Below are 144,179 nucleotides of genomic sequence, written 5' to 3' on the forward strand. Positions count from 1 at the left end.
ATTCCTGCAGGTGGGTGCAATCACTCACTGCGCCCCCATGCAATGGGCGCTCTTTTCCCTCTTCAAAGTGCAGATGGTCTACCACCTGCAAGGTGAATCAAAGAGCAGTTTTGAAGCAGCCACTCTGCATTTCACTAGAATGCACTGGCTTGAGGGCAGCACATGTTCACAGGGGGCCTGGGGGCAGCATATTATTTCACATATGGTGCAGTCTCCCAGTTTTCACCCAGCGCACCTTTTGAAAGGTGGGCAAGGACGCAAATAGTGATAGTGTGGTGCACACATAATACGGCCCCAGGTTGTCAGATATTTTTAGAAACATATATTATAATACAGAGGAACAGAGGTACAAATGAAACTGATAGAACGTGTGGGACCACTAGCTCAATTTTACCATAATCACCTGGCCCCATAAAACATTCACACCTTGAACTAGTAGTCCTGCCTTGAATTATTAACTAATTCCCTATCAGTACTTTGAGTCTTTTTAGGACTTACACCTTTAAACCATGACTTACCAATCCTTGTCACCTCTGCTGTAAGTCCTAGGGATCAAAAAAGGATTTAGAATAAACAGGCAGTATTCAAAACAATTTTACCTTTCCTGTAATAACCACAGACTCGGGAAACGTTTTAAAAGCTTTATCTATGCAAGATTTTCGGAGTCAAAAAGGCCACAATATCATGACCATAAAATTTACAAGCAAGAATATAATCAATAGGACATAAGGTTTGTAAGAAATCACAGTAACACCTTTAAACATCGGGGCCTTGGGAAGTGTGAAAAAGAAAAATAGCACAAGGACACACCAAATGGATTATATTTACCTAGAATGGTACAATGACCAATCCTGGTCACGGGCTGGGGCAAAAGACAAGACTCCTGACTAATCAGGTGCCCACGGGACAAGACAGGTGCACTTCAGGACAGGTGACCTCCTCTAAGTGCAACGCCAGCATGACACCCCTCTCTCTCAGCAAGCCAATTAGTACCCCATCTGGGTAATCAATAATTACCTGAAACACCTCGATTCTTCTGACAGAGTGCTCCGCCAGCACCTCTACTCTTGATCTCCTATAGCATAAGCTGGGTCAGTGACAGGTCAGCAACTCGGATAGGTCTTACAATTTCTCTATCTAAACCTACCTCAGTTATACCATTTCGAGGGCAATGTACCACCCCTAAATGTTGCAAATCTATGTGTTCCCCTTCAGTGATTGGTGAGAAAGACGAGGAGAGGTCATCACACCATGCTAAGATGAGATGATTTCATTATTGGTTTCAGTTGATTCTGGTTACTGCCCATAATTTATTGTCCCATGCACTTTTATTCCACCCAGCAATACTGTTTAAAAATGTTGATACAATTTATATAGCTTCAGTTCCTCTGGAGGTCAGAAGGGCATTTTCTCAGAGACTTCGTGGGTAAGATGATTCTTGGCTGGGATTCAATGCCAATGCTACAGCAACTTCGGAGCTAGAGTGCGCACGCGCAGTTTTTCCAAGAGGGAGTTTGTATCAGTATTCAGGCCCAAGTACGAGCTATCAGCAAAGTCAAAGAGAAACATATTAGTATACAAAAATAAATGAATGCACTGTATACCACTTATCTCTACTCTAACCCCATTACTTTACTTTAACTTTTGCAATAATAGTTAAACAGAACGAACAAGCTTAGTACAAGCAGCAGCATAAGCATTAGCAGGCGAGGCACTAGTGCGCAGAAGCGAGAAGTTCCCACCAAAAGCAAAAGTACGTCACACCACGTAGAAGTGGCGGACGCATGCACAGTACAGTTCCCGCGTTTTCGGCGGCCATATTAAGACACTTGGGTTATTGTTAGTAAAAGCACATTGTCAAGCTTCCCCTAGATACTAAAATGGCGTGTAATGCAAATATTAGTAAACAAAACATGTTGATTATTTAATTACAGGTTATTTCGAGAGAGTTGAATACACGCAAGTTTCGGTATAGGTGAAACCTTGCTCCATCAAAACAATCCCTTAAAATACTAGAACCTGTATGAGATCATATTCTAAACGGTGTAGAAAACATACCTAAACACATTAAAGACAATTTATACTTCTTTCTCAGTGATTCCTAAATGGGTTCTGTCTGAGATACAACTTACAGGATTGCAAATCCACAATGCAATTTTTAGTGTGATATTATGGATATATCTGGCACATGCTTTGTCCATTATCTGCATAGACAAGTGTTATTTCTTCAGCCTTTTCATCATGAATCATCCACATTCTTTCCATACATATCCTGTTATTACTTCCAAGTTAATTTAGTAATCTGTGGGGCACATATTTACTGCCGCAAGTGTGTCTCAAATCCGAGCTGTTGTTCATAGAATAGTAGTGTGTTGTGTGGAGGGGGACAAATGTAAACTGTAAAAAGTGGACTAATAATTGGGGTGGGTGGTAGGCACACAAAAGTAATAACGACACTGACCTGTTAAGTCTATGCACAGGTTTAAAGGATTTAATCCTATGCTCAAACCCTACCACAGGGCAGATAGGCTTAACCTAATGAAAATGTTAACTGCATTAGGAAGGAACAAAACAGCTAATATCAGAACACAATTACAATCGGACTCCAATTTATAAAAAACAGGTAATATAATAAGGAAGATGACACCAAAATGACAAAAATCTAAAAAAGGGTAGCCTGAAATATGAAAGAATTAAGGCTGAAAGCAGCAAGAAAAAGTAAAGCCCAAATCTGTAGTTACTGTTCATGGGAGACCAGAACTTAGGCACAAATTCAGGCTAACGGCAATGCAGTACTGGTTCGATATACCAACAAGGTTAGTCAGGGCAAAAAGTTTTACCTTAGGACTTAGGGCCAGATGTAGGTCGGTCGGTAATGGCTGAAAATACCGATTTTCAGCCGTTACCGAGCGGAATCGAACCATCGGGATGTAGGAGTCCGAAATCCGTCATAATCGGTAAATTACCGATTCGGTAATTAAGCCGAATCGGTAAAGTGCCGATTCGGAAAAAACACAGATTCGGTAATTTTACCGATTCGCTAACATACAGAATCGGTAAATATACCGATTCGGTAATTAACCCGAATCGGTAAAACACCGATTCGGAAAAAACACAGATTCGGTAATTTTACCGATTCGCTAACATACAGAATCGGTAAATATTCCGAATCGGTAATTCTACCGAATCGGTAAAGTTACCGAATCGGTAAAATGCCGATTCTGTAAATAAGAAGTGTGAAAAATGAAGAGTGATATGTAGGTAAGCTCAGAAATACCGAATTTGCCTAAAAATCGGTATTTAAGAGTCTGTATTTATCAGGTGGTAACCAGGTGCAACCTATAAAAACTGACCCAAAATGCAATTCTTCTTGCACTATGGCAATATTTTATGTCATTGCAAGACGGCTACGGCTACAGGAGGAAGGAGAGAGGGAATGGCAGAGAGAGGAGCAGGTCTACAGGCAGAGGGTGACCCTGTGCATGCTCAGAGAAGCAGAGTTACTCCAGAGGTACAGGTTGGCCCCAGACACCATCACTGACCTCATCAGGGACCTCCAACCACTGTTGGACCACCCCACCCCAAGGGCACACGCAATCCCAACACAAGTGCAGGTGCTATGCAGCCTACACCTGCTTGCATCTGGCAGCTATCAAAGTGTAGTTGCTGTGGCAGGAGGGGTGACCCAGAGCAGCCTGTCAAGGTTTTTCCACAAATTTCTTGACGCCATGATACAGAGGATGGACCAATACATTTCCTTCCCTGCAACCCATGCGGAACTGGTACAAACTAAAGCAGACTTTTACCAGATGGCAAGATTCCCCCACATCATTGGCTGCATTGATGGCACGCACATTCCGATTTGCCCCCCTGCTGACACAGAATACATATACCGTAATCGGAAGTCAACGCACACCATAAATGTGCAGGTGATTTGTAATGCTAAGTGCGTCATCACAGACCTGGTTGCAAAATTCCCAGGGAGTACCCACGACTCCTACATCTTCCAAAGCAGCGGCATCCATGCACGGCTGACGGCAGGGGAATTTGGTGAAGGATACCTCCTAGGTGAGACACATTGTCAGACCCCCATAACAAAAATAGCAGTGTAAAGTACATGTATGCATGTGAGTAATGTTACCCCTTTTTCTTCTAGGCGACAGTGCATATGCCCTCCGCTCATTCATACTCACCCCCTACCTCAACCCCTCAACACCCAGCCAAAGGAGGTGTAACCGGGCACACAAAAGCACGAGGAATGTGGTAGAACGGACCTTTGGCATCTGGAAAAGCAGGTTCAGATGCTTGCACAAGAGTGGAGGTGCAAGGCAGTATACCCCCATCACCTGCTGCAAGATGATTGCTGTCTGTGCAATGTTGCACAACCTTGCGATCAAGAAGGGCACTGAGGTAGAGTTGTCAGACTACGAGGACCATGACGACGACATTGCTGTGCCACAAACCCAACCTGCTGGAGTGTCAACACCAAGTGATGGCAGATACAGACGGGAGGAAATAACAGACAACTATTTCTGAGTGAGTACAGATGAACACACAGGTTATGGATGTGAAAAAAAAACTTGATTTAATGTTGGAAGAACGTTCAAGCACTGATGTGCAACAAGTGAAAATATGAAATTGTATGTGGGGACTGGAAATGCCCCGGGTTGCCTCACCCACACTGGCAGAGTCATTTTCTGAAGCACTTCACAGTGCCACTTGGATGCTGATCACCCCCTTCAGCATGGCCTGCTGCCTCTGCGGAGCGCCTGCTGCTCCTGCGCGGCTCTGACACAGCGCTAGCCGGGCTGCTGCGGCTGCTGCTGTCCCCAGCCTCGGCCACTTCCAGGGCAGGATTGACGACTGTATTAGATATGATGAGGGCCTCCATGGCACTGGTGATCCTGGCCATGCCCCTGGTCACCTCCGCAGTGTTTTGTGTCAGGCTCTCTTCCAAATTTACCCCTCGGCGACATAGCTGGGACGTTGCGGCGGCAAGCCAGTTAATTGCCCTGTTTTGGACACGGGCAATACCTGCGCCTTGTGTGCTCAGTATGTTCCATCTTGGCACAAAGCTATGTGATGGCGGTTGTCATGCGTCCCATTCCTGTGGCAATGTCTCTGTTTGTTTGTGCCACCTCCTTGTTGCTTGCCACCAACTCACCAAAGCCCTTTGCCATTTCTACCATTTGCAGGTTATGTGCACGCAATTGGCGGTGGCATGCCAGGATGGATTTTGCCTGCAGGCGCTGGATTCGCACCATGCTCCCCTCAAGGCCTTGGAACACTGTGCCCTCTCCTGATGGACATGCACTGCTGGGAGTGCGTGGGCGGCGATTGGTGCTGGCCTGCTGGGTGGGCTGCTGTGCTACAGGTTGTCGCTGGTGTGGGTGCTGGTGCCTGACCCGCAGCTCCCACCATGATTGTCATTGGGGCCACAATACTCCTCCTGGCTGGTGATGTGGCAGGTGCTGGCTGGGACCGTGAGGGGGAGTTCTCAGCTGAGAACACCAATGGGGGGGGATTGTGATAGTTGGGGGGAGTGGGGAAATACGAGGGCATGTACAGGGTCGTCCTCATTGAACATGGCACTGCTGTCCTCCTCCTCCTGGGAGGCATCCATGGTGCTTGGCCCTGCCACCACACTCTGCGCCGTTGCTGGAGCTGTCGCTTGTGCAGCTGATGCTCCACTGCCTGCACTGCCTGATGTTGCCCCTAGGTATAAAGAAGCATTTGTGAACTGAGTGCAAATGTCTTACAGTCACTACAATAAAAGCATTGCACATGTCACTTTCATTACTCTGATTCTTTTTTCAAGTGCCTTGCAAATTAATGTGCACTGACAAATGTTCCTACATTAGCTGACTACATTTCCCATTATGCATTGCTCATGTATGGTGCTAGCAGTACTGGACTGGGGTTTGACTGTACATTGAGGCTATAGGGGAGGTGTCTGGTTGGGTGTGTCATGCTGCGCATGCTTCTTACCTTTTGCTGTAGCTCTGGCTGAGCTGTCCATGTCCCCTACTCCCACCACACTCTCCGTCTCGATGGTCGTGGCCACCAGTTCCTCCAGGTCAGTCAGGGGGGGGCGCGGGGTTCCTGCCTCCACCAGTCAGACCTGCCTGCTTGTAGAGCTCTGACAATTTCCTCTTGGTGAGGCTCCGGATGTCATAAAACCTCTTCTTGAGGTCCTCCAGGCTCCTGGGGGTCACACCAACAGCATTGACCCTCTCACTTATGGCACTCCACAGTTTCCTCTTGGTAGACTCTGGGACTGTGAGGGACAGCCTCCCATAGAGCTGCCTGTGGACCCTCGCCACCTCCTCCACCAGTACTTGCAGCTCCATGCTGCTAAACTTCACTTTGCGCTTCCTCTCAGCCTTCTGGCTCTCTGAGCTGCTTGCCATTTCCACTGTCTGCAAAATCAGCTACCACTCTCTCTGCTGCTCCCTCTCACTGCTCAGCTCTGGCTGCCTCTCCAGAAAGTTCTGATGAGTTGCACCTGCCTGGGTAGCCACTCCCTGGTAGGGTGGGGGAGGGTGGTTCCACCTCATTGGCTGTTGTAATTGGTTTCACTTTTACTTGCTTGCCGATTCGGTATTTACCGAATCGGTATTTACCGAATCGATATTTGCCGAATCAGTATTTGCCGATTCGGTAAATACCAAATCGGTTTTTCCAATGCATTCCTATGGCCCTTTTGGCCCATAGGCTTGTATTGTCATTACCGATTCAGTATCTACCGATTCGGTAATTACAGATTCAGTAAGTATCGAAACACGCTACCGATTTTTACCGAATCGGTATTTTACCGATTTTTTATCTCTACATCTCATTTTCCGATTTCAGAATACCGATTCGGTAAAAATCGGTATTTTAAAATCGGTAAATGACTTTTACCTACACCGGGCCCTTAGTCTCTAAAATAGAAGTCAAAATCCTCCAGCGAGCCTGCTGAATTTGGTGGGGAAACTCTGAGCGGGAAAAGTTTACATTTCGTACCCAGGTTATTTCTCTGTTCAGATTTAGGGCCCGCTTTAGAGATTGGTGGACAGGTTACTCATAAACATGACAGAAATCCTGTACGCCACATCACAAGTGCATTATATCCTATTGCACATGAAATAAGACTGACGGGATACACAAAAGTTTTTGACGGAATAACGTGTCTGCTAATTTATAAATAAGGCATTTAGGGCCCAATGTAGGTGTCAAATACCGGTCGGAAACGGCCGAATTCGGCCGTTTCCGACCGGTATTTGGCATCTTGAGATGTAGGGGGCCAGATTTTACAGATTCTGTAAATTTACAGAATCGGTAAATTTACAGAATCTGTAAAATACCGAATCGGTATTTTTACCGATTCGGTACCTTCCAGATTTAGGTTGGACTCTTCTGAGTCCCAAAGGCCCTACAAATTCGGTATTTTACCACCCAATCCAATTGGGTGTTAAAATACCGAATTCAGGTGTGCATGAACATGTGTGCATGCACACCTAGCCATGTGACAGACAGACATGCCCTTAGGGCATGTCTGTTTGCCACATGGCGCACATGCCTATTTTTAGGGTGCCAGAGGGTGTCAAAGTGACACCCCCTGCACCCTTGCCAAATTCGGTATTTACCGATTCTGTAATTACAGAATCGGTATTGCCCATTAATTCCTATGGGCTTCAAGGCCCATAGGAATCAATGGGTTCGGTATTTACAGAATCTGTAATACCTACATCTCCCCCTTCATATTTACCGACTCTTAAATACCGAATCGGTAAAATTCGGTATTTAAGAGTCGGTAAATATGAATAACCGACATCTAGTGCTTAGTCTATTTTTCTTAGCTCAGAGTTCTTCATGGGGACAAGGCTGCAGACTGTTCCATGAAGCATTTTCACCAAAGGCCTACTGAAATAGATCTGCTGCCTGGATACCCATTCATTGTTGATGGAGTAACTTGTCTGCTAATTTATAAAAAATGCATTTAGTCGATTTTTCTTAGCTCAGAGTTCTCCATGGGGAAAAGACTGCAGATTGTTCCATGAAGCATTTTCCCCGAGGGCCTACTGAAATAGAACTGCACTGCATAGAGTCTCCAATTGGTAGAACCATGTTTCTTCAGCCCACCAACGTTGAACCTTGGCCTGATTGGCTTAGGTGGTTTGTTTCAGTCCCCCTGCAACTAAAACTTAGAATTCCACAGCTTTTCATAGATTGTTGGAGACGCCTAAATAAATACAGCCAAGGTTGCCAGGATCTCAAGGTGAGCACTTAGGGGCCAGAACTCACTCCAGCAGAGGCCACCAACAGGGTCCAGTCCTTGCCCATGTGTAACTTCTTAGGAGGCCACTTAAGGAAAAAGGCCTCTTGTAGCCACACATAGAAGGTAAACTAACTGATTCATAGAGTGTACTTCATTGTCCTAGGTGCAAGTAAGATCTGGTCGGGACCTTTAGGTTTCCTCACAATTCTCAGACAGCAGATGTAGTCATTTTCCTGTTCTTTCCTAAGCCCAAAAAGTGTTTTGAGATGGGTGCACTGGGATGCAAATTTATGGTGGACATAGTGGATTGTTGAGTAGCTCCCTCCTTTCTGGTAATTCAAACTTGATTCTGGGGATTAGCTTGAATCCCAATGGGATTGGAGTTAGCCTCACTGGAGAATAAAGGTGTGGCTTACCCAGGTTTCTTATGGGGTGTGTCAGTGAGTGTGGGAGTGCTTGTATGGGTGAGTGAGTGACTCTGCTGATTGGCTGCATGGGTGGCTGAGTGGGTGTTTGATTGAGTGACTGTGTAGGTGAATACATGAGTGTGTGAGTAGCTGTATGGTTGAGTGTGTGGCTGTTTGAGTGCCTGAGTGGATGTTTGACAGGTTGTATGAGTAGCTGTATGTGTGAGTGAATGGTTGTGTGAGTGGCTTTATGAGTACGTGAGTGGGTGTGTGAGTGGCTCCATGGAGGGGTGAATGGATGTGTGAGTACTGCTATGGTTCCGTGAATGGGTATGTGAGTGGTTGTATGGGTGAATATATAGGCATGCAAAAGGTTGAATGGAGTGTCAGTGGGTGTGTGAGTAATTCTGTGGAGGCTGTCATCAGTGATGTCACCAGTGATTTAATTTGAGATGTCATCAGTGATGTCCTCAGTGATCTCACTGACCATGTCATCACTGATGTAAGGTCATAAGCAATGCATTGCATTACGTGGACGTAAGGTATAGTGAGCTTAGGTAACTATAACTGCTCAATTGTATTGGTTTTGTACAAGTGAAATCTGAGTCTAACTATAACAACCCTGTAACTTTTGTTTTTTTAAGTGAATTTCTGAGGTATTTTAAATTCTGTTTCCTAACTACAACAATGCTGTAACCTTTGTTTTTTTAAGTGAATTTCTTTGGTTTTTCAACTAGTTGTCACATTTGCAGAGGGATGGGGAAAGGGGCTGGGGCCTCCGAACAGCTCTCAGGAATCCTGCTATGTTAGACTCACTGGAGGTAACAGGAGGGCTTCTGGGCCCCCAAGAAGTCTTATCATCTGAGAAGTGCCAGGAGGCACGTTTGCAGAGTGGTGGACCAAGGGGGTGTGACCTCTGAAGACCTCTCAGCAGTTTCGCTGTGTGGGAATTACTGGAGGTAAAAGGAGGGTTTCTTGGCTCCAAAGGACACTCTAGAGACAAGGGGACTTCATCCTCAACCAGAAGTGTACCGGGAGGTGCGTTTGCGGATGTGTGGAAAAAGTGGGCAGGCCTCTGAAGACCTCTCAGCAATCCCACTGTGAGGGAGTTACTAGAGGTAACAGGGGGGCTTGTTGGCCAAGAGGACCCTCTGGAGAGATGGGTACTTTATCCCCAACCAGCAGTGCACCAGGAAGCGCATTTGCAGACTGCTGGAGAAACAGGATGTGGCCTCTGAAATCCTCTCATCAATCCCACTGTTTGAGACTTACTGGAGGTAGCAGAAAGGCTTACTGGCCGTCAAAGATACTATTCAGCCAAGGGGACTTCAAACCTCCAACCAGTTGTGCGCCAGTGGGCACATTTGTAAAGTGACGGGGCCTCCGATGACTTCTTGGATTTGATTTTTACAAATGTTATTTTCATTTATTAGAGGAGGAGATCCACATGGTCCCCCTTCCCTGAGCCAACTTTGGCCCGGGGATTCCATCCCCTGGGGCCAGGACTATTTCAAATGGGGAATGGGTGCCACACAGACCACCCTCCCCAGACAGATTTTGTGTCCAGGGAGAGTAAGGCCTAGCATTTTTTTAAAGAAAAATCTTAATGGGAGGGGGCCCCCCTCTCAGGCTGATTTTAACCCGGGAACCTCATCCCTGGGGCTGACCTCTTTTTAACTTTTTTTTTAAATAAATAAGGGGAATGATCATGTGGCCCCTACCAGGCAGATTTTTGTCCCAGGAATCCCATCCCTTGGGGCCTGGTCTCTATGGAGGGTGCCCTGGTCCACCCTTACCACTAATGGGGACCACAGGGATCCTGAAGGTCCCCATGCTCCCTGCCGACTCCCTGCCTTCTACAGGAGCCGCCACTGCTTTTACACATAGATTTAAATAATGCATGCACATAGATTAAAAAAATAATGGGGGACTGGTGGGGTTATTCAAAGACCCATTCAGACTCATTCAGATATTCATGTACCTACTCACAGACCCACTCAGACATGTACACCCATTCACAGCCCCACTAGGACACTCATGCACCCAGTAACAGACCTACTAATACTCTCTCACACACACTCACAGACATACACAGAGACGCATGTACCGACTAACAAACCTACTTAGAGACTCATAAACCAGCTCACAGGCCCACTCAGAGGCTCACACACTCAATCACAGACACTCAACTCAAGCACTTACTCACAGGCTGACTCACACACTCATGGAGGTGTTCAAAAGCCCACTCAGGTACTCTCACACCCACTCACAGACTCACACAGGCACTCACTAACTCATACACCTAATCAGACACCCACTCAGATACTCACAAACCCACTCACACACCCAATGCAACTCATGCACTCATTCACACACTCACTCTCAAAGGTTACAGGTTAAAGTGAGGCAATGCAATTTTTTTAAATCCTTAGAAATTCACTTATGAAACCAAAGGGTACAGTGGTGTTATTGTTAGCAATAATATTAAAAAACCTAAGAAATTCACTGAAAAAAGTAAAGGTTATAGGGACATTAAAGTTAGGCTCAAATTGCACTCATCGAAAACCAGTGAAATTCAGCAGCTATAATTACCTGAGCTAAATATAACTTGCTGCCCCGCAATGCACTTCTTACGATCTCACATACCACATCACTCATGACATGGTCAGTGACATCATTGATGACATCTCAAATGACTTCACTGGTGTCATCATCCAGTGCGTGTAAGTATTTTCTAAGAGTTTATGATTGTTAAACATGTACACTAAGCTACTACAAAAGTATACTAGGTGTACTACTAATGAGTGATACTACTTTTAACATATATGATGTGAGTGGCTGTTTGGTTGTGTGTATCTGTGTGTGAGTGGATTTCCGAGTGTCTGTATCGGTGTGTGAGTGGGGGTGTGAGTAGCTATATGAGTGTATTAGTGGTGTGTGAGTAGCTGTGTGGGCGAGTGAATGGCTATGTGAGTGGCTGTATTGGTGAGTGAGTAGGTGATGGAATGGCCTATTTTAGTTTGCCTGTATAAAAAGGATCTGGAAAGCTATATCAAACAGAGGAATGTGGATGCTCCCCTGGTAGGCCGCAGGTTGTTTCCTGCATTGTTATATGCAACTGTGTCTTAATGTCCAGGACTGGGTTGGGACTGCAGAGGCTTTTAATCAGGTTTAATGATTTTATGAATGACCTTGGCCTGAAGGCTAATGTGGGGAAATCTTATACTATGGTGGTCGGTAAATCCTCCACCAACTTAAAAACATTTTTTATAAATAATGAAAAATTGTCATATGTGCCCACCTTCTCTTATTTGGGAATTCTCTTTGACCAAAAAGTACATGGCATCATCTTGTAGAATCAAGAAATAGTGGTTTCAATCAAAATCTGGAAGCAATTTGTAGATTCACAAAAAGGCTCAAAACCCATTAACGCAATTCTTAATATTTATAAAGCCGCTCTTGCGCTGTCACCTTATATGGTGCTGGAGCCTGGGGTTTTTGTGATGCAGAGGGTTTACAAAGGGCTGAGAGTATGTTTATGAAACATCTGTTGACAGTCCTTAAAAGTACTTCCACCACTGTTTGCCATAGTGAACTTGGCTTGATTCCCTTGTCCTTTCGAATAAAATGGGCCCCGGTATTACTGTGTCGTAACATTTGAGCAAAGGGAGAAGCAGTCCTAAATCATGCTGTCATCCTAGATTGTTTAAAAGTTGAGAGCATGAAAAAATACCCTGGCTTAGCTATATAAAAGACCAGTTAGAGACCATGGGGTTGGCTGGTTGTTTTTACAATCCAAGGAGTATTTGCAAGATACCAAAAGTAAAGCTGAAAAGAGTTTTTTTAACGTACTCTTTCTTGACCAGAGGAAATCTGGAGACAGCAAAAAAAGGTTTTAGAACACTCACTGTTATTGTGTACTCCAGGCATTGAGCATTACCTTTCTTTCTACTTCACACATACAAAACTGTTTTTTCTCATAGGGGTCAGGTTTGGCATCTCATATTTTTTTGTCTCATATCCACGCAATGTATATTGTGATGCCAAACTGGACCTATGCCCATGTGACTCAGAGTCAGTCCATAGCACCTTACGTTTTATGTTTTTTGGGAAAAATCTATACCAATCCAAAGCGTTCCTTTAGTACTCCTTTCAAAATTCTTAAATATGAGAAAGTATTGGGCAGCGTTATATCACCTCCAGCTTTTAAATGATGAATTTACCTGTCTAATGATCTACAGGTACATCTCCTCAGCTGTTTGGCTACGGGACATTGTTGGAACATGATTTTATGATCTCATTTATATCTTGTGCTCAGGTTTTAGGTGTTTCTCTGTGGAATTAACTGTTTATGATATTGATATTTTTATGTCTAAAACTGCTGCTGTCATGGATTTACTATTAGATGTCTGCATTTTTATTTGTAATTTTGTCTGAAATGTTTTTATGATGCACTCTTTTATGGCTGTTATACAGCCGAATAAAGACTTTTGACTGACTGAATGGCTTTATGTGTGAGTGAGTGGGTGTGTAAATAGCTGGATGGGCGAGTGAGTGGCTGTTTGAGTGTGTTTGGTTAAGTGAGTTGGTGTGTCAGTGGCTGTACTAGAGAGTGAATGCTTTGGTGAATTGTTGTATTGGTGAATGAGGGGATGTGGGAGTGCTTGCATGGGTGTGTGAATGGGTTTGTAAGTGGTTGAGTGGGCGTGTGAGTGACAATATGAGTGCTTGTATGGGTGAGTGAGTGGCTGTGTAGAGATGTTGTATGGGTAAGTGAGTGGGTGTCTGAGTGCATGTATAGGTTAATATGTGGGTATGTGAGTAGCTGAATGAGTGAGTGTGTGGCTGTGTGAGTTGTTGCATGAGTAAGTGACAGTTTATATGAGTAAGTATATGGGTGAGTGATTGAGTGGTTGGGTGAGTGGCTGTATGGGTGAATGACTGAGTATATGAGTGGCTCTATGGATCAGTGAGTGGTTGTATTAGTACTTAGATGGGTCTGTGCATGGGTATGTGAGTTATTGTGTGGGCATGTTAGTGGGTGTATGGGAGATCGTTCATACAACCTGTCACTTACTCACTCACCCATATAACTTCTCAACACAGCCACTCACTCACCCACACAACCACTTACATACCCATACAAACAGCCATACAAGCACTCTCACATCCAATACTTCACCCGTACAACAATTCACACAAACACTCACTCTCCAGTACAGCCCCTGACAAACCAACACACTTAACCAAACACACTCAAACACTCACTCACTCACCCATCCAGCTACTTATACACTCACTCAATCACATATAAAGCCATTCAGACACCTACTCACTCAGCAATACAGCCACTCACACAGCCACTCACTCACCAACACAGCTACTCACACACCAACTTATACACCCATACAGCCATTCACACACACACTTACACATGTATACAGCCACTCAGAAACCCACTCACACGTAGATACAAACACCCAAACAGCAACTCGCATAATATATGTTAAAAGTAGTATCACTCATTAGTAGTGCACCTAGTATACTAATTCAACTTTTGTGGTAGTCTAGTGTATATGTTTAACAATCATAAACTCTTAGAAAATACTTACACTCACTGGATGATGTCACCAGTAATGTCATGTGAGATGTCATGAGGGATGTCACTGACCATGTCATGAGTGATGTAATATTTGAGGTCATAAGTAGTGCATTGCGGGGGCGTAAGTTATAGTTAACTCAGGGAATTATAATTGCTAAATATCACTGTTTTTTATGAGTGAAATCTGAGCCTAACTATAACATCCCTGTAACTTTTGTTTCTTTCAGTGTATATATATATATATATGTATGCATTGCATGCGTGTGTGCTTTTATTTCACAAAATACAGTTCACAGGAAATACTGAAATATGGGAAATATCTCATAGCTTCCTCCATAATGCAAGTTTCATCATTCTAATGATAGCCCCCAGACCACTCTGCTTATCTTGACCATGGTCGGGGTCAATAGGAATATGAAGGAAATCTATGCAAAAAATGCATCAAAGAGATCAAAATTAGTATGTCGGCACAAAGCTATTGGTCTCTAATTTAACCCAGTACAATACTTTAATAATTTCTCCTTCATTCAAGTTCATAAACCGCACTAAGATAATGTTAACGGTTCTGCCTAGGTTCGAGCTATAGAAATACCCTTTACATACATACATACATACAGTAATACATTCATTTAATGTGGTATTAATTGGAATTAAAATGTTTAGGTTTGCCTTTCACAAATCAATGGTGAGGGTCACTATATTTAAATGAGTCAGTGACTGTTAGATTTCCACAGAATCATAGATCTATATTTGTCCCATAATTTGCAACAAAGTTTGTAAAATGTGAAGATTTCACCAAAACTATTTCTTCCTTAAATAGATATAAATACACCTACCAAATAATGTTCAACATGATTTGGCTTTTATAATCGACATACTGTTACCTAAAAAACAATCTAAGCACAAGAGTTTTGCTCAAACATTGCCTTGCCTATATTCCCTAAAGTTTAGAACTGTTGAAAAGAGAAGAAAATGATTTTCCTTTATTTCGATGCTCATGAAAGCAGGCACGAAATAAAATAAATGCACTTAAAACAGAGGCATACTTTTCACTGTTGAAACATTTAGCACATTTAGCCTTCACTAAGCAAGTGTCATCTACATTATTGTCTCAGAATGTCTCCTTCTGCCTTCTGTGAATTTGTTTTACCTCAGCAATGTATTTTTATTTCGCCTTGAAGCACTCAACCAATGCTGTTTGTGCCTTTTTATTAGTCAGGATTGCATTACCTGCCTTTCATCTTTCCAAGCTGTCAGTTAACTCGTCGCCTCTTATAATCTCTGCTTTTACCTTTCTGTTACATGCAGGCTGGTTGCTATGGTTGCTCGGTATGGAACAAAACAACATGTTTATGTACCCTCCATTCACCTCTGCCGGGTACATTGGAGCATGTCATGCGGTCATCAAGGATGCAAGTGCAAGTTAAAGTCCTTTTTGAAAACTCTACCTTAGTTGTAATAAAGTCATTTGCATAGGAGGCAATTAGAAGAAGGCAGGGGCACCTGGTTCCCTGAGCTTCTACTTTAGTTCTCGTGTTGGTACTACCACTACTTTTTAAGGTCATGTGAGCAACAGGAAGAGAATGTAAACAAGGTTCAATTAGCCCTCCTTTCTTCCTGTATGTTGAATTCATAGTGGAAATGTATACAAAAGGTTTTTAAACTCCTTAAAAAATTGTGAGAAAGTGCATTATTAGGTTGGATAGATGATAGTCCACCTCAAGTAATAAGGTGACTAATTTTGTTCAGTTCAGTAAAGGTTTAAATAATTTAAACCTGAGATCAACCCCTGATTGCTATGGAAAAGAGCAGACAGACTTAATAATGTGTGTAAACTATTCAGAAGTATCAAAGAGTTAATTAGTCTTAAACAAAATGAAATAAAAATTGCCCTCTAACATGACACCAAAAGGACAAAAATCCGATAAGCTGAACCGAATATATGTATTTTAAAGTTTTAAATAAAAATCGCGCTAAAAAGAGTTAAGCGGCAACAGTGGTCATCGGCTGTGCTTCACCATGACCTGGGTGCAATGTTAGGCTGAGCACAATAGAGTGCTGATCAGATACAGAAATTAGGTTTGTTCTGGTCGAAGGTTTTACATTGTGATTTAGGGGCTGATTTAAATTGTGTTGTTGTGAATACTCTGTCGCTATTGCAATGGAGTACACTTTCTTCCAAGATGTTGATCCCCCACCAAATTTAGATGTGGGTGGACCATGGGTGGGCCCATGGGAGAAACCACTTTATTTCCATTATTGTTACACCCCTCCAATGGCTTTATTGAGTAAGGGCTATCAGAGGCTGACCTCTAAGTTCGCCAACCTTATTAAGATGAGTGGACATAATTGTCAGTTTTTACTGCCTGTCACCACTAAGAAAACCCCTTGTCTAAAGGGCAGTGAAAACTGTCTGATGCCCTCCTTGCCATGGGAGATAACTCCAAGGATGACTTATTTACTTGCGTATGCCTACTACTAATCCTGGGGTAAATTCTGTCAACCAGGACTCTCAACCCATCTCTGTCTTGGGCCTTTCTTTCATTCTGACTCCAATACTCAGGCATGTGTTGATAAAGGTCTGGACTTTGTTGGTGGTGGTCACTGTCGTCCTCCAACATTCTTCTCCATGCCAAAGGACCAATTTTATGTTGGTGTTAGAAAGCTTGATCTTGGTTTATTTGAAGCATTAGCAGCCTGATTCATCAAGCTGATTTGCGCTCGCAAAGGGCCAGATTCTGAGAATCTGGCCCTTTGCGAGTGCGATTTTTGCATTTGGTATTCATCATCCCAAATGCAAAAATCACTATTAGCGAAATCGCATATTTGCGAGGAATTGGATTTGAGGAATCTCTAATAGAGATTCCTTAAATGCAATTCATCAACCAAATAGAAATAGCGAAATCGCAATATTTGGTCTCAATTTACCACCAGGTCTGACTTGGTGGTAAATTGCGTAAATAGTGTAAAAAGCACTTTAGTGCATTTTTTTCTTTTGCATGTTACACACACACATGTCCTTTGGACATGTGTGTGCGCAACACCTGTTCAAATGTGCATTTTAGGGGTGCTACAGGGTGTCCTTTGGACACCCCTGGCACCCTTAAAATCGCTATCTGATTTGCGAGTAGCAAATTGCTACTCGCAAATAAGGGATACTCCCCATTCATTCCTATGGGCCTTTTGGCCCATAGGAATGAATGGGGAGTTATTCCTTTTTTTGCGAGTAGCAAATTGCTACTCGCAAATAGAGAACATGTAGGAATCGCTATTTATTTAGCAATTCCTACATGAATACCGTTTTGCGTGTCCTCAATAGCGAGTCGCTATGATTCGCTATTAGGGCCACGCAAAACGGCCCGTTGATGAATCAGGCTGTAGGTCCTTAGAACTCCAGATCTTCTTTAACTGAATGAAGGTAGACCTTGATGGCCGATTCTTGCCTTGATGTCTGCGTCTGTGCCACCCCTGCTTTTCTATGACACTGCCCAGGTAGGTGAAGGCCTCAACCTCTTCCAGTGCATCACCTTCAAGAGTGACTGCAGCTGTGCTATTTGTGTTAGCCTTCAGGATCTCGGTCGTTCCCCTGTGGATGTTGAGGATGAGTGTTGCTAATGTCGCTGCCACATTATAAGTCTTCTTTTATATCTGACTGTATGTATGGGAGACTAGGGCCAGGTCGTCTGAAAAGTCCTAGACATTGAGCGACATCCAAGGTGTCCACTGGATACCATTTCTGCTCCTTTCTGTGGGTGTCTTCATGATCCAGTTTATAGCCAGCAGGAAGAAAAAAGGGAAGAGCAAACAGCTCTGGTGGTCTCCAGTCCACACTTGGAGGGCTTCCATGAGTTGTCCTCCATGAACTATCTTGCAGGTCATTGCCTCGTAAGAGTTTCGGATGATTGTTACAGATTTAACTGACACACAGTAGTGGCAGAGGAGTTTCTAAAGGGTCTCTCTGCCCACACTGTTGAATGCATAGTTGATTAAATGGGCATAGGGAGGGGAGCATCAATTTGATTCTTTATTTTGTTCAAGATGGCCCTGTAGAACACTTTCCTGGCTTGACAGTAGAGTTATCTTTCTGTAGTTTAAGCAGTTACTCAGGCCACTTTTCTTGGGGATCTTAATCCCTCTGTCGCTCCTGATGGCACCTTTTCCTCTTCATAGATCCTTCCACATATGGGGTAAAGCATGCCTACTGCTGATTCACTATCTGCCTTCAGTGCATTCAATGGAATGTTTGTATGCAAAAGAAACAATTGATGGACCGTATGCTGGACAATGCAAACATTCATCCCCAGTCACAAGGATCTGAGTTTAATCCATCATTCTTTTGCTCAGCACACCACCCCAGTTTGGACCCAGCCATATGCAAATCAGTCTTGACTCTGTTCCTTTGGTTCTTCCTTGTGGGAACAGTCCAGTCCGAAAAGCCAAGACAGATCCTCCCTGGACCGGAAACACGCATCCTGGGACTGGTTTCAAGGCATCACCCTTCATCAGCCAGGCTAGATTGAATCCAGTGGTGTAGTGAGCACGGGAACCACGTCTGGGCATACCCTTCCCACATAGGGCAACATATGCAAAAGAAACAATTGTTGGACGGCATGATGGACAATGCAAACATTCGCCTCAGTTACAATGATCTGGGTTTTATCCATCATTCGTTTGCTCACCACACCACCACAGTTTTGACCCAGTCATATACAAATCAGTCTTGACTCTGTTCCTTGTGGCGACAGTCCAGCCAGAACTGCCAAGCCAGGTCCTCCCTGGACCGGAAACAAGCATCCTGGGGCCGGTGTCAGGGCATCACACTTCATCAGCCAGGCTAGCTTGAATCCAGTGGTGTAGTGAGCACGGGAACCACGTCTGGGCATACTCTTCCCACTAAGGGCGACATATGCAAAAGAAACAATTGATGGACGGAATGCTAGACAATGCAAACATTCACCCCAGTCACAAGGATCTGGGTTTAATCCATCATTCTTTTGCTCACCACACCACCCCAGCTTGGACCCAGTCATATGCAAATCAGTCTTCACTCTGTTCCTTGTGGGAACAGTCCAGCCCGAACTGCCAAGCCAGGTCCTCCCTGGACCGGAAACAAGCATCCTGAGCCAGGTTTTAGGGCATCAACCTTCATCAACCAAGCTAGCTTGAATCCAGTGGTGTAGTGAGCACGGGAACCACGTCTGGGCCTACCCTTCCCACTTAGGGCGACTTATGCAAAAGAAACAATTGATGGACGGAATGCTGGACAACGCAAACATTCACCCCAGTCACAAGGATCTGGGTTTAATCCATCATTCTTTTGCTCATCACACCACCGCAGTTTGGACCCAGCCATATGCAAATCAGTCTTGACTCTCTCCGTTGTGGGAACAGTCCAGCCTGACCTGCCAAGCCAAGTCCTCCCTGGACCAGAAACAAGCATCCTGAGACCGGCTTTAGGGCATCACCCTTCATCAGCTAGGCTAGCTTGAATCCAGTGGTGTAGTGAGCACGGGACCCAGGTTTGGGCATACCCTTCCCACTTAGGGCGACATATGCAAAAGAAACAAAGAAGCTATCCTGGCTGATGAGCACTGAAAGCCCAAAACGGGTCCTAGGATACTTGTTTTCAGTCCAGGGAGGACCTGGCCTGGCAGTTCGGGCTCGACTGTTCCCATTGGGCGCAGGGTCAAGAATGATTTGCATATGGCTGGGTTCAAACTGGAATGGCATGGTGAGTAGAAAAACAATGGATTTAGGCCCAGATCTCTGTATCGGGGTGAATGTCACCCCGAGTGGGAGCGGGTATGCCCGGACATGGGTCTCCATGCTACTTGAGTCAAGCTACCCTGGCTGATGAGGGCTGAAAGCCTGAAACTGATCCTAGGATGCTTGTTTGCAGGTCCATGGAGGACCTGGCCTTGCAGGTCGGGCTAGACTATTCCCATTAGGCGCAGGGTCAAGACTGATTTGCAAATGGCTGGGTCCAAACTGGAATGGCATGGTGAGCACAAACACAATGGATTTAGGCCCAGAAATCTGTACTGGGGTGAATGTATGACAATATTCTGCATTCTGTCTATCATTTTTTTTTTTGCATTCAATGGAATGTTGTGAGGTCCTGCTGCCTTCCCATTTCTCAGAGGTTTGATGATTTGCTGTTTATCTAGCTTACTGGTCTGCTGCTGCTGTCAATTGGCAAGTCCTTATCTGCTGGCTGTTTGTCTGTTTCTAAGTGCTCCACCCATCTTCGTTGTTGGCTTTTGCTACCCGTGATTTTCTTGCCAGCTTTATCTTTGACGGGTCTTTCAGGCTTGCTGATCTGGTGGAGAATATCCTCATTATATCGTAAAGTTCTTTCACATTTCGTTTGTTTGCTGCTTCCTGGGATTCTGTGGAAAGGACATCAATGAATCTTCCCTTGTCTGCTCTTAAGCTTCTCTTTGCTTACTTGTTGGTTTTGGTATATTCACCCGAGCTTCCCCTTTTTCTCCTGTTGTTCAGCTGGTGTTGACTATTGCTTTCTTTTCTTTCTCTCTTGGATTTTCAGGAGCGTCTCAATGGCGATCCATTCGTTATGCTGGAAATGCCTGGTACCTGGCAGTTTGTGGGGAGAGGAGTTGGCCTAGCGGCCAGGCCTGTCAACGTTGAATTTGGGAAACTGTGTTTGAGTCTCGGCAATGACGCTGAACATCCTATGATTCAGGGCAAATCACTTAATCTCCCCATGCCTAACAAAAAAATGTATGTGTCCTCGTGTAACGCAACTGATGCTATGTAAAGCGCTCTGATACCTGATTCGGGTCAAGTTTGCACTACATAAAACTCCGTAAACAAACAAACAAATATGTCATTGTTTCCGTGATTTTTTCTCATTGACTTTCTGCTGGATCTCTGTTGTCCTCTAGTTCTTGCAGGACTTTACCCTTGTTGCTGAGGGTGACTGAGTATTCACTCAATTTCTGTGAAGCTTTGAGGAGGGTGGTGTTATATAGCTGGCGTAATTTTGCTGGTTCTGTAGTGTAGTTCCTATATACCCAATAGGCTCTCCGCATTGGAATAATATATCCTATAGATTTGACGTTGGACTTAGGTCAGTAGGCCCCTATCGAATATTCTAAACATAATTGTGAGTGCCAGCTAGCTCTGCGGTAACTAGAAACTTTCTCAAATACACAAGAAGGGATTAGTGTCTGACAACCGCATAAACATGACAACTTTGTTTCCCTAGGACTGGAAAATATCTTCAGTGTCGTAGAAACAATAGATAAGTATTTCACTCAGTCAATCGTGCATGCTTCGTTTCTACAGATTTGCAGAGAAATAGTGAGACGGGCGTTTTTAATAAAAGGGTTAATTGAACAGTCTTCTTTCTCATGCAAGAGAGGTGAACTGCTACAATCGTTAGAATGCAAAGTATAATGCGTACAGTGAGAATAGTATGATAAAATAATACTGTAATAGCATTGTATGGTTTCTAAGCCATATAAAAATACATACATAAAATAACACAGGATAAAATACTCAACTGGTGCTTCTAAAATTCAACTACCCTAATGTACCTAACATAGATCTAGTATGAGGGAACAAGTAAGTATTGTTTAGCATAAGTTTTAGTTCTGCCAAGAATTGCCAAAAGTTTCTATAGGTTCCAATCAATTCCATACCTTAGAATGAAGGAGGTTGGTATCTCTGTCTCGTACTCGATTTCCAAACACCCCGCAAGGGGAGTCAGAAAAAATGGAGCTTGATTTCTCAGCAGAGGAGGGCAGCTTCCTGATCCACAAACACGCCGTCAAACTCTGGGAACTCCTTGATACCACAGCACCGCAACCTGGAGGAACGCCTCCTCGGCCCCCGACATCGCCATAGCCATCCCAGACGGCTACAAGATCATCCGGAAGGACCGCATCAAGGAAACTGGAGGAGGAATCGCCATCATCTACAGGAACACCATCAGCATCACGACCATCGCCGAAGACACACTCACCGCTGCCGAACACCTACACTTCCAGATCCACACCGACCCCCAGACCACCCTCCGAGGAACACTCATCTACAGACCCCCGGGCCCACGGACACAATTCAGCGAAACCATTGTCGACTTCATCAGCCCGCACGCCCTAACCTAACCAGAGTACATCCTCCTAGGGGACCTGAACTTCCACCTGGAGAAAAACAATGACATCAACACCACCACCCTGCTCGACAACCTCGACAACCTCGGACTCAAGCAACTGGTGGACACGCCCACCCACCTCGCCGGCCAAACGCTCGACCCCATATTTTCCGCCAGCAACCACGTCTCCTTCAGCCACTCCACCGGACTACACTGGACCGACCACAGCTGCATCCACTTCACCTTCAGGAAGACCACCTCCCATCACCAGACGCTACAGATCCCCCGCAGATGCTGGAGAAAAGTCACCGCAGACCAACTGCCCACATCACTGAGCCAGAACCCCCCTATCGACACCCCGACGCCAACGATTCAGCACACAATCTCGCACAGTGGATCACCAACTGCGCCGATGACCTCGCTCCTCTGAAGAAACCCCCAGGCAAGACTAGCAACAGAAAAACCACATGGTTCACAGACGCCCTCAAAATCGCAAAGAAATCATGCCGAACCCTCGAAAAAGCCGGGTGCAACAAACGGACAGCAGAAAACATGACAGCCCTTAAGAGCGCCACCCGCAAATACCACCAGATGATCCGCACCACCAAAAGGACATCGTTCAAAGAGCATCTGGACAACAACGCCCACAACAGCAAGGAACTCTTCAGCATCGTCAAAGAGCTCTCCAACCCCAGCGCCAGCAACAACGACATCACACCGTCGCAAGACTTCTGCAACTCCCTCGCCACATTCTTCCACCGCAAGATCGCAGATATACACGACAGCTTCGGACCCCAGACTCCGCCTCCAGTGACCAAACCAACGACCACCACCACCACCACCAGCCTCAGCGCATGGACCCCCATCAGCACTGAAGACACCACCCACGTCATGAACACCATCCACTCCGGCTCCCCCTCTGACCCATGCCCTCATCATATCTTCAAAAAAGCCGACACCATCATCGCACCCCACCTCCGGAACGTAATAACAGCTCCTTCACGTCAGCCACCTTCCTGGGAAGCTGGAAACACGCAGAAATCAACGCCCTTCTGAAGAAACCAACAGCGGACCCCAAAGACCTCAAGAACTTCCTCCCCATCTCTCTGCTCTCCTTCCCGGCTAAAGTCATCGAGAAGACCGTCAATAAACAGCTGACTGAATTCCTCAAAGAAAACAACTCGCTCGACCCATACCAGTCCGGATTTTGAGCCAACCACAGCACCGAGACCGCCCTCATCGCAGCCACCGATGACATCAGGACCCTGATGGACAACGGAGAGACAGCCGCTCTCATCCTCCTAGGCAGCTTTTAACACCGTCTGCCACCGCACCCTAATAACCCGCCTCTACAACACTAGGATCCAAGGAAAGGCCTTGGACTGGATCACATCGTTCCTCCTCGACAGAACACAGAGAGTCCGCCTCCCTCCCTTCCGCTCCGAGGCCACCAAGATCATCTGCGGGGTACCCCAGGGGTCCCCACTCAGCCCAATTCTCTTCAATATCTACATGAGCCCCCTCGCCACCATCGCACGCAAATACAACATCAACATCATCTCCTACTCCGACGACAGCCAACTGATACTCTCCCTCACCAAAGACCCTCTCACCGCCAAAGCCAACCTGCAGGTCAGAATGAAAGATGTCGCAGAATGGATGAAGCACAGCCGTCTGAAGCTCAACTCGGACAAGACGGAGGTCCTCATCCTCGGACAATCCCCATCTGCCTGGGACGACTTCTGGTGGCCCACAACGCTGGGCACCGCACCGACACCCACAGACCACGCACGAAACCTGGGATTCATCCTGGACTCCTTCCTCACGATGACCAAGCAAGTCAACGCAGTCTCATCCTCATGCTTCAACACCCTGCGCATGCTCCGAAAGATCTTCCGGTGGATCCCCACCGAAACCAGAAAGACGGTCACCCAGGCTCTCGTCACCAGCCGACTGGACTATGGAAACACCCTGTATGCAGGAACCACAGCCAAACTTCAGAAACGCCTTCAACGCATACCGGACACCTCCGCACGAATCATCCTCGACATCCCTTGCCACGGCCACATATCCGCCCACCTGAGAAACCTGCACTGGCTCCCCGTCAGCAAGAGGATCACGTTCAGGCTGCACACCCACGCACACAAAGCGCTCCACAACATGGGCCCCAAATACCTCAACAGCCGCCTCTTGTTCTACACTCCCACCCGAGAGCTCCACTCCACCAGCCTCACCCTCGCCAGAGTCCCACGGATTCACAGAACCACCACCGGAGGAAGATCGTTCTCCTACCTAGCAGCCAAGACATGGAACTCCCTCCCCGCACACCTATGACTGACCCAAGACCATCTCACCTTCAGGAAACTCCTCAAGGCCTGGCTATTTGAGCAATAGTAGGCACCTCTCCCTCCCTTCAGCGCCTTGAGACCCTCACGGGTGAGTAGCACGCTTTACAAATGTATTAATTGATTGATTGATTGATTGATAGCAAGTGAAGGTATATTTATACCTTAAAGGTGTTTAGGAATGCCATGTTTGACATAAAGTCGGGCATATGAACGTCATGAATGAATCCCTAAGGAATAGATGTTCATTGTAAAACTAATTGAGCTCTTGGAAAAATCAATATGCAAGCAAGGGAAAGTCCTTAACGGCTTAAGCTGGTTTTCCACGAAATTGTTGTGACGTTTGGTGAACGGATGGAAGTAGCTATGCCTGTATTTGGGTTGCATGGGCTATGACTAAATAAGGACTTGATTTCTATGCCTATACAAGGGCAACGTGAAATGTACCTATATATGGGCATGAATCGGGAAAATCCATTCAGAATCTAAAACGCCATACAGCAGTTCCTTTCCTGCATTCTTCACCTTTAATTTCAGCCTTACATGACAGGTTGATAGTTTAGAAAAAGAAGATGAAAACAAATAAAGTTCAGTTAAATAACAAGAAAGAACCAGAATTTGTTATTAACATGGATTAAACTTGAAATCAAAGTATTTCCCGAGTGCGAATGGGGGATGCCCCTCTATGGAGGATAGCGCTATCTAGATATTTATACATCCTTTCTCTCAGGAGGATTAACCCACCAGCACCACCTACCCTAATTGTAAAGATTGAACATATGAGCAAACTTGAGTGCGCTTGACTTTCTATTCGCTTAGTCTGATGACTGTGGCAACTTGTTTTATCATATCTCATCCTGCAGGTACCTAAGGATCTCCTTGGTAATCTAGAGATGGTTGATCTGATTCTCGTTTGAAAGGTTTTGGTGACACCTGCGTTGCCTTGTATAATCTTTTGGGTGGTAATACACTCCCGCCTATCACCAGACTGTTCAGGATGTAGAGATCAGCTAGCCTTTCATCATTCTCATTCTTGTCACCAAAGCCATGGTTGACCAATGCTTCTTCATACCCAGTGTTGCAGCTTCCATTCTTGGCATTGTGAGGTCCTCTGTCAGTATGGGGATTGTTCCCACAGGCCCTGGGCTCAATGGGTATGTACTATCAGTAATTTCAGACTACATTCCGCCCTTACTTTTCAGTATATATATAATTTTATTTAACTCAACCACTTGTTCAATGTTCTCCTGTCCTCTCTTTACTTGATGGATCTTGCTATGGATTAATATCATAACTTCACTGACCGCATAAGAAGGGATATGCAATATCTTCTTGGTTAAACAAGGACGTATATTTCTCAATTTTTTAGATATGTATCCACTACAAGTGCTTTGCTTCGGGTAACATACATTTTACTGGCACACTCTCCCTCCATTTTGGTATCTTCTACTTTTCTATTTACCTTATTGGACGGTTATCATCCTTGCTATCTGCCTATCACCACTAACTGGCATCTCTTGGGATGTAGACACTGAAGTAGCAACACAGAGTAAAATGGGCATGGTTAGGTTTTCCAACTCAAATCTTGTTATTACATATGTATCACCTACTGGGAGTTTACCTTTTGAAGAACTAACCTACTTCTATTGGGTAACAGGAAGTGGTATTGTTACAAGCTCTTTGTGCAATATAATAAAGACCTATGGGCATGTAAAATATGTTAGTTATGAGTCTAGCCAACTTCAACATGTTTTAGGGGTCAGATTACATGCACTTGGGCTTGACAATAATATGAATTTGCATGCATCAACATGCATGCACAGTCACACCTAGTGTTGTGAGAATACAGGATTCACTGCGGACATTGCTAAGTTAGCATATGTTAGTACACGCTTGGCTGCCATGTTGCCGCTTTTGCACATGTTTCTATATTACTTTGTTGTTGCAAAACCAGTGTGTGTGTTCGTCCACATGAGAACCGTCTACCTTTCACTCTTCTTGCTGTACTCTGTGGGTCTCCTCTGCACATTGTGTTCAAGTTCGAAAAACAATGTCTCTCGTTAATCTGCTTTGGTCAGTTCCACGCATGTTAGATATAATACACACACAGCTGTACTACTGAAAATCGAGTGCTTTTAATAAGGCATTGCATGCATGTTAGGCACTTCAAGAATACCCTTCCAGAAAGAGGATCTGTGCTTGAACAGAGATGTACACTTTAGCATCTCAACCTAGAGGAATGGGGCCCCCCCTGACAAAGCCCAGAGGTTGTCTATTTCTATAATAAACTAGTTCCAAGTACGGGGAGGGTTGGAAGGCGCGGTAGTCCTTTTTCCACTATCTTTATAAAATGATATCCCTGTTTATTTTCTATGGAATTGTAACAATGCTTACTATCTTGTGTTTATGCATTTTGCTGCTAGAATTGGCTCGTATACTGAGTTATAGAGCATGTTAGTTAAAATAAATATTTTAAACTATACAGTGTCTTTGAATATTCACGTATTCAAGTATGAGTGAGGGAGCGAAAGAGCGTTCTTGCTGCCAGGATTCCTGGGAGGATCAGAGTTACATGTTCTAAGATGTCTAATCATTGGTAGCTTCTCTGTAGTGCGGAGAATGAATGAGACACTATAGCTAGTTGGATTTGGGTTCCGGGCACTAAGGTGGGTTTTTGCTACATCACAACACAGTGAGGTTCTGGTTTCCTGCGCATAGTTCCCTTTATGTGCAGAAGCCCTGCAACAATAGCAAGCAATTTTGAAATGTTTTTTTGATTCAAGAAAACCTATTCCAACATGGTCTTCGGTTCACACGCATACATCGTGACTCATTTGTATGAGGCCATTTTAATTTTCTTATTCTAACATGGACGGTGGCCATTGTAAAACAGTAAATCAAAATGTAGAAAAAATAAGCAAATAAAAAAGCAAACAAAACCCACAAATTGATGTAAGTGTCCACGAAGCTTGCAAATATAAAAATATGAACTGCTATTGGGCGAGCTGGATAAAGAGTGAGGTGGGGTAGATAGGGGAGTGGATAAGGAGAATACCAAAAGAGGAGAGCTTGGGGAAAAGCGAGAGAAAACAACACATTTTCTAGGAGCACCTTGGAGCTGCTGAGCCTTTCAAATAAAAAACAAAATGAAAGAAATATATATATATATTTTTACTCAAGAAAGGGATGCATCTGAGGATGAGGGTAAACAGAGAGAAATAATGGAGGTGAATTAGCAAGGAAAGACACACATTTCAATTAAGTCATAAATATAAAATAGTACACTCAAGTATGCATTAGAAGTATAAAAAATTTACAAATCAGTGCACTGTATAATGGAATTAAACAGCTCAGAACTGTGAAAACGTGAAGCTAGAGTGTGGTACAAATTGTCTTCACACTGTTAAGGAGTTGGCCTCTTCTTGTCCCATGCACTAGGTCTACCCATGTTGGGTGCAGTTTCTATCAGTCAAAGTAGAGGAACATTGGTTCGTGAGACTTTGGCCCTTTGCCTAAATTTCTGTCACAGAAACGTGATGAAATGGTGATTTTTTACCCATATGTTTTTAGGGAATTCTGGGTAATCAGACACACTAGGATTCGTACAAACCAAGAATACTCTGGCGCACTGATTTTCAAAATTTTTATGCAATGAAGCACAGCCACCAAAAATGCTGTGCTGCATTGCTTGAGAAGGATAGAGAAGGAGAGCACTATAGTTGCCGAAATATGTTTCTCTCCTTCCCTCTTTTTAGTGCTAGCGCTCAACCAGACAGCTGTGCACCATGCACACAACTTGGCACCATAGTGCAAGATTCCCTGCATGAGTTCAGCAAAGGTTTTGTACTGGAAGGATACAATTCCAATGCAAAATTCTATGTTTAGCTTAACTTTAAAATGTTTCTTACTTTGTATGTGTGCTGTACAGTGCAGCACACGTGCAAACTCAGAAAAGAAAGGGGAAATAGGCTCTTGCACGAGTCTAGCATAGGTTTTGTACTGGAAGGATACAATGCCAGTGCAAAATAATATTTTAAAACTTTTCCCACTTTGTATGTGTGCTGTACATTGCAGAAAAAATGAGAAATGAAAGCAAATCGGTGTGATAATGCCTATTTGAAATGGGTTCTATGTTCTCCTAACTTTTTTAGTGAGTAGGGTTAAACCTTGGGAGCCTGCATGGGAATGTCCCCTTGGCGCTAAGTAATGCAAAGCAACGCTATTCACTGTTGTGTGTTATAATTCCCTTTACCATGTCCATTTAGGATCAGTACCTTTTTAGAATTTCCATTGGGGGGAACTGCAGCACAGCTGCAGCCCCACAAAACTCCCTTTCATTTGTTGGTGGTGCCCCAGCCATCCTGGGGCAATCATATTGATGAAAACGTGGGCCTGAAGATTCCCCACAGTGTATTATAGGGCACTCCCTAGCTGAAGTGTGCCTATCCGATAAGCTCCTCTGGCTGCATTTCTTTGTTTTGATGCATGTCCTTGTGCCACAAAGCTTCCTTTTTTTCTCTTTATTTTTTATGGGGGCTGCCTGGTCCCACCTGGGTACTCTGCATGGCTCCTTTTGCTGGAGGCAGCTGGGGCAGCCCTCCCCTTCGGCCCCTGCTGGCTCCTCATCTGGTTGGTATTCTCCTTCTGCTGGCAAATGAGCTGGTAGCACTCTTCTCTTCTGCCTGCTCCTGTGTGCAGGAAGTGTATTCTCTGTGCTGGCCATCCCACTCCACCTACAGACATATGCATTGGGAGTGAAGGACAGGCCCACCACAACTGGGAGAGTGCAGTGACACACCCCCTTGATCCTTGGTCTTTGTGGCCTAGGAGATGGGGTCCCGGGCCCCATTATTTGTTTTGGGGGGTTTTCATGGCACTTCCCCATTCCTCTTGCATAATAACCCTGGAGATGGCTCCTCCACGCCTTCATTGGGGCGACACAATGTTCCTCCCCCTTGCTTGTGTGGGCCCAGAGATGGGTTCCTGGCCCCCTGTACATGACCTGCCCCGGGGGTTGGGATTCGTGGACCTCCAGAACTGTGGGGAGTGGGTGCTATGAATGCGCCGTCCCAGGCTCTTTAATTATAAATGATCCTTGCACTGACTCCCCAGGCCCTAGCCCACACTGGGGAGGGTTGACGACTCAACAGGGTAAGCTCCTTGGCTGGGTGGGGTCAAAGGTAAGAGCATTATTTTCTCCATATCTTGGTGCTGTTGGGTCAATTCTCACAATCTTGCAATCGTTTTGCTTCAGGAGGCAAGCTATAGCCACCTGTAGCCTTTTCACCAGGCCTTCATGTTTCTAAGGTAGCACAATCTGCAGGGAGCTGGTTTCACTGGCTCCATGTGTCAGCCTTTCTTCTTTTCATGTCATCTGGTGCTTCTATCTTCTAGTGTGGGCCAAACAGTTCTTCCAATTAGATATGGCTCGGTGCACAGCAACGTGTTGTGGGGGAAGTTGTAAAAACTAAATAACTCAATTTGTGGACTTGGGTGCTCCTACAGGTTGCGTTACCGTCCAGATACGCTAATTTGATGAACTGATAGTTGTGCACAAACTACGTGAGTGCGTCCCTGTTGATTGGGCCCACCATGTGGGTTCGTCTTTAGAGACTGACTCCAGAAGCGTAATTAGATCAAGTTCAATTCTTTGATTTAAAACATGTTTTTATTTTGAAAATGTCTCAAATTATCATTCGTAATTAATAACTCTTCAAACACAATTCTCCAAAGAAAATGCAACTGCTCCAATGCATTTCGTGCGTAGCCCTTTGTCGAGGAGCTCTGTTGGTGAAAATGACACTTTTTAAAAAAACGCTTGTGAGCACAATGAAACATCACATTATTTCAAATTACGCTTATGGTGATGACCAGTGTTGCTAAATGACAGGTTAACAAATGCATTTCAATCGAAATGAGGGTCATTACGATGTGTTTCAGGGTGGGTCAAAGAAATCGAACAAAAATAAAGTGAAAACATACCCAGTTGTTCTTTGGTGGGTTGTCACAGTCAGGGTTTAGTGCTGTGAAGAAATGATAAGCGGGTGGGATGTTAGAATCTTAACCCAAAATAGCGGTAGGTTGAAAAGTGCGGGCCAGTTACCTAGCGGACTTACTTCATGACGAAATCGATGTCGTCTAGGGGATTCAAAATCCCGGTGGAGCGGGGGTGAAGGGCTTCACCTTGTGCAAGGTTCAAAGCGTGCGTGTGTAATTTTAACCTAAACCGGGACCCGGAAGGGGACGGCGAGTCGAAACAATGAAAATTAAAAGCGGACTGGGCTTGAAAAAAGTCCGGTGGCCATGTTAGTGTGGATTGATCCGGAAAAGTGTGGCGGCCATGGTGGTGTGGGCTGAGCTGTGTGTTGTGAACATTGGGAGATGTGTAACGCATAACAATTAAAAAGGATAATACGTAACTGACCTTTCAAATCATATGAATAAAGATGCATGAAATGAAATGAAACCGCATTAAATTGCAATATGTCAATACTCATGATAAGTCTTACAGGTAACAACTCAGTTCGATACGGTCATTGAGACCGAAGGGCTTCAAAGATTGAAGATGGTAGATCCAGAATGTCTCCCTTTTGCAATAAAGTTTTGTTGTTGTCTCTTCCTTCACTTTTTTCCATTAGTTCGAGAACCATGAACTTGAGTTGGGCTATATTGTGTCTTTGGTCATTGAAGTGCATATCTATGCTTGAGTGTTCGTTCTTTGTCCGTATGTTTGACTTATGCTCATTGAGCCTTGTCTTGATTTTTCTCTCAGTTTTCCCAATGTAAATTTTGCCGCATTGGGCATTTCAATAAGTAGATCAGGTTTATTGAATCACATGTTGCGTTGACTTTTACTTTGATGTTATTCCCTCTCATGGGGTGACTTATTGTGCTTCCTCTGATGATATTGTTACAATTGTTACAATTGTGACAAGGACGTGTTCCATTATATTTGATTTGTTCCTTAGGATCCTTGGAAAGTATCTCTTTGAGGTTAGACGCTCGAGTGTACGCAAAAATTGGTGGATTGATAAACAGGCCTTTGAATTCTGGTTCGGTGGCGAGTATGCGCCAATGACTCAAGACTATTTTTTTGAACTGGTTGCTTTGGAATCCAATTAACTTGGCAGATCAGCGATCACATTATAAGCTTCCTGGACGTATCGGTTGAACTGGCAGAAGGGAGTATAACAACTGACCTATTCAGGAAAAGTACAGATCGTAACAATTCGTTACACTACACTAGCTTCCACCAGAACTCTTTAAAAAGACATCTCCCATACAGCCAAATGTTACGGGTTAAATGTATCACATCAGATCCTAACATTTACAACAAACGCATCAAAGAAATGGGAATAAGATTCCAAAATAGAGGGTACCCCCAAGAAGTTATAATTGAAGCAAAAGAGAGAGTTAATGCCATTACACGCAATGCAGCCCTTACCAGGGCCAACAAGAAAGAAGACAATCGGATGGTGGTGGTCTCCCAACACTCCACCCAAAGCAACCAGTTAAAAAAAATAGTCTTGAATCATTGGCGCATACTCGGCACCGAACCAGAATTCAAAGGCCTGTTTATCAATCCACCAATTTTTTCGTACACTCGAGCGTCTAACCTCAAAGAGATACTTTCCAAGGATCCTAAGGAACAAATCAAATATAATGGAACACGTCCTTGTCACAATTGTAACAATTGTAACAATATCATCAGAGGAAGCACAATAAGTTACCCCATGAGAGGGAATAACATCAAAGTAAAAGTCAACGCAACATGTGATTCAATAAACCTGATCTACTTATTGAAATGCCCATGCGGCAAAATTTACATTGGGAAAACTGAGAGAAAAATCAAGACAAGGCTCAATGAGCATAAGTCAAACATACGGACAAAGAACGAACACTCAAGCATAGCTATGCACTTCAATGACCAAAGACACAATATAGCCCAACTCAAGTTCATGGTTCTCGAACTAGTGGAAAAAAGTGAAGGAAGAGACAACAACAAAACTTTATTGCAAAGGGAGACATTCTGGATCTACCATCTTCAATCTTTGAAGCCCTTCGGTCTCAATGACCGTATCGAACTGAGTTGTTACCTGTAAGACTTATCATGAGTATTGACATATTGCAATTTAATGCGGTTTCATTTCATTTCATGCATCTTTATTCATATGATTTGAAAAGTCAGTTACGTATTATCCTTTTTAATTGTTATGCGTTACACATCTCCCACTGTTCACAACACACAGCTCAGCCCACACCACCATGGCCGCCACACTTTTCCGGATCAATCCACACTAACATGGCCACCGGACTTTTTTCAAGCCCAGTCCGCTTTTTATTTTCATCGTTTCGACTCGCCGTCCCCTTCCGGGTCCCGGTTTAGGTTAAAATTACACACGCACGCTTTGAACCTTGCACAAGGTGAAGCCCTTCGCCCCCGCTCCACCGGGATTTCGAATCCCCTAGACGACATCGATTTCGTCATGAAGTAAGTCCGCTAGGTAACTGGCCCGCACTTTTCAACCTACCGCTATTTTGGGTTAAGATTCTAACATCCCACCCGCTTATCATTTCTTCACAGCACTAAACCCTGACTGTGACAACCCACCAAAGAACAACTGGGTATGTTTTCACTTTATTTTTGTTCGATTTCTTTGACCCACCCTGAAACACATCGTAATGACCCTCATTTCGATTGAAATGCATTTGTTAACCTGTCATTTAGCAACACTGGTCACCACCATAAGCGTCATTTGAAATAATGTGATGTTTCATTGTGCTCACAAGCGCTTTTTTAAAAAGTGCCATTTTCACCAACAGAGCTCCTCGACAAAGGGCTACGCCCGAAATGCATTGGAGCAGTTGCATTTTCTTTGGAGAATTGTGTTTGAAGAGTTATTAATTACGAATGATAATTTGAGACATTTTCAAAATAAAAACATGCTTTAAATCAAAGAATTGAACTTGATCTAATTACGCTTCTGGAGTCAGTCTCTAAAGACGAACCCACATGGTGTGCCCAATCAACAGGGACGCACTCACGTAGTTTGTGCGCAACTATCAGTTCACCAAACAGTTCTTCCCCCAGCAGGTACTTAGGGGACAAAAGTGGACCAACTTCCCTGGTCCTGGGGTGAACTGTAGTCAGAGTCATTTGTCCAAGATGGCATTAGGGGGTTCCTCCTTCTGGCTGCTACAGTATAGTCTCAATGTCCAACTTCAACAAATGGCATCCTCTCCCACTTGAGCATGAGTATATTAGTGGTGGTAGCAGCCATCACCTGGCCAATCCTAGGGTACCACATCACCTCTCCACCCCTGACCCAACCGTCCTGCACAGAATGCAGGGACAACTGACGACAGTGCCATCCAGGAGTCACTGGTTGCATCTACTCTAGGTCATCAGTTCCACCCCTCGCTGACATCACTACCAGGGCCTTTTCCAACCAGAACTTCAAGCAAGAGCCCCCTCTGTGTTGGATCCAGAGATCTTGGCTCCCTCTTTTGTTCAGTGGATCTGGTCTGTCCCAGCCCTGGTACATTGTGACAGCCATTTAATGTCTGCAGATTGTCGTTCCCACCCTTCCTCCTCAGGAGCTGGGTGAAGCACTGTTAATTGCTCCTTTTGTTTAGAGAGGCCTTTGTTCCTTCTGCTGTTCCTTCTGCTGGAGAGCAATGAAAATAACATAGTCTAGCTTGCAGACAAAAGGCCTGGGCTCTGATCCTGAGCTAAGCCAGATACATATTAATATTCTGGATGGTTCATAAGATGCAGGTGTTTGGACAAAATATTGGATAAAAAATATCCTGCTACAAAAATATTGTGTCAAGAATATCAGGATGGCAAGAATGTCATCATCAGGAAGATTGTAGGTAAGAATGCTGTTTTAAGCGTTGTTTTTAATATTGCTGTAAAAATATTGATTCAGAAAATATTGTTGAATATAGTATTGTTTGTGTTATTTTGTGTGTAATTTATTGTAGTGTGTTTAATAATATCTGTTTAATCATTTTTTATTTGTGTTTTTATAAATATAATTTATTAATAATTACATTTTTTGAAGTTCATATATTTAGTTGTGTCTATGTCTAAAAATAATTGTTTTTTGTTTTTTTAGAAGCAGGATATTTCGTTTTTAGGGGATTAGAACGAGGGGATTTTTAAAAGGTGGACAATTTCATTTAAATGTAATGCTCATTATTTTAATGACAGGCAAATTAGGATAGTAAATTTTTTCCATGAATTTTGCTAGATTAGTAATTGTAATAGACTGTAGTTGGTAATCATTTTGGATATATATTTTTTATATTAAAATTTATATAATATATATGGGACCTATGGATCTTACACACACCGAAAGACAAATAGGCTATGACAGGCATGATAATAGCCAAGAAAAACATTGCACAAAAATGGGGGACTGAAAACATACCATCTGTGGTGCAATGGGCCAAATATCTGGATGTGGCAATGGTGGCAAAGAAGGCCATGTTTGTGAATAGGAAATGTCCCAAAAAAATGGGGTAGGGTATGGGGAAAGTGGAATACGTGTAGAGGAGATATATGTACCCCCCCCCCCCGAGGAAAAAAGTGACCCAGAAGATGACATGTAAGAATGAGAAGAGGAATTGTGAAGCCGAACGTGGTGACATGTAATGGAATAGCTGTAATGTAATTAAGTGTTTTTGCAGATGGTTACTTGTACAAGCAGATTTTAATGTTTACAATAAAGTTTAAAAAAAAATAATAATAATAAAATCATAACATATTTATGACAAATAAGAATGTATCAAAATTGACTTTATGAATGTAACTTAAAACAATATATTTTATATTTTAAGGATTTAACAAATATGCGAATTGTTTTCAAAATAAAAATATTTTTCTATTTCTATTTTGAAAATTGTAATGTAAATGTAAAACCTTTTAGGGCATATTTAATTTTTATTTTTACATTGATCTGCAATGTTTCAAAAATGTTCTTCAATTATAATATGAAAATAATATAAATATGTACAAATTCTGATGTATACATTTATATTTTTTGTATAAATTATATGTTATTGGTTTATTTATGAAAAATACCGACCCTAAATTGGTTAAGATTGTAGTGTGACTAGTAAATGTCACCCCTTTAGTGTTTAACACCTTCTCCAAATTGGTATAGATTAGAGTGGGAATAATAAATGTCACCACTTTAGTGTCCAACACTTTCTTATAAATGGTTTATGTTGGAGTGAGAATAGTAATCGTCAACACTTTTGAGTCCAAAACCTTCCCCAAATTGTTTCAGATTGTAGTGAGAATTGCCAATGTCACCTCTTTAGTAGCCAAACCCTTCCCTAAATTAGTTTAAATTGGAGTGGCAATAGTAAATGTCACCCCTTTAGTGTCCAACACAATCTCCAAATGTGCATAGAACAAGCAAGAATAGTAAATATCACCCCATTAGTGCCCAGCATTTTCCTAAAAATGGTTTACGTTGAAGTCTGATTATTTAATTGTATAATTGTTTGTGAAATTCTTTCATTTAATTGTATTTGTATGTATTTGAAATAGCTTACTTTATTTAATTAGTATTGTTTAGAAAATAATAATAATATAGTTAGTTGTATGCTTGTAATAAATGCTATTCATACCTACATAATAATCACATATTTTTTTATAGAATAAACACATGTCGCACAATTTTCACATTTTATTCATGTTTTTATTTAAAAGTGTATTTAATGTATATTTTTACACTGATAAATGTATCTATTTCAACTAAAAATAAAGTTTTATATTTAGATCATTACAAATTTAAATCATATTTAAATAGTATTGCATGTGGTATATTTTCCAATTGTTTTCCATTGTTTAACATTTCTTTAACATTTCTCATATTGTTTTATATAAATGTTCCCAACATCATTTATTAACGCCTTAACCGTGGCGGTTTTTCCGCCGCGGTGCGGGCGTTCTAAAGGGTGGGCAGGGCTGCGTCGGCCGCTGGCTTTCGGCAGCACTGGGGAGGGAGTGCTTCTGTCGGCCAACGGCCGATGGGAGCACGAAAGGGGTTAAGTGAACAGTGGTTCTGCCACCTATTAGCTTTACTCAACGTGTAACTTATTTGTGCAATTGGTCCCTCAATCAACATGTCTCATCTTGATAGAGGGACCAATTGCACGTATAAGTTACACACTTTGTAAAGCTAATAGGTGGCAGAACCACTGTTCTCTTAATGTACTAATCCCCAGGTTCTGCACTTAACTGGGTTACCCCACTACTTTATACTGTCCAACATCATTTAAGCATATGTTTTTTAGTATGTATTGGTGAGTCAATAATTCTTTTATTCAGTCGAATACTAACCATAAAAGCACAAAATAAAAACAATACATTTTAAAACCCAATCCAGAAACCCTAAAAGCATGATTTAAATTTAGTAAAAGGTCGCAGAAGGCATAAAGCACTATGAATAAAAAGTTTTTAAAAATCCTCAATTTGAAAGCAGCAATCATGTAATTCAAAACAGAGAAGCAAATTGTTGGGTTAGAAAAGCAATAATGTTAAATTTATTGCAAAAACAGATTCCTAACGTACAATACCGTATACAAAAAAGATATGAATTGGTTGGAAACAGCTTCACAAGGGTAACATGGTAGCCTAGCAAACCAGGATCCTGTCCTAAGAAATGCTACTAAGAAGTGAACCGTATTCAATCGTAAACATGTGAGACAGTATCTATGCTCAACATTAGTCATCCAGATTTGGTATGTTCCATCTCCATTGAGGTAGTAATAGGCACATACCTTACTAATTTGGTCATGTCGAGAACCTGAGCAATTCTAGCATTTTCTCTATCCTCCAGGAACTTTTCTTTTATCAACACATTAGACCTTGAGTTAATACTATCTGGGCAATCAAATATATTGCTCAGATCAAAGCTGAAAAATGCATTTTGACGTATACCAACCAGGGAACAGACACCATTTGAGTAGAGTTCGTACAGTATATACTAAATATTTGTAAATGTATTTTATAATATCATTGAATTTATACTTTACAACTTTTTCACTTTTTAATACAAAAAAACAGTTTTACATGTTTAATAATGTTTTATATACATTCTTTTAAATTCAACAATTTTACATTAGTTCCCATTCATTTCTACGGGGAGATAGTCTTTGTTTAAATTTAATTTAGCAGTCATTTTTTTTTACCACTACCTTCTATTTTGTAGTATATTTGTGTAATTTTTAGTCTATTTTCTGGGATCCAGGTTGCAATAAGGTTTTGTTGAACATGCAAGTCCTCTTTAATGGTTGTTATTTAAGGGTTTGAAGGGTAGAGAGGATGTAGGAGGGAGGTCTAGAGGTCGTTGGTCCCGACTGCCCAATTAGGATGCGACTGAACACTGTTCGGTCGTATTCCTATGTTTCACTATGGGAGCATGCGTTACGGCTGTAAATGGGCCATAATGCATACTCCCATAGTGAAATGGGAGGTGCAGTTCACCCCTGCACCCCATGGCAGGTACCTCAAGGTGCCTGCCACAAGTTGCAGGGATCAACAAGGGGCTGCTCTAGCATTCAAAGGTTACTTTTATTAAATGCCTATGTGCATCTCAGGATTGTTTATTTAGAGTTGCCTATTTCTATTTTGGTATGTGTAGCCCTCTTCTCTGTGCAACGAAGGGCATGGGGGGAATCCAAAGTAGACATTCAGACCCTGATTCCTGCTGTTTTCTCTTCTGCTGATGCATATGGTTAGCGGCCCATCGAGACAGCTTTGATATCTGCATATGCTGAGTTCATTTCTTCGTACTGCTCACCACGTAGCAGTCTCCTTTTTGTAATGGATGCGTATAGCATCTCCTACACAAGATTCTTTGTGCATTCCACTATTGTCCTCAATGTTCCTTTTCCAGGTGTACAGGGGAAGAGTATTTTTCTCCCTTTGCCATTCACCACCAAATCAGGAAGACCGTGCCCTCACCACTGTCCTACTGGCACCTTGCTCTTGCCATGGCTCCCACTCCAAGCTGCCCTCATTAGTTGCGTATGCTATAACTTATGATTCTCATTTACAAAATGCGATTACTCATCTTGTTTCATTTCTCTGCCTTTCCAAAGTTGTACTACTTGTGTTTTGTCTTCTGGCCTCCTGGGCGGGGTCTGTGGGTTCAGTTGCAGGAACTGTGTGCCATTTTGTTTTTATTGTGCTGCTGTTTTAGCTTGGTTCCAATTCCTCCAGATTATGTTTTTCGTCAAGTGTTCCACCTATTCCAGCGTGATTCTAATTTTCTTTGCTTCTTGGGGGCTCCTCACCAATCTTACAGGTGCCGGATTTAGAACAGAATTATCTAAGTGGCTGAGTTAGACCCAAGAGAACATGCAACTCCATACCAGTCAAGGCAATGGCCCTCAGGCACCTTCAGAATCATCTGGCAGACCTCACAGAAATTCATAGCTCAGAAAATACCAGCACAATAATATCTGTGATATCAATTCAGGAGACAGCACCCATTTAGAGCATTGCAAAAAGCATAGATGCAATCCTAGTTATCCTATTCACCTTAGGTGTGACCTCCTGGGACAAGCATCAGCATCTTGTCCAGTGCTCTGTGGTGGAAAAAATTACATTTGTATCTGGACCCTCGGATGGTAGCCATCTCTACAAGTCGAGCTTCTAGGCTCAAGGTGTCTCTTGAGCCAGGTATCCTGTAGGGTCTAGTCTTCTGCAGTCAGCTGGACCTTCTTGGAGTTAGGAGTCATTTCGATGTTTTAGTCCCCAGTGAAAGGCAATCAGAAGGCCTGCCACTTGACCCTTGTAGAGCAGTTCCTTTCCTTTGGTGTCAGCATGTGTACTTGACCCCTTGATTCTTCTTCTTAAATCAGGAGGCAGCAGTCTTCTTTCTTCTGGCAGCGTTGCCTTCTTCTGCTGGCGTACTCCTTCCAGGTACAGGATTGTAGTAAGTAGGTGGTGGTAAGGTGCCAATCTTATCATGTGCAATTGTCAGTGAATTTAGAATTTTTCCTACCCAATCATGACTACTTTCTCACCTATGCCCAACCTTTTCTGCAGTATCACCTCTTTGCATCATAATAAAATATATATTGAGTCCCTGTTTAAAATTTGGAGAGCCTTTGTGCCACCAGGCAGGCCTCCCAATAGCTCCCTAGACACTCCCCTAGTTTGATGACCGTACCTCCCACCTGATGGGGTCCATACTGGTTCTTTCTCTCACTGTGACAGGAATGTAGTTGTCTTGTAGTGTCCTGTGGATAAAATAGTAGAAGCCCTCTCTATAATCTCCAACTAAAAAGAATAATTGTCAAGACTACCCTATGTTCTGCCACATGTATTTGGCACCACTCTGGTCTAGAGGTCGTTGGTCCCGACTGCCCAATTAGGATGCGACTGAACACTGTTCGGTCGTATTCCTATGTTTCACTATGGGAGCATGCATTACGGCTGTAAATGGGCCATAATGCATACTCCCATAGTGAAATGGGAGGTGCAGTTCACCCCTGCACCCCATGGCAGGTACCTCAAGGTGCCTGCCACAAGTTGCAGGGATCAACAAGGGGCTGCTCTAGCATTCAAAGGTTACTTTTATTAAATGCCTATGTGCATCTCAGGATTGTTTATTTAGAGTTGCTTATTTCTATTTTGGTATGTGTAGCCCTCTTCTCTGTGCAACGAAGGGCATGAGGGGAATCCAAAGTAGACATTCAGACCCTGATTCCTGCTGTTTTCTCTTCTGCTGATGCATATGGTTAGCGGCCCATCGAGACAGCTTTGATATCTGCATATGCTGAGTTCATTTCCTCGTACTGCTCACCACGTAGCAGTCTCCTTTTTGTAATAGATGCGTATAGCATCTCCTACACAAGATTCTTTGTGCATTCCACTATTGTCCTCAATGTTCCTTTTCCAGGTGTACAGGGGAAGAGTATTTTTCTCCCTTTGCCATTCACCACCAAATCAGGAGGACCGTGCCCTCACCACTGTCCTACTGGCACCTTGCTCTTGCCATGGCTCCCACTCCAAGCTGCCCTCATTAGTTGCGTATGCTATAACATATGATTCTCATTTACAAAATGCGATTACTCATCTTGTTTCATTTCTCTGCCTTTCCAAAGTGGTACTACTTGTGTTTTGTCTTCTGGCCTCCTGGGCGTGGTCTGTGGGTTCAGTTGCAGGAACTGTGTGCCATTTTGTTTTTATTGTGCTGCTGTTTTAGCTTGGTTCCAATTCCTCCAGATTATGTTTTTCGTCAAGTGTTCCACCTATTCCAGCGTGATTCTAATTTTCTTTGCTTCTTGGGGGCTCCTCATCAATCTTACAGGTGCCGGATCTAGAACAGAATTATCTAAGTGGCTGAGTTAAACCCAAGAGAACATGCAACTCCATACCAGTCCAGGCAATGGCCCTCAGGCACCTTCAGAATCATCTGGCAGACCTCACAGAAATTCATAGCTCAGAGAATACCAGCACAATAATATCTGTGATATCAATTCAGGAGACAGCAGCCATTTAGAGCATTGCAAAAAGCATAGATGCAATCCTAGTTATCCTGTTCACCTTAGGTGTGACCTCCTGGGACAAGCATCAGCATCATGTCCAGTGCTCTGTGGTGGAAAAAATTACATTTGTATCTGGACCCTCGGATGGTAGCCATCTCTACAAGTCGAGCTTCTAGGCACAAGGTGTCTCTTGAGCCAGGTATCCTGTAGGGTCTAGTCTTCTGCAGTCAGCTGGACCTTCTTGGAGTTAGGAGTCATTTCAATGTTTTAGTCCCCAGTGAAAGGCAATCAGAAGGCCTGCCACTTGACCCTTGTAGAGCAGTTCCTTTCCTTTGGTGTCAGCATGTGTACTTGACCCCTTGATTCTTCTTCTTAAATCAGGAGGCAGCAGTCTTCTTTCTTCTGGCAGCGTTGCCTTCTTCTGCTGGCGTACTCCTTCCAGGTACAGGATTGTAGTAAGTAGGTGGTGGTAAGGTGCCAATCTTATCATGTGCAATTGTCAGTGAATTTAGAATTTTTCCTACCCAATCATGACTATTTTCTCACCTATGCCCAACCTTTTCTGCAGTATCACCTCTTTGCATCATAATAAAATATATCATGAGTCCCTGTTTAAAATTTGGAGAGCCTTTGTGCCACCAGGCAGGCCTCCCAATAGCTCCCTAGACACTCCCCTAGTTTGATGACCGTACCTCCCACCTGATGGGGTCCATACTGGTTCTTTCTCTCACTGTGACAGGAATGTAGTTGTCTTGTAGTGTCCTGTGGATAAAATAGTAGAAGCCCTCTCTCGAATCTCCAACTAAAAAGAATAATTGTCAAGACTACCCTATGTTCTGCCACATGTATTTGGCACCACTCCTAAATATGTAATCCATGACAAGTGGCCAGAATTGTATACCACCATGACATTCCTTAGCAAAGAAAAATCCAACAACTTCGGAGCCAGAGTTATTAGTTCATCCAACCAAGGTTGTGTACTCCAACTCTGAGGATAGTGGATAAATTGGTCATAGACCATCTATGGGTCAGGCAGCACAAGTATATTTATTTATTTATTTTTATTTTGAGGGTTGTATAGAGCACAAACAAGATCCTTGCGCATATCAGAGCGCTTTACGATGAACAAAGATGATTATACAAAATAAATAGTAAGACACAATATAGAGAACAAGCATAGGATAAATAAAATAAAACACACAGAAAGAATCGTAAAAATACCAAAGCAAGGGATCAAAGTTGTTCCAAGAACATAAACAGCGAGTCTTTGATGAAAAAGGTTCAGGGCCGGTAAGAGTGGTCAAGTGAATTTTGCCATGAGAATCGCTTTTACTTCGGGTTTCAGGGGGAAGAGTATTCCAAATCCTAGGCGCCATCCCAGAGAAGATTTGTTTATATGTTTTTTTAATTGAATCTTTGAGGTTTCAGAAGCAGGTTATCTGCACCCCTAGAGGACCTTGAGCCACCAGAGAGTGTCAATTTCTGTGTGAGATAAATGGGTGCCTTGTGGTGTAAGGCCTTATGTGTCATGCAAGCAATTTTTAGCTGAATTCTTGCTTCGAACGGGAGCCAATTCAGGGATTTTAGGTCATGGGGGATGTGGGAACTTCTTTTCGAACCGGTGATGAGTCTTGCTGCAGAGTTTATTGATGCTCTAAGTGGGGCTGTAGTCGTTTTTGGGAGGCCGCATAGAGAGACAATACCATAATCCACATGTGGGATAACTAGCGCTTGTACAGCCTGTTTGAAGTCGTTAACAGGTAAGAATGGTTTCAACTTCCTTAGAATGTTTAACTGGAAATTTGCTCCCTTTGTAGCGTTGCTGACGTGTTTCTGCATGCTGAGATTGCTGTCCAGAGTTATTCCCAGTGATTTTGCTGAGTCCACAATAGTTGTTTGCCCGTTAAGTGCAGTGAGATGTTAGATTAAGTTTTGCATCAAAGGGATTTTAGCGGGGGGCTATAAGGAGGAATTCAGTCTTAAGAGCGTTCAGTTTGAGATGATTTTCTGTCAACCATGTTTGTGTGTTCATGAGTGTGGAGTTAAGATGTTTAATATCTTCTAAGGTGTTAATCTTTAGATACAGTTATGTATCATCGGCGTACATATAATATTGAACGTTAGTCACTTGAAGAATTTCGGTGAGCGACTCCATGAACAAGTTAAACAATGTCAGGGAGAGTGAGGATCCTTGTGGGACGCCCAGCCTTACTTAGGGAGAGTGAGGATCCTTGTGGGACGCCCAGCCTTACTGGAACTGGGTTTGAAAGAGTGTTGTTAATCTTGAATTGTTGTGTTAGGTTATGAAGAAAGGAGGTAAGCCAGTTTAGCACAGGTCCTGAAAGACCCATCCTCAGTCTAAGCAGATCCAGCAAACTCTCCTGTTTGACCGTATCAAAAGCTGAGGATAGGTCCAGCAGGATGAGTAGGCATGAGCCGTTCTGGTCTAGGATTTGAAGTGCATCATCAATAATGTGAGTCATGGCTGATTCCATGCTGTGCCCTGTGTATATTGAATACAATTTTGAAAGCAGCTTTATAAAACAAAAATGAATTATTTCTCTAATGTTAGAAAGTCATCCTTTTGCCCAGGTCACCCCCATTTCTTTGCTAAAGGATACTGCTGTTTACAGACTCTGATAACCAGGCCCAGGCCTAGTGCTATGTGTAAAAAGGTACATGTAATAGGATACACTTTCAATTGACAGTGACAGATCCTGTAAGTCCCTAGTAGATAATAGCACCAAGGGGTGCAATCTAGCTATAAGGTTCTAGTGTATAATAGGGCATGGAGGTTTAGGTGCTTAGCAAATTTCCTGCACTTGCATGTGTGTGCTTCTGCGTGTCTGCTGTCCTTTAAAAGGCAGTCCTGCCTTGCAGCCTGTCCTTAAAAGTAAATTCACTCAATCGGAGATGTCATCCCCTATAAGTCCCAAGTATATGATAGGGCTAGGAGGCCTAAACTATGCATACGTCCTTAGTATGTAATAGGGAAAGGGCATTTTGAGGCCAGCAGATTTCCTGTACCTGTGTTCGTGGCTGAGAGCCTGTTGTCATTTTAAATGCAGCCTGGCCGTGTAGACTGTTTTTTAAAGTAAAATTGTGTGCAACTTCAACTTAGGTGGTATGGGCACTTTAAATGTGAAAATCTGCCTTATTTGTATATATTATGCATTCCCCATATGTCTCCTTTAGGTGTCCCGGGGTAGCCACCATGTAATTAAAGTTGGGACCTTATAAAAAAGTTGTATATGCCCTGGTGAGGAAAGTGCGGCCCATGTCATTTTTTACGTCATTGTAGTTGCTGAGCTCCACAGGCAAACATTGTAATATTTTATGTAAATATAAATATTGCTAGGAAAGGACTAAAAAGATTGGTGTTGATTAATGCAACAACTTGCCACTGTTGTATTTATTGTAACTAGTACAGAAGAGACATTATGGAACTTTCTATTCTTTAAGCCAAAACCCAGGCTTCTGGTGGCTCTGTTGATTAGACAGCCGTAACAGGCTTAGCCAGGCTGCTTTGATTAGGTGAAAAGTGACCTGGCAGGTGCAGAGGTTATCTGATGGCGAGAGCTCTGCAACTGGGGAGAATGGGTCTTGCAGAGGGGGCTGGGTAAATCAAACTGAGCTCAGAGAGAGAGCAAATCAGTAAGGAATGCCAGGTGTACCTACGCTCACATTCTTTGCCTCAGCCAGATGGCAGTCTTAGGATAGGAATTTGCAGAGGGCAATGGGAGGAGAGCTAATGGAAATGAGCCACACTGTGGGTTGGTTTAGCTGGCTCTTTCTCCTCTGAAAAGAAGTCATTCATGTTGGATTTTGGAAGTGCAGTGCTTTGTGGGATAAGAAGATGACACACTTAGGAGAAAACTGTCATGCATTTCGATGGCACCCAGTATCTCATTGGACGGAGGTGCCCTCCTGCTTGTCACTGCAGAACAATGAATACATATGTGAGAGCTGTATAATATCTCAGATCTGCTGCTTGAAACTCCACGGTAAAGAATGACTGCCCTGCTGAAATTTGCACCCCAATGCCTGTATTCTGAATGACTGCGCCTGCCACAGTTTGGTACTACAGCCCTGGGGACTGTGCCTTGCTTCACGAAGGATTAAAAAGTGGACTTTCTGCAAGCTACATGTTAACAGAGCCCACCTGCATCCTCTCCTCTGAAAGTCTCCATCCTGTAGCGCATCCAGTGGACTTTTAAGGATTTAGCCAGGCGCACTGTAGGAACTGTGGCTGGACAAAACTCTGGCAAGGGAGGCCTGGACAATAGGTTTCCTGTGCCCAGACAGCCTGTCGTGTACTGGGGCAGGGTGGGTTCAATGGAAAGATGCTTTTCCAGACACTGCCTGGGGCACGCAAGGTGCTCCATGCATAGCCCGGTACAAGTCATTTGCTGGGGCACTCCAAGCCCAGCTCTGGTGCAAAACTGGACAAAGAGAAAGGGGTGAAACCATCCCCTTCCCAGGGACCATCCATAGGAGGGACCTAGCAGGGAATCCAGCCCCTTAGATTAGTATAAAGGTAGGAGCTGTGTCTAGAGACATTAGATTATCCTGGACTGAAACTCTGAAACGGAACTCTTGGACCTTCGACGTTCTATATCGACTAAAAGACTGAAGACATCTCCTTTGTGGTCAAGGAGTGACCACCCTGTGCAAACAGACACCACCAGTAACTTGCCGGTTTGCTTTGTCGATGCTCCTGCCAGAACCCGAAGATTCAGTGAGTCAGGGACTGGACTTTCAGATTTCTCTGACTCCGATCCACATCCACAGCAAAGCTGAGACCCGTGGCGGACACGAGAGACGTGGAACCAGACACCATTGACTTCCTGCTCTTTTTTAAACTGTGCAGCTTCTGAGGCACCCTCGAAGTTGTGCATTGGGGTTTGAGAAGCGCCAGACCCAATCGCCATTTGCACTATAGCTCAGCCCTCCACACTCCACAAGTGCCACATGGGGCCCACTCTTGCATTTCAGCTTGGTGCGTCTTCCCAGTTGCTAACCCGTTGGCTCGTTAGCCCTCCGAAGACTTTTTTTTTAAACACTACCACTTGACTGGTTGCTCCGGGCTTGCTTAAGCTTCCCTGCGAAGGAGAAGCTCCCAGACCTTGCTGGTCTGACCTGAAGCCAGTCTTCCTTTCCTGCGTGGATTGCGTTTGCCAAGGCTTGTTGGGTCCAATCCGGATACCAACACTGCAGTCAACTAGATCTTTTGTGGGTCAGCTTGAATCCAGCTCCTGGTTGTCGTCGACGCCTCCTGGTCCTCGTGGCTGCAGAGACAAGCTTCACCTCATCACCTGATTGCATCTCAACATCGCCTGGTTCCTTCCTGGTTCCTTCCTGGTCACTGGCTGCTGACCCAGACTCTGTCCCCTCTACTTTCAGGTTCTTCTCATCTTCGATCCATCCTTGATTCCACCCGGACACTTTTCTCCTGGTCGCCTGCAGCACTTCTTTGCAGGTCTCCATAGGAAACAGCGACAAAACCCGACACGAAAGAACACCTATGCACCCGGCGTCCCTGGGTGAGGTAACTCGAGTACTCCGGTGCTCCCGTGGGTGTTGACTCTCGAAGTGTCCTAGTTTAAAAGGGTTTTACCGTAGTCCATCCGGAAGTGTCCTTAATCAACTACTTTGTAACTTTTACGTTCCCATTATAACTCTATGGTAACTCTCGTCTGTGTTCCGACACTGCATGCGTCTCCCATGGGTCTCCTACTTCCTAACCTTTGGTTCTGTAGTGTAGCCCCAGCGATTCCCTAGGCCCTAGGCCTATTCACTATTCTTGAAGTGGTCCTATACCACTTACTTAGTATATGGTTCTTGAGGCCCCTAGGGCAGAATTGTATCTGTGCAACTTATAGTATGCTAAATGAGTAACTTGTAACGTATCTCTAACTCTGACCTCATAAAGATTGCAGAGGGGTTGTGTTAGTAATAAATATATATATAATTGATATATACCTTGTGTGGTGTCCTTTCATTCGGTATTCAAGGGATTATATATGGTAAAAACAGCTGGCTTCACATGCTCTCTTAAGTTTTAGCCTAAGACCGCTGGTCCATGCTACCACTAGGATAGCTGATCTATAAGGTTGACTTTACAACCACCATCATAAGGGTCGTTTAGACTGGTGCAAGGTGCCCACTAGAATAGTGGACAACATATGCCAGGCTAAGTTCTCACACCATCTCCTATAGCAATCCACCCCACTCCCTGTGCCCCGGTGTACATAATAGGACTCTACAATTCTTAAACTGGACAGCCTTGCAGTATAGCGTTAAATCTAGCCCTCCATCAGCCAATTTATGCCGCAATTTGTTCCAGGTCAGAAGTGCTCCCCTATCTGCCCAAATAAAACTGCCCAATTTGCCCTGTATTTTATCTATCAGCCCTCTTGGGAAGGTAAGAGGTATGCAGTTAAAAAGAAATGTAAGCTTCAGCAATTTCACCATCTTAATAAGGTTAACCTTTCTATATAACGTTAATGGGAGATTCTTCCACCTGGTCAATGTTTTTTCGATATCCCTAGCAACCCTCTCTAGGTTATGTTGCGGTATATTTTGCAGTGTGTTGAGAATATTTATTCCCAAATACCCCAGCTCTCTTTGGACCCTCCCCTTTAAATCTGAGCTATTCCAACACATAATCCCCTGTTTTCCTTGTTAACTAAGTATCCTGAAAAGGCCCCATATTCTTCAGCTAGTCGTTCTACTCTAAGGATTGTGGTAACAGGGTCTGCTGTATAGACAATTAAGTTGTCCGCATATAAGGCGATTTTCATACCGAATGTTCCCACACGGAAAGCCTTAACCACGTCATTTTGGTGGAGTGCCTGGGCAAATGGTTCAATACATATGTTGAACAACAAAGGAGAAATGGGGCAGCCCTGTCTCATCCCTCTAGATATCAAAAAACTCTTAGTGAGAGCTCCATTGAGGAAATCCTAGCCGTAGACTCATGATGTTGAGCTTTTAATGTAGTTACAAAAAAGGGGCCGAACCCCATAGTCTCCAATATTGCCCATAGATACTCCCAGAAAACGTGGCCAATCACCTTGGCGGCATCCAATGTGACCAACGACAAAGGCGCCAACCTCACTGTAGATATATCAATAAATCCTATTAATTGCTGGGTCAATTAATGCATTTGTCCCCCGGAGATGAACCCCTTTTGATCTTCATGTATCAACTGAGATGCAACTGTCGACAATCTCCCTGCTAAAATGCTGACAAAGATCTTATAATCTGCATTCAGCAGTGAAATCGGCCAATATGATTCCGCCTTTACCGGGTCCTTAGCCGGTTTTAAAATCAAAACTATAGAGGCCTCCCTCCAGGATTCTGGGACCTGCTCCTCCTCCCTGTAAATTATATTAAACAGGTTTTCCCAGACAGGTAGTATTTCTTCTGTTACCATTTTGTATACTTCTGAAGGGACAGCATCAAGCCCCGCCACCTTTCCATTTTTACATCTTTTAATCGCTCCCCTGATCTCTTCTTGAGTAATTGGGGCCTCTATCATTTCCTTCCCCTCCTCATTTAATACCGGAAGGCCACACGAGCTAAGCCACCTTCTTAACTTTGGGGAATCCGGAATGATGTTCTCCTTCTTGCGTTGTGAAAACAGTGCTACTATATGTTCCTGCATAGTTCCCCAGCTGTCCAGCTTTACCCCTGCATCAGTTCTGAACTCCTTTATATCATTCATTGATCTTTCAACCCAGGCCTCCCAGGCTAGCAAAGCTCCAGCTTTCTCCCCATACTCAAATTCTTCAGTATTCGCAGCTTCCCACCTTGCCTTGCACTTTTGTTCCAGCCTGATTTAAAATTCTAGTTGGAACTCTTCTACCCTTCTTTTGGTCTTATCTCTTTCCTCTCCCGCACTTATAGTATGGAGAACCTCCTCTAGAATCCCAACCTCCTTTTCCATATTCGCTAATTCTGCCTGATCTTCTCGATTTTTTGCACAGGTGAGGCTTTTTAGGATCCCCCTGCATATATGCTTTAAAGGCATCCCGTACGATGCCAGGGGAGGCGGAATCTTTGTTACTAATAACGTACTCTGTTGCTGCTTTCTTCTGGTCTACCTTCACCCCCTCTTCTAAAAGCAAGGCACGCTTTAGCGTCCATCTCTTAGGTGGCACCGGCCAAATGCTTTTAGTGTTAACATAACAGCTAAATGATCTGAAATGTGCGCTGGAAGGTGTTTGATCTTTTGAACATTTGTTGCAAAACATCTGTAAATTAAAAAATAGTCTAATCTAGAAAAGTGATGATGCTTTTTACTATGGTATGTGTACCCCCTCATTCTCCCTTTCAAATATCTCCAAACATCCAAAAAATCCAAATCCCGTACCATACTTTTCAAGGCGCTCCTCATTCTAGGAACATATGCACTCTCCCTGCTTGTTCAATGGTCCAATACAGGATCCATCAGTATATTAAAATCCCCGCCCACGATTGCAGGAGCTGAAATACCCGCCAGCCTCAGTTCTAAATCTACAATATGCTGTGGATTATCCTCGTTGGGCCTGTAGAATCCCACGCATATGAAATCTCTATCCACTCACTTTAGACAAGCTAAAGCCCATCTGCCTGAGCTGTCTGTACTAGCCTTCTTAAATTCTATCCAGCATCCACTCCTAACTAGGATTGCCACACCCTTACAGCATTGTGGTTGATCTGAAGCAATAAACATTTGAACCCATCCACACCTACCAAACAGGTCATTACTTTCATTTGCATCTAAGTGCGTCTCCTGCTGGATCATAATTTGCGCATGTCTATTTCTTAAATACTCCATCACTTTCCTCTGTCTGGGTTTAGACCTAAGACTATTCACATTCCATGTAAGAATAACGATAGTCAGATTTTTAGTCATAATACTTCCCAGATTGTTCTTTTCCTAGTTTCTTCACTGCGTTATTGCAATTCTCTTGCATAGGAGGTGCTAAGAACTTTTTTGTGTTTTTTCCCCACTGCTTCCCACCCATGCTAACCCACCACCTTCCCATCCCACCCTCCTACACCATCCCCTGGGAACCCTCCATATCTTTTTAAGCATAAAGAATGCCTATGGGCCTACCATTGGGGGAATTCCGGAATCCCTTCAAACTTTCATACTCTAGAGAGCGACCTATCCTGCAACCTTAGAGCGACCTATCCTGCAACCTTATTTATCATTTAGCAGTATCTCCCTTCCTGATCCTGTCAATTAATGATTCCACATCCTCAACTGTTCTAAAGTTAAACATTTGATTGTTCAACATAATGCGGAGCATTGAGGACATTTTAGCTGGACTTTTGCTCCCATCTTCCGAAGCTCCTCCATCTTACTGCCTAATTCCAACTGCCTCTGTTCAGTACCCTTGCCGACATCCGATCTAATGGGCAGGAAATAACCATTTACAGAATAGCGACCATTTTTCAGAGCTCCACTAAGTATCTCTTTCTTGGTAGTATAGGAGAGGAAATTAACCAAGATCTTCCTAGGTTTAGTTCTCTGCAAATTACGTTGGAACGGCTCTTTATGTGCCCTCTGGATTTCATACTCAAGATTGATCTCTTCCTTATCTTTCAGAATCATTTTCCGTAAGAGTGAGATGATGAAGGACTTAATGTCTGACCCTTCATCTGTTCCAGGGATATTCAGGAACCTTAGATTATTTCTACGCGAATGGTTCTCCACTCTCTCCAGGTCTTCTCTTAGAACTTGATTTTGCCTTCCAAGTTTAGAGATCTCAGATACGTTCTTCTCCACATCCTGTTTCACCGCACCTACTTCTTCTTCCCACTTCTTAGTTCTCTGGGATACTTCATCGAGCTTCAGCGTTAACTCAGAACATGAAGCTTGAATGCCTAGTTGGTTTGGTTCTGACACCTCAAAGCGCTTTTTTATATCACTCTTCAAATCCAGTAATATACTTGCCTGCGAAGTTCCTACATCTCTGCTTGCTTCAGGCATTCCCATATTTGCTTCATGGTGTGGAACTTCATGCTTTTCAGGTAGTGCCAGTACGGGGTAAAGGGACTGTTATACTGTCTCCCTGGGATGCCCCAGACTCCTTCCTTAGCATGCTCAGATCCGCCAAACCATCGGTGCTGTTTGCGCTCTTGTCCATGTTAACAGTAGCATCTGAAGCATTAGCCCTGCTCCCTGCCCTGATCCCAGGCATTACTGAGGTAAAATTTAAGGTACGTTCTTCTGAGCTGGGGCTTACCCTCTTGGCCCCATATTCCTGCATACTTGGGAGCACATGGAAAAAAGATTTAGGAGAGGGGGTAATTTTAACGGATTTCTTTGTTCCTTTCCCCTCTTTAGGTTTTCCGACTGGAGACTTTCCTAGCCCTCTGCCTGGCGATGTCCCTCCTTGTCTCTCCCGCTTTGCCTTAATAGTGGTTTTAACCCTCTGTAACAATTCAGGCAGTGTGTCCGGTGATATAGGAAGTAAATTTGCCTTACCTCCAATGTTCCTGGTCCTCAACGTGTACCTGGAGAGAGCCTCGTCTTCCTTGTTGTTTCCTGTCTCTATATGCAGATGCAGCCCCCCACAACTACTTAGCTCTCCACCCTTCAACTGCTTCTGCTGTTTTTCCACTCTACTCAAGCTCCTCTCCTCGCCTTCCACCTCCTTGACATGCTGCAGGCAGGCTTGACTTGTGCTGACTCTGCCTCTGCCTCTAGTTCAGATCCCTGTCTGCCAAGCTCGCTGGAGATCTCCTGCTGCCTCGCACCAACGCATCCCTGGGGACCACGCAGCCCTCTCCAGTCTACTCTTCCTCCAAACAACAAAGTACAACGTTCTGGGATCATTCGGGATATACAGTAACTAAGGCTCTCTTTCTGGTTTCCAGCCGCGGGCCGTGGAGGGAGTTACGGTGGGGCAGGGAGGCGGGGAGGGGGAGGGGCGGGGTGGAGGGACCTAAAAACAGGCATATGGATCATTGCAGGTAAGTACACAATTTAATTAATAAAACGAAATTCGTGGTGCGCACAGCATTGCTTTTTGCCATGCTGTGCGCGCTACGAATTTTGTTTTATTAATTAAATTGTGTACTTACCTGCAATGATCCATATGCCTGTTTTTAGGTCCCTCCACCCCGCCCCTCCCCCTCCCCGCCTCCCTGCCCCACCGTAACTCCCTCCACGGCCCGCAGCTGCTGGTTTCTATGCAAATTCAGCTTGTGTACGGCCTCGCTCCTGCCCGCACTTCCCCCGTAATGGTGGCCGTGACCGCCAGCGTCTAGCTAGTAACCGCCATGTTCCCCATCTACACGTTCCATTGCACTATAAAGATTAAGCACTATAAAGTCATTAATCTTTAAAAATTCATATATCCGGTTCCCTACTATGGATCTTTGTCGTTTTGGTGTCTATTTGTTCATAAAAATATTTCCTTTTTTATACATTGTGTGGGATTTTTTTTGTGTGTTGAGTCTTACTAACTTGATGTATTGGTGTTTTTAAGTGATTTACACACCTGTCTCCTAAGTTAGGCCTGACTGCTCCTGGTCAGCTACTAAGGGTTCAGCAAGGAGCTAATTTACTGAGACCTTCAGTGGACTTTATAATGTGTTGGTGGCCCTATTACTAGTGGTAGGTGCATATTTAGCCCTACCAACATCCCACTTTCCAACATCTAGCACTTTTCTAGGCAGAGATGGACAATATTTTAACGATATGTAAGCATGTTCATGGAAACATTTGCACAAACTATTTAGTGAAAACAGCTTTTGGGAGTTATTTGACTGTGAGGGTGCCCAATATGCAGGATACCAAATGTTATATATTAGAATTTAACCCTCTGGACTTTAGGGGTGAGTTATCAATATTGAGAAGTAGGCATTTGCTCCATGACCAAGGCACTTTCCCTGCTATGTGGCACAGCAGTACATATAACCTACAGACGAGAAGGAGCTCCCTTCAGCCACATACTTTTGCCATATATGTTGGTAGTGTAAATGCACATGGCAGCCCACATGTCCTTTACCTTTCCATGCTGAAGGTACATTATATGCAGATGTTAAATAAGCCCAATGTGGCATATCAATGCACAGCACCTGTTCGAGGGGAAAATGCCAATGCTGTGCCACAACAAAACATATGCAATTCCTCACAGATGTCCATTTACTGCTACAAATAAACTACAGTCAGTGCCACGTCTATTATATAATTTTCTGCCTACACTGTGTTCCACATATTTATAGATTTAGGTGTTAAATTGTCATATATAAAGTGTAACATTGCCCATTTTGCATTATTATGTATTAAAATAGTCAAATACAAAAACAATATTGCCACAGAATATGTTGTTTTACATCGCATAATTTGTAATTTCATGTCACACAATTTAGTCACCATTGTTCCCTACTAATTTACATTTTTGCATTAATTATAATATTCTGCTGATTAATATTTTACACTTTCCAGTGCCGGTTCGGAGTCCTCATACTGTTAACATTATCCTAAATTAACAAGCAACATAAGTGAGTTACATTAGACGGGGTCTACATTGCCTGAAGCTTGGTCAGCAGCCCCCAGAGTACAATAAAGGTCGAAGAGCCCAGTGTACGAAACATATTTGACATCACAAACCTTGGAATCTGTAAAATCACAGGTCTTGTGCTTACACATTAATGTTTTAAAATGTAGGGGCTGCTTGAAAAATATATTTACCATTTGGGAACGCAGCGATAGAGGTTTGCTTCCCCCTCATGCCAAAGCCTTTGCACTCGCAGCCAATTGTGTATGGGGAATGGGCTTGTTTGCAAACTGCAACCTGACTAAGTAATAGTTATAAGGCAAGTCATTCTGTGACCCCCTGTGAATGGACAATTTACAATGCGATCTCTTTATACATATGCCACCTCACAAATTGCATCCCTGTTTGCAAACCACTCAGCGTGCAATTTGCACATCATTGGATTAGTATATTTTGCACTAAAGTCCACAAACAAAATATAATGTGGGAACACGAGGGGCAGATGGACTTTCTAATCGGTCATTTCACTCAAGACCTCCTTTGAAAAAGTATTTATCATCACAAATCACAACATTCTCCTTGCACTGGCCTATGCCTTCTCCCAAAGTTCTGTTGCGTGACAATCTTAGCCAGTAAAGCTAAAACCAATTTGAATGCACAATGGCATTTACTAAGAGCTTCCAATGTGCATTCTCTTCACCACATGGAGTCCTGTTGCCCGCAATCACTTCCGGTGCTCGCCATGATGAGCAGCTGCTACACTTCCCGTCTTCCATTGTGGGTTATATTTTATTATTATGCAGATTTCCATTTCAGTTAACCCGAAAAGGGTGATTCAAAGGTCAAATGAACAGATTTGTGAGGCAGGAGGTCCAGCCAGCACTGACACATAAATTGAATAGGTATCGATTGGAAAGTGTCCTAGATGCCATGACTCCGGTACTAACTAGGAAATTAGTCCTGCATTGGAGACATGGGACTCTCCCCCTGGCATCTTTTACAGCAACATGGTCCGGGCGCTCCCCCACAGAAACTTGCCCGGCATGTGCCCATAGAAAGGAGAACGATGCACATGTGGTCTTTTTCTGCCGATCCTATGAGAGGAGCAGGAAATATTGGCTCGTTCCTCTGCTCAAAAACATGGGATTCAGAAGTTTTTTACCCGCTTACAGAGTTTTAAAGACAGACTTAGCCCCAACCACCGTATTTGCACTATCTAAATTTTTAACCTCAATGTGGTATGCCCGTAATCGCTGCATTAAGAGACTTGGCGATTCAGGACAGATTTGAATTTCTGGCATACCCCTATTAATTTTGATCACTAATGTTGTTTAATGCTTTTTTTAACTTTAAAATGAAATATTCTGTGATGCTATGTACATCTTTTATGATCTTGTGATCGAAATAAAGATTTTTGGGAATTGGAATAGGTAAAAGAGACTCTCAGTCTATGAGATACTTGTGTCCCATCAGAAGGGTTATCTGCACTCTGTTCAATGCACGCAGTGAGAACACTCATTTCTGAGCTTCAGTGCAGTGTAAACATTAGATATTCAATAGCAGAAGAGAAGTGGCTCTCAATGAAAGTTAACAGCAGTTAGTATTTTAATCCAAACACTTGTGCGGTGCCATAGATAGCGAAGCTGTGAGTGTGTCACATGGCACAATACAAAAGGGAAGATTTCAGTGTAAAATATAGAGACTTTCTAATGTGTATTCTACAAGAGGAGTGTGCTTTATAAGCAATGCGCCAGGAAATTCCTTGAAATGCCTTTTTGTGAATTTTTACCTGATGCTTGGGTGGTTAAAAGAACTGTGGCTTTGGATTATTTTCAGGCTTAAGAGAATTTATTCTTATATCCGCTCCAGCTACTGTATCTCAGCTCAAAAACACAAATCTAAATCCGAAAAACTTTCTCTGCAAAGGAAGCTGGGGAAAAATACCTGAGAGGCTTTTCTGTAAAGCTGTGAACTGGGCTAATCATTTTCACCAGCCCTCGCCTGATAACAGATCTATCCATTCACATTACCTTTAATTCCTCCTTGTAAACGTTCTGCTTCATGCATTGTGAGCCCAGCGCACAGTGACAGCAATGCCTGCACCCGCAACAGACTCGCCGAGATTGGCACTTCAGGGCTTGCTTCCTGCTGCAGTCAAAAGGATTTTTTAAAATCAATCTTTAAAGCTGGGAATAGAAAACTTCAACCTTATAAATACATGTCACCTTTTGTTGTTTTGTATTTTATCTCTTCCTATACTGTAAAGTGTTTTTCGCTTTGATTATGATCAGTATCATCTTTATTGTTATGAAAGAGCAGAAATCGCAATAAGGTCCTGGAAGCGAGACACTCTAATTTAAAAGGACTTGGAGAAAGTGCCCCTGATTTTAGCGTGTTACTTTTAATTCCCTCTGTTAATATAGTTAATTTATCTTAAATAATACTGCCAATACATTGCTTTATACCGTAGTTGTTGGTTGCAAAGGACGCATATTACAAATATCTAATGCTAATATATATTTCGACTTTGGAAGCATGAGTGGCTGAGTCGGTCTACCCACTTTTCTACTTGAAGAGCACAGCAGATGTCTGGAGCAAATACTTAAAGCGTTGACCCGGTTGTTGGGGGCTCTTTGGTTCTTTTTCCAAATAATCATGTTTCTCTCATGCTGCAGCTTAGGTGCAAGAGATCTATAGTACACAGGATTCTAAAATCTATGCATAAGCCCCAGTCTCTAATTTCTTCATAATCGGCGACTTGCGACATACCCAGTCGCCGATTATAAAGAAAAGTCATCAGAATTCGACAGTCATAAGTTATTACAGTTGAGTCCTGATGTCACGTGGCCCGCTGCAGAGCCAGCAGCCGAGATGGAAACAGATCAGGTCACCAGGGATAACTGAAGCAGCGGTTTAATGCAACAAAAATATAACATTGCATTTCTTTCTTTTTTTTGCTTACAGTGACAACCAGAGCGAACATGTTTATTTTTTGCACACCTAATTAGAGAAAAGCTTGAATCGTTCTGCCTGTTTCTAGACATTTCGAAATAGTGCAGCTTTTTGTTTGTTTAAAAAGAATCTGACATGCATTGAACGGTTTCTAATATTTATTTGCAACAAATATCTCAGAGGTTTTTAAAGTGCTAATTTTGCACTAGAGGTTTTATTTGTATTCTTTATGTTCACAAACATGCTGGCTCTTTGATATGAAAGAGCTACTCCTAATGTTTTAAGTGGTTTTTGTAAAGGTGATGGTGTGATATAGTATCCCCTGGCGTACATGAGAATGATATTGCAAGTCACCTCAGAGTTCCATAACTTTATAAAAGAACTCAGTCTTCTGCCCTGTCCCTCTATATGGTGTCACATGATTACATTAGGCCCCGTTTGTAATGCCATTTTTACATGCTCACATTCTTAAGTTGCCTTCTCTCCCTAAACACAATGACGTTTGACACACATTCATTTCCTTGCACATGCAGGATAAAATTCTTCAAGCTTACTTTTTCTTACACTGCCACTTCGTATGCACCCTATCAAAACACCTTTAAAATTCTGCACAAGGGCTAAGTTCAACACATAAGATGTTGTTATTTGTATTGGCCACTCGGCGACAGAGCTATCACAATAGAAAAAAAACAGCAGCCTGTCTGCGGCATTTGCATGGCAATATGGATGATGGTATAATATGTACCATATCAACCCTTTCTTCCGGAAGAGGTGCGTTTCACTATCACTGTGAGGTCGACCCATGCTGGAATTCCAGCCCAGTTGATTCCTGCTTAACACATGTAAGGGATGTTGCCCAGATCTCCATCAGCAAAAAGAACAGATCAAACATTCACCCTCAGCCACAGATCTGGGCTAAATCCATTATTTCTTTGTACACCACGCCACTCCAGTTTAGACCTAGCCATATGCAAATCAGTCTTTACTCTGCTCCTGATGGGAACAGTCCAGTACGAACTGCCAGGCCAAGTTGTCCCTGGAGCAGAAACAAGAATCCTGGGATCGGTATCAGGGTATCACCATTCATCAGCCAGGCTAGCTTGAATCTGGTGGCAAAGGAAAAACAGGACCCATGGTTGGGCATACCGTTCCCACTTAGGGTGACAAATGCAAAAAGAATCCATTGTCTTTTTGCATGTCACGCCATTACAGTTTAGACACAGCCATATGCAAATCAGTCTTGACCCGTCTCCCCTCAAGAACAATCCAGCACGAACTGCCAGGCTAGGTCCTCCCTGGACCAGAAACAGGCATCCTGGGATTGGTTTGGGGTATTACCCCTCATCTGCGAGGCTAGCTTGAATCTGGTGACGTATCGAGCACGCGGCAGACGTCTGGGCATACCCTTCCCACTTAGGCTGACAAATGCAATGGCCTGGTGAGAAAAAGAACCATGGATTTAACCCAGATCTCTTGGCTGGGGTGAATGTTTGATTTGTTCTGCATTCCATCCATTATTTGTGTGTCTTTTGCCTTCTAATCCTATGTTCACTGGGTATGCCCAGTGCACTTAGGCACTGTGTGCCTAGACACTAAGTGCACTATGGGTCCAGGGCAAACTGTACCACTGAATTCAAGCTACCCTGACTGATGAGATGTGATACCTTTTAACCGGTCACAGAATGCTTGTTTCTTGTCCAGGGAGGACCTGGCTTGGTAGTTCGGGCTGGACTGTTCCTATGAGAAGAAGAATGAAAACTGTTTGCGTGTGGGTGGTACTAAACTGGGGTTGTATGGTGAGCAAAATAACAATGGATATAACCCTGATCTAATGTCTGGGGTGAATTTTTGATTTGTTCCACATTCTATCCATCATTTGTGCACGTTTTGCTGTCTCGCCCTAAGTGCGCCGGTTAGGCCCCGATGTGGGTTGCAGGCTCACTATGCCACTGAATTCGATTTAGCCTGACTGATGAGGGGTGATACCCTAAAACCAGGAACTATAAATGCGATTTCCCCAGTAAATGGGGAGCATCCCCAGTCCACACTCGAAATTGAATTCAAAATAATTTATTCAAGATGTGTTGGTGGCCTCCGGGTAGTATAGGCGCTATATAAATATTCTTTCATTCATTCATTCATTCATTGATGTGATTGCAAGAAATATCTTTATTTTTGTTTTCTTTCCGTGAATAAGTTCAGTTTCACATTGCAGCGTCCATAATCTTTTTAGTTAATTTTGTTCAAACTCATATATCCATAACATTAATATGCCCAATGCATTTCGGTCTGCACCCTTCATCAGGGGCGTAATCCTAAGAAAATAGAAGAAACTTGAACTCAATTCACTACTGTACAATACTTACATTCTCATAAATTAATCATGTTATTAATGGTGATAAAGAGCGACAGCTCATATATCCCCAATAGATCCTGCATGTTGATAACAGTCAAAAAGAAATCTGTAAAAAGAAAAACTTGAACGTTGTGACCAGGAAACACATGCAGCATGCATACTTGTGAAACGGAAAAAAGTGCCACCGAAAAATGAAAAAATTTAGTGGTGTGTTGGTAAATTTATAGTGTGCAAAAACCCATATCTGAGGAACGAGAATGCTGCTAAGAAATGTCGTCTTAGATGGTAACTGGTAAATCAAGAAAACTAAGCCGGCGTTTAGTTAATCTTGCAATTTGTGTATATGAGATTATCATCATGATTGTTACTATGAATCAGCATGGTAAAACGAACTGGGTGAGGTTCACTGTAGACCTAATTCTCATCATTCAAACACGGTGGTATGAAATGTGGGAGAGTAACTTACTGAAACAGGAGGTGCTAGTTGCGGAAAGGTATAGATCTGTTCATATGTATTAAAGGTCCAGAGGTGAATAATAAAATACAAAGTTTAGTAGTGAGTACCTGGGTCTCACCATGAGTTGGGCTGTGATACCCAAAAACCAGGCCCAGGAGCTTGTTTTTGGTTCAGGGAGGACCTGGCTTGGCAATTCGGGCTGGACTGTTCCCATGAGGAGCCGTGTCAAGACGGATTTTCATATGGATGCATCTAAACTGGAGTGGCTTGGTGAGCAAAAGAACAATAGATTTAATACAGATATCTTGAGTGGGGGTGAATGTTTGATGCGTTCCGCATTCAGCCCATCATTTGTGTGTCTTTTGCGTTCTTGTCCTAAGTGTGGCAGGTATGTCCAGACATAGGTCCAGGGCATACTGTGCCACTAGATTCAAACTAGCCTGGCTGATGAAGGGTGATACCCTGAAACCAGCCCCAGAATGCTTGTTTCTGGTCCAGGAAGGACCTGTCTCGGCAGTTCGGGCTGGACTGTTCCCATGAAAAGCAGAGTCAAGACTAATTTGCATATGGTTGGGTCTAAACTGGGGTTGCATTCTGTCAATAATTTGTTGCCGCAGATTTTTGTGCCCTGAGTGGGAGGGTACGCCCAGACGTGAGTACCTTGCTCACTGTGCCACTGAATTCATGCTAGCCTGCTTATGATGGCTGATAGCCTGAAACCGATTCCTGGAAGCTTGGTTACGTTCCAGGGAGGAAATGGATTGGCATTTTGGCCTGGACTGTTGCCGTGAGAAGCAGGGTTAAGACTGATTTGCATCTGGCTGGTGTCAAACTGGGGTGGCGTAGTGTGCCAAAGAACGATGAATTTAACCCAGATTTCTTGACTCTTGCAGCCCGTTGTCGATGGCTGTACCAGTTGACAGGGCCGACGCTAGGCATGTGCAGTGTGGGCAGCTGCCCAGGGCCCCATAGTCAGCCCTCCAACTTGGGGCCCTGCACCAATGTGACAGAATCAGACCACTGCATGAAATGTGCCACCTTGCAAGTGCACCACCATAATAGGCCACCTCCTCTGGCCTCACTGCTGTGGTGTAGCAAGGGGAACGTGAGGGAAGGGGGGCCTCCATTCCCAGTTGCAAGAAGACACATTTGCCCAGCAATTAGGCCTCCACCTCCACACACGCAGAGGCACAGTGGGATGGCTATAACCCTGCTGTTTAGCTCCCTGGCAGTATTAACCCTCTCTGCAGATAAGCAGCACTCACACCTTCAGCCCTTGATGAGCTGTTAAGAGGTACTTGTTGGTGGCTGAGAGAGATATGCAAACAGTCCTGAATGTGTCACGTATATGCAAGTTTGAGAGGCCTTGCACATTCCCTTCCTGCACAGGGCCCCAAGAATCCTAGAACAGCCCTGCCAGTTGATATGGGCCCTCTCCTTACGTTGTAGACCCTTGCCTGGGTTCAGGCCTATAACTCAGGCTATAATACACCACCTCACTGCTTTTAAGATTGTCTCAAATATATATCTACAGAAATTCAACACACCTCAGTCCTGCAAACTACTTTACTTAAAAGAACCACTAAGACCACAAGCAAAAATGCTGTTTTTTATCGGTACTGATTGTTGATATTTTACTTTACTTTGTAATGTGAATCCTTACACATGTTCTTTGTTGCATACTTGGTAAAAGTACTGAAGTGCTCTCAATAGAGTACTTTAGTGGCAGTCTAATAAATTAAGCAAGAGCAAAACAATTCCAAATGCTGCCCTCAATCTGAAATGAACGGTTCTATTAGATATCCGTTGTTGGTTGGTCCTATTTCAAACTGCGCCATGGTCATGGGGAAAGCGAGCACTGATATGGATTTTAACGAGAGGTGAGAGAGTTCAAACTTTAAAATAGCACTGCTATTGATCCTTTTCGGAGCTCGGTGGTGCGCTGTTATCTAACAAAATAGAGCCCACTTTAAAGATATTTTCAGAAACACAACACACGAAGGGCAGTTGTTTCCTAAAAAGCTCTCTTTTTCTTTTAAGACAACGATCAGAAGTCGGCGAAGAGTGCTTCGGATGGCGCATTACATTTCAGAAAGTTGAGCAAATCAATATATGTTCCAATATGTCCAATTAGACTACTCTCAGAAACTGGCGCAGACGTTTGAGCGCAGTATGTAGCAAAACATTCGAAAAGGTAAACATTTGCAAAGTTGCTCTGCAGACTTGATCAAGAGGTGCATAATGTAGGAGGAGACTATGGTATCTGTTCCTCTATGATTGTTTTTAAGGCGGCGGAAATGTTACATTCTCAGTTGCAGCTTCAAGAATTTGCGGCAAATTAGGAAGCTACCTGGCCTTGTTCAAGTTTTCAAATCTCACCGCATGGGTTTTTGTTACTTGTTATCATAAAGTTGCATGACGTCACGTTCCAATGCTCTTTTGCTTTAAAGAGGCAAATCAGCAAAGGATTAATCGAAAATCGGGAAGTGGGTTGTAAACTATAAGGGAAAACCCTGCATGATTTAAAGTGTGAATATGTTGCCAGGTAGTGCTCTACACAATATGCAGGTAAGCGTGGCACATTGTGTGTTAGTATTACTTTATTTTTTTCACATATAAACATTGTCTCGGCACACCGAGTTTAAAACCCAAATACACTGAAAGGTAACAGAGAGGTGAGTAGTCAATCTTTGTGAAGGGCCTCCCACTGCACAGCAACAAATGTCTCTATGTTTTTTAATAAACTATTAATGTGTTTGAGCTAGAATAATTTTTTTCGTTAAAATCTGCAAATCATGCTGCAGATGAGAGATTATGTGGAAAATGCGACACGTTCACAATTAATGTAGCCATTGAATTGTAGTAATTTCTGTAAATCCCTACAGTTCCATATATTGCATCTACCTCTAGAGCATTGGGTAGACTTAAAAAATATTTGCAGCCTCATTTCGAGAGGCCTGTTGGGGGATTCAGAATTTATCACACGCATTAGAATCTAATTCCCCTGGTTTTAAAATGTATCAGTGCAATAATTTCAACCTGACACATATTACTTGTGAAATATGGAGATTACATGAGTATTTTGATGCCTACAACTTACTAAAGGTGATGGGAGGAATGCTTGCGATGTGTCTAACCACTAGCAATTACTTGGGGTAGCATCCCAACCCATCATTCCTTTGCTCTTCATGCCCCTTCAGTTTGGACCCACCCACTGGTAACTCAGCCTTGACCCTACTGCTCATGGGAACAGTCCAGCCGATCTGCCAAGCCAAGTCTCCCTAAACCAGAAAACAAGTATCCCAGGGCTTTTATCACCACAGTTATAGGCTTGTAAGCCGGGTACAGCTTAGTTCCAGTGACAGAGTGAGCATGGAACCCATGCCTGGGCATAGCCATGCTACTGTGGGCCACATTATGATGTCGGTCGGAAAGGCTCTACACGGCAGTTGGATTCTTCTAAACCGTGTTGGAACCTATGTTTCCGACTGACTCAGAAACATTTCCCCTTCACTGTTTACGATGGAAAGGTAACCGTTAGTTCACTCTGATTCAGTTACGATCGGCATTTGGAAATTCAACGTACCGCGTTTCCGACCGACATATTACGATGCTGAATTCCGACAGCCTTTGCGAATCAGTCTGTCAGACATGGAACGGCTGTTGTAAACTGAGTTTGGAGGCACACAGCAGCCCCCCCCCCCCCTTCTCCCTGTGTCCTCTGGCTGAGGTCCATGGGGGTACCCAAGGGACCCTTTTTAAAACCATGCACAGTGTGGCAGGCACCATGGGGTGTCTAAAAAAGTGTGCAAATTTTCCACAACCACCCCGTTTTTCTATGGGAGTCTGTGTTGTTGGTTGAAACACAGACTCTCAGACTTCCATTGAAGTCAATGGGAGACTTTCTGAATGTTGTTACGGAACCATCATAATCGATCGGTTGGACTCGCCGAACGCGAGTCGTCCCAGAATTGATTCTGACGTGGAGTTGATCGGATTGCTTTCTGACCAACATCTTAATCAGGCCCTTAGTGCGGTACATGAAACACACGATAAGTGATGGCGAAATGTTTGCAATTTTCTATCCAATGGCAATCTCTCGGGTAGCATCCCAACCCATCGTTCTTTAACTCTCCATGTCACCTTTTTGGACCAGCTCGATTCAAATCAACCTTGACCCTGCTACTCATAGGAACATCACAGCCTGAATTGCCAAGCCCGTTTTCCCTGAACCAGAACAAAAGCAACCCAGGACCAGTTTTCCCCTAGTTATGGGCTTATCCGCGGGTACAGCTTGGTTCAAGTGACACAGTTAACATGGAACCCACTGCTGGGCACACCTTGCCTATTAGGGCAGGACATGAAACACACAAAAGGTGAAGGGAGGAATAGCTGCAATTTGTCTTTTGTGTGTTTTATTTTGATGCTTGCACAGCATGTATGTACTGATGGGGCTATTCTCATAGGTAAGTTACACATGTTAGTAATTTAAACTTGTAGGTTTACTCATGTTTTCCAGACCAATCGGCCTTGCCTATTGTCTAACAATTTTTCACACATAATGTTTCGTCTGGTTTTTTTTGCTGAAGAATGTCTGGGAAAAGCTGCATGTGTGAGTAGTTACTACTAAACTTGGAATCTTGTGCGCATAGGAGAGATTGCAAGTGAATTGGGAGTTCGTCACTGAAGCCATAAATCTCAAATCGCAGTCAAGGGTATTGGAAAATCGCTTATATCCCTCTATGCAAATAGGGCAATATATTATTTCTTACACCTCTTGAAAGTTCTGTATTAGTTTTATGTAGTTACTAAATGTGGCGCAGGCTTAATCTTAATCTTACAGTGCTTATTTATTATTACAAATGCCCTAGAACCAGATAAAAGCACAACAGTCAAATTGATTCCTCTTTGGTCTGCCAAACTTTAATAAACTTTAAATGAGGTCAGTGATGTTAAATATGGAATTGCAGTCATGCATGGGATGGACTAAATTACAAGATGGAAAAGTTGTGGTATTTAAAATTCCAAACTCTTGACCGTGGTACTTCAGGATATATTTAAATCAAACATTGGGATTGTTTTCTCTGCCATTACATTTTACCTGTTATCAAATTATCTGGATACTAGTTTTTGAGAAACACATTTTCTTATGGAAAGGAGCATAAAACATGACCTTCTATATTTCATCAATCATTCTGATAATTAGTATGATTTCTTACCCCATAATCCTGATTCAATAAAATTATATGTGGGTATAAGTTATACATCGATCCTTCTCTCTTGATTAAAGCCAAAATCTCCATCTCCATCTATAACAATGATAAAATGAGGAATCCAGGTTCAGCTGACAACGTACACTTTGAATCATTTCTAACTGTCAAGAAAGACAAAGATATGCATGTCAATCACTAGAACAAAACAACAATCAGATCTAATGGTCTCATTATTAATCTCAGGGACTCTGCCGAACCAGCTCAAAAACATTTAGCTTAAAAAAGTTCAAGAACAGTGGCTATCAAGTGGAAAAATAACCATCATCAGAACATATGGCAGGCTAATGAAATCTCTAATGAAAAAAAGGATAGCAGGTAATGTTTCCCAACAATCTCAATAAGTGGTGATCACAGATTGACAGCAAGACATTTGCCACCGGAAAGTATGGCTTAGCAATTGAGCTCCCTGCAGACAATTAGCTGAGGGGAGAAGAAGATTTCATCCAACCCACTAAATGTAGTGAAGTGTAAATTATCATCAACCTGAATGTGTTCATCCTGTTGGGATAAGGAAGATAGGGGCATATTATCAAGAACAGGTGATAAAATTATCTCTGCTTTATCGGCAGGAAACTGCTGCTAAAGCGGCGATAATGGCCTTGATAATATGCCCTTGTGAATTACCATAGCAGCCCAGGTTAACACCAGAACCTGGGCTGCTATGGAAATTCACAAGGACATATGATCAAGGCCATTATCGCCACTTTAGCGGCAGTTTCCTGCCGATAAAGCGGCAATAATGTTATCCCCTGTTCTTGATAATATGCCCCATAATTCTGCAGATAAAAAAGATATATGAATACAATCCTATTCTTGATACATTCTTGCAAAAGGTGGCAAAAAGTCGGGCCATGTACTAACCTACTTAGATTTTAACAATTAAGTACCAACCTACAATGCATGAAGTCACTTTTCTATTCTTTCTTTTTTTAGACACACATAAACATCAATGATGCACAGTTAACCATGATGGAACAAAGATGACTCCGACAGTAAAATAGCTGAGAACCTCAATCAGAAGATCCTCCTCGACGCTTGAGACAGAATCGTTGTGGAACTCCTTAAATTAGACAATAGTTCTACAAGTTCGAACATTCCAACCATCATGAACACAAAGACAACAATTACTAATTCCCAAAGAAAAGGCAACCACTTGTACGGTCATTGAAAAAGAGACCGCTTCCATCACCATGAATGTACCCAATCAAAGCCCCTTTAATGTATTTTACACAGCTGCATGTCAGTACCCAACATCACCTCGATATTGCAAACTTGATTAAGAGATATAAACCAACCTTTTTTTTACGAACTGAACAATGGTGAAATGAGGCTACTCAGCCAGCAAGGGACTTGCTCATATAATTAACTTTTAAACCATAGGCATGGGTAAAATAGATAAAATGGGTGGTGGCATGTTGTTGAGTCGTAAAGAACAAATTGTATTCAAGAACCTGAAAAAAACAATTTCCCCTCATACCATTACAATGTCTTTCTGGAAGAAATACAACCTAAGAATATCAACTCCTTTAAAATGTCTATGATCTTTTGTCACCTAGGAGAGAACATGAGCATTGGAGAACAACTCATTGAATTATTGACAAACACATTGATTTCTTCAAAAAACAACATATTTCTGGTTTAATTTAAATTGCATTGGTGTGATGAGAAAGAGGTAGTGGTCTATCAAATATCCTCATCTCTAAATGACTTTCTACAGCAATTTCTAGCTCCTCCGCAAGTGACATTGACTTATGGGAACATTACATAATCCATTTCACTTTATCTTATTAAAAAAATAGCTGAGAGAGGACTTAGACTTTTCCATGCTTTTACTGACTTACTTTTTATCTTTGATGGTTCTTCACTATTTGAGTGCATGTTTTGGCGTTGCTGCTGTTATCTGATGCTGCATGCATTTGTTCTTCAAGCTGAGGTGCTTTTCTTTTTCCCCTCTTTTTCTGCAACGTTCCGTCCAGCTCTACTGAAAGGATTTAGCTGGCTTTTATCATGGCTCACTACTGATATTGCTCTGCCTGCTTCATTTTTTTTGGAGTGTATGAAGGCGTATCCTCATCAAACAGCCACCACCTTGCAGAAACTGCCATTATTCTTAAAAACCAACAATTGTTCTATGAGAAACTCTTCATCTAAGATAAATATGCCGTCTTCATCCTTGTCCTCAACTAAGACTGGGCAATCTGCTTCAACGTCCACAAACAAGAGAGCCAAGCAGGACTCGCCTTCTCCTGTTAAGCCCTCTTCCCCTATCTCTCGTGATCTTGCGCTTGTATAAATACACGTGCTACATCAATTTGTGGAAGAAACCAACATGCGCATTCAGAATCTTGATGTTAAATGGTTTCAAATGGAGAACAGAGTTTCAGTGCTTGAGCAACACATAATTGATATGCAAGATGAGATGACAAAAATGTCAGCTTTGGAAAAGGATGTGGCGTTGTTGAAAGCTCATTCTGAAGATTTAGAAAATCAAAATAGGTGAAATACCCTGCACCATTATGATCTTCAAGAAGGTCCGGATGGAATTGATCCTGTGTCCTTTTTCACTTCTTTCTTACCTCAGCTGGTGGGTTAACCTTCTTCCACGAAATTAAATATTCAGAGAGATCATGATCTTGGTGAACGTTCTCAATCTTCCTCGGCTTCACTTAATCCCAGAGGAGTTATTATCTTCTTCCTGAAATTTACTGACTTACTGAAAGTCCCTAATGCAGCAAAGTTGAAAAAGCAAATTTCATGGCAAAGGAGTAGTATCTTCATAACACAGAATGTATTAAAAGCTACAGTGACCAGTTGGTAAAAGTTCCTACATTTCTGGCCACATTTATGCTCTTTAGGTGCCCGCTTTGGTCTGTTCCCCCCCCCTGTTTCAGAATAAAACATCTTCTTTCTCATCTCCTGCAGATCTTCAAGAGTTTCTTAGTTGTCATTCTTCCAGTTTCATGGAGACTTCTGCTTCTACGTGAAGCTGACTGTATTTGATGTTTTCTGTTGAACTTTGCATAATCTTTTAAATCTTTGCTTATTTTTTCAATCACAGTCTCAAGCTAATTTTTTGTGCTCATCTAAGTTTTATTAACCTATTGACGAATCTCTTGCTTTTTTACAAGTTTCATGGTGTTATTTCTCCTTTCCTCACTTTGTTTTTGTTTCATTTTTCCGCGGATGTGTACTCCCTTGCTGTACAGTCTTTACCGTTTGCTGTCAGCGACCCTTCCCTCGTGTTGCATCCTCACCAGGTATGTTTTACAGTTGTCAGTGCTTGACATGTGCTGTCTCTTATTTTCTGGCCTTCTTCCTTTTCCTTCCCTTTTCTCTTCCAATCCAGTTTCTTTTTCTTTTCTTTCTTTCTTACTCATTTTTTCTGTTATTATTAAATGTGTTCTCTGAGAAGACCTTTTATCTGTATATATTATTTCTTGTTTTACCATTCAGAGTTATCTAATGGAATATCAAAGGGTTTATTAATCCATTAAAGAGGCAGAGTATTTTGGCTCATTTGGCTAAATACTCTCCTGACCTTGTTCTTCTTCAGGAGACTCTGAACCTTGTAGCTTTAAAACCTAAATAGGGTTGGGTGAGTTCCATTTTTGTTTCTCCTTCTTTGAGTAAGAAACATTATGTTATTCTCCTTTGTCATAAGAAACTAAAATTGATAGCTATTTCCAAAGAATCTGAGGGCAGGTAGCTTTTTGTCAAGTTAACAGTCAATGATATCCCCTTAACTATTTGTAATATTTATGGTCCCACTTAATTTGTTAATTAATTGTGGCCTACTATCTCTAAAAAGTGTGTATAATATGCTGATGACTTTTTCATTTTGCAAGGCTTTTGTAATCAAGTAGTGCACCCCTTTATTGACCCTCAATGTTCAATTAAATATTTAACTCATAGGATGCCCCAGCAATTTCACTCTTTTATTACCCAGCGTCTTTTGGTTATTTCATGGAGAATTTGTCATCCCTCCAGTAGGGAGTTATCATTTTTCTCTGCACTCCATGGTTCTCCATCCATACCTGACCATATTTTGGTTTCTAAATTACTTTCCCAAAATCTCATTAGTTCTTCTATTGAAACCCTTGTGATCTACGATCATGCCCCTGTCATTACAGACTTTGAATTGCTACCTTCCATCCCAAATCTAATAGATGGCAATCTAATAACTCTCTTTTACTTTATCCTGCTTTTTCCTCATCTTATTCTGCTTTTTTCGAAGACTTTATTATTTCTCAAGCTGACTCTTTCCTCCCTCCTTAATTGCTTTGGGATACTGTTAAAGCTTCTGCTCGTGGACACATTATTGATTTTGTTTAAAAAAAAGAAATCCTAGACAAAATAGCATCAGACCCTTTTATTAGACAACAAACGCCTAGAACATCAATACTATTCCTCAGCTACCACACCAAATTTGCAAGAACTTATTTGTGCAAAACTTCATTTAAAAAAATCTCCATTGACAAAGCCTCCTCTAGTCAACTTTGCAGCAGTGCTCGTTACTGTGGTGGGAATAATAAAATGGGATAACTTCTAGCTATTTATTTGAAGATCCATAAGCAGGGTCAAACAGTAGACTCAAAAAATACTAACAAAGGAACTCCTGTTTTTAAAGACAGTGAGATTGTTACAGAATTCGTTAAATATTACCATTCTCTCTATACATTTGAGTCTCCACCCCTGTCTTCTCGGATTGATGCTTACTTGAAAGAAACCAAAAACCCTCTCAGTGATCAGTGTGATTTATGTCTCCTTTAGAGGATGGAATAGCCATGCCAGAGATACTTCAAGTTCTTCAATTTCTTAAGAAGGGCAAATCCCCTGGGTCTGATGGCTTCGCATTCAAATCTTTCTCACTGAATGATTACATCTGGGGGCTTGGCCAAGATGGCGGAGAGCTAAGACCTGCTCTGCCTTCTCTCCTTCGCCCTCTAATGCCTAGCACTAGCCTGGGCTCTGAAACGCCCCGAAGGCAGTTCTGGCATACTCAGCGGCTCGCTACCTGTGACTCCCGGGGCTTCTGTGGCCGTACTTCTGGCTTTTGGTCTGGGCCGTGTCACAGTGATGGAGTGATAGCGCGCTGCTGAAGATGGCAGTGCAGCGGCCACTGGGGTCGGAGTCTTAAGCACCTGGCCGTGAAGTGCTGCAGCCCAACCAGAGTCATGAGCCTGACTTGAAAAAAACGCTTGGGACTGGCGAATAATGGTGGCGGTGATGGGCGGTAGAACTGCGGGCGCCATCTTGTGCGGAGCGGCGGTGGCACTGCCAGTTTGTGGCCGGAGTCTATGACAATCGTCGTGTGTGCGTGAGGCTGACGGTACGTAAAGCGAGCCATCGGGAAGCATCTCGGCCTTTGGCTTAAAGAAGCAGACGGGGGACCTGCCATGGTGAGTCCTACCACATTTCCCTCCCTCGCTGTGGCCTTCGCTCCCCGGAGCCCTCAGGGATGTCTGGACCGCATTGAACCTCACGGTGGTCCTACATAAAGAACGTCCCACTTTGCGCCTGCCGAGTGATACTCTGCCAGAGCCCTCATTGGGTCATCACTGAGCGGGCCTCCGCTGTCGGGCTTCGTGGAGCGAGTGGCTACTGGGCATTGATGGTGGGCCACCGCCGGCTCCTAACGTCGGGCCCATAGAGACTGGTGTCACACTTTTGAGGATGCCCTGCCCTTGTAAACTACTGCCGCACTCCGGTGTGTATCTACCTTGCCCCCCTCGATCCTACCTCGCTCTTGAGCCGGAGGGTCCTATACATGCGGGGGCTGCTGCATTTTCCCCTCCGTTGCCGCTGGACGTTTATTTCACCACATTGTTGGCAACTGAGGGCCTGGAGGACGGGGACAGCCCTACACACCAGAGGGGGCCCTGTAGATCACTGGCAAATACCCTGTACTATCACATGCAGGGAGTGGTGTAGAGTGGGCAAGCATACACATGGGCCTGGAGTCGCGAGGCGAAGATCGTTGTATCGGAGGACACTGAGCCGTAGTCACTTCCAGCACAGCCTGCCCAGTTCAGTGGTGAGAGCTGAGTATGACATCCACTCAGGGCAGGAAAGACAAATCGGCCACAAGAGAGAAATCGCCCAAGGATCACTTTGCCCGAGCACAGAGTAGGGGGCCAGCGGATCCTGGCCGATCAGATGGGGCAGCACAGATGGCCACCACTACAGAGGTGCCGGGGAATCCCTGTTCACTGCCCTGCGGGATGACCTCCAGACAGTGAAGCTCAATCTCACGGCGGGGATCAAAAACATCTGCAAAGATGTGGATGATATAGGGGAGAGAGTGGCATCCCTAAAAGACAAAAGCGATGCCTGGGAGACCGAATTGGAAGCCATGCAACACAAAGTGCTCTGAATACATGAGCAGCAGGTTGCCGTTCAATCTCACCTGGAGGACCTTGAGAATCACTCCTGCCGCCACAATATTCGAATTCGCAGAGTGAGCACCAATGAAGAGGCTGGTGGCATCTTTGGATACGTGTGTGAACTCTTCAATCATATCTTGGGCAACCCACAGGACTTTGACCTTAAGCTGGACGAAGTGCACAGGGACAACGCCCCCGGCAGACATCTTGGTCTGCATCCAGGACTTTCACACCAAGGAAAAAATCCTACGTCAAGCTAGATTGCTTTAATTGATCACATTCCTCAACCAGTCACCGGTCCTCTACCAAGACCTTGCTGCTATTACGCTCCAGAAATGTAGGACCTTCGGCCCATCACGGAGGCCCTGTGCCAACAAAACATCTCCTATTCCTAGGGGGACTTGTTTGCCTCGTATTCCAGCATTACGGAAAGTTGTTCCAAATCTGTTCTCTGTCTGAAGCAAGCAAGCTGTTGGGGATACCTCTCCTGGGAGACACTGACAAGGGTGAGCGCTCGGACCAAGGTTCCAGCGACAGCCGACTGAAATGGAGACAGCAGCGCAGACAATGCTGCTCTGAGCGACCGGATTCGCTGGTGGTCAAGAAGGAGCAAAAGGCCGCCCTTGAAGCTTTACCAGGAGCCTTGGCCAAGGCATCAACAATGTGATTGAGTCTGGCTATTATGACGTATCTTTCTATTGATGCTCCGGGGGTTGATGGGATTGAGGCTTCCATCGGCCACTTTACAACCCCAAAGACTCTTTCTCTTTTCATCCTTGGATGACGGACTAATGATTGAACTCAAGACTATTTTTGGTACCTGTTGTGCTTTCCACTTTCTCCAGGTCTTTGCTCTATCTTTTCTTATACTCATCTTTTTTTGCTGTCCTTTATTTCTGGGTCCATGGGGTGCTATGATTTTCTTACTTTTGCGCTGAGGGGTCTTGTTCGTCCCAATGCTCATATTTGGCATCAACCCATCTTTAGGTATTAGATGCCGGCATCTTCTGTTGAGATTCTCACTCTTAATGTAACACAGGGCACTTCTTTCCTATCTAGAGAGCACATGGGCAGATATTTGCCTCCTTCAAGAGACACACCTCCTCCCTAAGGACTGCCACAGACTTAGGTCCCGGGCCTTCCCGACCCAATTCTTCTCCTCCAATCCAACCAAGACAGCTGGGGTGGCAATTCTAGTCTGGGTTGAGATCAAAGATAGACTTCTCACTTATCAATTTACTGTAGGGGGCCACACTCAATTCGTGGATCTAGCTATGACCCTAACGAGGGTCAGGAACAATTTTTGCATGAAGCTCTTACTGATACCATGGCAACTCAAGAACATCACGTATTGATAGGGTAGGTTCTCAATTTGGTGTTTGACAATGATTTAGACAGGTCGGCACAGTGCACGAGCCAGGTTGACGCCATTTCACCCACAAGGCCCATCAGACTACGACTTAGGTCTCACAAACATATGGAGACACCAACACTCTTGGTCACAAGAATTCTCATATTATTCTAACGCCAACAAAACTTATGCTAGGCTAGATTATTTTCTGGGTTCAAAGTCTCTTTGCGATGTCACGCTCTCGGCTGACATATTGGTGGAGGCCCTGTCCGATCATGCCCCAGTGGAGGCCACATTGGCTCTTCCACAGATCCGACGTCCGGCCAGACAATGGCGCTTTCTCGGTGCTCTATTGCACAGGCCAGACACAGTTACCAGGATACACTAGAGGATTACCTCTCACACAATGATAGTACAGATATTGCTCTCTCTACACGATGGGAAGCCCTTAAGATGGTCATCAGGGGAGAAGTCATTGCCATTTCCTCCGCAGACAACGCGGACCGTAAAGCAAAGATGGAGGAACTGACACAGAGGGTGAGGATACTGGAGCAGATGCACCAGCGTACCGGGGCAACCCTCATATGGCTGCTCAGGCACAGCTGACTGCTATTGATCGGAACGAGGCAGAATACGCTGCAATGCCATTACGGCATACCTTTTACACCAGCGGGGACAAATGCGGTTGACTACTCGCGAATAAGCTCCGGGAGGTTCGATTGCGCAAGGATGTTCAGGAGATTAGGGACAGTGTAGGAGTGCCATGCTCAGATGCTCAGATGACGCCACTATTGCAGAGATCTTTCGCAACTTTCACAACTTCTGCGCTCAACTTTACGATGAACAGCCTCTGGAGGGAGCAGATATAGATGCAGACTTATCCCGGTTCGTCTCCCCACCCTGACACCAGATCAAGCAGCACATATAGAGAGGGAGATCAGACCAGTAAGTCATCACAGCTATTACTCATTTGAAACTGGGCAAGTCACCCGGTCCCGATGGGTACACCACGGCTTTTATAAGCAGTTTTGTACAACGCTCACCCCCTTGCTCACTCGGCTATTCAATTCCTTTGCAGCACGCGGGGCGATCCCCTCCTATATGTTGGAAGTAGCGATAGCTGTCATCCCTAAGCCAGGGAAAGACAAGTCATATTGTGGGTCATATCGGCCTATCTTGCTTTTGAACAGAGATCTGAAGATGTATCCCAGCATATTAACCAGCCAGCTCGCCCCCTTATATGCAGGGGCTTGTGGACGCTGATCAGGCCGGATTTATACTGCAGCGGCAAATGAGTGACAACACTAAAAGTATCACGCACCTCATAGAAAAGGCCTCCCGTATACCCGGGAACTATATGCTCCTCACAATCAATGCGGAGACGGCCTTTGATCGAGTCCATTGGCCCTATCTCGAGCAGGCACTGGTCCACATTGGCCTGGGGTAAAAGATGCGGATGCTCATTTTTAACTGCTACACTACCAGAGCATGAATCAACGGGCACACGTCCACCCCATTCCCTATTAACCACTTGGATGCTATGGCATGTTCAAGGAGTCCATGTATTTTCCATTGAAATGAATAGAAACTCCATGACGAGCTGAGCTCGTCATGAGCGTCGAAGGGGTTAATAGAGGCATGAGGCAGGGGTGCCCCCTGTCGCCCCTGCTTTTTGCTCTCTACACGTTGCCTATGGTGCAGAGGGTCAGGGACCACCTTCAGATCATGGGCATCTGCTTCAGAGGGCACACACACCATAGGCCTTTATGCAGAGAATGTGCTAGTCACTCTAGCAAACCTTGGGAGGGCATTGGGAACCTTTTTGGACACTTTCGCCAGCGCCTCTGGATTTAAGGTTCACCTGACCACATCCATAGCAAAGAATCTTTCCCTGTCGTCTTAAGAGCGGGCGGACCAACAGGCTTGTCATCCCCTGCAGTGGTCTGATGAAATTGTCCCCTATCTGGGTATCCATTTGGCCTCAACCTTGCAGGCCATGAGGACATCTAACTACTCCCTTCTCCACACACACATCCACACTGAGCTACGTAGGTGGAAACACTACCAAAATTCATGGCTGGGAGTGTCGCATCTATCAAAATGATGATCCTCCCCAAAATTCTCTATCTGTTTCAGATGCTCCCCTTGCTGCCCCCAACTGTATGGCTACATATGGTGCAGTAAGAACTCTCTCTTTTCATCTGGCAGGGGCGCAAGCCACGACTAAAATGGATGGTTAGTTTTCTCCCACCTCACGAAGGGGGACTTGGGATTCCGGATCTCACGCTCTATTATAATGCCGCGCAGCTCCAAAATTTGATCGAATGGAGCCAGGCTGAATCCAAGAAACACTGGCTCTTTCAAGATTGTGCTGTCGCGGGTACGTCGCTCATGAAAATTCCCTTCCTCTTGAAACCCTGTTGCATCCTCAACTTATACGCTTCACAGGTGACGTGCACAATCCTCACCGTCTGGGATCAGACTAACATACGCCATGACCTCACAACTTTCCCTTCTCCACTCACATCAATTTTGGACAATCCTGACTTTAGCCCAGGGATGGGCACACAGTCCTTTCGATTGTGGCAAGAGGCCGGACGTCGCACATTAGACCTCTTATTCGCCAAAGGTGACATTATCCCCTTTTCGCAGCTTCGGGCTGATTATGGCCTCCCAGAATCCGAATGCATGCACTACTTACAGGTGCAACACTGGGCTATGCATCCTGGCAATCGCTCACAGGCGACTAGGCTTCTCACACCCTATGAACGTTGGCTTTCACGCGGTCATTGGACAAGAAGTTGATTTCAGATCTGCTGCGTGAGGGACCTCGGACGTGATCTTAACCCCAAGGAATGGGAGGGTGCATGCTATTGAGAGCGCCATACAGCGACACATGTAGGTCTCACTGAAATACTCACCAAGTTACTCTATCACTGGTACTACACCCCGGAGAGACTTCACCAAGCTGACGCGATGCAGAGCCCTTACTGCTGGCTTGGTTGTGGGAATAGGGGCACACTGCTATGGGAGTGCGAATACCTCCGGACTAACTGGACGCACATTCTAGATGACGTGGACAAACACCTTGAAACTGAAATCCCTAGGCTTCCTGCATATGTCTTGCTGGGGCTGCCAAACCTGCTTACCTACCCCTTGATAGCCATAGCACTGGGCACAGCGGTCCAGAACCTATTAATTAACTGGAGAACCCCCTGTATACCTGCACACACAGGGTGGTATCAATGATTATGGCACGTATTAGGCATGGAAAAGATCTCTCTTACCCTGGCCGGGAAAGGCTCCTCCTTCAGCGACCTATGGCAGCCACTCCTCACTCTGCTTGAACAAGAATTCCGGGAGCTGTCCTGCCCGAGATACTTACGCCTTCTACGCCTAAGTGCGCCACAGTCCTCTGCAAAGGGTGACTAGCCTTTAGGACCGATACCCCTCTTGGCGCAGCACCATATTGCCAGAATAGACCGTTGGAGGGTGGTTCTTTTTGTGTTTTCTTCTTTTCGTCCCTTTCCGTTTCTCGGGGTGGTGGGTGGGACCGCCTCTGTTCATTGCTGATTTTTATAATAATGATGCACTGATTAGTATTCATGGTGAGCTTTCTGCGGCCCGTTACATGCAAACTCGCTTCCTGCTTTGTTCAAAAAAGAATTCAACCATAAATGATTACATCTATTTCAATGTTTCTCTAATTCTGCTTCCGCTGGGGGCCCCTTTCAGGAGTCCATCATATGCCTCATTCATAAAGAGGGCAAAGACACTGTTCTTTGTAAGAACTCAAGGCCAATCTTGTTAGTTAATGTGGATTATAAAATATTTGCCAAATTATTAGCTTTATGTCCTGAATCCTTTATACCTTCCATGATTGGAAAGGAACAATCAGCTTTTAATAAAGGTAGATTTACATCAGATAATTCTAGACTTTTTTTTATTGTTTTAAGCAAGGCTCCCTCTCTCTCATATCCTCTGGCAGCAATTTCTATAGATGCAGGGAAAGCATTTGATCATTTTGATTGGTCCTTCTAACATAAATCCCTGGGGTTTGGGTCCCCATTTTATTTCATTAATTTGATTACTTTATTTCAAATCATTTTTATTGAATGTTAATGGGAAAATATCTAGTTTTTTCCATTAAATTGTGGGCTCCGTCAAGGTTGTCCATCATCCCCACTTTCGTTCATATTGGTCCTGCAACCTTTTGTTTCCTGTTTTCGAAATAGTATAGAAATGAATGAAGTTTGGTATGGCAATAATCATTTACACCTTTTGCTTATGATATTCTTCTACTCATCTATACTGCTAAGCAAATTGTTTCTGCACTACTTCATACATTTCTAACTTCTATTCTATCTCATCTATAATATTAATACTGATAAAACAGAAATGTTACCACTTACTAAGATTTCTTTTAGAAAACCTTTTATTGCCATAGGTTTTGATTGGAATACTTCTAAGATGAAATATTAAGGTATCTGCTTTGCTACTTCAATTAAAGAGTGAGTCTTGGCAAATATCAATGATTATTTAGATAAAGTTGACAAACGCTTCTCATCATCTTACCTGGTGGGGTCGTATGGACTCTATTAAAACTATGATCTCTCCCATAATTTAATATGGCTTAAAAAAATTGGATTGAAAAGTGTAAAAATGTCTTTGGATAAATATAAAAAACTAGAAATGATCTAACTTACTTCTGAAAAACAAAATTTGAGGGTGGAGTTCATTTTCCAGATTTCATATTATATTATTAACCTTTTTTTGTCTACGACAGTCTTCTAAGTGATTATATTTGTCATGAACTTCGTTTACCCGTTTATTGTTGGGATTGAATGCTTTCTTCTTGCTCCTTTTCTACCTAGAGAAATCTTATCATTCTGCACTAATACCTCTATCATAGCTTCCCCTCTCTTAAGCATACTTGTTCCACCTTAAAACCTTTTTATCAATCACAGATTGTAACTCGGGAATCTTTCTGATACTCTCCTCCTTGATATAATAATTGTATCACTATGAACAAAAAATCTATATTTTGGGACTCCTTGAGACAAAAAGATATAATATTGATCAAAGAGTTATTCTCTTATGATGATCCCCTTCCCTTCTTACAATTTCAATGCGGTTTAAATGCCCTCGTTCATTCTTGTATGAATATCTACTCATAAATGCTCTTCTTGATGTTCTTCATACCTCACCATACACTTCCTCATCTCTATTGCCCCAGTCCCCTCTTTGTTCGATTCTCACTTCGATCTCTAAAGCTTCACATATTTATAGACTTCTTCACTTAACTTCCTCCATAAGAATACACACTAAGATAGAGACTCAATGGGAAACAGATTTGGGATGTACTTGGACTATGGCTTTTTTTTAATAAGATATGGGATAAGGTGTGCAAAACATCCAGATCAGCTTCTACTTCTAACTCTTTGTTTTTTCTCTATCATAGATTGTATTGTATCCCTTCCACAATAGCAGAATTCTCCATGTACTCTTCTTCAGAATGTTGGTCCTGTGATCATCACAATGGTGATCTTATGCACTTTTTATTTCAGTGTCCACTTACAGCTTCTTTTTGGGTGAAGGTATGGTCTCAGCTTACCTCAATATTTACCTTACTATACCTGTTAACTTCCCTGACACTTTTTTAGGTGGTCTATCTGGAGATATACATTCATTCTTTAATAATTTATGATGGCTAAAGCTTATTTTATCCCTAGCTTTTCAACAAATCTCCATCAATTGGAAATGCTCATCAAATAATTCTTACAAAACTTGATAGTATAATGTCCGACATTATCATAGATTACACTCTGCTTTTACTTCTTTGTACTGCCCATCTATTTATAGAGATTTATATTGGTTACCTCTGACTTTTTTTCTAGATACTGCTTCTCCTAAATTTCTTACTTGTGTTGCATCTGACTGAACATTTTAAACTGTCATAAGTAATTTGTTTCTCTGCAATGTGTTTATCTTAATAGTAATTGTTTGGGCTTTCATTTATATATCAAGTTTATTTTTTCATGTGATATTTTACAATATTGCTGGATTGGTCTTCTTTTTTTATTTTTCCCCTTCCTTTCCTTTATTTTTTCTTCCCCAAGAATGTTTTAAAATTGGTAAACAGCTTTTTCTTGCTTCTAATTTTGTTGGCTTTATTTTAACAGTTCACACATTTCTTGTTATTGATATTTTTCTCTGCTATTGACATTACTTAATGAAGCAGCTTTACTTTAATAAAAAGTGATCTATCAAGTCTATGGGTGAAGTTTAGTTAAACATTAAGTGCAAAACAAAGAACAAATGAAAGAAACAAAGAAACAAAATTGAAAGAAATGGATGAAAGAAGGAGGCGCAGTAACAAAGTAGTAAGCCTATGAGTCAATGTGAGTGGTTATTTATTCTGTTGCCATTAATAGTCAATACAAAAACATAAGTGGCACAACAATTACAATGAGCAAATGTGATTAAATAGTTTTAGGACTGTATTTGCTTAAAAGATGCCTATTGTGTCAGGGGGTGGATATTAATAGTCAAAATAGGACTATTCGTTTTTCTGCACTGAAACCGTCCTAAGAGACATTTTTCTCTTTCTATGTGTGATGCCGAATTAGCAGTGTGGGAGCATGAATTTTATTGAAACTTTCTATGACATCAGAAACTAATTTCAACATTTCTGTGAGAAAATTGATAAATGTGCATCAACTACATGTTCAAGAAAACAAGAGAATTTTACTTACTATATCGTAAAAATATGCAGCAAGAACATAGCTTAGATTATATCACTTATGTATATAATATAGACTACAATTTATTAATTGACAAAGTATAATATTTAATTTAAATTGTGTTAGAAATGTGTTAGAAATGTGCAAAAGGTGAACTCTCACATTATGGAGTTTACCCCTAATCATATTTATTCTAATTTTTGTACATGCATTACTAATAAGAATGAATCATATTTTGTGATTAATTCTGATTATGATGTTGACTTTTATTAAAATCCATCTTTTGTGTGACTATAGTGTGCATTGAAATGAAAAAAGAAAAGGAGGTGTTACACGTTCCTAATTAACAATGCATACGTAAAACCTTCAGAGACTGTATTTCACATGTGTGCTAATGTTATATACCTAAAACAAAAATCTGAATATATGTTTTAAAATATATATACATGATGGTACAGTGTAACATAGTGACACATGTTATTTGTAACCATACTAAATGATTTCAAGTGCATCAGAGTTAAACTAGAACCATGACGTCTTTATAGTTCTATGAATGTATGTTGAATGATATATATATTGTTTTATATTAGCTCAAATTAATAGAGGCCTAACCACATACATGAAGTTTCTTAACTTTCTGAATCCACTGCCCATGAGAATATTTCTCAATATAACTAATAATGTGCAACAGTGTTTTTTTACCTGAGACTTAAAAAAAAAACTTTATGCACCCTTTTCGTCCTCTGCCTTTTTAATCATGTCTTCCCTATATGGGCCCTATAGTTCCTTAGGCCTGCTCTTTTCAGACATGAGGGCATAGTAATTATCTGTGTGCTTAGAACAGTATGCTACGTCGGCAAGCCAGTCAGTCACCTTGGCAATGGGCCATGAATCCATCTCGTGGTAATTCTCAGTTTCGCCAGTAGAAGGCATATAACTGCCAATCTGCATATCGGTATATCTTTATCATACCCTGGTATTGTTATCAGCAGTGTCTTTGGAATTGGGAGTGCAAGCATTTGCATTAGTGTGTTATAAACAGCTTTCCAGAATTCTCGTGTCCTTGGGCATTCCCATGCTAAGTGTATGAATCCTACATTCGCCGTCTTATTCCTCTGGCATCTATCGTTCTCTAACAGGCCTTATTTATATAATCTGGCAGGCGTGTAATATACTCTCTGTAAATATTTGAAGTACATAAGTTTGTGTCTCCAGTTTTGTGATATAGTCTTTGTGTTAGCATAGCATCTAGCCCACTGTGCTTTGGTGATTTCAACCCCCGATCCACATGCCATTCTATCTGTGTTTTTGATAGGGGGTGACCAGGGACGCTCTACTTAGTGCATAGAGTGCCATGACCCCCCTTTGCGGGGTAGTGGTTTGCAGTAAGTAAGTTAGTGTCTTCCACTCCAGGGGTTCTGCCAGCGCTTCTCCCAGCAACACACGCATAGCCTGGCGCAGCCTATGGTAATTATATGCATCTAGAGTATTAGTTTGGGGGCTTGAGCCAGTACTTGCTCCCATTTCTTCATCACCTCCTCATGGAATAGATCCCCTATGTGTTCAAGTTTTTATTTGTTTAGAGTTTGCTTAATCACCTTTTCTTCTCCCATTGGCATCCAGCCACACCATTCCACAGGCCATTTAGGTGTGTACATGAGTTCTATCTGTTGTGACTTAGCCACCTTTTGTGTTTGCGTCCTAGTGCAGGCTGTCAGGTCTATTATGTGCGGGGTGCCCTTTGCTCCCTCCATAAGCATTCTCAATAGCGGGCTAAGTGCTACTGCATTTCTTTGAATATGTAAGTGAGGCAGATCTCTGGGTCTGTGTATCCAGTAGTGGTCATGCACCGGAGCTGCTCAGTAGTATCTTCCCAAATAAGGAGCATTTAGTCCCCCCTCAGCTTATGATTTGGTGAGAGTTTCCCACTTGACTCTCAGGTTTTTCCCGGCCCAGGCCAATCTTATTATTTGAGTTCCAATGCTTTGGAAAAATTATTTGGTCAGTACCATAGGTATGTTTGCAAACAAAAACAGAAAATGAGGGAATACAATAATTTTCATTATAGCAATATGACCCAGAAGGGACAACAGGAGCATTATCCATTTGTCAATGGACTCTTTTAGCTCCTGAGTTATGTGGCCATTATTTTCATGAATTATTATGTTATGATCTGTGTGTAGCTATATCCCCAAATATAGCACCGCTTCAGTGGTCCATTCTACAGGATACTCTGTGCTAACCTGCGTGGTTAGCAGGGTAAAAGGGAACACCATGTTTTCCCGGGCGGTCGCTTGCTCAGGAAGGGCTGCTCGGCCTGTGGATGGAAGTTGTTCCCTAAGGAAGAGTGTGCTCCTGGACATAATTCCCTCCAGTACCCCTGTTGTCTGCTTAATACCAGATCACTCAGCAAGCATTCCACAGACATCTGGAATTTGCTTACCGACTCTAAAATCTCGTGTCTGTTTCTCACTGAGACGTGGTTGAGCGAATGCTCCGCCCCCGATATTGCCGCTGCTATCCCCCCAAATTATACCATCGTTAGGAGGGATAGAGATAACGGCAGAGGTGGTGGAGTGGCAATAATAGTGGACAACAGTATCCCCTGCACGACTTTTGCAGTGGAAAACATTGCTGGCAGTGAGGCCTTGGGGTTCATTCTTAAACTGTCTCCCCGCCAAACCTGCTCAGGGATTATCATCTATAGGGCTCCTGGCTCGCTGGGCACCTTTTTTGATGATCTGCAGACCGCTCTCGCAGTGCCGTGTCTTAGATCGGAGCACTGCATCCTTCTGGGAGATTTCAATCTACACATGGATAAGCCTTCAGACCCCGACACCATCAAACTCTCTGACATCGTGTGTCCATTTGGGATGACTCCCTATGTTGTCAATGCTACTCATGACAAAGGCCATGTGTTGGATCAGATTTTTTCCACTAGGATTATACAGGCATCTCCTCCTATGCCAGTCTTATGGACCGACCACTATCTGATCAAATTTTGCATCTTGGCTGCAGTCACGTCGGGCGCGAGAGGAGTGAGAGACGCAACAAGAGTGTCCCGACCTTTTTATCGAGTCACTGCGGACATGCTAGCAGATGCTCTGGGTCGGTACCCCTGTCAGCTCACAGGCCATCTGGAACAGGATCTGGAATTGTTTCAGAAATGGCTTTCTACCAGACTGGAGGAGTTGGCCCCTGGGAAGCCTAGTAACGTTGCGGGTAGACAGGTATCGGCCCCCTGGTTTACTCCACTCTTGGCCAGGATGCGCCAAGACTGCAAGAGGGCAGAAAGGGACTGGAGACGGAGATATGACTTGGAAGACAAGAGCAAATACAAGGAGCTTATTTGTCTCTATCATAAGCACATCTTTGAGGCAAAAAAGGTGTATTTAGAGAACAGAATTGATGCTGCTGAATGCGTGAGCAAGGAAATCTTTAAAGTTGTTCGGGAATTTGTGTCACCTGTATCCTGCACACCTAAACATGCTCACACCGCAGCCTGGATCAGGCAACTTGGTGAATTTTTCACCAATAAAATCAAACTCATCCTAGGCTCTTTTTCGGCATCGGGGCTTTCCCCTGGGGCCGACCTTCCAGCATCTTTGTTTTCAGCAGGCCAGGATGCTGGCCCTCTGCTTTGGGACTTCCCTTCTATCTCTCATGCTTCTTCTTTAAATCTGCTCTCTCGGCTTAAATCGGGCTCGCCGCTTGATCCCTGCCCTGCCAAGTGTTTGGGGAAAATTGCATCGGCAGTTAATACTCTGCTTAATCCCTTGCTTAATGCCTCCCTGATCTCTGGAGAGGTACCAAATGCATGGAAGCACGCCCTTATCCTCCCGCTGTTGAAGAAACCATCTTTAGACCCTCTTGCACATGTAAACTACAGACCAATCTCCCTCCTCCCCTCGCTGGCTAAAGTGATTGAGAAGCACGTGCACCTCTCTATTTCCACCTTTATAGAGAGCAATAACATCCTGCACGACTCGCAGTCGGGCTTCCGTGCTAATTTTAGCACGGAAACGGCTCTTCTTGAAATCACTGATGCCATTCGTGAGATATTGGATGGAGGGGGAAAAGCCATCTTGGTCATGCTGGACTTGTCGGCGGCGTTCGACACCGTGCCCCATGCAGGTCTCCTTGCAAGACTCTGGGAGATAGGCTTTCGTGGGGCGGTGTGGAACTGGTTTAAGTCCTTTCTGACCAACCGCCGGCAAGTGGTCTGGGCACCTCCGTTCTCCGCCGAAATGCCGCCGCTTGATGTGGGGGTTCCTCAGGGTTCTATCCTGAGCCCCACCCTTTTTAATATCTATATGGCCCCTCTTGCGGCGGTGGCGGAGTCTTTTGGTGCCCAGATCATATCCTACGCGGATGATACCCAGCTTCTTTTTTCATGTGGCAGGGGGGAAAATTTCGACAGCGGGCGGATTCAGGAATGCCTCGAAGCCGTTTTTAAGTGGTTTCAGGGTCACAGTTTGAAGTGCAACTCGGACAAGTCTGAGTTGCTTTTCTTTGGCTGCCCGCCCGATCCGGGCTGGAAGTCATGGTGGCCTGGCGACATGTCTCCACCCAACACTGCATCAGTAAAGGCGAAAAATCTTGGCTTCCTGTGTGATGTCGACCTCTCCCTCAGACCCCAGATCATCGGGCTGACAGGGAAATGTTTTGGCATCCTTAAAATGCTAAGGAAGTTCCTCCCTTTACTGTCCCTCCAGCACAAAAAAATCACTGTGCAGGCCCTGATAGGGTCACGTCTTGACTACGTGAACGCTCTTTATCTGGGCCTCCCTAAATATTTGATGGCCCGCTTGCAGGTGGTGCAGAATTCGGCCGCTAGAGCCATCTTTGGACTCCCGCGAAGGGCGCGGGCTTCGGAGCTTCTTGAACAACTCCACTGGCTTCCGATCGCCAAGAGAGTCACTTTCAAGATTCTGACTCTGGCTTTCAAGGCGCTTCACCGAATTGGCCCAAACTATCTTTGTAAGCGGATCGCCTTCTATGTCCCTAGAAGAACGCTTAGGTCTGCTTATGAGGCCAAAGCTGTGGTCCCTTCCATCAGGCGTACTCGAATCGGAGGTCGCTCCTTTCGGTACCTTGCACCGCGTTGCTAGAACGATCTCCCTCGATCTTTAAGATTGGCTACCAACTTGTTAGCCTTCAGAAAGGAGCTAAAGACCTGGCTTTTTTCCCGGTAAATCCTGTCCTTTCCTGGAGCAATGTTATGCTGTAAACTTTTCCTTGTCTCTCTCTTCGCCAAAGCGCCGGGACACTCCTAGGAGTAGCCGTGCGCTATAGAAGAGCCAATTTAACATCACATAACATAACACCATTGATTCATGCCAATTCATCTTTAATCCAGAGTGTTGACCAAATATCTTTACTTTCTTTAACAGTGGATGCAAATTTTGGTCTGGGTTGCTTACGTAGAACAATGTGTCGTCTGCATAGGCAGTTATTACTAGATTATACTGTGGGGATCTTATCCCTCTGTGGGTGTGGTATTCCCACATTGCTCACATCAGTGGCTCTGCCACTAAGGCATAACGTATCGACAAGAGCAGGCATCCCAGCATGGTGCCTCTGGTGATCTCAACCCTTGAAGAAAGAACTCCATTTAGTCTGACCCAAGCAATAGGAATTGTGTATAATACCTGTATGAGTTTAAGGAAGACTTCTCCCACTCTCACGCTATTAAGGACTGCATAGAGAAAGCGCCACTCTACAGAGTCAAAGGCCTTCTCTATATCTATGAATAATGTGGAGAAGTGTGGCTCACTGGTTAGAGCAGGCAGACCCTGAAGCAGAGGTCAGACCCAGGACCAGGGTTCGATTCCCGACGCGGCAGGGTGTTGAGCTCAAATGTCCACGGACTCGATAATTCTCGCTTCGGTGCCTGACCTAATCATGGGTTCACACTCTGCAACTCTGGGCATTAAGCTTGCTTAATCTCCACAACGGCCCCCCTGCGGCGGGATGCCTGGCTTTCACCTTGGGGATGCCCTGCAGGGGCTATCTCACAGGGAAAAACCAGGACGGGTTCCCAAGGCAAGCGCGGAGATACCCCTTCGGGGGTCGATTCTGGCGCTATATAAGAAATGTAATAATAATAATAATGCATCCGCCTATGTCTTTATGTCAATACAGGCGTTGGAATAAAAAAAAGTACTTACATTACATCTGAGAGAGCGGCCCATGACAAACCCAGTCTGCTCGGCTCTGATCAATTTTGGGAACAGTGGGGCCAGTCTATTCACTAAGATCTTTGCATACAGTTTAGCTCTGTATTGAGCTATGACAGAGGCCTGTAAGAGGCACAGTGGTCTGGTTGCTTTCCAGGCTTAAGTAGTGTGATCAATATAGCCTCTCTCATAGTTGGAGGCATGCAGCCATCTTTTGCCATTTCCCCAAATAGGTTTTTCAAATGAGGGATGAATTTGTCTGGGTACGCTTTATAAAAAGCCACGGTCAGGCCATCAGTCCCCGGTGCCCTATCGTTTGGCATGTCTTTCAGTGCTGCTATTATTTCTGTCAGGTGGAGCGGTTTCATTAACCTTTCCCTATCTGTATTTTTCAGCCATAGCATTGTGATGTGAGCTAGATATTCCTCATCCGGTTCTTCTATCCCAGAGTTGTGCGTAGCATCTAATGTTCTATAATAATCTCTGAACACCTTGACTATTTGAGGGGTCCCCCCAACTAGTTCACCATCAGCTGTGCACATCTGCATAATCGCATTTCAGTTTGGCGCGAGTCACACTAGGTCTTTCCCCTTCGGCATATATACATGCGATTGTTTATTTACCGGGCTGCGTTACACCTGCAACAGCAAGATCATTTTATTCATTTATCTGCTGGCGTATTTGTGCTAGTACTTTGTTCCCCCCGCCTTGCAACTTCTTATCCAATGCGTCCAAGGCCTTTTCTGTCTTCTGCAGTTGTGCCGGAATGGCCCTCAGAACCCCAACGTGCTTCGCTATAGTCATGTACCGAATATAGACTTTGAATGTCTCCCATATAGTGCACATCTTGGGCACACTACTTATGTTTGTGGCAAACAATTGATTGATATTGCGTCCCCCAGCTCTTTGCGAAAAATTGAGTCCAGCAAAGAGTATTGTGGGAATCGGCATGTATATTCCCTCCGCTGTAGGACATTTATGGCTATGTTGATCAATACAGGGGAGTGGTCTGAGAAAGTGTGTGCCATGTGGGAGCAGTCGCTTACGCTGAACATAATCACACATGAGGTAAACCAGTAATCTGTTCTGGTGTGGGTGTCATGTGCTGTGGAGCAATGTGTATAGCCGCAACTTGTGGGCGCTTTAGTTCTCCAGGCATCCACTAGATCTTCCGCTTCTGCTATTGCAGCTATTGTTCTGTCTGCCTTAGAGGGTTTTCTAAGAGGCCCTTTGGATCTGTCTATGTATGGGTCCTGCATACAATTAAAGTCCCCACCCCATAATTGGCAGATGGGCAAATATGATGCTATTTTCACGTGCAATGCCTAGTAGAATTGGGGTTCATCGTGAGTTGGCCATATACTCCTACCACTAAGATTTCAAAATTCTCTTTATAGCCTGTAGCTTTGACAAACCTACCATCGCTATAACTTTCTATTTCTTGCAATCTCAGTCCAGACTTTTTAGCCACCCACACCAATACCCCTCTTGTGTGGGATGTGAACTCTGAGGCTATACATGTCCCCCTCAGTCTTCTGAGGAGAGCACATTTATTCCCTGTGGAAGATGTGTTTCCTGCAGTATAGCCACATCTATGCTATGTCTCTCTAAATATGCATCAACTTTACAAATGTTTCTATGGTAGTTAGGATCTCTGACATTCCAGGTCAAGACTTTAGCCTGCTTTCTGGGAGTGGTTCTGTTACAGTCAGCCATCATCTACTTGTCTGTCCCGATAGTTAACATACACTGTTTGTAACTTTCCTTCTGAATAGCATGTACACACGTAAATATTACACATTTTGCTCCCTGACAACTTGTCATCCACAACCCTCCCCCAAACCATAGCCAATTCCCTTTGAATTGGCAGTACTTCAAAAAGTTAACCCTCTCACACCCAGTGTGGAGTACACTAGAGGGCAGTGGAAGCTGTTTCCCAGACTTCTCCCTTTGACCTATTCCGCCCGACTTCTCACACAATCCAGTTTAACTGAACATTATTTCTGTCTCCTGTGATTAGCCCTAGCATGCATCCTCTTCTGCATCAGGCAAATCCTGTTGGCATGCAGTGTCACATTACCCCTTTTTATATACAGTTCAATGATATCACATGAACTATGTTGCTATTGCCCACCCCCCACAGCCTCATAATTGCCTTTATATGTTACTGCAGTCTATTCTAGAGGCCTTCCTCTCTAACCACCTTACTCATTCTGAGTCCACTTGTGCATTGCATCCTCTTACTGATGTCTTCTGAGCTGTTTTCTTCCTCTGCTCCACACTACACCTGTTAAGTTCTTTTTGGAGTGTCTGTGGATCATGATATATTTTGGTCATACCGTCCATCATGACACACAATCTAGCAGGTTATAGCATTGAGTATTCGAAGGGTATTTAGCAAAGTTTCCTTTCGAAGGTGCAAATTTCCTCCGTGCCTCTTGAACCATTGGTGTGAAATCAGGAAATAGGGCAAGCTCAGAACCTTCATACTGCAGGACTCTTAGCTACCTCGCCTTCCAGAGGACCGCTTCCCTGTCGCAGTAGTTCAGCAATCTTGCCACCACTGTTCTAGGTGGGGCTCCATGGGGCAGTTTGGGAGCTAAAGAGCAGTGAGCTTGCTCCAAGATGAATACTGTTGAGAATGTCTGACGGCTTAATATGGTGACTAGCAATTGTTCTATGTACAGTTCCATGTTCACTATTTCCGTGGATTCGGGCAGGCCCACAATTCTTACATTATTGCGCTTTGAGCGTGCATCAAAATCTTCTGCTTTGTCTTGCAGCACTGTGATTAACTTACCCATCTGTTTCTGGGCAGAAACAGCCACCACCCGCAGGTCCTCCGCCTCCGACACTGCGCTCTACCATGTCGAGTCTCTCAGCATATTTATCAACTCTCTCAAACATGTGATCCATTCTGTTTGCCAGCGAATCAATTTTTCCATCTATAGAGGTCAGACTCTGTTGCATGGATGCCAGTATCTTCTTCAGATCTTCCCCATGGACACTATCTGCATTCTCTTGTTCCGTCGTAGTGGAGTCTGTGTCATCATCTCGCAGGCCTGCCATTTTCCGCTTTTCAAAATTGAGTTTGGGTTGCGCCTTATACGTTTCCCGCATATTTTGAGATTAGGTGTTTGCTGCAGCGCTTTGGCCGCACTCCGTCAAGCACGGTGGTAGGCCTCTAAGGCAGTACTCCCTTAGGCGCCACCCTCGTCTTTTGCCATGTACAATGTATGCCTGTTGTTTCCTTGAAAGGGAGGGGGGCCACGCTCTCACTACTGCAAGGAACTGCTCCACTGATACTGGCGTGTACCACAGTTCTGCCTTGTCTCTCCCACTTCTTTTAGACTGCTTACTGTCTATGCTGGCCCAACAAGTATATATTCTCTTATCAAAGAGGATGAAGGCCCAATTACCAGCACAGGATCAGCACAAGCAAATATAAAACAACTCATATACATGTCAAAACGCATAATCAATCAGCGGTTACACGCAAGTACTCTAATAAAATATCACAAGGCACAAAGAATTCCTCGTGGCCTCAGGATATCACTCAAAACCACCTTGTGCAAAAATAATGCACGTTTTACAGAGAAATGGTTCGCGATATTAAACAAATGTTCGCTAGACTTGATATTACTCATAATTGAAGAATTGGCCAAACTCATAGAAGACCTCAACATAGAGGCACACCAATTAAAAGGAAGAACTTAACACCATGATGAACAAAGAAAAATGGGATGAGGCACTTAAAAACATAAATTTGCAACTGGACACATACACGAAAGAAATTAATGATCGTAAACTACGAAAATTTAAAAGAGACACCACCGACTACGGAACAGGAGAAGTATACACCTGGGCTGACATTTATGCCCGACGCCGACAACAAAGACCGACACAGGATAGATCATCCGATGAAACCGCGCCTGATGACTCGCAATACAAGAAAAGACCACAAGCATATCAAAGAAAGGAAAGACAGGACCAGGGTGACCTCACGTCAACTGATAACCAAAGACAACAACCAACCACATCGGCTTCTTCTTTTTTAGAGACAGGCCAGGGACGTCAGGAAGAACCAGGAGGGGCAGGACCAGGGGCAAAAACAGGACCTGTCTTAGAACCGGTCGCCAAGAATACAAGGAGTCACAGAACTTGATAATATTATATATCCAAATAAAAAATTACAGAATTCCAAATTCAAACGTTACAAAAAGGTACCTCATTTGTTCCAACGTACCAATCGAACATTTTGGAGACTCAAGTTTGTGTATACAATTTTTTAAGAAGTTTACGTCTCAGACACTTTTTCAAAAACGTCATCGAACCATCGGATAACACAGAAACATCAAAACAAGATGTGCTCATGGGCTTAAGGAATCCCAGCAAATACCAACCTCCCATCAGCCATAAAGTTTTAGACGCATTTGAAAAAGTAGTGAGTAAAGATATTGTTCAAATCTTCAAATCACCCAGATCGAAAACAACGAATATGACACAAAAAGAGAAACATGCCTTACAAACGCTAGCAAACAACAAAGAAATAACCATACCACAGGCAGACAAGGGTGGCGCACTCATAATAATGGATACAGAGTTCTATGAAAAGAATGTAAATGACCATATCAATGACACAGAAATATACATGAAAATGGAAAGTGACCCTACCAAAGCATTTGTGAAAGTTCTAACGAAGATCATTGATAGTGCCATTGACACAGGAATCATAAGTACAAAAGAAAAAGACTTCCTAATCAAAAACAATCTGTCGATTCCATTCATTTACATGAACCTGAAAATCCACAAACATCCCACCATCCCGCCGTTCCATCCAATTGTTTCCACCATCAACTCCATTCATGAACCTGTTGGTAAATTTATCGATAAACATTTACAACCTCTGGTGCAAAAAATACCCACGTATATCAAAGATACCACGCACTTTCTGAACATCCTGGAAGAACACAAATCATCCTTTACCACCGATATGATCATGAGCACCATTGATGTGAAATCATTGTACACTTCCATTCCCCACAACTTGGGGCTTACGGCAATAGAAAGTGTCTTGGTAAACAGTGACAAGGATGAAAAATTAAAACTCCTGCTCATGGAGTCAACACATTTTACGTTATTTCACAGTTATTTTCAATGGGACAATCAATTCTTTGCCTAAGAGGGTAAGCACGGTGCACAGCACAACTATTAGAGTGTTTTCAAATTCGGTGAGTAAACCACTGTACAGTTTATAGAAAAGGTGGGGTGCTCCGGCAGGTAACGTATCCGTCCACATACGTTTCAAGTACTAATGAGGAATGTGCGCACATAGATTATGGCGCATCCCTGCCTTTGGGCACACCATTAGTTCTTCTTCAGAAGACTCAATGAAAACGTTGAAAATAATTTTTAATGATCACTTTCACATAAGTTCCATTATTACTCTACTTTGATATTCTTATTTCATATCCAGTAATGATCCCAAACAATCCATGTATAACATATGCATTTCATTGTATTTTTTTATGATTGCTCCAATGCATTTCGGGCTCCTGTGCCCTTTTTCAAGGAGCTCTGCAAACAAAATACGATAATTCAACATTTATGGCCCATCATATCAATTTACACACAAATTAGATAAATATAACATGCTCAGCGATTTCATGCTACTGAGTGACTGACTAGAAGTGGCGACCAGTGATGAGGTGGTAAACGCACGAGTGTATAGACGGCTAGTATTATAGTGCGAATAGTCGGCGCAACCGTGTAATAGATGTGAATAGGACACTTACGCACATGGGCGTTGATGTCCTTGTTTCGAGCTGATTGAATTCTTTGCACAATGCTCAGGAACATCAATGGGAAATTGCGCAGCTCCATCTTACGCAAATATTTTCATGCATCACTTCGAAACACAGCACATACTTACCAATTCAGAATGGAAACACAATCTCATCCTTTACAAACCGTACATTGATGACATTTTTATCTTATGGAGGGGATCTGCCACCACTTTGCAAATAGCGATTCAAAATCTCAACAAAGTCAATGACAGGATTCAATTCACATGAACTGGGGTGGCGGAGTGAGCTAAAGAACGGTGATGGATTAAACCCAGATCAGTTGACTGGGGGTGAGTGTTTGTATTGTCAACGCTCCGTCCATCACCACCTTTGGTTTTTCAATTCACATCAACCATCAGTGAATCTCAGTTATCATTTTTGGATGTCATGGCCATTAACAAAAAGGGTACACTACATACTAGTGTATACCAAAAATCAACGGACATGAACAACTTTCTTCATTTTCACAGTTTACACCAACCATCCTTGAAAAAGCACCTTCCATTTTCTCAGTTATTGTGAATCAAACGCATCGCGTCATCTCTTGAAATTTACGAACAGCACAAGACCATTACCATCACAAAGTTTAAATATCGAGGATACCCTAATCCCATTTTGGAACAAGCAGTTGACAGAGTACAAGAACTAAACAGAGAGCAATTGTTATCATCAGCACATGGTAAGACCACCGAACCTAGGGCAGTGTTTGTTTCCACAATTTCTACAAGAAGTCACCGCATCAAAAAAGTCATTTTGAAACACTGGCCCCTACTTCCTTTGGAGGAAGATTTTAAAGGCATATTTACACTGAATCCGAGATTTGCTTATGAACGAACGAAAAACATTAAGGAATTATTAAACTACAGGACCAGCACACCAAAAAAGGAATTCAAAGGAACACTTCCTTGCCACAACTGTGGCAATTGTAATGCCATAATTAAAGGAAAAGTAATCACTCATCCTTCTCATGGCACCAAAATTATACTTAATGTAACTGGAACGTGTGACAGTAATAATCTCGTTTATATGTTGAAATGCCCATGTGGGCTTGTATATGTGGGCAAGACTGCCAGAAAGCTTAAAACTCGAATAGTGGAGCACAAAAGCAACATTCGTTTAAAAATATCGAAATCAACTGTGGCCACGCATTTCAACATGTCGAACCATAATCCCAGTCAGTTGCGATTTTGTATTTTAGAAATAGTACCTGTTTTACCTGGGCGTGACAATGCCCAATATTTACTAAGACGAGAACTATTTTGGATGCATCGTCTATCATCGATACAGCCAAAAGAACTAAATGAACGGTTGGAATTTAGTTGTCATCTCTAATTATTATATCTGGATTGTTAGAATTGTTCATGCAGTTCATTTGTAAATTGCCTTATAGATGTATTTCATCTTGAAATTTGATCTTTACTATCACTATCAGTTTTATATCACTTTCATTTATTTTTATTTATTTTATTTTGCTTCACTTTTCTTTACTTTCCTTTCACCTGATTGTACTGTTCCTGGTATCCATATCAGGCATGTTTTTACACACTCACTTGATAAAGTTTTTTTATACTAAGTTGGTATTTTGAACTCAAACACGGTCATTCCGCACCACGTGACATTCATTTCACCTATCGGCACGCGTTACACATACTATCGAGTCACATGACACCGACTCCCCTATCAGAACAGCCGGCCTTTAAAACACGGGCGTTTGAAAGATGGTGCCACACACTCGGGGATAATCACACGCTGTGAAGATCGGATATCTAGATTTCTCACACCATCACCCCGGTAAGCGAGCACGCTATTGTCAAACTTGGATAACTCGCAGAGCAAGGCAGTTCTCTGCTTTTTAATTATTGTTACCTTCACTCGCATTTCTTTCAGACCGTTGTTTGGAATTGCAGTTCACGTACGTGAACTTTTACTCTTACAATGCAGGTCAGACCGGGATTTATCATGTTGCCGTATACGCTCTATTAATGCATGCATTATAGTTTATTTTCATCAGGCACTTTTTATAAACCACGATTCACCCTGAATATATCTATATAATGCATGGATGCATCTGTCCATTTGAGTCACAATCAATTCCTTTTCCACTCGGGCACTTGCACCAGTATTTTATCATTTTGTTCTTCGTTTCTTTTTCACCATCACTCCTCAGTTTTCTATTTGGAACCGCTGTCACTTGTTCGCCTCATTTCATGAGCTAACTATCCGTTCACACGGTAACACACGATCTCCAAAGATCATGAGATGTAAATACTTGTGAACTATTGTTTGAGAATGATTCGCTAAACATGTGCTATACTTGGTTGCTTTCAGAAATAAGTCTCCTGATGAAGGGCAGGTGCCCGAAATGCATTATGCTGATATGAAGAACATTTTGTAAACATATTATGAAGACAATAATATGAAATATCATTATTGCGAATAAGAAATAAAGACAAGAACTTTGAAATCAAATGTATTGACCTTTATTGAAAACACAGCAAAGCTTTTTTCAGAGTGCATCGAGGAGACATTACTCCTAAGGGATATAGCGTGACTCTGGGCCCAACACCACTACTCTGCCGACCTGAAGAACACTTAATACGCATTCTCTCAGGGGTGCAGCTCAGTGGAACATGTGATCTGCATTATTTATGTCCCCTCGGTGTACCTTGGGCTGTGCTGCCCTCCAATGCTACCTTGGTATTGTTCCATTAACTGTAGACCACACAGGCCCCCCTGCAACGCACTCTGCGACTACGATATCCTCACTCTGTATATTCCTGTATGCATTTGAGCCCACCGTCACACCGTACACTCACTGGCGTGGCCACCAGGGCCTCCCATGTATGCAGCAGGGCCCCCACGCTTGCACCAAGTACTGGGGCAGACTTTGTCAATGTAATCAGGCGATGCATTGCCACTGAACCATCCGATTCTGTGCACACCAGTCAGCTTATCCATTCTGGTCTCGGCGCACAGTTAATTCAGACCAGGGGAGACTCTAGCAGGCCAGACTCCTCTGCTCAGCTCCGCGTCCAGGGCTCAATTTATCGTGATGCTTTGCACCCGGCCTGCTTGCCTTTCGCTTGCTCCTCTGCCACGGCCTTCCATCTCTGAGTAGCAGCTCTGCTCATCTCTGGGCTGCGTATGTCGTCTGGCCTCTTCAAGTATCAGCCCTGGCTCAATCTCAGGCAGAGACACATTTTCCGGTAGCAGAATGACAGGTGATCACTCATTGCTAAGTTTTAAAACTGGGGATGATGCCGGCACCTGCAGGTTTAATCAGGCGGTCGTCGGAGCTCGTTTACTCCACCGCCATCTTAGGATCCGGCTAGCTCCGCCTTCCTTGTACCTGAGACTTTGTAACAATTTTTGCTACTGTCCAGAACGTCTGCCTGGAAAATGCTGCTGCTAAACATAATGTGACTGAACACTGGTTGCATACTCCCATTTCTCATTGCGAGCTCCTGTTACGGCCATAAACCGGCTGTAACACAAGCTCCCATTGAGAAATGTGAGGTGTTGTTCATGCCTGCACCCTATGGCAGGTGCCTGCCATAAGGTGTAGGGATCAACAGGGGGCACCATAGGTGCTCCCTCGGCCCCCAGCTGGAGGCCACATGCACAAGGGAGCCCTGCTGTGGCCCTCCCCACATGCTTTCTGACATGGTTTCCATGTCGGACAGGCCGACATGGAAACCATATCAGAAACCATGCATCGTAATCTCTGGGGCGGAAAGGCCCGCCCTTTGGGATCAGAAGCCAGCTCAAACTGGCCAGCAGGCTCCATTAGGTCCTCATAAGCTAGCCAGAATGACTACCCAGTTTACTTTCTGACCACCAGCATCATTTTGCTGCAGTCGGGAAGCATACCGAGCGGCCCATTACCATGAGGCCAGGAAGACTCCGACCATTGCTCTGAGCCTTTATGGGCTGCATCGTAATCGGACCCTTTGTGTCTTCTTTATGTCACCTGACGCTCATCCGATACAAACTAGGCAATGGACTGAGTGGTCTGAGAGGTCTGAGTTGATTCCAGGGGGTGTAACCCCTGAAACTTTAAGAAAATAATATCGCCCAATTCAGCTGAAAACACTCTCTCTCATTCTAGCTCTTGCCTTGCTCAGGCACATTGGCACACTTGCTGGCTGAGGGTGATGGATGGGTTATTGTACACCACCTAAAGGAGATTTTTCAGAACTTTCCTTGGTAATCTTGACTTGCCTGATGCAGACTCACCCAGCTTCCTTTCTAAATTTATGTATTTGCTCAATGTGCCTAGTGATCTCTACCTTCGTGGGAGACTGCTTGAACTGACATATTTCATGTCTCTTCCTGAACATCTTGGGCTTTGGTATATATTTCAGAATTTGAAAAATGATCTTATAACTTGATGCTAATTTACTGATGCATATGTTTTCTCAAAGTTTGATAAAGCTACATAACCTTACCGACTTAGCTATCATGATTTATTCCTATCCAATTGAATTTACATTTTAAATCTGAGAAAACAATGGTTAGGAGAGATCTTATTAGGAAGATCTTTGAACATCAAATACTAATGTTATTGTTCTGTATATCTTTACCTGAGCCCTTGGTGTGATTTATTTTGGCTCACCTAGGTTTTGTTAAGAGATTTGGCCTTGTGGTGATAATCCTATACCTATATAGCATTGTTCTGAGAGTAATTTACATACATTTGTAGTTTGTAGTTCAATTATCCAGGTCCTGTTTCTTATTGGATGATTGTTGGACCCTTTATATCCGACCCCTCTTAGCACAAAACAAGATCCATCGGACGACCAAGAGAACAGTATAAGTAAAAGAAATCTAGAAGTGAAAGGAGGAGATAGTTTATGGGCCCAGTAGTGCTACATCATTTATCCTGGTATTGTGTCAGATGGTTTAATGTCCGATGAAGTTAGGATATAAAGGGAGAAACCCTAAAAAGACCCCTATTGAGACCCTGATTAAAATTTAGACCAAATCCAATGCTCGATGTTCAGTTGAAGGTTACAAAGTGCTGGTTTTGGATGAGAACGATGAAGGCAATACGACATTTGTTTGAGTATTAATAGGCTTGCACTTTGCTATTGCTTAAAGCTTAGATTAAGGTAAATAGCTGTGTGAGGTTTTGCAAAATGTGTAGAGTTTCTGTCTGAAGGATGTGCTTTGAGCTGTAAAGTTAAAATTGTTATCAGGTCCAAAGTGACTTAAGATCCTGGTATACTACCCATGGGTAATGTCATTGTGGCATATACTGAGTAAGACTGTCTGATGTGGTTTTGAAGGTACTAGGTGTGAGGCATTGTCTGCAGTACCACTAAGTGAAGGGAACTTTCTATTGGTGTGGTTGAGGAAGCTCTGAGAATAATGCAATGTGATGCCATTAGTAAATGGGAACTTGTAGCTCATCAGAAAGAGAAACAACAATGTCATGGAAGAAATAAAAACACTTTAAATCACTATTTTGAGACTAGATGGGATGCACAGGAGAAAACTTGGATAATGGACATAGCTGAGGAACTTATATGTATACCGAATTAGTTATGGATAAGGAAGTAGGAAAAAAGTGTAAGGAAAAGAAAAAGCACATTGAGGATTCTAAGACACTGACACAGGCGAGAGTGAGGATGAAATTGATGACAAATTTGTAATGAATTTAAATTAATTTAATCGCGTTTGGTATGTGACATGTGCACGGTGCCTAGCCGAGCGTAACAGCATATAAGTATGGGATCGCGTCGTGTGCACGTTTGGTATGTGACGGGTGCGCGGTGCCCCGCCCCGTGTAACATTATGTGCTTGTGGGTCGTGCTTGGTCCGTGACTCCTGTAAAAAAAATTCTGTTTAAAAACTATATGTATAGTAGTTTAATATGTATATTAGACCAAGAGATTATGTTAATTAATTATAAAAATCATATATTTCTAATCACAATAAAGTAATATTACTCTTGCAGTTACTTCCGCAAAGTCGCGTCGGGTGCGCCCCGGGTGCACGGCGGTTGCGCGACTCCCATGTGACTTTAAAAGAAAGCTTTTCTTTGGTTTACAAGGTTTTCTATTCTAGCAGTTGAAGTAACCCACCCATTTTTCTCATTCTTGTTACACCATCCAAGGAGACGCACCTGCTGTATTTTCCATCTGGTTTGTATATTTTTTTGGTGTTTTCCTTCTCGAGTAGAAATGGCTTCTTCAAATCCTTTTGTGGATATACCATCCGAAGGAGAGGAGTTGGACCCACCCCAAGAAGAAGGAATACATTGTGTGGAAATTGTTCACTATTCCAGTTGGTGAAAAAAAGTAAATGTCCACAAGGTTAGCTGCAGTCTTTGCAAAAGAGTACTGTCAAGGAGAAGTGAGAAGAAGTACTCATGCGAACATCTAGCATGATGAAGCATCTTAAGACAATTTACCCTCGACCTCTTGACCTCTGAACAACTAAGATGCAGCAAAATGACCAGGGAGCTGGTCCAAGCACTTCTAGAACCTCAAGCTCCTCACCTCGTGGTCAGGACATTCGTCCTGAACTTGCTACTCTACAGCAACACAGCATCAAATGCAAGGCTGTGTTTTGTTGTAAGGAGCAATCTGTAAATGCAGTGCTTTCTGCAGCAAGAAATCACCGCTGTTATTTTTTTTAATGGTTGCAATGACAGTTTAATTGCAACAGTTAAAATTTAGTTCTGTTCTTTTTTCCCGTTTAAAAAAAAAACACCAAAAAATATACACAATGGTTAAAAAACACACAAAAAAGCAAAAAAATAGTTCTTTTCAGAAATACCTTCTCTGTTAAAAAAGAGAGATAATGCCTGGATGATTGCACAAGTACATGTGTAGAGCTTCATTGATTGAAATATGTAGTGCCTGGGTCATTGCATGAATGCATTAGTAGTGACTGGATGATTAGTGTGCTGCAAGGAGAGTGCATGGTGAATTTATAAGTGCGTGGGTATTGGCGGAGTGATTGGATTAGTACATGATACTGGCTAGGTGACTGGAGGAGTGCATGGGGTGTGACAGGGTGATTTCTGGACTGCATGGGTACTACCTGGGGAACCGAATGAGAAGTGTGTAAGTGGTTAGAGGACTACATGGGAAGTGCATAGGGAATTGCAGCAGTGCATGTGTTAGTGACTGGGTCATTTCATGAGTACATGGGTAGTGACTGGATGATTAATTTCTAATTTCTAATTTAAAACACTTGTAGAGCGCGGCGTACACCTTGCGGTTTCTTGGCGCTGGAGGTTCAGAACTGAGGGAGAAAGACCAAGGAAGGGTGGAATAAGTGTTAGGCGGGGAAAGCCTGGCTGAAGAGGAACGTTTTCAGGTCTCTGCGGAAAGAAAGATACTGAGTAGCAGAACGGAGATTGTCTGGAAGTGAGTTCCAGAAGGTAGGAGCCAGAGTTGAGAAGTTAGAACCGCCCCATTTTTTGCGTGAGAAGCGGGGGATCTGAAGAAGGGACTTGGAGGAAGACCGAAGATTTCTAGCGGGGACATAGGGTTTAATTAGTGCGGCGATAAAGGAGGGGGCAGTGCCCTGGCGGGCCTGAAAAACCATGCATCCTATCTTAAAAAGGGAGCGTTGTTTCACGGGGAGCCAATGAAGCTCTTTTAGAAGGGGGGTGGAGTGGTGATAGCGTGGAAGGCCGTATATCAGCCTGGCCGCCTGGTTCTGGATGGTTTGGAGTCTACGCAGGCTATACGCTGGAATGCCATGATAGAGGGCGTTGGCGTAGTCCAATCGTGAGATTACCAGGGCGGCTATGATGATCTTAAGTGCCTGGGGAGAGAAAAAGCGGGAGACAGAGCGGATAGTTCGGAGAGTGAGGAAACAGGAGGAAACCACGGAACTAATTTGTGAGTGAAGAGTGAGCTGATTATTCATTTTAACACCCAGTGTCTTGACCACAGTGGAGGGGGATGGTGCCGGGCCAAGAGAGGGGGGCCAGAAAAGAGAATTCCAGGGGCTGGATGAACCACCAGTAAGAACCAACTCGGTCTTGTCGGGGTTCAGTTTAAGGCGGTTGTGGTTCATCCAGTCCCTGATAAATGTCATAGTCGACTGAAAATTAGAGACCGAGAGAGGAGAGGGGGACAGATCAAAGATGAGCTGGAGGTCGTCCGCATAGTTATAAACAGTGACCTCCAGCTGCTGGAGTGCATAGATAAGAGGAAAGATATAGAGATTAAAAAGTAAGGGAGAGAGAGAGGAACCCTGGGGAACACCACAGGTGACAGGGAGAGGGGTGGAGGTGAAATCGCCCAGACGGACCGCCTGAGTGCGGTCCCTCAGAAAGGAGGAGAGCCAGACCAGAGCTGATCCCCCGATACCGGCCGCCTTGACACGGGCAAGTAGGATGGTGTGGTCCACCGTGTCAAAGGCGGCGGAGAGATCGAGGAGGACCAGTGCCTGGTGGTTGTTGTCATCCATACCCTTTCTGAGGTTGTCTAGGACTGAAACTACGACCGATTCGGTCGAATGCCTAGGGCGGAATCCTGCCTGGCGAGAGGCCAGCCCCCCATTCGCCTCGGTGTGAGCGCTCAGTACCGCGGTGACATGGCGTTCCATCACCTTGCCCAGGAAGGGCAGCAGGGAGATGGGACGAAAGTTAGCCGAAATGGACGGGTCCGCTCCGGGTTTCTTCAGCAGAGGCACTATAGTGGCGGCCTTGAGTGCAGGGGTCACGACACCCTGAGCCAAGGAGCTATTGAGAAAGGCGATAGGGGGATCAGGGCAGCTAGAGTATATTTGCTGTAGGATGCGTGCGGGGCAGACGTCCGCCGGAGACCCCGACTTAACTTTAGGGAGTATGGCCAGAAAAGATTCCTGAGTGAAGGGAGGGATGAAGGTGAGAGGGTTTAGGACAGTGGGGGGGGAGGGATCAACAAAAGCAGACGAGGGTGAAGGGATATTGGCCTTGATAGTTGTGATTTTGTCCAAGAAATAGTGATTAAGTTGATCACAGAGGGGCTGGGAGGGAGGGATTTGGGACGAGGTTCGGTCCGAGAATGCCAGGTCATTCACAATGCCAAAGATTACCCTGGGTTTGTTATCGGCAGACGTTATTTTCGTAGAGAAGTGGACGGTTTTTGCAGCCAGGATTGCTGATTTATATTTAGCCAGTGATGCCAGGAAGTGAGTTTTAGATGAAAGGCTATAATCTTTCCTCCACTGCCTCTCCGCCCGTCGGGTGCTCAGTTTGAGTTCTTTTAGGTGGTCATTAAACCATCTATTGGAGTCCTTGAGTCGACGGATTGAAATGCGACGTAGGGGAGCCACTGAGTCACAACCTCCCGCCAGCCAGGTGTTTATGGCCTTGGCTTGAGAGGCAGATGATAGGCCAGAGAAGGAGGGAATGGAATTACGGAGCAGGGAGGTCAGGGAGGGGAGATCCAGCCTGTTCCAGTTCCGTGCCCAGGTGTTTTTGGCACGCGGTGTTCTGGAAATAGGGTTGTGGGGGATGGAGAAGGAGATGAGGGCATGGTCGGACCAGGGGCATGGAGAAACAGCCACCGAGGCCAATGGAAGGTTGAGCGACCAGACCTGGTCAAGTGTGTGCCCGTGGGAGTGGGTGGGGTCAGTTATATGTGAGATGAAGTTGAAAGATAGTAAGGATTCTGTAAATTCCTTTGAGGCCGGGCACTCGTGTGGGTCAGCGGGCCAATAATTAAAATCCCCCAGCACCAAGACCGAGGCATAATTGACCACCAGATTGGCCAGTAGGTCTTGAAAAGCTGGTAGAAATGAAGGTGAGGGCTGAGGAGGACGGTACACAAGAAGGCAAGTGATGGGAGGGGAGGATAGGAGGGAGCGGACTACTAAGAAGTCAGCAGGGAGCATAGGGGGAAAAGGAAGTGACAGAAAGTGCAGATCGGACCTGGCGATTAAGGCTACCCCACCGCCAGCCCAGCCCGCCGGGCGATCGGCACGTAGGGCCACGTAGGAAGGCGGAAGGGTAGCCAGGAGAGCGGGGAGGGAGGGGTCGCAGTACCAGGTTTCGGTCAGGAGCAGTAAGTCCGGTTTCTCAGAATCGAGTAGGACGTACAACTCGTGTTGGTGCTTGACCGCTGACCTGGTATTAAGTAGGATGACAGATAGTGCTGGGGTCGTGGGGCAGGGATCGGCGAGGGGGGGGCAGGGTGACAGGGGGGTGCGTAGCGGGGGAAGCGGAGGTGTAGGGAGGGTAGGGGCAAGGCCTAGTGCAGAGACGAGTCTATGGACGGAATCCGGGAGAGGCCAGGGGCCTTGGAGGGCGACGAGGTCCTTAGATGTGTAGGACAGAATTTTGGCATAGTGACGTGCCCCTGGCCCCGTCCGGCCGCGGACGGGCGCAGACGGGCTTGACTTATGCGCGACTTCGGCGCGAAGTCGGCGCTCCCGCTGCGCTCGTCCGCTGCGCGTACTGAAATGGCACATTGTTATAGATGGCCGTAAGGGCGGGAAGGGGGCGTGGCCTGAAGGTGGGCGTGGCCAGCCGGCAGGAGGGCGTCACGTGAGCGCTTGATCCGCTACACGGAGCCCTCGAGGTGCAACAGAGCAAATAGCAGCAAATAAAGTTTTAAAATCACAATATTACACAGTAAAAGAGAGCGTCTCCCGGCTTTCCGCCTCAGGAGATGTGAACCCAGCGAGCGCTCGAGAACTGGCGCTTAAGAAGGGCGGGAAGGGGGCGTGGCCTGAAGGTGGGCGTGGCCAGCCGGCAGGAGGGCGTCACGTGAGCGCTTGATCCGCTACACGGAGCCCTCGAGGTGCAACAGAGCAAATAGCAGCAAATAAAGTTTTAAAATCACAATATTACACAGTAAAAGAGAGCGTCTCCCGGCTTTCCGCCTCAGGAGATGTGAACCCAGCGAGCGCTCGAGAACTGGCGCTTAAGAAGGGCGGGAAGGGGGCGTGGCCTGAAGGTGGGCGTGGCCAGCCGGCAGGAGGGCGTCACGTGAGCGCTTGATCCGCTACACGGAGCCCTCGAGGTGCAACAGAGCAAATAGCAGCAAATAAAGTTTTAAAATCACAATATTACACAGTAAAAGAGAGCGTCTCCCGGCTTTCCGCCTCAGGAGATGTGAACCCAGCGAGCGCTCGAGAACTGGCGCTTAAGAAGGGCGGGAAGGGGGCGTGGCCTGAAGGTGGGCGTGGCCAGCCGGCAGGAGGGCGTCACGTGAGCGCTTGATCCGCTACACGGAGCCCTCGAGGTGCAACAGAGCAAATAGCAGCAAATAAAGTTTTAAAATCACAATATTACACAGTAAAAGAGAGCGTCTCCCGGCTTTCCGCCTCAGGAGATGTGAACCCAGCGAGCGCTCGAGAACTGGCGCTTAAGAAGGGCGGGAAGGGGGCGTGGCCTGAAGGTGGGCGTGGCCAGCCGGCAGGAGGGCGTCACGTGAGCGCTTGATCCGCTACACGGAGCCCTCGAGGTGCAACAGAGCAAATAGCAGCAAATAAAGTTTTAAAATCACAATATTACACAGTAAAAGAGAGCGTCTCCCGGCTTTCCGCCTCAGGAGATGTGAACCCAGCGAGCGCTCGAGAACTGGCGCTTAAGAAGGGCGGGAAGGGGGCGTGGCCTGAAGGTGGGCGTGGCCAGCCGGCAGGAGGGCGTCACGTGAGCGCTTGATCCGCTACACGGAGCCCTCGAGGTGCAACAGAGCAAATAGCAGCAAATAAAGTTTTAAAATCACAATATTACACAGTAAAAGAGAGCATCTCCCGGCTTTCCGCCTCAGGAGATGTGAACCCAGCGAGCGCTCGAGAACTGGCGCTTAAGAAGGGCGGGAAGGGGGCGTGGCCTGAAGGTGGGCGTGGCCAGCCGGCAGGAGGGTGTCACGTGAGCGCTTGATCCGCTACACGGAGCCCTCGAGGTGCAACAGAGCAAATAGCAGCAAATAAAGTTTTAAAATCACAATATTACACAGTAAAAGAGAGCGTCTCCCGGCTTTCCGCCTCAGGAGATGTGAACCCTTAGAGTACTGCAAGGTTACTGCATGGTGAATTTATAAGTGCTTGGGTTTTGGCGCAGTGATAAGGACATGGTACTGGATGGGTGATTGGAGGAGTGCATAGGTAATAACAGGGGAGATTACTAAACTGTATAGGTAGTACTCACAGGATTGTAGAAGTGCGTGAGTTACTGCCTGGGTCATTGCATGAGTAGTTACTGGATGATTAGAGTACTGCAAGGAGAGTGTGTGGTGAATTTATAAGTGTTTGGGTTTTGGTGCAATGATTAGATAAAGACATGGGACTGCTGGGTGATTGGAGGAGTGCATAGGTACTAACAGGGACATTACTGAACTGTATATGTAGTACTCAAGGGACGGTAGAAGTGCATGAGTTAGTGCCTGGGTCATTGCATGGGTAGTGACTGGATGATTAGAGTACTGCAAGGTGACTGCATGGTGAATTTATAAGTGTGTTGGTTTTGGCACAGTGATTGCATAAAGACATGGGACTGGCTGGGTGATTAGAGGAGTGGGGGGAGTGCATGGTTAGTATCTCGGAAAATGAAAGTGCGAATGAGCAGTGTGTAGGTGGTTAGAGGACTGCATAGATAGTACACATGTGATTGTAGCACTGCTTGTGTTAGTGCCTTGGTCATTGCATGAGTACATGGGTAGTGAATGGATGATTAGAGTACTGTAAGGAAAGTGCATGGTGAATTTGTAAGTGCTTTGGTTTTTACGGAGTGATTGGATAAGTACATGGTGCTGGATGGGTCCATGTGAAGTGACAGGGAGCTTTCTGGACTGCATGGGTACTACCTGGTAATTGGAGGAGTGAATAATAGTGGGAAGGTGGTTAGAGTACTGCATGGATAGTGCACATGTGATTGTAGCACTGCATGTGTTAGAGCCTGGGTCATTGCATGAGTACATGGGTAGTGACTGGATGATTAGAGTACTGTAAGGAAAGTGCATGGTGAATAAGTGCTTGGGTATTGGCGGAGTGATTGGATTAGTACATGGTACTGGCTGGGTGATTGGAGGAGTGCACGGTCAGTGACAATGTGATTGCTGGAGTGCATGATTAGTACCTGGGAAAACAAAGGTGTGAATGAGCAGTGTGTAGATGGTTAGTGGACCGCATGGACAAGGCACATGTGATTGTAGCAGTGCACGTGTTATTACCTGGGTCATTGCATGAGTACATGGGTATTGACTGGATGATAAGAGTACTATAAGGAAAATGCATGGTGAATTTATAAGTGCTTGGGTTTTGGCAGAGTGATTGGATAAGTACATGGTGCTAGCTAGGTGAATGGAGGAGTGCATGGGAAGTGACAAGGCAGATTGCTTAAGTGCTTGGGTACTACCTTGGTAATTGGAGGAGTGCATGAGTAGTGTCTAGGTGGTTAGAGGACTGCATGGGTAGTACACAGTGGATTGTAACAGTGCATGAGTTAGTGCCTGGGTCATTGCATCAGTACATGGGTAGTGACTGGATACCTAGAGTGCCGCAAGGAGAGTGCATGGTGAATTTATAAGTGCTTGGGTATTGGCAGAGTTATTGGGTTAGTACATGATACTGGCTGGGTAATTGGAGGAGTGCACGGGGAGTGACAGTGTGATTGCTGGATTGCATGGGTACTAACTGGGTAATTGGAGGAGTGAATCAGTAGTGTGTAGGTGGTTAGAGGACTGCATGGATAGTGCACGTGCGATTTTAGCACTGCATGTGTTAGTGCCTGGGTCATTGCAAGAGTACATGGATAGTGACTGGATACTTAGGGGCCGGTTCCGATTCGGGAAAAACCGCTCCAAATAGCCGTTTGGAGCATTTTTTCTGTACGAATCGTACCCTGCAACGTCCCCCGTACGTACGACGAAGTACGATTCGTACCAGGAGCCGTACTCCGTACGAGTCGTACAGAGACCGTACGATTCTAATCTCCGTACGATTCTCCCTCGGAACCCGCTGTACTCGGCATCTGTACGGTTCGCGGCTAGTTTTTACGACCCAGCAAGTACGATACGTGTCGGATACGCACCGTACGACCCTTTTACTACGGGAGCTGAAAACAGCCGTAAAAGCAGAATTCGTTCCGAAACAGGTACGGAACATCCCCCCCGGGTACGGTGCGTACCCCCATGATCGCAGGGGTATGGTGAGTACCCCTGCGATCATGGGATGTACGCACCATACCCCATGTACGATGGGTGTATGCACCGTACCCCATGTACGATGGTTGTACGCACCGTACCCCATGTACGATGGGTGTAGGCACCGTACCCCATGTACGATGGGTGTATGCACCGTACCCCATGTACGATGGGTGTACGCACTGTACCCCATGTACGATGGGTGTACGCACCGTACCCCATGTACAATGGGTGCACTCCTCAGGTGATGCTATGGCGGCAACAACGGCGGCGGTACGCTTCTCCGATGATGCAACGGCGTCTGCTGCGATGGCGACACTCTTCTCCAGTGATGTGACGACAACGGCTTCAGCGGCGACACGCTTCTTCATCTTAAGTCACGCTTCCAGCTCCTAGCTCCTTTCTCCTTTCTTTGGCAGTCAGGTCACCACTGCAGGCCAATCCCCAAAACAGCACTCAGCTTAGGGATAGTCTCCTCCTCAGTTTCTCTGGTTCCTCTCCTCAGCAAAGGTTCGTCCTGTTTCCCAAAAAGTGATCTAAAGTTCTGAGGTCTGGGTCCTCACATTTACACAAGCAAATCCTTTGTCCTCTGAAGGCAGAGGGTCCTGTACCCAGTTCAAACCAGTTCTGTGCAGTCCTGGAGCATTTTTTTTACAAGAATTCTTCTTTTCTTTGACAGTGTGGGCCAGGGACATCAGACGCACCACTGGAGGTGGAGCCAGCATTATGGAAGGCAGGCCCAGCCCTATTCAGGTCCCAGGTGCAACACCTCCCACCCATCTACATGTAGAAAGCTCTACTCAGCCCTGTGCTGACTCACCCTGGGTCCTGGACTCCCCCAGCCCCTGTCATTCAAACTCCAGACAAGGAATACACAACCTAGCAGAGGCAGGTTTGGACAGTTAGGCAAGAAAATACCTACTTTCTAAAAATGATATTTTCAAACACAGATGTTAAAACCACCTCCACTAAAAGATGTATTTTATCATTCCAAGTTCAGGCATACTAAATTCGAATTTCTACCTGGTTCCCTGAGTCAGTTAGGATTATAAGATGTTATAATCAAACTGCCCATTTGATTTGACAGGTAGCCTTTCAATAGTGAAAAATAAAAATGGCTGTAATTCACTATCAGGACATGCCACCCACATCAGGGCGTGTCCTACCTTTTACCTACAATGCACCCTGCCCTTGGGCTTACCATAGGGGTGACTAATATGCAAAAAAGGGAAGGTTAAGGGACTGGCAAGTGGGTGCACTTGCCCAGTCATGATGGCGATACCAGACTGTACATAGGCTCTGAAATGGCAGACTTGAGACACACTTTACAGGCTGCTTCTGTGGGTGGCACAACCATTGCTGCAAGCCCACCAGCAGAATTTCATTTACAAGCCCTGGGCACACTCAGTGCACTGTACTAGGGTCTGACAAGTAAACCAAATCAGCCAATCATGGAGTCACTAATCCATACATCAATTTACAATAGGGAGAACTTGCAATGTGGCACTGAATAGCAGTGGCTTAGTGCCCAAAGCATCCACAACCAGCAATAACACGTGCAGCAACAGCAAAAACAGGAAGGGAAACCCAGGGCAACAGGGTCAGGTCTAACATAGGCCAACCTCGGCCTCAGACAACTCGTCACCGCGCCCACTCACGCCGCCGGCCACACGCTGGACGCCGTCTTCTCCACAAGCACCCATGTCACCTTCAACCACACCACCAAACCACACTGGACCGACCACCGCTGCATTCACTTCACCTTCAAAAAACCAACCACGCACCATCACACCCAACAGCTGTTTCGCCACTGATGGAGCAAAGTCACCGAAGATCAGCTGATAAACACCCTCTCCCAGAATCTACCCACCGACCCCACCAACCGAGATGCCGCAGCCCGCAACCTCAGACAGTGGATCAACAACTGTGCCAACACCCTCGCCCCACTGAAGAAACCCTCCAACAACCACACCAGCAAGAGAGCCACCAGGTTCACCAACGAGCTCCTGGCCTCCAAGCGCGCACGCAGGAAACTGGAGAAGAAATGGCTCTATGAACGCACACCGGACACCCACGCAGCCCTCAAGGACGCCACCCGAAGACACCACCACCTCCTCAGATCAGCCAAGAGATCCTCCTTCAAAGACCGCCTGGATAACAACGCACACGACAGCAAAGAGCTCTTCCGCATTGTAAAAGAACTCTCCAACCCCAGCGCCAACACCAATGAAATCCCACCCTCACAGGAACTGTGGAACTCACTGGCCATCTTCTTCCACCGCAAGTTCACCGACATCCACGAAAGCTTCAACACCACGACCGACCCGACCACGCCAGACTCCACCCCTCTCCCGAACACCAACAGCGCCAACTGCCTGACCACCTGGTCCAACGTCAGTGACGTTGAGTCACACAAGGTCATGAACTCCATCCACTCAGGATCACCGACAGACCCGTGCCCACACCACATATTCAACAAGGCAGACGCAGCCATCGCACCCTAACTACGGAAGATCATCAACATCTCCTTCGAGACAGCGACATTCCCGGAAAGCTGGAAGCACGCCGAAATCAACGCCCTCCTCAAAAAGCCCAAGGCGTACCCCGAAGGACCTCAAGAGCTTCAGGCCCATCTCCCTTCTCCCGTTCCCGACGAAGGTCCTCGAGAAAATCGTCAACATGCAACTGACCCGCCACCTCGAAGACAACAACATCCTGGACCCGTCCCAATCCGGTTTCAGCCGAAACCACAGCACCGAGACAGCCCTCATCGCCGCCACAGACGACATCAGACAACAATTAGACCACGGCAAAACATCTGCCCTCATCCTCCTGGACCTCTCGGCCGCCTTCGACACGGTCTGCCATCGCACTCTAAAAACACGCCTCCAAGAAACCGGTATCCAAGATAAGGCCCTCGACTGGACCACATTCTTCCTCTCCGACAGATCCCAGAGCGTCCGCCTCCCACCTTTCCGATCCGAAGCCACCGACATCATCTGCGGCGTCTCCTAGGGCTCCTCCCTCAGCCCGACGCTGTTCAACATCTACATGGCCCCCCTCGCACAAGTGGCCTGCCACCACAACCTCAACATCATCTCCTACGCCGATGACACTCAGCTCATCCTCTCCCTCACCAAGGACCCACCCACCGCCAAAACCAACATCCACAACGGAATGAAGGTCATCGCCGACTGGATGAGGAGCAGCAGTCTGAAACTGAACTCGGACAAGATGGAGGTCCTCATCCTCGGAGCCAACCCCTCAGCCTGGGACGACTCCTGCTGGCCAACCACTCTGGGGACAGCACCAACACCCACCGACCATGCACGCAATCTCGGATTCATCCTCAACTCCTCCCTCTCCATGTCCAAACAGGTCAACGCCGTCTCCTCCTCCTGCTACAACACCCTCTGCATGCTCCACAGGATCTACAAGTGGATCCTGACCGAAACAAGAAGGACAGTGACACAGGCCCTCGTCAGCAGCAGGCTGGACTGCGGCAACGCACTCTATGCCGGAATCCCAGCCAAACACCTACGACGACTACAGCGCATCCAAAATGCCTCCGCCCGACTGATCATCAACGTCCCCCGCTGCAGCCACATCACCTCCCACCTGAGAAACCTACACTGGCTCCCCGTCGACAAGAGGATCACCTTCAAACTCCTCACCCACGCACACAAAGCACTCCACAACGCCGGACCAGCCTACCTGAACAGCAGACTCGGCTTCCACACCCCGACCCGCCAGCTCTGCTCCGCCAGCCTCACTATCGCAGCCGTCCCCCGCATCCAACGAACAACCTCAGGCGGCAGATCCTTCTCTTACCTCGCCGCCAAGGCCTGGAACACCCTTCCTACCCACCTACGGCTGACCGAAGACCTACTCGCCTTCAGAAGACTCCTCAAGACCTGGCTCTTCGAGCAGTAGCGAAGCTTCCCCCCCCCTTCCCGTGTGCGCCTTGAGACCCCCACGGTTAAATAGCGCGCTCTACAAATAGATTGATCGATTGATTGGTACTGACTGGGTGATTGGAGGAGTGCACGGGGAGTGACAGTGTGATTGCTGGACTGCATGGGTACTACCTGGGTCAATGGAGGAGTGAATCAGTAGTGTGTAGGTGGTTTGAGGAGTCCATGGATAGTGCACATTTAATTGTAGCACTGCGTGTGTTAGTACCTCGGTCATTGCATGAGTACATGGATAGTGACTGGATACTTAGAGTGCCTCAAGGAGAGTGCATGGCGAATTTATAATTGCTTGGGTTTTAGCAGAGTGATTGGATAAGGACATGGGACTGGCTGGGTAATTGGAAGAGTGCTTAGGTAGTAACAGGGAGATTACTAAACTGGATAGGTAGCACTCAAAGGATTGTAGAAGGGCATGAGTTAGGGCCTGGGTAATTGCATGAGTACATGGGTACTGACTGGATGATTAGAGTAATGCAACAAGAGCGCATGGTGAGTTTATAAGTGCTTGGATTTTGGCAGGATAATTAGATAAGGACATTGCACTGTCTGGGTGATTGGAGGAGTGCCTGGGGAGTGAGAGTGTGATTGCTGGACTGCATGGGTACTACCTGGTTAATTGGAGGAGAGAATCAGTAGTGTGTAGGTGGTTAGAGATCTGCATGGGAAGTGCTCAGGGGATTGTAGCAGTGCATGTGTTAGTGCCTGGGTCATTGCATAAGTACAAGATGCTGGATGGGTGATTGGAAGAGTGCATGGGTAGTGACAGGAGTTTGCTGGAGTGCATGGGTACTACCTGGGTAGTTGGAGGAGTGAAACAGTAGTATGTAGCTCGTTAGAGGTCTACATTTATAGTGCACAGAGGATTGTAGCAATGCATATGTTAGTGCCTGCTTCATTGCAGGAGTACGTGAGTAGTGATTGGATGATTACAGTGCTGGAAAGAGAGTGCATAGTGAATTAATAGGTGCTTGGGTATTGGCAACGTGATCGGATATGTACATGGGGCTGGATGGGTGATTGGAGGAGTGCATGGGTGTGACAGGGCAATGGCTGCACTGTAAGGGTTGTGCTTAGGGGATTGTAGCAGTGCAAGAGTTTGTGCTACTGCTTTACCAATTTACAACTAGTTTTAATGTTACACCTAGCCAAATAGAAAGCGGGAACCTTTCACATGTCTCTGCTATAAGTCTCACCATATTCCTGAAAACATGCATGGATATCACTGTATCACAACACTAAGTACACCTCATAAATTCACAGAACAAACTTCAAATATGAACCAAACACCAACATTTGTGTAGCATATTTCAACTGTACCTCTCTAGAGACTTATAAAAATTAGTCTAATCACTAATTCCCTAAACTCAACATATACACTGCCAACTTCAAAGCAACACCTAAAATTATGCGGTATACTACAAATGTACATATCCACACACTGAAACAAACTACCATAATCAGCAATCCATATTCCAAAATATACTTAATACTATACAAAATATATATTAAACAACATTTTAATACATTACAACAAACTGTAGTAAACATTTCTACATTTAAACATATATGTCAATTTCAAAGTTCATGATTTATATTTTACATTTAAAATCAAAGCCAACACATAATACACCTCACAAATTTGTAACTCACCTTTTAATTTGAATAGATTATGAAGTATCAGAAACTCTGAAAAGATTTTCTTATGCACACACTCAATATATTGCACTGCTCTTAGCAAAGGTAAACCAGTAATGGCAATGTTTCCCTCTCTTAGTCCACACATATACATCTAAATACCAAATCACATTGCTTCCCAGATTGTTTCAAATTCTAATAAACATTTCTATTGGTTACACATATGAACCCTTGCCAACTGACTTCTAAATGAACTCAAACTGCTTTCGGAATTTTTTGAAGTCGCAACTCCACCGTGCACCATAAGCGATGTCACCGCGAATCCATACGGGAGTTCAAAAATATATTACAAATAATTTTACTACTTAATTTTAATAACACACCACTTTTAAAGATATCACTGACTTGGGAAATATCACTGCAATAAGACATTACTTTAATAATTATAACAAATTCAAATTTTAAGGCCACAGTTAACTTTCAACCCTACCCCCAATCTGTTTAATGCCTGTTTCTATAGTAACAGTTAATGGAACTGAACTCACAGGTCACAAGTTCAGCAAATTTTCAAGTTCACCACGCACTGTTGGAAAAAACAAAAAGCAGGTGTGGTTGACTTTCCAAAATATGAGCTTATCCTATGCAATAAGAAACATGCTTTTTAATGACAATAACATGCACCCTATTTTTGAATGTACAATGTTCTTAAACAGCCAATCATTTCTCTTTTTTTTTAAACTGCATCTTGTCCACTATTTTAGATATTGTCATTCTGCCAACTGACTACATCAGATACAGAAATCTTTTCCTTACAGCCAGACTTCTCTTCAAGATGCTTATAGTGTTGATTGTGAGACACAGCCATGTTTTCTGGTGCAAAAGGTATGCTGAAAAATGAGCTATTGACAAAGACCTAGCTTTGCAAAATGTGGACATTAAAGGGATTGGACAAAGAGGATTAAAGTGGCACCAATGGATGCCTTTGCTTAAAACCTTTTTACATCTAGAACCCCCTGACCTCATGATTATCCACTGTGTGGCAATGACCTGGGCACATTAACTGGGGTAGGTCTGGAAATGCTAAAGAAGGACAACTTTGCAGAATTGATGTTGCTTTTCCCCAAAACTGTCCAAACAATTCTGTCCACAAGTCGAGAAAGCTAGAAACAAATGTCAATAAAGCTGTTTCTTTGTATCTCAGAGACCATAGTATGGGCTCCATATACAACAACAATCTGCGTTTTGATATTGTTGGAACACGAGGCAGTATCTGTGAGGCCTGCACAAATAACATGACTACATTTGTCCTTCACTGGGAACAAAAAACCCAATTGTAGCGCCTGACTCTCTGAGGGTAGGGTTGCAGAGCAGTCTGAGGCTTACTCAAGGGAGGTGGTGTGGGCTGGTAATCGCCATTTACAGGTGCACAGAAATAACTCTCAATAATTGATTGTCCAGTCTGTACTTTGCTTTACAAAAGTAAGAGTACATTTATTAAACACACACACTACTCAATACTATGCACCAATTTACAAATATACATAAGCTGTTGGAATTACTTTGTGACATTGCTTAGCATCTCCACCCCTCCCGCAAGGGGGGGTGGGGTCTAGTACCACCACTCCCATGTATGCACATCATCTTGCCCCAATGCAGTTAGTTAAATATAACCTGGACCGAGGGCCCTGCACACTGGCACCATCCCAGTGGCGACCCACCACATTATCTCAACAAGCATTTAAAATAGGTAACCCTACCTTGGTGACACATAGCCCTGACTGAGCATTTCCTACTGACTATGAAGTATACACCTCTACATCTTAAGGGCTAGGAGTCTGGGTTCTTCACCAAAGCACAGCAGCAAGAATACATGTTTAAGCATCACTTTAGATTGACAGTACTCAACACATCACATTTGTGGATCATTAGAATGCATTGCAATGCAGCCCCTAAAGGCATCACAGATATAATCACCGGATTACGCATATACAGCCTGACACTCTAGGAGGAATGTCCGACAACATAACCCCACTTTGCTTTGACATCACCTTACACAGGTACTTCACATTACACATGTGACTTTCAGTCCTGCTAAAAGAAATAACGTTAGTAAATGCATTTCTGGTGTAATTACAACTCTTCACCTCCATGGGATGCCCTTCTCCAGACATCCCCAACTCAGCCCTTCACTCCTTGATGCACTTCTCCATAAATCCCAGCTGTAGAACAAAAGTTCCAGCCCAGGATGTGTTGAAATGCTGGCTGAGCCCTTGAGGGGTTATTCCTTTCAAATCCCCATGACACTTAGGGGGACAACCATTTTCGTGCTGGGGAGACTGCGTTGCTCCTGCAGCTCCCCTTGCGCCTCTCCAGCAAATGGGGGTGGCCACCAAAACACCCACAATCGTAGGTGTTCTCATGCCTTGCAAGGCATTATGGGGTGCTCCGTGTTCCTTGCTGAGAATATTCTATTAGTGGCTCCTCCTCTGAGCAAGGGAGAGCCGCAATTAGGCTTCCGGCGGCTTTGCCACATCTTCAGCTGTTGGGGGCCCGCAAGTGAGGAAATATGCAGCCCATTGGGGGGCCCTGTCCCACCCAGACCCCCAGGTAAGGGTTGGTGACTCGGGGAGCCCACCCCCTGGCCTCTTTTTGCTGCAGGGAGGCCCGGCCCCACCTGGGCCCTCCCTCATCACCAGGCTGAAGGGCAGCCTGGGGAGCCCACCACCGGCTGCTCCTGCCGGCTCCCCCCTTGGCCCGCACCTCTGTGTGCAGCCGCAGGAGCCGGCGCATCCATTGTAGTCTGCAGTCTCCGGCGGGCAGACGAGGAGATCTCAGCTTTGCTTCGGGGCCCGGGGATGGGGCACATTTTCACGGGCGTGATGGAGCTCCCCTGACTTGATCTTCGCTGGGGCGCAATGGCGCTCCCCCGCTTCCTCCTTGTCAGGATGTGTCAGCAGCACAAGAAAGAAACACGCCACTAACCTCTAGGATCAGCCAGGGAGGACGATGGCTGGTAGAGGAGCCCCCCTATTCCCCAAGGGCGTACCCCCCACAGAGTGCTTAACACTGCTATGGATGGGAGCTCCCTGTGGGAAAGGGAAGGGGATAAAATAATAAAAATTGTTGCAGGGATGGCTCCTGTTCTCTCTACGTTTGGTCTAGGGTTCCGGATGTCTTCACTCCTCGTAAAACTACAGTATATATAGGAAGGAGAGAAAAGTATGAGAAGCAATATGGGAAGAGTCATACAGACACACACAACAAGTTATGGAACTGGTCATACACTCACAAGGAGCCCTGCAGCAGTACACATATCATGCATATAGAACACCAATACTGCAGCTTCAGAGACCCTCTCGGAAAAGCCACAAATCCGCTATCTCTAAATAGGTAAGAATTAACCAATGAGCAGTCACAGCTCACTGGTCACTGTGGTAGACACCAACAAGGTAATGACCCCCAACCACTGTATGACTCACAGCATGTAAGCCTCACAGGAATAATGTCAACAGACATAGTTGGAGAGTCGTGGGCACCTCACTGCTCTTCTAATCACAGCGAGAGTGCTCTGTAAATGAAATAAAGGCACCCCACCACTGTTCCATCACAACGATAGCGCTCCGCAATTACACCCGGCCACACTTCTGATTAACTATGATAGTACAAGCTGGTGTTGGCGCTGGTGGAATCTCAGCACGCGTTAACAGAAAAAAACACATAGTCACGTTTATGAGGGAAGCTCTCTGGCGCTCCTCCCTGCCTGGGTCTATGGTACCTGAAGACTCCCCATATCGGGAGTCTAGAACAAGGCGTGCAGACAGTCCGAGCACCCCCATGCTCAACGAGCTCTTCAATCCTCAGGAAACAGCAAAACAAAGGTGCATGCGAATAGAAAATCCAGTGGGGAATACCTTCCGCTTTACTCGAGGAACAACAAGCCAAATTGACAAGCACCTCCTTCCAGGAGAGGAGGTGCTTTATAGGGGGCAGATTCCTTTAGGACAGCAGATCCGTTTTCCCCTGCTGCGCCTCAAAGGCTTCTGGGAGTTGTGGTGCATTGGGCTCCTATTCCATTCAAACCAGTGTCCATGCATACAAGGGAGGGAAATGCGGTGAATGGGTGCTTTGCCTGCCTGGCCTCCCAGTCCCCCTAGTGTGATCGCTACACTCCTCCCTCGGAACATTTTCACGTGGAGTGTGGTAGCGCTCCCCGGCCTCATGTTCAGCGAGGGCCAGGGTGGGCTCCTTCCACCCCGCGTGGGAACCTTCACGGGTTGCGCAACGGTGCACCCCGACTTTACTTCTCTTGGGGGCAGCCCCTGGGATTTGACCCACCCCCGGGGCACATCATTGACCAGCGGCAGAGCCCCACGGGTTTTGTCATTGGTCCTTCCAGAGGTCAAAGGTCGCCTACCATCTGGGGGCATATCTCGGCGGAAGCCACTGACGAAGGAGGAAGCATTGAGGTGTGGGGGTTGATTGGACCCTCTTTACCCTTCGCCCAGCTTGGCTCATGGGGCATTGTCTCCTCATACAAAAAGCTTATATCATCAGTAGTACTGAGCTAGCTTTTTCACGTGTATCCATAAAATTTATCCATACACATTGATCATACATTTCACTCTCTATCTGTGGGAGCGCATTAGTGAGTGACAGGGGGATCTATATACCCGGTCCTGACGAAGGGGCATGTCGCCCCGAAACATGTTGACCCACACAGGAGAGCAAGACTAGTAACTCGTTCTTGCCCTCCGCCTCACCCCTTTTAACGATACCAGCCAGTGCCTATTAAATAATTTTTTCTATACACCAGGCCAGGTATCTTTTAACTTCACTGCTTATCACTCCTGACCCCACTGACACTCACTCCATTATCACTCACATAGTACTCACAATAAAAAGGTGCTCCGGCGTAGCCGCTTGTCGCAGCACTGCCCCGTCCCGCAGCGGGGGCGGGAAGACCCCGATGATGAAGCATGACACCAAGGGCCCTTTTGGTGTGTGAGGGGTATTTTAACACACTGAGTATATTCCAACAACATCGGAATATATACTGAATATATTTGTTTCAGGTGGTCTTTGTTGATTATTTAGGCATATCTCGGCCCCCAGGTGGCCGAGGTTATCTTGGCCTCTTCTTGCTGCTGGTGGTGCACCCCAGCCACTGGGAGCACTTTCCCTGCCCTCCTGGTCACACGTAGGGTTGATTCAGCAGGGAGCTGTCTGCACTGGCTCCCTGCACCAGCCATTCGCCGGTCTCTCCTCCTGGGCCTCTCTTCTCCCTGTGCAGAGGTCCCTGCTTCAGCGCACTGGTCTCTTCTCCTGGCACTGTTCAGGATCCTGGGATAGTCAGGGGGTTCCTTCTTCCTACTGCCCATTGCGCCAGGCTCCAGCACCTTCTGCCTCAGCAGACCACACCCCAGAGAGAGCTTCTCTTCCTGCACAAGTTCTTTTTAAGAAGTTGGGAGGAGGCTGGCAGGAAGTCTCTGTTTTCCCTATCACACAGCAACACCTCACTTCTCTGCCCCTGCACCCTCCTTCTTGCCCAGGCCTCTGGGTTTGTTCAAAATGGTATTATACAGGGTCTCCTGCCACATGGTCTCTGAGAGTCCCTCCCTCCAGACTGCCTTCCCTCCAGAGGGGCCTGGTGCCTGACACCATGTGTCAGCTACTGATGGATGAACCTATAGCTCCACCCATCTTCTCTTGATGATGTGGAGGCCTTAGCTCCTGGAAGAAAGGTTATCAATCCAGCCTGCTGAGGTCAGCCCCCAGCCAGGCCCTGGTTATGGCTGAATCAGAGAAATATGACATTTCTGGATGACCCAAAAGCAGTACGAATATGACTTTGGACTCTGCAGAATACTTCAACTCACACCCGTGACAGTGGACTTTAGTGCGTCTGGAATCTGTAATCTTTAGGAAAGTTAATCTAGCCCATGGGCTCCACATCCCCATAGGAGAATAATGAAGTGAAAACAGTAAAACACACTGACTTTCCCTGGCATGTTTCTTACCAGTGTATAAAGCCTATTCCAAGTCATCAACCAATTCTGCATAAGTCCTGCCACACCGTTCACTTTGTATCTGCTCCTGGGCTGCGCACACCAGGAATCTCCCCTGTGCCGCCTGTACACATGCGCACACGCATGTACAACTATGTTTGTATGTGACCAGCCCGGTCACAGCGGCCTAGTCAAGCTAGGGGGACACCAGTAAAATCCACAAGCAGTCTCTTTCATCATGAGTTCACTGCGAGTGTGTCCCAACTTATGAGGCTCTCCCACAGTAAAAGCTCAACAATTAGGTGCCCAAAAGCAAAAAATCCAGGCGGCCAATAGTGTCAGAACCACCTTCTAACAGATATGGATAGCATCTATGAGAGTGATGGTGTACATTTCACAGATAAGGGAAACAGAGTCCTTCTCAACAACCTAAGGCTCTGCATTGGCACTTACATGTAGCTACAAAAATCTCCCAATGAACAACAGGGCTCTTTTTAGAGCCACCCAACAACCCCACATATAACGTACTTTTTGAAAAAATATCTTGATTATTTGGAGTCACGCACCCACCGCAACTTCAGGAGCTGCGCACCCATCGCATTCACACTAGGGGGCCGCACTGAGGGCAGCGCACCCTTTGTGTTCACACTAGGGGGCCGTGCTGTGAGCCGCACACCCTTCGGGTTCTCACTAGGGGGCCGTGCTGAGAGACACGCACCCTTCGTGTTCACACTAGGGGGCCGCGCTGAAAGCTGCGCTAGGAAATTCAATAAAGCAAATGATGCCTAGGAAATAATAATAAAAAACTAAAGGATAGAGATCAACGAATTATCCCTTCCTATTCTGATTTAATCACATAAAAAAGCTGTGTCTTTTTACCATCTAAGACCAAAGGCAACCCAAAAACAGTTACAAGAACAAACTTTTTTTTGTTTATTTAGCCATTTTCTTCCAAAATGAATATAGATAAATGGTTCTTCTTTTTAGAACATATATATACATAACAAATATACTAAATACAAAGACAAATATATACACACACTATTTACATTTTTGACAAACTATCATATATTTTGGACCTTTATGTGTCATAGCCCTTATTTATCAAAAGAAGGATGCTTCAAAAATTATTTTACAAAAGGCACTCCTTCAAAAGAAGATCACTCAAAAACACAGGAGCCTAGGAGGTTGATTACTTAAATCTCTATTATTTATATACTCCTTCTAATTTAATTTTTATATTCTTGATTTTTTCAATGGTGTCTTCAGAACAAATGTTGATGCATTTCAGCCCTATTATTCTCCGGCCTCATCAGGACTAGGGCTTTCAAGGATCCGCCTACCGAATCAAAGGAATCATGTTTACATATGCACTAAGGACTATTGGTTCATACACTTCAGTACCAATACATAGGAACAAAAATCACATTTACAGTTGATTCATTTTAATACCAAATCCTCGGAGTGGTCAAGCATGTTGCAACTAAAAACACCCAAATGATTCATTTAAAACGACACCATTCTCCAAAATGAGGTGCCTCATCCAGAAGAGTGTTTTGTTAAAAATAGATAGAGCACTCAAACAACTGCCTTTCTTTAAGAGAAATAAAGTCTACAACAACTAACGCTAAATATAACCAAGAAAATTCAATACTGCAATGTATTTTATCTCATACTCTGCAGATGTCAAGAGTATCCGTGTTTCTTTACTTCAAGGAGCTAGAAACAGCTAACAGCAAAGAAGAAAAATAAACACTAAAAACCAAATTGTCCACGTGCTCTATCAAAAAACACCAGCTGTAGAGTATTTAAATAATGGATTCGCTTATCAAAATGACTTACCCAGCTTGCAGAACACTTAATTACTGTTGCCACCTCTAATCATAAATTACATAGAATCAGGGGGTCGAAATCGATTTCACCATCCTCCCTGCAGACAAGACAACATGAATTCCTCGTGTCTAAGCTTTCGTTCTGGGTTCATAATCTCCCAGTATACGCGCAAGAGCGAATCATACCTGGCTTCCGCATTGGAGAATCAGGTTTACATCAGTCGCCATCCCGCTCCACCGACGTGTACATTATCACGTGGTGCGGAAGCGAACAAATCTCGGACCTCAAGGCATGGAAATAAACTGAGGACTACTTGAAAACCACACTACAGTGAAAACACTGCAGTGAAAAGAGTACTAATATGAGCACTCCCAATCCTCAATGTCGCTCTATAATTCAGCAAAGGGGGTACAAATCTCCCCGATTTTAAATCACCGCCACATCACCCATTAATAAATAGTGGCGTGTAATATTAATATTGAACCTTTGCACCAACTGACCCACTTGCTCCTAGAAGTGGACTAATAAATGTATTCACATTCTATGCTATCGTCCTTCAAGCCATATTAATGTATCTCCCTACATATATAAAAAACATATTTGTAACCTATACAAGAGGCAAGGCAAAAGCCCACTCTTCCACCTTATCTACTTATATTGGTATTTACAGTCATTAAGAACTAACTTTAAAAATATATATAATAAACAGACACCTTATAGCCCAGTGTTATGCCGCCACTCCTTACAATCTTTACATATCAGTCAGATGATACACAATAGATGTCACCTTTATATAGTCTAACAATGTAATGGTATATATCTACTTTAATTCTAATGGAATCATTGTAGAAGTGCCTAAATTTCATCTCTATCATTGAGGCCAGTTGTCGCAGTGTGATACTTGTCAATTAGTCTGGCTTCTAGTCTATTCAGTTTAGTTTCCACTTCATCTCTGTTTACATTGCCCAATACACATAAGACTGACCATTGCATATCATTTTTTGAATGGTTTAAAGTTTGGAAATGGTGCACCAACGGGGCCCCTTGTACTTTGCACTTCACCCGTGATTTATGTTGCAAAATCCGATTTTTATGGTTTGTGTCGTCTGGCCTATATAGAACTTATTGCATGGACATTTAATACAAAAAACTGTATTTTTAGAGTTGCAGTTCGAAAATGTTCTTTGGTAATGTATCTGGCCATTGATATCTAGCTCTTTCGAGCCTTTCTTCAGCCTACATACTCTGCAATTTTGACATCGATAATGTTCTACTACTGGAGGTAACTTCAGTAACCCTCTTAGATCTTTTTGGGGGGATTCAGATTTTCTAACCGCTCACACCAGTTGTTGTTGAATGTTTTTTTCCTTTTTTAGTAGCAAAGAGCGGTTTAGGAATTCCTAGATGTTCAATCAGTTTGCAATTTTATTGAATCAATTTTTTAACTCTGTTTGCTTTGGGGTCATATGTAAGTACACATAATAAAGGTGTATTTTTCTCTCTTGGTGTACACCATGCTCTTTTGAGAGCGAATTTTACCAATCTTTTTGGGTAGCCACAGGCCACTAGTTTGTCTTTAAGTTTCTCTACGTTGGAGAAGAATCTCAGCAGAGCATGAAGAGCTAACTAAGCCACGCTGGGGTCACAACACCAAATTGTTTTTTTTTTAAAACATCCACTTTCATTAATCTAATTTTTTTTTCTAAAGGAGAGGGCAGTGTGCCCCCTTCCCGGGCCATTGTTGGCCCCGGGACCCCATTCCACAGGGACGGCCCTCTGCTTTGGGGACCATGGGGGGGCCTCAACGCCCCCACGGTCCCGCCAGCTCCCTGCCTCCTGCGGGAGCTGGCATTGCTTTTGAGCAAGAGGAGCTTCCCCCCTTACTCAAAAGCAATCTACTGTGCTTTGTTGAATCAAGAGCAGGTTTCCCTGCTCACGCTTCAACTAAGCAAACCAGGGTTTGCTTTGACAGGGCAGGTGGTCTGCTCCCGGACAGGAAGGGGTTCTCCCGCCCTGTGATAGCAAACAGAAGTGTCCCGAGGTTAGGCACCTCAGGACACTGCAGGAGCCGGTACTGGGTTGTGGCGGTCCCCAGGGCCATCAATGGATCCAGGAGGGGGGCCGTGCAGCCCCCTTCCAAAACATCTAAAGCCCTGGGGATTCCTGTGAGGCCCCCACTCATTTTTATTTCTGCCCCAGGGAGGTAGTGGTCTCCAGGGCTGTGGCGGCTCCCACGGGCCCCCACTATTAAAGATTTGGCAATGCCCCGAGGACCTGGACCTGGGCCACCCAGGGGCTTATTTTAAATTGAGCGCGGGAGCCCACGCTGAATTTTTTAAAATAATTTTGGCAGGATTCACGACCCCATTGTGCTTTCCACCAAAATTATTTAAAAATGCTTTTTTTGGCCATGAGGGTTCTTGTGGGACCCCCTGGACAAGCCTAGGCAGTCAGGGTGTTTGTACCGCACCCCCTTTTCGTGTTTGTTAATATGTATTACTGTTTTCTTGTTACAGGATGGGTGCCAATAGGTCCTGGTTTGGAGTGTTGGTAGCCAATCAGAATGTAACATGTGTTCGGGAGGGATTGCGAACCCATCGCTGCCCTAGATATCGATATTTTTTCTTTTTCTAATTTCTCAGGAACTACTGAATGGATTTAAACCATTTAACAAAAAGGACTCTTTCTGACCCAAGGACTACCTTTTTGCAAAATTTGGTGTAATTCCGTCATTTGTCTAAAGTTTCCTATGTATAATTACATTGGAAAACGTGTTTTGGGACCCCCCTTTTTTCTCCGCCCCCACTTGATGAATCACCCCGAAACTTCCAGGACAGGAGCTGTCGTGTATTTCTATAGGTTCTGATTCGATCCCCCTATTCCTGACCCTATTCTGGTTAAACTTACTAGCTAGTTAACTAACAGTCAGCCCATGAGGCAAGAAAACCCCCATGATGCAGATACCGTTATCTGACGCAGTCACACTACGGCACAGGAACGTGTTATCTGATTAGGTCATAACGCTTGAGATCTAATTAGACAAGCGACATTCCTCCAGCCCCTGATAAGGCATACGACGTTCTCATAACAAATCAAACCTATGACAACCTGGATAATCCGTGCGGCCATTGTTTTGATTTCACAGAGAACTTTAGTAAAGAATGTGCTAACGAGCAAGTCGTATGACATCTTTATTGACGTACCTATGTCCATCCTTACGTCAATCTCGGCACCTTTAAGGTATAAATATTGCCGACCTTGCCCTATGCAAACACACGCGTGGTGACAAGACGGAGCAGCCATACTTGCCGAAGCCGAGAGCAGAAGCAGACCCCGCAGGCAGCAGCCCCGCCTTCCTGACGCGCTGAGAGACGCGCTGCTATCTCAAGCCGAGAGACCCAGCACCGGCGCTTCTGGGCAGCCCTCGCAGGCAGCCTGGAATATCGAGAGCAGAGAAAGAGATACCATTCCTCATTCATCCTAAATTCCAGGTACAGAACTGAATAACCCCTCCTAGAGAATTCTTTAGTTATTCACTTGGCAAAAACAAACTTAAACTAAACTGTAACTTTCTATTCCCGCCCACGCATTAGACTTAGGTCAGGTACACGGGGTAGGCGTATTTAGAAACACCAGTTGAGTACGTTTAGTCAAATGTATATGTGTATGTAAATATATTTTAATCATTTTAAACATCATATGGCTCAGAAACCATATCAATGTTTTTACAGTATTATTTTATACTATTGCTTCTAATGTATGCACTTTACTTAACTATAAGTATTGCAATAATATCGATCCATTTCTCTTGTACGAGAAAAGAGACTGATCAATAAATAACATCTTTTATTGAACACGCCCGTCTCTTCCTTTTCTCTACATTCTGATGAGACTAAGAATGCACGTACTGACTGAGTAAAATAATTGCCTTGTGCTCACACGACTCTCGAGATTGACTCTTGATTAGGGGAGAGCAAAGTTGTCATGTTCTATGGTTGTCAGAAACTAAATCCCTTCTTGTCTAATCAGGGGAGTTAATCCTTCCTTGAACATTCGAGAAAGTTTCTAGCGAACTCTGAGCTTAGCTGGCAAACCCAAAAATTAAGTCTAGTATCGACAGTAGTAGACCTAGTTAACGTCTGGCCTAGGCCTTTACTGCTGTAGGCACTATTCCAATGCGCAGAGCCTATTGGGAAAATAGGAGCTACACTACATGGCGCCCAACGCGTTTGGAAAGGGCGATAAAACTAACGTAAGACATTTAGAGTAACTCAGTCGTGCTTTCTCACTCAGACCCCTTTTCCCAAATACTCCAAAGACGTCTGGAGTGGGTGAAAGGTTATAATATCCTCCAAAACCTCGCAGGAGGGAACTCCTATGTATGGTTCTTGGTCCAGTCAACGTTGAAGGATAAAACAGTTCCAAAATATTGTGCACCTAATCTCTGTTTCCATAAAGAAACCTGATCTGCAAACAAAAATAATACCATCCTGTCAGTAAAATGGGAGACAGCGATGGAGAAAGAGAGGCAATTAGATTAGCTACTGAAATAGCAGATGCTGATGCTACCATGCAAGCAGCAGACGCGGATATAATACTTATTCCGGTCATTAAAAGGAGATCTATAACCTTAAAACTTATAGAAAATGGACTGACACCTAGAGGTGGCACAGTCATATTCGTAATTGAGGCACACGAATATCGGCAGACAGAGGTATACTATACATGGATACATTTTCCAGCAGCAAATGCTGTAACAAAGTACTTCCACTATTACAAAGTAGAGGAACCTCCTGAAACGTACACTCCTTTCGAGGAGGTGGAAGTACCACTCAAATTCCAAGAGCATTTGCTCTTATTTGATGGCGCCCTAATACATAACAATCACATTACAAGGCTCGGTCCTTTAGGAAGACCAGGAGCAACGTGGCCGGTCCTAGCCGGATACACACCACATCCAGACATCGAAAGAATGCCTGCAGCAGAGCTATTAATACAGCTAAAACAACTACTAAAAATTCATAGACAATTAGTTCAGTATGTAATGCGGACTTCAACAATTCAGCCAGCGATTAAAATTCCACAGCTGACCCCTCACCAGGGGAACACAAATAAAATCACACCACAGAACATCCAATCCTGCCTAGGTAAAGTTCCAGCTAAACGGGAACAAATACCATTCTGGTTGGCACAGAAAATTACCCAAATAGAGGCGGTGTTTCCTGACACCACCCCATTAGAAAAACACAGGATTCTGACTATATGTCTCCCAATGGGAATCGCACCACACATTGAGGACTGTGACACTTGGGGTACAGTCTTTGCTTCCATCTATACAAAAACGCACGGTGTTCCATCCATTTCGGTGATACCAGATGTGCTAAAACAAATTCAAGATGAATACGGTCCAGAACCTGCTTTAACTCTTGGTATGAAATTACTGAAAGACTTCAAGCAGGTCTCGGCTATATTACTAGCCAACATAAAGGGTGAAGCAGCAAACGTGGCGATCCGCCAGAGGTTAAAAGAGACAGATATAGCAGACCAACCAGCTGAAATTGCCAGAATCATAGAAAAATCCTATGAAGAACTAGGCAGAGATAGTCTAGGTGGAATACCAGTAAAACCGCAACTGACTACAAGTCCAGAAAAAATATTTTTTAATAATAATACACCAAAAAAGAACTGGGATGGAAATAAACAATCCAATCCTAAAGAAAAGAAATTCCAGTCCAGAGGAAGGTCTCCTAGGCGAAGAGAGAAATCTCCGAACCCGAGACAAAGGTCACCTCAGAGTGAACCCTCTGGGAATAGATATAACCTTAGAAATAGGGATAATATTAAAAAACCTGATAGATATCAAGACATTGATACACGTCCGTCTCAATCTTTTCAGAATTCCTCGCAGAAATCGGAAAGAAGAGGACGATCAGAAGAGCACGCCAAGTCCAAAGACAAGGAACCTGCTCAACTGAAAAAGAAATCACAATTTCCAAAAAAGAAGGTAGCCAGTATCAAGGTAGTTAACAATGCCGAGAATACTGAGGACACAACTGAAAAACGGAGAATGGGCTCAGACAATGCTAGACAGCGCAGCAGAGGTGAGCATAGCTCGCAAAGTCCTTATGAATCATCTGGAGACAGTGGACACGAATGAATACCTTCAAGTGGAAACTGCAGATACCAGAGTTAGCAAGCCCCACAAAATATACGAGATAACATTACGTATAGAGGGAGATAAGACTAGGAAAATAAGGGGACTATTTTGGGATAACCTATCCAAGGGCTATGACATCCTTCTAGCTGAAAAAGACTGGCCACCGGAGTTTGTCAGGGAGTGCCCTCATGGCGAAGAAGTAATTATGCCTGCCTTCTCGAATCAAATACCGATTCATAAAAAATATACACTTGCTAGAAAGTGGGCAGTGGCCTTAGCACCTGCTTTATATAAAAAACATGTAGGATGGGATGAGGATTCTCCTCCTCACAAAATCCAGTTAAAATCACAACCTACTGCACAAAGGCAGTACCCAATTAAGCAAGAAGCTAAAAAACAAGTAAATGAAATACTAGATCAGCTAGAATACCAAGGGGTGATTGAAACTTGCACCTCACAAATGAACAATCCTTTGTTTCCGGTCTCCAAACCAGACAATTCGTACCGTCTAGTTTTGGATTACCGACACCTTAACACATGTTGCAAAACTTTTGCAGTGCAAAACTCACACAGTGCTGCACTAATGAATAACATAGTGCGCAAAAAATACAAAACAACCTTGGACATCTCCAACGGATTCTTTTGTCAAAACATAGCACCAGAGAGCAGATATTTAACTGCATTTTCAGTAAATGGCACTCAAAAACAATTCTGTCGGTTAGCCCAGGGGTACAAGAACAGCCCGGGGGTATTCTCAGCAAGAGTAACAGAATTACTACAACTATATGATGATGAAGCATTATCTTATGTCGATGACATTTACTTAACAGATGATGACTTGGAAACTCACTTGAAAAGAGTGAACACCATAATACTTGGTTTCGCTGCAGAGGGTTACAAATTCAACTTCAAAAAGTCCAGAATTGCCCATCTGACGGTCCTATTCTTAGGATATGAGTTATCAAGTGAAGGCAAAAGCCTGGCAGACAATTTCCTAGAGAAATGTGCCGTAATCCAAGCTCCTAAAACACTAAAAAACCTACAGTCAATTCTAGGCTTCCTAAATTTCGGAAGAACTTACATTGCAAATTACGCAGAAAGGGTCAAACCCCTTTACGATCTAATTAAACCAGACTTTAAAAGATCCAGTTGGACTCAAGCACACACAGAAATTTTGAGATCCTTACAAACAGACATGCTAATAAAAACAAAATTAGAAACCCGTGATAATACACGCAACCTTGTGATCCGAGTCATCCCAGGGAGATACGGATTCACATACCTAACCTCTAATGAGGGAGATAAGGTACCAATTGCATTCAAATCACATTTGTACACAAAAGCTGAACAGAGATTCAACAACAAAGGAAAAATTGTTCAAGCAGTTCAAACCGCAATAGCTAGAGAAAAAGACATAGCTGACGGTAGACATATCACAGTCAGAACAGCAGAATCAGCTTTTGAGGCATTAACAACACCGTGTAATTTACCAACAACAACATTGGATCCAGAATGGTTACAATGGGTAAATTCAATCACAACGGACAAAGTATATTACTTCTTTGATCCAGAACTAGAAGAATTAAAAAATCTAAAATATGAAAAAACGTATCCTCTGCCAATCGACATTCTGCCTCTACGACATTACGCCTGTGTAATCTATACAGACGGACAGGCTCAACCCTCCGTTTGGGGAGAACATGCATACAATCCCACATGTGAGATTACAAAAGAAGTGTGGCACGGAGGTAAACTAAGACCTCTATTAACAAAATCACACTCAGTAGAAACTAATTCAGAACTACAAACTGAAATATTAGCTTTGAAAATGGCGCTAGATAATGCGGATCGCGAATTCCCGACACTTATAGTGTCAGATTCATATTTCTGCGTCAAAGCATATAACAAGGATTTGCAGACATGGATTCAGAACGGTTACAAAGATGACACAGGTGCACCAATAAAGCAGAGACTTCTCTGGGAACAAGTAGCTCTTTTGAAAAAAGAACTACCAAAGACTCACGTGACACACTCACTGAGTCACCAGCGTGATGGCGTTCACGTTGTAGGGAATTCATTGGCTGAAACAGCCGCAGCGGCAGCCAGTAAACCGGCTCCCGTAGATCGAAAAAAGCGTACATTAAAATACATTGACGGCGAAACATTGCTGGCAGTAAAAACGTCATCAAAAGGCGACTGCTCGGCGTTACCGATCAACTATCCACTCAATTACACATACATCATAGATGCAAACTCCATTCCTTTTGCTCGAATCCCTGGAGTGGGGGATAGAGTGATTCCAAACATGGACAGGAGAAACTTGTTAATCGCAGACGCACACATGGGCGAGGGTCTCAGACACCTTAAATTAAAGGATTCTCTGGAAGAATTACAATCACGGTACTGGTGGCCAGGCATGAGCCTGCACTACACCATGTTTGTAAAAAACTGCCCAAACTGCAACAGAGATCGCAGTGGTGAGAGAAGCAGTTTAATACCTCGTCGTATCAAGGCAGATAACATCACCACTAAAAAGAATGGCTTGCGATTAACATATACAGGCTAGTTCCCACTTATAATGTAGATCCACAACACTCGGCTGACGTCCGGACTGTTATACAAGATTTGCGAGTCTAAATGGCATATACGCTAAGAGCATGCTACGTTCGACCATTTTTTTTTTACTTTTCTCAGGCAATCCAGCCTGGGGGGGGAAAGAATGGCCAAATGAGCACAGCCCAGCGGGAATCTTCTCACTTCCTTCCTGAGGGTATGGGATGGTGTAAAGAAAAAACCAAGACAGAAAGCAATCTATAATAGAAAGGATATTAGGTTCGGGAGCTGGGTGGGTCAAACATCTAATAAGTGTCCAACGTAGTCTTAATAACTTGCCAAGAAATTCTCTGAAGGGATTCAGTCCGTACGAATTATTATTCGGAACTAGGATGTTGATCTCTGACCTTGATAGTCAGACTTCAGTGGTAACAGAAAAAAGCTTTGATGTCAAAGACCGTTTGGCTATTTTGCAGGACTTAAACAAAACAAGAAAAGACCTGAGCAACATACAGTTGAAAGAACAGCCAACGACCACTGAAGAATCACCACCTGTCCCAGCAAGACCTGTCTGGATTCCAAAAGTCGGGGATCTAGTCAGGGAGAAGATCGCGGTAAAGAAGGAATTTGGGCCTTCTTACAGAAAAGCAGTTCCTGTATTGTCTGTCAACGGGACAAGATCAGTTGTACTACCGCCACTTGCTGGAAAAAAGGAGAACCGAGTTGTATCCATCGACCTGGTAAAACCACAACATGTGGCCGATAACCAACAGTAGGCCAAGTGGACTCCCAATAAGTAGCAGAACACCAAGGTTTGCTACCAGTACAGAGGTCCTATCAAAGAGGCTCATCACATTCGAAACGCCTACGGAAGAACAACAAGGACTATGCAACAATGCAATAGAACTTAGACCTCTGAAAACCCAAATAAAGACATTTAGCAGAGACACACCAATCTATACAGAAGTACCAAGTGAAAATGCGAGAAACAAAAATCCTGAACCAATTGGAACAATTGACAGAACTGCATCCGGTTACTTCATCAACTTCGATGATTCCTCTGACGGCTTCAGTGAACAAAAGACACAGCCATCATCAAAATCCTTTCGAGACAAAGCTAAGGAACTTTTGAAACAACTGAAAGAAACATATCTAGTTTCTCCATGGATTGAATTTTGGGTGGATTTTGGTGCATTTATCCTCATACTTTGGCTCATCATGGTATTTACCTTGGGACGCTTCATTGAGGGAAAATATGCTAAAATGGACACAGCAAGTCAGAACATCAACTTGGTCCTCAAACCACACACATCTTCACACGTCGAGAAAAGAGAACTTTCTTCAGAACTTTCTTCAGCCAACTTCACAGCAATTCCAATACCTGGTGGGGTAGCCTGGGACAACACTGACTATGAAATTTATGGTCCGGTCGAGATCCTGAAATATCCACACCAAATCAAGATCTCCTTGAGTGACTTTGCAAAACCAAACTCATTTGCTGATGATTGGGACTTTGAAAGTATAAACAATATGATGTCTGACTTAGTAATGTCTGCTAAATTTACAAAACATGATTATTTACAGGGTTCTACAAATTATGACAGCATGTACTGCTATAACCATTATGGTAACCATTTCTTGCATAAATCTGCACAACCTAGAAATGTTTTAAATTTTAATCAATGGGAACATTGTGCTACACCTCCAAAAGGGAGCTCTAGAACCGTGTATGGCAAATATTCATATTTTTCAGGTTTTAACATAACTAATGCTGAAACATTTTATTACAAATTGTCAAACAAGACAGGGATGAAAACCATGATAACCAACACAAAATTGATATATTCAGATTCTTTCTTTGAAAAAATGAATACTTTTGGATTTGATTATTGGGACAAACATGTTGATTTGAAAAGTGTTTGGGGTACAAAAGAATGGCAAGTACAGGGTATAGAAGCTTTGTTTAGAGCCTGCATGATCCCAGAACAAATGATATTTTTAAATGACACCGTTCAACAAACCACCTGTCTCGGCTTAGCCAAAATCAAAGATTTAAATAACCTGTCTATTCCAAAGCCAACAATGTTTAGCAATAACTCTGAAACAGATGAAGAAATAGACATAAACCATATACTTAACCAAAACAGAACACATCCTGATTGGAAACAATGGTTGATCTGGCCCACAGATACAAATAACTGTCAAGATAGATTCCTGAATAAAACACAGGGTTTCAAAATGAACAGGCCAGACCCTAGATATCCCCAAAGACATCACCCAGGGATAATAACAACCTACAGTGTGGGCAAATTATGCCTTCAATGGCTACAAACTTCCACACTGCCTGAAATTAAGCAACACCTAACTTTACTTACTGATGGTGCTGACTTGCGTGATTTCATAATGGGACCACGCAAACAGCGTCAAAAGCGTTTCATAGCAGCCTCTGTATATGCAGCATACAATGAGGCCTGGAAGGTTACTCAAATTGAGACAGCAGAAAGAATACGGGAAATTGACCGTATTAATTTGGAAAAATCACTTTCTGTAGTGGACAATGGGTTAATGACTCTGTCCTCCAGAATTTTTTCATTGGACAGCATTGTGTCTTCAGCAATCGATATATTATCGCAAGACTTACTGTTATTACAACATGGTCAGTCACAATTGCGTTCTATTGTACAGCTTGGCTGGACGTTACAAAATCTGCGTTCAGGCTATGTGCCTTGGCGTTTAATCAACACAACGTCACTATTCCAAATCTTTAACCTTACTGATAGACAAATCGGTATGGCTCAGAAGGGTGCTGATTATACAATCTTGAGCATTGAAAAACTAGAAAGATTACCGTTGACAATGTCAGAACGACCTGTCAGTGAATGGATAATCCACGGAATCATAAATATTCCAATCTCAACCTTCAGGTTTCAATACTGCCAAAAATATATACAGGCTGGCATGTACGAGAAATTGGGAAAGGGGTACCTTAAAACAACATGGAACCTGCCCTATTCACATGCATGTGTCAGTAACAAAGGACAGAAAGTGTTTCTTAGTGGCAACAATTGTGCTATGTCACTAAGCGGCACGCTTCTGTGTAACGGTATTAGTTTGCACGGAGCCTGTGAAGGGAATTCATACAACCTTTCATGTCACCAGCAAGGCACACCTGCAACTGAAATAGAACCATTCTTTCAAAGACTCTATAATGGGAGTTACATTCTTATTGTAGACCGCAGATGCTGTAGTCTTATGCCCGGGACTCCTTATCTCGTCACTACGACGGCGAAGGTCAAGTGCTGTGGACGTTCTTTGTTTCCCAGCTCCTTTCCAGACAGGGAGGCAAGGGCATGGCCCGGTTTTAAAATTACTTCTATTCGAATAGACACTTTAAGCAGAATGAAAACAGTGCTTCTTCAGACGCCTACAAGGCTCACGTCATCTAAAGAAACGTATGATCTACAAGTCGCAAGGACGACTGCAGAGATACATACATTATTATCAACTAATTCCCCCGTACATTTCGCGGAAATCCTGAGCGAAATCTTAAATATTTCTGATACCACTGGGGTCTCAAAGGTATTTAAGACAGTATTTTCGATGGCATTAACACCATTCAAAGCCATACTGGGTATTTTTCCAGACTTCGTCCATTCGATTTTTGGCGGACTTCCCCTGATCCTAGGACTAATTGCAGGAATCCTATTCCTAGTCCTTATTTTTCGTTATGGCAACCCATGTCACAGATCAAACTCTCGCGACAATGGAAGATACGATCCTAGCCATTGGATACCGGGACCGGATATCAAAAATCCTGGGACTATCCCGGCTTAGAGACCTAAACATGACTTGGTTTCTATCATTTCGACCAATGTGGCAAAGGTGTGTTTTACCTGTACTAAGGTGTCTGCTATGCGGAGAAGAATGCGTGTTAGACACCTGTCTGACGCTACAATCGGATGCGCCGGTGGATGCAGATACACTGTTGGTTCCTACCAAGGTTCACGCACTGTGCTGCCCTCAAAGGCTGCCAATTCTGATGACGGCATTCCTGGAATCTTCACCACTGCGATTGAAGAGTAGTGAAGTTCAAGATGAAAGCAGCATCGAACAGGTACGACCTTCTGTCAGCAATGCAAATCAGAATGTCAATGGAGACAATCATGCGCATGAATGCATGGTTACCCCTATTTCCGACTTAGAGGAACTTTCCCATGAAGCTGTTGACAGTTTTTTCGAAAGCCTGAATGATATGATGTTCTCTCCGGAACAGAAATAGAGACTTTTGAGTAAACTCGCACACGGCGTTCCCTGAATTCGGCCTTCAACTTTAAAAATAAAGTCACATGAACAATTACAATCCAGTTCACGGACAGCAACTTTTTTCAGCAAGCCCCTAAAATATTTTTCTATATATTTTTTCCCGGGACACTGATTTTCTGCTTAAAGTAAGAGACTATTCCTAGAGAACTAAGATTTCTATTTTAGATACTTTATAGACTTTATAGACTTTAGCTGCCCGCTGGTATGTTCGCAATAGATTTTATGTGATGAAATGGTTTCGACTTTTTTTCTGTATAGCCATATTAAGAGCCATTTCATGTGTATTTCTCATATACCAACAAGCAATAATGCATAACAATGCGTGTTTACTTTTGCATTTAATTCATAGCTTAAGTGCATACAATATATATGACTGCAATTTTTCAGTATATTTGAAAATTTCGAAATGCATTTATGTATTTTGGGGTGGTAAGGTATACACTATACTCTATAGTATGTTGTACTATGTTATACTATGCATAGATTAGTAGATATGACCATAGTTAGCGTGGAGTGGGTGTCGTGTATTTCTATAGGTTCTGATTCGATCCCCCTATTCCTGACCCTATTCTGGTTAAACTTACTAGCTAGTTAACTAACAGTCAGCCCATGAGGCAAGAAAACCCCCATGATGCAGATACCGTTATCTGACGCAGTCACACTACGGCACAGGAACGTGTTATCTGATTAGGTCATAACGCTTGAGATCTAATTAGACAAGCGACATTCCTCCAGCCCCTGATAAGGCATACGACGTTCTCATAACAAATCAAACCTATGACAACCTGGATAATCCGTGCGGCCATTGTTTTGATTTCACAGAGAACTTTAGTAAAGAATGTGCTAACGAGCAAGTCGTATGACATCTTTATTGACGTACCTATGTCCATCCTTACGTCAATCTCGGCACCTTTAAGGTATAAATATTGCCGACCTTGCCCTATGCAAACACACGCGTGGTGACAAGACGGAGCAGCCATACTTGCCGAAGCCGAGAGCAGAAGCAGACCCCGCAGGCAGCAGCCCCGCCTTCCTGACGCGCTGAGAGACGCGCTGCTATCTCAAGCCGAGAGACCCAGCACCGGCGCTTCTGGGCAGCCCTCGCAGGCAGCCTGGAATATCGAGAGCAGAGAAAGAGATACCATTCCTCATTCATCCTAAATTCCAGGTACAGAACTGAATAACCCCTCCTAGAGAATTCTTTAGTTATTCACTTGGCAAAAACAAACTTAAACTAAACTGTAACTTTCTATTCCCGCCCACGCATTAGACTTAGGTCAGGTACACGGGGTAGGCGTATTTAGAAACACCAGTTGAGTACGTTTAGTCAAATGTATATGTGTATGTAAATATATTTTAATCATTTTAAACATCATATGGCTCAGAAACCATATCAATGTTTTTACAGTATTATTTTATACTATTGCTTCTAATGTATGCACTTTACTTAACTATAAGTATTGCAATAATATCGATCCATTTCTCTTGTACGAGAAAAGAGACTGATCAATAAATAACATCTTTTATTGAACACGCCCGTCTCTTCCTTTTCTCTACATTCTGATGAGACTAAGAATGCACGTACTGACTGAGTAAAATAATTGCCTTGTGCTCACACGACTCTCGAGATTGACTCTTGATTAGGGGAGAGCAAAGTTGTCATGTTCTATGGTTGTCAGAAACTAAATCCCTTCTTGTCTAATCAGGGGAGTTAATCCTTCCTTGAACATTCGAGAAAGTTTCTAGCGAACTCTGAGCTTAGCTGGCAAACCCAAAAATTAAGTCTAGTATCGACAGTAGTAGACCTAGTTAACGTCTGGCCTAGGCCTTTACTGCTGTAGGCACTATTCCAATGCGCAGAGCCTATTGGGAAAATAGGAGCTACACTACAGAGCTGATTTGAGCGGACCACTAGTTTTGAGAGTTTCACGAAGATTCTTCAAACAGCGCCAAAGTTATTGGGAAAACAAAAAACGCTTTTTCAATGGAAACTAGGTCCACCGCCAGTAGGTAATATACACACACACATATATATAGATATATATTCACTGAAAAAAACATAGGTTTCACACATGTTATAGTTAGCTGGACATTTTACTCATTCAAAACCATTGAAATTCCCCGTTATAGTTAGTTCAGCTAACTATAACTCGCGCGCCCGCTATGCTCTGCTGATGATGTCACATATTACATCACTCATGACATGGTCAGTGACATCACTCATGACATGCGTGAAACCTATGGTTTTTTCAGTGAATTTCTAAGGTTTTTTTAAATGCTAATTCCTAACTATAACGTGGCTGAAACCTATGGTTTTTTCAGTGAATTTGAAAGGTTTTGTAAATGGTAATTTTAAAATGTATTATTATATTTCTTTGTTTTTATAGTAATTTCCTACATTTGCATTATAAATATTTCTATTTTTTTTTTTTAAGTTATATTTCATACTCTTAATGTAAAATAATAACAAAACAAAACTCACCCAAAAATGTTTTATTAATTAATTTTTTTTATATATTAAAATTAAATTCTATATATTTCCCTTTTCATTTTTTGGGGGTAATCGTACGATACGTGTACGATCGCACCATACTTTGTACTGGTAATCGTACTCTGCACGTACCGGCGCATACGTTATGACCACGTTTTGACGTAACGCGTCGCACCAACGCTTCCATGTGAAGTCATGTTCGGCGCCCCGAACGCCTACGGCGCGAAAGTTTTTAAATGTTTAAAAACATATATTTATGTATTTAATGTAAATTTTAAGGTAAGATTATCTGGGATAATCATGAAAATATAATATTTTTTTTACTTTTAATAAGCGTATATTACTTTTAAAAGCAATTACGGATATCGCGGCCATACGTTGTCCGTACGCACTTCGTAAGTGCACCGTAAGCATACGCAAAGCCATGTGACTTTAAAACAACAGGTTTTATTGATTCATAAGTCTTCCTGTTCCAAATGGCGAAAGACCCCACCCATTTTAATCATTCTTCTTTGACTTTCTCAGGAGAACCATCTCTTCTGTGAAGTTCCAGTCTTCAGTATGGCTGCACTTGTGGAGTCCTCTTCTGAGCACTCTTCAGAGGAGGAATTTGTTCCAGAGCAGCCTCAGCAAAAAAGGAAAGCGGTTGTGATATGGAAGTATATTTGTATTTGCTTAATAAAAACAGTTTCAAACCTAGACTGATTTTTTTGCTGTGCAACCACACCTCCCTATCAGGAAAGTAAACACCAAATTATAAGTAAATAGTACTCCTAAGAAGTATGTCACCAACAAACTTGATTAAAAAAACAGCGCAAGACACTGTAATTTTTCCGCTGTGATTTAGACACCACATGCCAATTATATAAATGGCCCTTGAAACATATAAAAAAAATGTTTCCCTCATAATCCCTCTCCACCACCTTATAGGCACTGTCCAGAGTTAATAGTGTTCCTAATCTGCCCTCTACTACTTTCTTTCCCGATACTCCTTTGGAAAATGCATCACAATATCACTGACAACAGTGAACCGTTCCCACCCAATAAGGAGAAAACTTGTGCTCGGAACACTTTACCCAATAAAATGTCCATGTTATTCCACAGACGAGCAAGGAATGACTGCCAAACCTTCTACTTTTAATACTTCACAGCCAATGAACATTAAGCTTCGTAGAGTCCCGCTTGCAGCACGTTACCCTAATATTCCCCGAACAGGAAGGAATCGCTTACAAAACTTTTCCACTGACTTCTTGAACGACTAACCGTTCCTATGAAAAAAATCAATATAAATCTCTAGCACAGTAACTATTTCAGTTAGCAACATATTGTGGTGAACTTCTAACCTTTGTACTCACGGAAGTGATCCATGAACTGTTACTATGGTAACAGGCAGAAAGGTACTGGCTGTACAAAAAAACGTTATATTTAACCTGGATCCTCTACAAGACAGAAAGGAAAGCAAAATACCACATTTACAACCCCCTTGCACAGTTTTTTTTAATAAAAAGAGGCCTCAGGGAGGTTCTTGGGGGGGGAGGCGGTCCCCGGAACTACGGGGGCCATGAGCCCCCCGCATACATATAGTTAAAGACCCGGGGGGCTAGCGATCCCTGCGCAGGGGGGACATTCTGGGCCCCCATTATGACAAAAAAATTGCCCCCGGGATTTGGCCCCCCCGGAGGCTAATTAACAATAAAGCGTGCTTCGCGTTTTTTTTCTTTTTCACCCAAAATGCGTACCCAGTGTTTAAAAAACTAAATAATAATAATTGACGTCATATACAGCGCCCCCGTACACGTATGGCGCGAAAGATTCTAATTGTTCAAAAACATATATTTATGTATTTAATTGACATATTAGGGGAAGACATTCTCTGGGATAATCATGAAAATTGTTTTTTAAAACTTTAAATAAGCGTATATTACTTTTAAAAGCAATTACGGAAATAGCGGCCATACGTCATAAGAGCAAAGATAGTTTGAAGAGTTATACATTTTATAAAACAATATAGTACTGCACTCTAAAGGAGAAAAGTCAGCAAAATTATTGACCCCTCTCCCAACATTTAAAAGCCCCTGGGGGAGGTGGTAAATTAATCGAGACTGAATACGTTAGCACAGCCTACTGTGCTTACGCTACCAGGAAAACACAACAACAGTACAAGGCCCAGATTTCTATTGTAGTGATTTCTTAGTTGCAGGTCTAGTTGTCAGATTGATACACACACTCCCTCATGGCTGTTATGCACCCACACCACACCCATCCAGCACATTTGTCACTACACACGTGACCCTATGTATAAAAAAGATGGAGCGCCCGTGTTGTACGCCATTTTAGAGTTGTTCCCAAAGTACCGAACAAGGGGCCCACTACTACATGCGTGGCCTCTTTGGTCACTGAGTAAGTGGTGCCCGAAGCACTGAGCGGGTGAAGAACCTGCAATGAGGATGATGGGAGCAGGAGTATGTCGTTAGCCATAGAGATATCAAGACTCGGCACCATATTTGGGACTTCTTTGTTGGAGATCGGGACTACATCATGCAGAAGGTGTCTTATCCACGAAAAGGTGAGCAGTGAGGCTTGAGTATGCATCGGAGGGAGTCAGGGTTGTAGCAGACTAGATAAAAAAACGTGACTTAGTATTTTAGACGAACGCACTTCTATATAGTGTATTAATTTACATGTATACATTTTTGTCCCAATAGCAGGAACGTTTTTATAATCGCTGAAATGCCCGGAATATTACCAATACAAACAGTTCGTAGAAATGTGAGAAGGAACGTGTATAAAAGCGCAATGTTATCTAACTCCAAATTAATATAGTAACAATTACCAATCATAACATCTTTCTTTTAATATCTTTTAGAAGTATAGCTTCAGGATGGATTATGTAACAAGGACGACGGCACTGGCACAAGGTGAGCAAAGAAGCTTGTTTCCAAAAGAACAACAAGTTATCTGTGAAAGGAGAGAATGTGTAGTATGCAGCAGGCGCGCAAAACACACATTGGGCTAACGGGGCTTTAGCTAGGATGAGATAGCTTCCTGGGCCCACACACTCGCACCAGAGTACTTCACAGGTCTTTTAAATACATTTTGCTTGTTAATGAGGCTTTGATGTCCCCCCCGCTTACAGCCCCTGCAGCTCCACTCTTCTTTTTGCTTGAAGTTAAGCCTCCCCCGAAAAAAAGTTCTAGCCCCCCCCGATATTTTTGACTGTGGTTGCGCCTCTGGCTCGGGAAAAAATAATCCAACAAATTGGAAATGTATTTGAAAAATTAGTCAGGGTTGTCCAATGAAATGTAGTAGTTATATACATGGATGGTGTTCAATCACTTAAACATTTTGGTGTAGTAAATGTGTTTTGGTAAAATGCATGGATTAAATTTTTTTGTCTAGAATCACGCTGAGCGTCTGTGTACATTAAGGAATTATACTTTTTCAATAATCTCTCCTGTCTCTCCTCACAGTCTACCTCTCTCTGCTTATACTGTCCCCTCTCTTCTGATATTTCCCCTCTTTCCTTATTCTCACTTGTCTTTCATAATAGTGCTGCTTGTTCTCATAGTCCCTCCTGTCCTCTTAGTCCCCCTCTGTCCTCATTATCTCCTCTGTCTCCTAATACTCCCCCTTCTTTTATACTCCCTCCTCTGTCCCCTTAATCTTCCCTCTCTCATTATACCTCCCTCTTAACAATTCCCCAACAGTATACACAGACTGCTGCATACACTCTTGGGCAGATTTACAAGCCCCTTGGGCCTCTTTTTTGTTCTATTGTGTCACATTTTTGGATGTAATGTTGGCAAAAAATAATGCAGCAAATTGGAAATGTATGTGCAAAATGAGTCAGGGTTGTCCACTGAAATGTAATAGTTATATACATGGAATGTGTTCAGTCACTTAAACGTTTTAGTGTAGTAAATGTGTTTTGGTAAAATGTATGGTTTTAATGTTGTCTAGAATCACATTGAACGTCTGTGTACATTAAGGAATTATACTTGCCCCTTTTTCAATATTCTCTCCTGTCTCTCCTCACAGTCTACCTCTCTCTGCTTATACTGTCCCATCTGTTCTGATATTTCCCCTCTTACTTTATTCTCACTTGTCTTTCCTTATAATGCTGCTTGATCTCTTAGTCCCTCCTGTCCTCTTAGTCCCCCTCTGTCCTCATTGTCTCCTCTGTCTCCTAATACTCCCCTTCTTTTTATACTCCCTCCTCTGTCCTCTTAATCCTCCCTCTCTCATCATACCTTCCTCTTAACAATTCCCCAGTCAGTATACATAGATTGCTGCATACACTCTTGGGCAGATTTACAAGCCCCTTGGGCCTCTTTCTTGTTCTATTGTGTCACATTTTTGGATCTAATGTTGGCAAAAATAATGCATCAAATTAGAAATGTATGTGCAAAATGAGTCAGGGTTGTCCACTGAAATTTAGTAGTTATATACATGGAATGTGTTCAGTCACTTAAACGTTTTAGTGTAGTAAATGTGTTTTGGTAAAATGTATAGTTTTACATTTTTTGTCTAAAATCACACTGAGCGTCTGTGTACATTAAGGAAATATACTTTCCCCTTTTTCAATAATCTCTCCTGTCTCTCCTCAAAGTCTACCTCTCTCTGCTTATACTGTCCCCTCTCTTCTGATATTTCCCCTCTATCCTTATTCTCACTTGTCTTTCCTCATAGTGCAGCTTGTTCTCATAGTCCCTCCTGTCCTCTTAGTCCCTCTCTGTCCTCATTGTTTCCTCTGTCTCCTTATACTCCCCCTTCTTTTTATGCTCCCTCCTCTGCCCTCTTAATCCTCCCTTTCTCATCATACCTCGCTCTTAACAATTCCCCAGTCAGTATACATAGACTGCTGCATACACTCTTGGGCATATTTACAAGCCCCTTGGGCCTCTTTCTTGTTCTATTGTGTCAAATTTGTGGATGTAATGTTGGCAAAAATAATGCAGCAAATTGGAAATGTATTTACAAAATGAGTCAATGTTGTCCACTGAAATGTAGTAGTTATATACCTGGAATTTGTATAGTCACTTAAACTTTTTACAGTTGTGTAAATTTGTTTTGGTAAAATGCATGGTGTCATATTTTTTTGTCTAATATCACACTGTGTCTCTGTGTAGATTAAGGAATTATATTTGCCCTTTTTTTCATATTCTCTACAATCTCTTGTCACACTCCCTCTTCTATCCTCTTACTCCTTCCTCTCTGATTATAGTACCTCCTTTTTCTTATATTCGTATACTTATCGTTTCTCTTCATACTTGCCTTTCTTTTTGCATAGTTCCCCTACTCTTCATAATCTCTCCTGTCTTTATATTCACCCCTGTCGCCATAGTTTTTACTGTCTCCTCATAGTACTCTCTCTCTCCTTATACACTCAGTCTTCTCTTATATTTCTCTTTGCTCCACATTTTTGTCTCTCACTCTCTTTATATTCCTTCTTCTTTTCTCATACACAGTCTTCTCGCCTTATATTCTTCCTTTCTTCTTATTCTCGCTCTTCTTTGCACATACTTCCCATTCTTTATTCTTATTTTTCTTTCTCTTCTCATACTCTCCTCTCTCTGCTCACACTTCACTTCTGTTCATATTGCCTGTTCTCTTCACTAACTCATGCCTTGACTCCCTGTGTATACTCTGCAGCACTTTTCTCATACTCCCTGTCTTTTCATACTGACCTCGCTCTTTATATGTGTTTCTCTTGTCATACTCTTCCCTCTTTTGTCATACTCTTTTCACTCGTCATAATCCACCATCTGTTTATACTCCTTCGTTTCTCCTCATAGTGTATCCTCTGTTCTTGTACACCCCTTTTCTTCTTATGCACCACTTTTCCTCACATTATCCCTGCTCTCTTCTGGTACTCTTCTGTCTCTTGTTATATACACCCCTCTTTCCTTATATTATTTTTTTGTCCTTATACTAGTGCCTGTTTCCACATATTCCTTGTTTTCTGTTTATAGTCGTTGTCTCTCTTTTTATACTGCCCCCTGTCTCCTCACACTCTGTCTCTTTCTTCTTATACTCTCCCTTCTCTCCTCATACTGCCACCTTTCTCCCCATACTCCTCCTTATCTCTTCATACTTTCCAGTCTTTTCATACTCTCTTTATCCCCTTATACTGCAGTGTCTACTTTTATTCTCTTTTCTGATTATATTTCCTGTTGTCTCATAGTCCTCTTTCTCTTGTTGTAACTCCTCCTATTTTCATACTCCCAGGTTTGTCGTCATAATCTCCCCTCTCTTCTTATAAGTAATATAATAGTGTATTTCATATATTTATTTTTCTAAAGTGATATATATTTTTTTGATAGATTCTTTTGATCAACACTGAAAAAAAATCATCATGCCGACAAAAACTGAAAAGAGGAAAGAAGGAAAGAAAGCAGTTTATTTAAAGAGAAGTCATCTACAAGATTTACCTGAAGAACAATGTGTTAACAAAAAGAAAAAAAGTCCTGGTAACAAAACTAAGACTTTTCTGTGAAAATTATTAAACACTTAGAGGCCCATTATGATGTAGGGTGGTTTGCCTCCGCCAGGCTGGCGGTGGCCACCGCCGGCCTGGCGGAGGCAATCCGCCCGACACCCTTACCTGGGTTCACCCCGCCATATTAGTATGGCAGGGGTACAGCGGCGGACGGAAAGACCGTCCGCCGCTTTTCCGCCCCGGTCGCTTTGCGACCACGGCGGAAAGGGAATAATATGGCTGGCGGTGTCCACTGGACACCGCCAGCCATATTATGATGCAGAGCAATAGGTGCCTTTCCGGAAAGGCAGGCGGTGTTTGCTGCGGGGGCCCCCTGCGGGCCCCACTGGTGTAGGCAGAGGTAGGGGAGGACGGGGGGGGCACCTATGGTACCCCCCACATTTGCATATGCAAAGCGGCAGGCACCGCGTGGATCCTGCCGCTTTGCATATGCAAATGCCAAAAAGCATTTTTAGCATTGTGGCGGGCGGTGCAGAGTGCACCGCCTGCCACAATGCTATAACTACAGGATGTGCCCGCCACTATGGCGGGCACATCCTAATTCCCCCCACGGGACCCCCGCCCTTATGGCGGGCGGTCCCGCTCTACGATAGGGTGGCGGGGAGACAATGTCCGCCTGTCATCCTAATGGGGCCCTAAGAGTAGTGTGCACAAAGTCAAAAATAGTATTGGTGTATCTGCAAATAAGAGAAAAGAGTAGAACCATGGAAAACCGTGTATAGTTAAAGGAGGAAAAACCAATATAAGGAAATAAGGAAAAAGATGTTCTATAATAGAGTTGTGTCGAATTTGACTAAGGTAGTAAAGATTTGTAAAAAAACAGCATTTTATAAGAAGAAGAAATGTATTGAAAATGTAGTTGAGAAAGCTTTTGAATTGAAAAAGAAACAGTTTGTTTTAGTAATCAATAGAATTCGATCACTAGATAAGCCAATCCATTTAATGAAGGCCAACAGTAAGTGAAGAAGAGTAATTAACAGAAGTAATTTTTCTGCGCTTTTTTTGGGTGAATGGATACATAGTTCAAGTTCTGAGCCTTTTTTTAATGAAGAGAGTTATCTTCAGAGTAATGATTTGTTGCATGCAGTTGACACTACTGGTCATGCTTATGAGGTTAAAAATGGTTGTCCTATTGAGAAAGAGAAAATTGTTCATAGAAATGTAGAAGAGCTGTTAGCTGATGAGGTTTTAGGGAGACGTCCTAAAGCTCCAGTGTACACTTGGAATTGCAGTAGTAGTTGTAGTGTACGGCAGGAATCTATTGATTTTTCACGCAATTTCTAACATAACTATACTAAGAAAAGTGTTAAACAAAAGATTAAGATGTTGCAAGGATTAGACTCTTGCAGAGTGAGAGAAAATACTGGTTTACAAGGTCATTCTCTGGCTTGACTTTCTAAAAAAGTACGTCGAAGTATTTTTCACCATTTCAGGATTTTAGTTAGAACGTTGTATTATGCAAAAAAGTCCAGCCCTAATGTTAAAAAAGTTGAACAGTGCTCTTTGGCGTGGATCTGTAGCAGATGTAATGAACGTTTGTGATGAAATTCAGGTTAGTTACTTTGGTCCCGAAGAAGACATTGCAGAAATTGATACATTAATAGAAGGAAATGTAGAAGAGAATGTACAACATTGTAGTACAGAAAAATTTGAGCAAGAAATTACAAAGTTCAAGGTGATTTCAGCTGAAACACCAAATTATTCTTGCATTTGTTGTTGACGTACTCATGATAAAAATCAGACCAGGACTGTTGATCTGTATTTAAAATGTGAAAAGGAAAATAATAATGAGTGGATGGAATTTGCAACTTATTTGTTGGTAGAGAATTGTTTTAATTTGAGTTCTGATCAGCGTATTTGTAAATATTGTTATCAGAAATTAGATGAGAACAAAATGCCTTCTAGAGCTGTGCATAATAATCTTGAGTTGGTAAATATTCCTTCTGAACTGATGGATTTAAATACTTATGAGTGTATTCTTATTCAATGTGTGCATTATTTTCAGGCTATTGTTCGTATGGCGTCTAAGACAGGGAAATTGCCGACTTCAGATTTACAGAGAGGATTAAAGGGAAGAGTTGTATATTTGCCTCTAGATTTAAAGAAAAATATTGAACAAATTGGTGTAGAAAATGTAGAAGATTAACCTTTAGTTATTCTTGTTAATGCCGTTCCTACTAGGAGTAAGAAAATCTGGCAGGAATTAGTGGATGTTAGGAAAGTGAAAAAGGCAACGTTGTATCTGGTAAAATTAATCAATATTATAAAAATGTGTCTGTGAGAGAAGAAGAAATAACTGTAGAAGAAGATAGTGACTTGCCATCTGGACAAATTGAAAAAGTGGATGTGTTCAGAACTGACGAAATCTACGAACATTACAGTGTTCATCCACTTCATTCTAAAGACGTGATGGGGAATACTATAGAGTTATTCCAAATGAAAGAAGCAAAGGGAAGTCCCATTAGTGTATGGGAAAAAACCTTGGAAGCTCATTGTTTCCCTTATTTGTTTCCCACAGGAAAAGGAGGATGATATGATGACCGACCTGTGCAGATTCCTGCATCTGAATACCATACATTAAGATTGTATGCAGAAGATCCAAGATTTCGACAATGTATTCCGTATTTGTTTCATCTTTTGTTTGAGAGTGATTCGTCTGGACTTTCTAAAGCAGTAAACCATATATTGAAAACAGGTGTACATCTGCAAAATGTTTTGGCAAAGGAATTGATGGATAAAGTACACCAGAAAGATAATGTTTTGGAATCTCAGCTAATTAATCTCATGCCATGTCAGCGTGGTACTAATGAGTACTGGTACCGTCGTCATGGAGAACTTAAATTTATGCTAAGGAACTTAGGAACTCCTACATGGTTCCTTACTCTAAGCTGTGCTGAATATGCTTGGGATGATTTACTTCAATTTCTTCGAGAGGCAAATCCAAATATACTAAATATTGAATACAAGACACCTGGAGAATTGTGCTCTTTTGATCCAGTTAATGTATGCAGGTATTTCAATCATAGATTTGAAGCTATGATGTCTTTTATCACCAATAAAAAAAATCGTCTTGGAGAGGTTCTGGACTACTTTTACAGAAAGGAGTATCAAGCAAGAGGTGCTCCTCAAATACATATGCTAATATCAATCAAAGATGCTCCCAAATTTGCAACAGACTCAGATGATACTGTGTTGTCTTTTATTGAAGAATATGCTACATGTGATATACCCAAAAGTACACAAGATAAGGACTTAAGACAACAAGTCTTACAATTCCAAAGCCATCGTTGTGGGAAATACTGTCGTCGAAAGTACAAAT

The 144,179-nt window shown here is 43.7% G+C and overlaps 1 long non-coding RNA gene across 2 annotated transcripts; it reads right to left on the reverse strand.

The window, feature by feature from the left end:
* Nucleotides 1-638: 638 nt before the first annotated feature.
* On the reverse strand, nucleotides 639-119,063 carry LOC144821789 (uncharacterized). 2 transcript variants are annotated; one of them, XR_013608440.1, is made up of 4 exons: nucleotides 119,023-119,063; nucleotides 64,736-64,890; nucleotides 55,782-55,899; nucleotides 639-1,543 (listed from the first exon to the last, which is right to left on the reverse strand). It is a non-coding gene; the product is annotated as an uncharacterized LOC144821789 (long non-coding RNA). The 2 variants fall into 2 exon arrangements; XR_013608439.1 differs by lacking the exon at nucleotides 119,023-119,063 and adding an exon at nucleotides 118,847-118,976.
* Nucleotides 119,064-144,179: the final 25,116 nt, after the last annotated feature.

The sequence above is a fragment of the Lissotriton helveticus genome, chromosome 2_2 (assembly GCF_964261635.1).
Source record: "Lissotriton helveticus chromosome 2_2, aLisHel1.1, whole genome shotgun sequence".
NCBI lineage: Eukaryota > Metazoa > Chordata > Amphibia > Caudata > Salamandridae > Lissotriton > Lissotriton helveticus.